General features: G+C 37.8%; 1 protein-coding gene and 1 long non-coding RNA gene across 3 annotated transcripts; one reads left to right on the top strand and one right to left on the bottom strand.

Moving 5' to 3' along the window:
- The first annotated feature begins 6115 nt into the window (after nt 1-6115).
- On the top strand, nt 6116-17934 carry LOC124186351. Its single transcript, XR_006871641.1, has 3 exons — nt 6116-6127; nt 17136-17145; nt 17741-17934. It is a non-coding gene; the product is annotated as an uncharacterized LOC124186351 (long non-coding RNA).
- LOC124186350 (hemicentin-1-like) lies at nt 9720-99873 on the bottom strand. 2 transcript variants are annotated; one of them, XM_046577977.1, is made up of 12 exons: nt 98291-99873; nt 46752-46884; nt 44367-44575; nt 42651-42968; nt 37652-37800; nt 36952-37227; nt 35589-35748; nt 31466-31800; nt 30794-31160; nt 20699-20953; nt 19662-19936; nt 9720-9971 (listed from the first exon to the last, which is right to left on the bottom strand). In XM_046577977.1, exons 1-12 carry the CDS (start codon nt 98388-98390, stop codon nt 9930-9932), a joined length of 2619 nt encoding a protein of 872 aa, XP_046433933.1. In that variant the 5' UTR covers nt 98391-99873; the 3' UTR covers nt 9720-9929. The 2 variants fall into 2 exon arrangements, with proteins under 2 accessions (XP_046433933.1, XP_046433932.1); XM_046577976.1 differs by lacking the exon at nt 9720-9971 and adding an exon at nt 18253-18828 and having other exon boundaries at nt 98291-99872.
- Between the last annotated feature and the right edge of the window lie 44306 nt (nt 99874-144179).

Genomic DNA, 144179 nt, shown 5'->3' on the forward strand with positions numbered 1-144179 from the left:
TCGTTTTTCGCGCACGCCCAAATTCAGTAGCTGTCGGTGCGCTAATAAAATTTCTCGACTTCCAGGATAAGCGCTCCGTGGTTTCTGGTTCACGTATACAATAAATTATTTCAATTCGTTTTTCGCGCACGCCCAAATTCAGTAGCTGTCGGTGCGCTAATAAAATTTCTCGACTTCCAGGATAACCGCTCCGTGGTTCCTGGTTCATGTTTACAATAAATTATTTCAATTCGTTTTTCGCGCACGCCCAAATTCAGTAGCTGTCGGTGCGCTAATAAAATTTCTCGACTTCCAGGATAACCGCTCCGTGGTTCCTGGTTCATGTTTACAATAAATTATTTCAATTCGTTTTTCGCGCACGCCCAAATTCAGTAGCTGTCGGTGCGCTAATAAAATTTCTCGACTTCCAGGATAAGCGCTCCGTGGTTCCTGGTTCACGTTTACAATAAATTATTTCAATTCGTTTTTCACGCAAGCTGAAATTCAGTAGCTGTCAGTCCGCTAATAAAATTTCTCGACTTCCAGGATAAGCGCTCCGTGGTTCCTGGTTCACGTTTACAATAAATTATTTCAATTCGTTTTTCGCGCAAGCTGAAATTCAGTAGCTGTCGGTGCGCTAATAAAATTTCTCGACTTCCAGGATAACCGCTCCGTGGTTCCTGGTTCATGTTTACAATAAATTATTTCAATTCGTTTTTCGCGCAAGCTGAAATTCAGTAGCTGTCGGTCCGCTAATAAAATTTCTCGACTTCCAGGATAACCGCTCCGTGGTTCCTGGTTCATGTTTACAATAAATTATTTCAATTCGTTTTTCACGCAAGCTGAAATTCAGTAGCTGTCAGTCCGCTAATAAAATTTCTCGACTTCCAGGATAAGCGCTCCGTGGTTCCTGGTTCACGTTTACAATAAATTATTTCAATTCGTTTTTCGCGCAAGCTGAAATTCAGTAGCTGTCGGTGCGCTAATAAAATTTCTCGACTTCCAGGATAACCGCTCCGTGGTTCCTGGTTCATGTTTACAATAAATTATTTCAATTCGTTTTTCGCGCACGCCCAAATTCAGTAGCTGTCGGTGCGCTAATAAAATTTCTCGACTTCCAGGATAAGCGCTCCGTGGTTTCTGGTTCACGTATACAATAAATTATTTCAATTCGTTTTTCGCGCACGCCCAAATTCAGTAGCTGTCGGTGCGCTAATAAAATTTCTCGACTTCCAGGATAACCGCTCCGTGGTTCCTGGTTCATGTTTACAATAAATTATTTCAATTCGTTTTTCGCGCACGCCCAAATTCAGTAGCTGTCGGTGCGCTAATAAAATTTCTCGACTTCCAGGATAACCGCTCCGTGGTTCCTGGTTCATGTTTACAATAAATTATTTCAATTCGTTTTTCGCGCACGCCCAAATTCAGTAGCTGTCGGTGCGCTAATAAAATTTCTCGACTTCCAGGATAAGCGCTCCGTGGTTCCTGGTTCACGTTTACAATAAATTATTTCAATTCGTTTTTCACGCAAGCTGAAATTCAGTAGCTGTCAGTCCGCTAATAAAATTTCTCGACTTCCAGGATAAGCGCTCCGTGGTTCCTGGTTCACGTTTACAATAAATTATTTCAATTCGTTTTTCGCGCAAGCTGAAATTCAGTAGCTGTCGGTGCGCTAATAAAATTTCTCGACTTCCAGGATAACCGCTCCGTGGTTCCTGGTTCATGTTTACAATAAATTATTTCAATTCGTTTTTCGCGCAAGCTGAAATTCAGTAGCTGTCGGTCCGCTAATAAAATTTCTCGACTTCCAGGATAACCGCTCCGTGGTTCCTGGTTCATGTTTACAATAAATTATTTCAATTCGTTTTTCACGCAAGCTGAAATTCAGTAGCTGTCAGTCCGCTAATAAAATTTCTCGACTTCCAGGATAAGCGCTCCGTGGTTCCTGGTTCACGTTTACAATAAATTATTTCAATTCGTTTTTCGCGCAAGCTGAAATTCAGTAGCTGTCGGTGCGCTAATAAAATTTCTCGACTTCCAGGATAACCGCTCCGTGGTTCCTGGTTCATGTTTACAATAAATTATTTCAATTCGTTTTTCGCGCACGCCCAAATTCAGTAGCTGTCGGTGCGCTAATAAAATTTCTCGACTTCCAGGATAAGCGCTCCGTGGTTTCTGGTTCACGTATACAATAAATTATTTCAATTCGTTTTTCGCGCACGCCCAAATTCAGTAGCTGTCGGTGCGCTAATAAAATTTCTCGACTTCCAGGATAACCGCTCCGTGGTTCCTGGTTCATGTTTACAATAAATTATTTCAATTCGTTTTTCGCGCACGCCCAAATTCAGTAGCTGTCGGTGCGCTAATAAAATTTCTCGACTTCCAGGATAAGCGCTCCGTGGTTCCTGGTTCACGTTTACAATAAATTATTTCAATTCGTTTTTCACGCAAGCTGAAATTCAGTAGCTGTCAGTCCGCTAATAAAATTTCTCGACTTCCAGGATAAGCGCTCCGTGGTTCCTGGTTCACGTTTACAATAAATTATTTCAATTCGTTTTTCGCGCAAGCTGAAATTCAGTAGCTGTCGGTGCGCTAATAAAATTTCTCGACTTCCAGGATAACCGCTCCGTGGTTCCTGGTTCATGTTTACAATAAATTATTTCAATTCGTTTTTCGCGCAAGCTGAAATTCAGTAGCTGTCGGTCCGCTAATAAAATTTCTCGACTTCCAGGATAACCGCTCCGTGGTTCCTGGTTCATGTTTACAATAAATTATTTCAATTCGTTTTTCGCGCACGCCCAAATTCAGTAGCTGTCGGTGCGCTAATAAAATTTCTCGACTTCCAGGATAACCGCTCCGTGGTTCCTGGTTCATGTTTACAATAAATTATTTCAATTCGTTTTTCGCGCACGCCCAAATTCAGTAGCTGTCGGTGCGCTAATAAAATTTCTCGACTTCCAGGATAAGCGCTCCGTGGTTCCTGGTTCACGTTTACAATAAATTATTTCAATTCGTTTTTCACGCAAGCTGAAATTCAGTAGCTGTCAGTCCGCTAATAAAATTTCTCGACTTCCAGGATAAGCGCTCCGTGGTTCCTGGTTCACGTTTACAATAAATTATTTCAATTCGTTTTTCGCGCAAGCTGAAATTCAGTAGCTGTCGGTGCGCTAATAAAATTTCTCGACTTCCAGGATAACCGCTCCGTGGTTCCTGGTTCACGTTTACAATAAATTATTTCAATTCGTTTTTCGCGCAAGCTGAAATTCAGTAGCTGTCGGTGCGCTAATAAAATTTCTCGACTTCCAGGATAACCGCTCCGTGGTTCCTGGTTCATGTTTACAATAAATTATTTCAATTCGTTTTTCGCGCACGCCCAAATTCAGTAGCTGTCGGTGCGCTAATAAAATTTCTCGACTTCCAGGATAAGCGCTCCGTGGTTCCTGGTTCACGTTTACAATAAATTATTTCAATTCGTTTTTCGCGCACGCCCAAATTCAGTAGCTGTCGGTGCGCTAATAAAATTTCTCGACTTCCAGGATAACCGCTCCGTGGTTCCTGGTTCATGTTTACAATAAATTATTTCAATTCGTTTTTCGCGCAAGCTGAAATTCAGTAGCTGTCGGTGCGCTAATAAAATTTCTCGACTTCCAGGATAACCGCTCCGTGGTTCCTGGTTCATGTTTACAATAAATTATTTCAATTCGTTTTTCGCGCAAGCTGAAATTCAGTAGCTGTCGATCCGCTAATAAAATTTCTCGACTTCCAGGATAACCGCTCCGTGGTTCCTGGTTCACGTTTACAATAAATTATTTCAATTCGTTTTTCGCGCAAGCTGAAATTCAGTAGCTGTCGGTGCGCTAATAAAATTTCTCGACTTCCAGGATAACCGCTCCGTGGTTCCTGGTTCACGTTTACAATAAATTATTTCAATTCGTTTATCGCGCAACCCCAAATTCGGTAGCTGTCAGTACGCTAATAAAATTTCTGTAACTTTACAATCTTCTCATAATCTTTCTGGTAGATAATATCGATAAAAAAATTATATCAAACCTTACACATTATTTTTGATTTGTTCTCATGCTGAAAATATTTATTAGTATTCGTGGTATAACTCGAGGTGGTTGGCGGTGGTCGGAGGTGGACGAGGAGGAGGACGAGGAGGACGAGGATTTGTGTTGGGTGAGTAAAACACTTTTATAATATTTGATGGCAATTGTAATTATATTTCATCTGAAATATTACAAACTTGTCACGTTCACAATAAATTATTTCAATTCATTTTTCGTGTAAGCACATATTCAGTAGTAATGAATAATCTTATACAATTTATTATATTGTTAATTAATTAATTCATATTCTTATAATATTTGATGGCAATTGTAATTATATTTCATCTGAAATATTACAAACTTGTCACGTTTACAATAAATTATTTCAATTCATTTTTCGTGCAAGCACATATTCAGTAGCTATGAATAATCTTATATAATTTATTACATTATTAATGAATTGATTAATTACATTAATCCTTACACAATATTTTTGATATGTTCCTATACTAAAAATATTCATTACTATTCCAGGTATTACCCCAGGTGGTCGGAGCCGGACGAGGAGGAGGACCAGGTGGACGAGGAGGAGGACGAGGTGGACGAGGAGCAGGCGGGGTGGGTCGTGGGAGAGGACCTCTCCTCTCCTCAGAGGAGGGGAGCGGGAGGGGCAGGGAAGGGCGCCGTGGGCGGGGAGGGGGAAGGGATGGGAAGGGAAGGGAAGGGAGGGGAAGGGAAGGGAAGGGAAGGGAAGGGGTGGGGCGAGGAGGGGGAGGGGGAGGGGGCGGGGAGGGGGAGGGCGGGAGGGCGGGAGGGAGGGAGGGAGGGCGGGCGGGCGGGCGGGCGGGCGGGCGGGAGGGTGGGCGGGAGGGAGAGAGTGGAGGACGGATGTCGATGCAAGCCCGTTAGAGTTAATAGAGCAGTACCGGCCCCCCTACACGCCCGCCCGCCCGCCCGCCCGCCCGCCCTCCCTCCCTCCCTCCCTCCCTCCCTCCCTCCCGCCCTCCCGCCCTCCCCCTTCCCTTCCCCCTCCTCTCCCCCTCCCCCTTCCCCTCCCCCACCCCGCCCCATCCCTTCCCTTCCCTTCCCTTCCCTTCCCTTCCCTTCCCTTCCCTTCCCCCTCCCCGCCCACCTCTCCCCCTTCCCTGCCCCTCCCCCTCCCCTCCTCTAAGGAGAGGAGAGGTCCTCTCCCACGACCCACCCCGCCTGCTCCTCGTCCACCTCGTCCTCCTCCTCGTCCACCTGGTCCTCCTCCTCGTCCGGCTCCGACCACCTGGGGTAACACCTGGAATAGTAATGAATATTTTTAGTATGGGAACATATCAAAAATAATGTGTAAGGATTAATGTAATTAATAAATTGATTAATAATGTAATGAATTGTATAAGATTATTCATAGCTACTGAATATGTGCTTGCACGAAAAATGAATTGAAATAATTTATTGTGAACGTGACAAGTTTGTAATATTTCAGATGAAATATAATTACAATTGCCATCAAATATTATAAGAATATTAATTAATTAATTAATAATATAATAAATTGTATAAGATTATTCATAGCTACTGAATATGTGCTTGCACGAAAAATGAATTGAAATAATTCATTGTAAAAGTGACAAGTTAGTAATATTTCAGATGAAATATAATTACAATTGCCATCAATTATTATAAAAGTGTTTTACTCACCCAGCACAAATCCTCGCCCTCCTCGTCCTCCTCCTCGTCCACCTCCGACCACCTTCAACCACCTCAGGTTATACCTTGAATAGTAATAAATATTTTCAGTATAAGAACACATCGAAAATTTTGTGTAAGGATTAATATAATTGAGTTATTGATTGAATAATTAATTGATAATATAATAAATTGTATAAGATTATTCATAGCTACTAGATATGTGCTTGCACGAAAAATGAATTGAAATAATTTATTGTGAACGTGACAAGTTTGTAATATTCCAGATGAAATATAATTACAATTGCCATTGAATATTATAGGAATATTAATCAATTAATTAATAATATAATAAATTGTATAAGCTTATTCATAGCTACTGAAATTGTGCTTGCGCAAAAAATGAATTGAAATAATTCAATGTAAACATGAGAAGTTTGAAAAATTTCAGCTAAAATATAATTACAATTGCCATGAAATATTATAAAAGTGTTTTACTCACCGAGCACAAATCCTCGTCCCCCTCCTCCTGAATCACCGAGATTACCCGCAACCACCCCTAACTACCTCCAACGAAAACCGCCAACCACCTCGAGTTATACCTCGAATACTAATAAATATTTTCAGCGTGAGAACAAATCAAAAATAATGTGTAAGGTTTGATATAATTTTTTTAACGACATATTTTACCAAAAAGATTATGAGAAGATTGTAAAGATATAGAAATTTTATTAGCGCACCGACAGCTACTGAATTTCAGCTTGCGCGAAAAACGAATTGAAATAATTTATTGCAAACGTGAACCAGGAACCACGGAGCGCTTATCCTGGAAGTCGAGAAATTTTATTAGCGCACCGACAGCTACTGAATTTCAGCTTGCGCGAAAAACGAATTGAAATAATTTATTGTAAACATGAACCAGGAACCACGGAGCGGTTATCCTGGAAGTCGAGAAATTTTATTAGCGCACCGACAGCTACTGAATTTCAGCTTGCGCGGAAAACGAATTGAAATAATTTATTGTAAACATGAACCAGGAACCACGGAGCGGTTATCCTGGAAGTCCAGAAATTTTATTAGCGCACCGACAGCTACTGAATTTCAGCTTGCGCGAAAAACGAATTGAAATAATTTATTGTAAACGTGAACCAGAAACCACGGAGCGCTTATCCTGGAAGTCGAGAAATTTTATTAGCGCACCGACAGCTACTGAATTTCAGCTTGCGCGGAAAACGAATTGAAATAATTTATTGTAAACATGAACCAGGAACCACGGAGCGGTTATCCTGGAAGTCCAGAAATTTTATTAGCGCACCGACAGCTACTGAATTTCAGCTTGCGCGAAAAACAAATTGAAATAATTTATTGTAAACATGAACCAGGAACCACGGAGCGGTTATCCTGGAAGTCAAGAAATTTTATTAGCGCACCGACAGCTACTGAATTTGGGCGTGCGCGAAAGACGAATTGAAATAATTTATTGTAAACGTGAACCAGAAACCACGGAGCGCTTATCCTGGAAGTCGAGAAATTTTATTAGCGCACCGACAGCTACTGAATTTGGGCGTGCGCGAAAAACGAATTGAAATAATTTAGTGTAAACGTGAACCAGAAACCACGGAGCGCTTATCCTGGAAGTCGAGAAATTTTATTAGCGCACCGACAGCTACTGAATTTGGGCGTGCGCGAAAAACGAATTGAAATAATTTAGTGTAAACGTGAACCAGGAACCACGGAGCGGTTATCCTGGAAGTCAAGAAATTTTATTAGCGCACCGACAGCTACTGAATTTGGGCGTGCGCGAAAAACGAATTGAAATAATTTATTGTAAACGTGAACCAGAAACCACGGAGCGCTTATCCTGGAAGTCGAGAAATTTTATTAGCGCACCGACAGCTACTGAATTTGGGCGTGCGCGAAAAACGAATTGAAATAATTTAGTGTAAACGTGAACCAGAAACCACGGAGCGCTTATCCTGGAAGTCGAGAAATTTTATTAGCGCACCGACAGCTACTGAATTTGGGCGTGCGCGAAAAACGAATTGAAATAATTTAGTGTAAACGTGAACCAGGAACCACGGAGCGGTTATCCTGGAAGTCCAGAAATTTTATTAGCGCACCGACAGCTACTGAATTTCAGCTTGCGCGAAAAACGAATTGAAATAATTTATTGTAAACGTGAACCAGAAACCACGGAGCGCTTATCCTGGAAGTCGAGAAATTTTATTAGCGCACCGACAGCTACTGAATTTGGGCGTGCGCGAAAAACGAATTGAAATAATTTAGTGTAAACGTGAACCAGAAACCACGGAGCGCTTATCCTGGAAGTCGAGAAATTTTATTAGCGCACCGACAGCTACTGAATTTCAGCTTGCGTGAAAAACGAATTGAAATAATTTATTGTAAACGTGAACCAGGAACCACGGAGCGCTTATCCTGGAAGTCGAGAAATTTTATTAGCGCACCGACAGCTACTGAATTTCAGCTTGCGCGAAAAACGAATTGAAATAATTTATTGTAAACGTGAACCAGGAACCACGGAGCGCTTATCCTGGAAGTCGAGTTTCACCGCGTAGCGGACCCGAAGCGCGGGATCCGGGAGGCTGAGAACCCGGTACTCGAAGTTTGCGGAGCGCGACTCTCAACCGTCCGCTCTACTGCGCGGTTGTTACCAGACTGAGGAACTCGGCTAGCCGATTTTAGATTGGTGACGTCACTTTCCGAACATCCGAAAATTCAAACTTTGGTTTCGAACTGTAATACTAGGTATGATGATGTATGATGTATGATGTATGATGTACGATGTATGATGTATGATGTATGATGATATGATGTGATGTATAATGATTCTAGTGTTCACATTTCATACAAGAAATACACACCTTATCTGTCCTGCCGATTCCAGACTCAAGCGGCCAGGCCCTTCGATGGTCAGCCGTTGACTGAAGATATATCCTTTACTTCACGGGTCAGCCGATAACGCTGCCGTTCTGCGACAGTTGGATAATGAAAAATTTTGCTCGTATCTTTCAAATGTGTGCTAAAATACACTCGAAGTGTTAAGAAGCTTCGTTCTTTCTCTTCCTATCACCTTTTTAGGTCTTTAAATCACTACGCAGCGTTAAATACTATCTCATATACGAAGCATCCATTTCATCTCGTTCAAAATTAGCGCATCCGTGATGTATTACAGTTACTCTGAATTTTTTTTCATCCGAATACTTTTCGAAAAACAATTTTGCTTCTCTACCCAACGTAGATACTTCACTCTCGACTAGCTAGAACAGCGTTTTGGTTATATGCCTACGAAAATTCAAGATCGAGAGAGCAAATGAAAAGTTGTTGAAATAATTAGGAATACTAATGTTATGGAATACATCGAGCGCGCGTCGAATAGAATCCCATTTCGAAGTGAATAATTCTTCTCTTTTCATATAATTGCTAATCTAGTAATATAGGTAAATAGGATGGTTGGAGGTGTTCGGAAATGGTAGGACATTTCAAAAGTTAAGGCTGACACCCACTGCACCGCGGCGGACCGCGGCGGACCGCGGCGCAGTTACCGTGAGATGCGCCCACTATAGTCGCGTGACCACCCGCCCGATACTGTTTCTACGAAAAAGAGATATCTATCAATTATCTGATGACCACGATTTGTCTCCGTCGTCACTCAGTCATGCACTCTTTCGTTAGAAGGCATGCGTTTAGACACATATTCTCGACATTGCAGCGTTTGAATCAAAAGTCCGTATCGACGTCATTGCGAGCCAGAAAATAATCGTGCTGAACCTCAAGCGAATGAAAAGATGCAGAAATCAAATGTCAGAATGCTTCATATTCTGTTGTGAAGTTCCTTCAAGTGTAAGTTCCACGATGACTTAGATGTCGTATTTGAATGCCTGATGGTCGATGCGGATTGAAAATCTCCATGTAAATAAATTTCGGGACGATTGGAGAAGTAAATGTTTTTAAAGAAGATAATCCATTTTTATGTTTTGTCAAACTCATTTATTCATCTCCATGAGTACAGAAAGGTGTGCATGTGCATAATCTTATAGTGAGAAATCTATCCCAGTCAATGTACTTGTAACGATACTAGTTATTTTATCATTGGAATCTTCTTTTTTCACCACACCTCGTTGAACAGCATCTTCAAATATCAATTTCTTTAGTTATCACTCAACCTTGATCGAAGTACATCCTCCGGCATGCCTGTTAATTGTTTTATGCATCCAAAGCGCAGAACAAATAAAGTAGCTCCTGCTTCTACAAAAATCAGAAAATCTTGTAAAAGCATCATCAATTTTAGTTCAAACCCTATTCTGTAATTTGTAAATTCTAAATAAAAACATACGAAGTAAAGAGAAAGGGGAAAGCAGCCGAGAGTGAGGGAAAAATAAATAAAAAATTAGAAAAACAAAGAAGAGGGAAAAGAAACGAGTAAAACAACGAAAGAAGAAAAATTTCTAGCAATAACTCGCGTATCGCTTAATAGCCGTCAAGGTTAACCCTGCGAAATGAAGGCCGCACGCGAAAAGCTCGGCAACCTTCGTCATCGTCTACGCAATCGTTGAGCCATTCCTCAACGTCGACACAACTCGATACCGCATTGTTTTTAATTCTTACCAGACAGATCGATTCTCACCTAAAAGTATTTTGTTTGAATTGAAATCGTTTGTCGAGCCTTTCTTGATATTAAAAGTTTTCATTCAATCAATTTTCCCCAATCTTTCTATAATAGTTTGATCAATTTTTTTGTTTACAGCTGTGATCAGTGAAAAAAAGAATTTTGCGATTCTAGTACGCACAAAATATTAAAACACCACGTAAACTCTTAGTTCTATCTAAATCTAGTAAACTGAAATGTGAAACAATTAAAAGAGGAATAAGGAGGAAGAAAAAGTTGTAAGAACAGCGTAAGCGCACTTTTTTTGTATTGCAAGAAGGAAAACGAAGAAACAAATTATTTCGTGTATACATTGACGTAGAGAGGCTGGTGATAATTGGAATGTAAATTAATGTATAAGTTCGAATGAATATCATTAAGCGGGCTTAATTCCGAGCCGACCCCTTCTTTTTCACCCCTCAGCTCCCTTCTATTCTCCTCGCCTTTCCACAACGACTGCGCAGAACTTAATAGCTGGGAGCTCGACAATTAACGGTTGGGCTAAACGGTTGAGTGTATACGTATTGCGTGTATACGCCGAGATCTGTTGTGTACAAGCGTATATGTATATGCGAGGCATGCTGGTGAGTAAGGGTGGATACGAGCGAGCTTTACTTCGGGCTCGTTACTAATTCCTGTGGGGGAGAAGCGGCGGTATAGCGGCGATTTAAATTAACAGAAACTGCCGGAAAGCTACACCGTTTCGTACTCTATTCGAACGTGTTATCGTAAAAAAAGTACCCAAGAATCACGTTCGGCTAATTTCATTTCAGCATCAGTATCAGTGTCGATGTTTATTAAGGCCCATGGCAATATTGGACGACTTTGAATTATCTGTCTCGAAAAAGTTCAACAAATACGAAGACAAAAGACTTAAACGGGAGAAATTCAATACTTATAGCAAGAGAAACAGAGAAAGAATAAACGCAAGTACAGCGATAAAAAAGAATAATAATAATAATAATAAGTACGGAGCAGCGACGAGGCGGAAAGCATGGTAAAAGTATGGAGACGTAGGTCAGGTTACATAAAATATTAAAACTGAAAATAAAATGAAAAGTAAAATAAATAAAACTACCAAACTAAAAATTCAAATTGAAGTTATGAATAATTTCATGATATATATGTATATATTGTATAATTAATGCTTAAAACTGCGTTCCGGTGCAAACATATCAATATTTACCGAGAGTGAGAATAAAATAACGACTAGCTTACTCCTAATCACTTCAGCCACTTTGGAAAATAGATTTTAGACACCTCGGTTCTGCAAAAATAAACATTTAATCTTCCTGAAAGGATATTTACGACCGTTTCGTTGAATCGATCTCCTCGTTTGATCCTGTTTATGATTGGCCTGCCTTTCAAACCACATTCTGCCCTCCTTCTTCACACTCAAATATTCAATTTCGATGATCACTTTTCGGTCCCAAAGCTGGCCATTTTCAAAGCCATGGCCAAACAGCTGCAATTTTAATTCCTGGTAAATCTTGAACGAAATCACGCCCCAGGTTTATCAAATTTACACAATCTACCCTGCGGTTCTCCACTGCGACTGTGCCTCGAATCCTTGAATCGCCTCTGAAATTGTGAATTCCGAAAATCATCTGATAAGCTGTCATTCTACTTCCCCATGAACTCCAGACGGTTTGCCATCCAAATTTTACAAATTTACACAGTCTAGCAAGCGGTTTTGCAACTGCAGCTCGTCACGTCGCGCTTGCAGAAATGCAGCATTAATGGATGCTCCATTAGCTGGGAATTGCAAAACAGTGACTTAAGATTAAGCTCACCATTCCCTCACTCACCTCGGCAATAACGCGCGCGGGTGTCTACCAACCAACGTTCATTTGTGCATCAATTAAACCTCGGAGAGCAAGAGGAAGAAGATCGGTGTTGTCGTTGCCGGGGCGTTTTACGCGGTGTATAATGCCTGCAGCTTGTTGTAACCCGATGTAATTATTCCATCGAAGTGGCATCCACTTGTATAAATTAACCCTGTATATATACACACAATCTCAAGAGCTAACTGGTACAGATTGAGAGACTGGGAACTCCGGCGCTACTTCCGCTTCCTCTTCTGCTTCTGCTTATTCCGCTCTGCAGCAGGTTGACTTGCTAACAGTATTTGCCGTTCGCCTTATTCACATTCTCCCACCCTCCTGTCCTTCCTGTAACGCGACACTGACCCAACCAACTGCGAAAAACCCTCAACCTTTTAACCCCTCGTTCTATTTCCATTGATCGACTTCTTTTTTTACTCCGCTCGCTTCTATTTTATTCCCCGCCGCGGTTTTCACCCTCCGAAATCTGTACCTGTCTCCACTCTCTGTTCGGACTCTTGTTATTTTTATACATTCATTCCTTTTCACTGGTTGGTGGAATTCGTTCCACGGATTGATCCGGCCAGTCCGGACGCTTTGATCCTGTGGTAAAAAATCAAAATATTCCAAGATTATTCTTACAATATTCTCGGTTCAAACGCGGAGCTTCGAGCATGACAGCCTTTTGAAATCGAGGCGAAATTACAACCTCGACTTCTTCCCTGATGCCGAAGAATAAAACATTTTCGAACGACGATATAATATCAATCTCTGCAGAGAACCTTCCGCTCGAAGAGTGAAAGAGGGAAAGAGACGCGTTGCATGTCGGGCAGGAGTCGCGAAAGGGAGGCTGATGCAAGTCAACGAAGACGGTGCAAAATTCCCTCGATTGTATGTTAATGCAACCTCCAGCTCGTTGTGCATAAATATGCAGCGGTGACTGCCGGCAGCAAGCTGAAATGGAATAAGAGAAGGGAGGATTCCCTCCATTCGAGATTCTCGGTATTATTCTTTTTTTTATTCCGCTTTCTATTCTTCTCTCGAGCAATATTCCAAATCATTATATTACGGATAATAAGCGCTGGGTAATCGAACGCCATCGAGATTTTGTGCAGCTTCTGCTGCAGACCGACGAACCACCTGCAGATCAGCTTCCGTACGGTTACGTTTCTTGTAATTATAATTGCAGGTAGATTGCTTTCGCTTTGTGCCGTTTTCACGTAACAAAAATAAGACTCCGTTAAAACTAAAGGATAGAAAGTAACGGTGCGATATAATTCTACCCTAGCTTGCGGCTAGTGTCAATTTATTAACGGACCATGATTCCATAATATCCTGTGAAAATTGGTTTGAGGAATTAGTTTATTTGAAGGAAAATTTTCATTCTCACTATTCCTCCTCAAGAGTAAAAATCTAAATAATATCTTCGAAATTATTAACCGAAATTTTTTATAAAAACCCCAAATTTATACAGAAATTAATTGGTGGATCTTATTCGTAAATGAATCAATTTGGATAATTGTTTTTGAAGAATATATTTAAACAAAAAGGTTGGAGTCAGATCTACATGAGTCGGACCACCCACCACATGTTTTCTATTCGTGCTAGGTGCAAAAACTGCAATCTCAGTATTTTAACTAATTCTACGATCATTTTGACAGGTCAATCTACAATTCTGTGACAGAAAACAGTATACGGCTTATCCAAATTTCTTCATAAAAAATTCCCATCTCCAGCATTTAGCCCCACTTAATTTTTGTAGAATTTGAACAGAGTTCGATCAGTGTATTAATCGAGAACAATTTTTTTTTTCTGCTTTTTTTAAACTGCATTTGTGGATATAATTTGTTCGCTGTTTGTGAACTCGAGACAGACAGTATTCGAAATGTAGCGAGCGAATTGAAGGGTGTAAAATTCCACCACGCTATTTCGTTTCGACACTATAATTTGGGGTGTTCCCCTATCTCCCCTCACGCTTTTTACTCGCGTGGTTTTTTTTTCTATAATTTCTCTCGCACGCGAGACGTTTGCGGTGGATTCAACGAAGTACAACGGAAAATACTGCGGTTTGACGTACAGGTAGACGAAAGTATAAGGGGCGCGGGGATGAAGCGGTCGTACGACGGTGGCCGTTTGGGGTGCCATTTGCCCGATCATTTTCAGCTCGGAAAGCACTTTGCCCTGAACGTGACGAATGCAGATTTTACCCCTCCTCCGACCTTCGCACCAAGCTCGTCGCCGCGGGTTTGCACGAATCGTCGTAATTGCGCTTGAGAGCTCAGGCGTCATTACGATAACTCTCCATGTGTTTCCAGATTGCGGAAAGATCCAGATCGCACTCGCAGCGTGTGCTATTCAATTTGAACGACTCGCTGCGGTCGCTTGATTCGTTGGCTGAAGAATATAACCACGGGTGTACGACTGGGAAAATTTTCCCTACGAGCCGGTATATTCGTCAGTCAACGTGGTAAGTCAACGTTTCACGCATCGGACGGCTGAAATATCGACGCAAAATATTTCCTGCACGAACTTGTTGTTGACATGAATTGAAAATTTATTTACAATTTTTTCAATACTTTTTTTATATCAACACCGGCTTGGAAATTTTTAATTTCAAGTCCAGTGGAGCCTGCGGAAGTCGTCTCATTTCCTAACAGTGCGGTAAAACGACTTTGCGCAGGCGCGCAAATGGAATTCTTCATTTCACGCACTAGGAATTTTTTTTGCGGATGCGCACAACTCGAATGCTCGATTTCACACGCTGGGGATTTTTTTAACGCGTGCGCACGATCGGATTACTCAATTTTACCCACCGCGTTATCAAGCGGACGTTACCTAGCCTCAATTTCAGGAGCTGTCAGTGGCACGTTCCATGATTACCAAGTCAAACTTCCATTCACAGATGCGGATGGGCAACTCATGGCGCAAACTGCACACTTATCGGAAATCGCCCACTTACCGCACTAACACTGTATACTCTTAATACCCCATTTTTACTAGAAAAACTATATTTGTAAGTACAGTAATATGAGTTTACTTGTTATTTCTTTTGAAACGCAGACGTTTTATTCACATCGACTTATTCTCTAATGCGCTTTCGGAATTTCATCAATTTCTTTACCGATTACCGAAGTTTTTTCTTTGTTCCGAACTGCAGCGTGCTTGGGTATTGATCACGCAATCAATCACAAGGCTCGTATAACTTATGTCCGTGACTGAAGTGGAGCCAGCTCAAGAACGTGACAAAAATTACCAATAACCGACGGTCTGGATATTTTTTTGGAACTAAAAACAAAACGTATTCATCTTAGAGTTTTTGTGCAAAGAATTATACGAAAACTTTCAGAAATGAAGGTAAACCAAGTTTTTATACAGATAAACTGAAAGCCCGAAGTCAATCAGGCTGAATTTCGTGTAAAGATTAATATGGGATTCTTCTAAAACTGTCAGCAACTGAACTCTTTTCATCCGAATTTGTCGTTTATAATTTGATTTTATGCCAGTCACAGTTTCTTTCAAAAACAGGCAACTCAATTGAATTTAATTTCGCTACTTAGCAGTTTTGGCTAACTGATTTTTTCGTCGTGCTCGTATAATTTTTTGCACGTATAAGCGATCCTATGCGTGATTGAAAAACTGTGTTTCACCGTAAGTAACATCCTCGAATCGAGCTGTGCAAATCGAATTATTTGTGCGGATGGATTTCTGCTGTAGATTGTAAACTGCACCGCGCCACAACCCGACTTGCAAATTCCTCAGAATTAGCGATACGCCTGGAGGAAGCCTGCCTCGCGGAATAATTCGTTGCCGTTCTGGGAAAATAGGATGGATAGAAACAGGAACAGGTAAAGAGACGGAGACGGAGACTCGGTTCAACGTTACCGCCAAATTTATGCAAACTTTGTAACAGCGCACCTTGCTGCCGGTGCAACTACTCTAACGAGATTTCTACCGCAACGTACGTTTCTATCTAAACACTGAAAATGTCTCGACGTTTCACGATATTGATAACTGTGGTATTTGTCGTTCGTTGTAAACTTTAGTTAGTAACTTCCTTTTCTCGTTCTTAATTTTATTTCGCATAATCTTGACAGATATTTTCCGGTTTCAACAAATTTCTCACATTTTTACAAACGAAGGAAAAACGTTGAAATAAAAAAATCAAAAACGGTGAAAGAGGATCAGACGCTGGTTACGTTCGCATGGAATTCCCCATTATTTGCGTCCTGGACGACGACGAGGATCGGCGGCTGTACGTTGTTCGGCTGATCGAGGAGGCGGTTCAGGAGGCCCATCATGCACTGGGTTTCGCAACTACAGCAACGTAATAAACCGTCGGCAATAACCAGCCTGAGCTTCGAGCGAGTGCAGCGGCGTCAATCGCATGCCGACAATCGCAATCGCTGCGTTCGATATTCGGTCTGCACTAGCATTCAGGCTCTAGCTGAAACAGCTCGCGTGTAGAGCGTGCCTAATCGCTTCCTATGCAGGCCGGTCACTTCTGATACAGTAGAATTAATTAGCTGGCCCGGTAGCAACCGATATATCTCCTTTGCTCCCTACGAAAATCCCCTCCCAGTTATAACAACCCTCGTTCAGACGGGTTTAGGGGATGCATGTAACGGCTGCAATTAGCCGCTCTGTTATAAATTACTTATTGTTAAATACAATATATTCTACATACCTGTTATGCTCATATCTTGTTTAGCCGCGTTTTACGTGGGAGATGAAAGTTTGCCTCACATAAGCGGATAAATTGATGAACAATGTATATTATATCTTATATAAATAAAATAATATGTAATAAATATATAACTAAAATTGTTCCGTGCAAAATAGTTATTCAATTTTCTTTCAAACGTATTACACAATTGTTTTAATTCTCAGAATACGGATTGATTGAATTTGAAATAAAGTAACGCATCTTATATTATTATAAAGACAAATTTGTGTTTGTATAATCTGTATCTATATTTATTCATTCATTTTGTTTATTTACAATATATAATAGTTTGTTGATTTTGTTATTTATTATTGTTATTATTATTATCATCATTATTTCTTGTATCCGTGATATTTTCCGTTTCTTCGATTTTTTCTTTTTTTGTTTTTTTTTTTTTTCTTTTTTTCTTCCACTTTCGTCATTTTCGTTTCTCTTTGTACAAAAATTTCTTTCACTCGTCTATGTATAGTTGTATAATAATAACAATATATGTATCGTATGTATTACGTAAATATATAGCAATAATTGTATAAACGGTCAAGTAGTATATGGGGATTTTTTTTTTTAATTCTTTATTCTTTATTCAGGCGTGTAAAAAGGAACGGAAGCAAATTCCTATTTTTCATACACATTTTTCTTCTCCAAGTTTTTGATTTTTATGGATTCTGCGTTTTTAATATTTTTTTCTTTTCGCAAACCGCGTCGTCATTGAGACAAAATATTTTTGTTCTACGTGGAACGAATATTATTAATCAATGTACATAGTATACCTGTGCTTAATAAGAATCGAATCGAATTTCGATGGTCGTACCCCTAAAATTAGTACATTTCCATCATTTTGAACCAATTTGAGGGGTGCGACCATCGAAATTCGATTTCACTCTTATCAATGACAGGTCTAATGTACATGCGTATAGAGATACTTCCGTTCCTCCTGTAATTCTTAACATACCCTTAGTATTTTACTGATAACGTTGGCAATGATGGTTAGATTAATAATAACAACAATAATATTGATAAGATTAAAAAATTGTGTGCAGCGAAATTGAGAGGGAAGAACTAAAAAACAGGTAAAAACAAATACGTCTGATAGAATGATGAATACTGACGACAACAATAATAATATTAATGTAATAATGATAATAACTTTTCAACGAACAACTTTCATTTATGATAAGTTTGTATACATATATACTTATAGTGAAAAATACATGCAAACTATACTTTAATATGTATTTATGTATACGTACGGGAAGATATCATGTATTTTTAATTTTACATTTTCTTGCTCGTTACAGAGTGTCCGTATATTATGCAACACGTTCTTTTTTCTTCTTTATTATACATAACTTTTCATTTCTATAAACAAGTTTTCAAAATTCGTTTCGAATTGCATCGATAAATCCCGAAATAAGAATAACGGCTACGTTAAGTAATTATTCATTCGCATAGTCATTTTATATAATATGAAATTTCAAACTTCAACGCGCCGCTCAAAAACTATAAATATATATATATATATATATATTTTTCATTTATTAACATAACATACAACGGTGAAGACGGTGATGTACTGCACTTCACTGTTAAAAAATAACCGAATTATTGCATATCGTTTGTTGAAATTGAAAGAAAAAAATAAAAATGTTAACTAATTTTTTTACTTTTATTCAAAAGTCTGTCTCGTCGATTGATCGAGATATTTATTCTCACGTAGGTGACTCTCATTTTCCACCTCGTATTGATACCACTTTTCGTTGATCGTCCTTATATACAACTTTCCTGTATTCTATTCGATCTGGTAACCACTTCCGGTTGATGAAATTTCGCGTGGGCGGATATCGAGGACGACACCGGCCGTTGGGGAAGCCCCGCAACACCCTTGTTTGATCTCTGCAGGCTGTAGTATACCTGCAGCGCAAAACTAAAATATAGAAGCGAATAGCGTCGACCTCGGTTGTTATCAACAAATCCCCTGCATGCTCGAAAAGCTCCGAGAAATTGCGAGACAGAGAGAGAAAATTGCGGGGAAACAACTTCGCCGAACTCCGAAGCGACGAGCTGCCGCAAATTCTACTCCACCGAACTAGAAAGCTTCGGTGAAAATTTGAATTTCGATATTCCGATCAAGTTCGCATCGCTGTAAGATAATCTTGGTTTCTGGTTCGACGGAACACGGGATGTGTTCTTCATTTTTTTTCCTTTCTCCTTTTGCTTCGTTATTACAGAGATTCGAAATTATACAACGACGAGAGAAACGGGGAAAAATATTTTTTACATTAATTACCACTGTCGCAGATTAATGACGAAAATTCGGGGCAATGATTTCGATGAAATTGAACGTAGGAAGTTTCTGACGGGCTCTACAACTTTTTTCATCAATCATACAGCTTCTTTTACACCGAAGCTTATTTCTTCTGATCAGAAATAAAACGTGTATTCGGCAATGAAATCGAACATGCGGCAAAATTTGATGTCACGATTTTCATGATACTGTATACGATGGAAAGTATTCACAAAGTTTAAAAATAAGTAACTGATTTGGTTTTTTTTTTTTTTTATCCTTTGCGTAATATTTTCTACTGAAGTTAATTTCGCAAGAAATATTTCCGAGGTATTTCAGAGGTATAGAAATTTAGAAAAACATGAAAGAAACATCAAATTTCAGCGACGATTGTTAAAAGAAACGAAACCTGTCTCGATATCTAATTGAACCGATTGAATAAAGTTTGAAAGATACTTACGTTTTGATTGTTTCGCTGATTGTAGGCGTCCATCGCCATCTGTTTGAAGTCAGCCATCGTCGGTGGCTGGGTGTAAGTGTTCTGATGATGAAGGGTGTGATGATGATTCTGAAGAAAATTCGAATCAATCTCGGCGAGTCGTGGATCAGGCTGAAGGTCCACCTTCCGTTGTACGGTAGGTTTTTCATCCGGCAGAACGTCACCCAAACGTAAATCCTTTCTTCTACGCTGCGGTGGAGTTTTGTAGATAGGCGTATACGTCAAGGGTCTCCTCTCTGCGAAATTGACAACAGGCAAGAAGAAGAAGAAGAAGAAGAAGAAGAAGAAGAAGAAGAAGAAAAGGAAAGAAGAGAATAAAAAAAGGATTGCAGGATGAATAAGCGAAATGAAAACCGCGAGATATCGAAAAAAGTGGGAATAGTAGTAGAATTTTAATTTATCACTAAATTTCAGTATTGGGGAAAAAAAAAAATGTATTTCAGTTGTTTTGAAAGAGAATTGATACGGTTTTGTTCTTTCATCGTTTATGGTTTATCGCACATATAGCAAAGAAATGATCTCAAGATTTAATATTCAAGAGAAAACGTGATTTCAAAATCTATAGGAATAAAAGTTAAGCGTAAAAATATCGTGCAATAATGATGTAGCATTTCGGTTCCAACAAATTCTCACCGTAATCAAGCAGACATATCCAAAGAGCAAGACTTTCCCCAAATACTAATAATTGAATCTAAATACCTACCCAGAACCGAAACGAACACCAAAAACAAACCGATCGGTTGGTTCTTATTACAAAAACAGTTAAAATTTAAAAAGTCAAACTATACTTCTCGAGAAAAAGTTATAATTAATCGACGAATAATCCTTTTGGCAAGTTGGAAATACGAGCATGAAAAACCGTGCGGCAACAAAAAAATAAAAATAAAGGAACAAAATTCGCGTATCGCGCGTGCAATAAATTGTTAAGGCAGGAAATTGGTGAAAGTCAATTGGCGCAATGCCTCGGGTAATAAATCATTCGCCGGATTCTGACTCACCGTACTCGTTGGGGATGATGTCGGGGTCCATGTCGTCCGGCGTCTGCTTGCTTCCGGGGTGCATCGGAGTCGTGACCCCGGCCTGGGTCGGCTCCCTGGCGATCGGGGCATGCTTCGGACTCTGCCCTCCGCCCCTTCCGGTTGTGTGCTTCCGGTAGAGAGCTGCCAGGACCCCGGCCACCGCCAGGGCGAGGAGCGTCGCCGTCGCCGCCAAGCCAAGGAGGACCGGACTCAGGATCGAGGCGTCCGCGTTCCCTAGGATCGAAAAGAGGGAAATCGGGGTGAAAAAAGTCGGAGGACACGCGAGGTGAAGAAACGTGAACGGTATGCTGTTGTCAAAAACAGAGAGATGGACGAAAGATTTGTCATATGTTTTTTTTTTCGACGGGATGGCATGGAAATTTTTTCCGGAAAAATAACTTGTACCCGGGATAATTGTTTTCTCAAGATACTTTTCGTCTGTCGATCTTTCCGATGAACTTCCACGATGATCTCGAAAACGGCAGATAAAAAAATTTTAAACCGGTAGCCCTTGGCAGCCAAATGAAAAAGTTTTGAAAGAAAGAAATGGGAAAAGAAATGGGAAAATACAAACGCTTATTTAGAAAAAGTAATAAAGAGAAGAAAGTAAAGGTTTGTCAATAAAATATTGAAAATCGATTGATTTCGCGATATAACCGGAAGTTGAAATTAAACGGGACATGACAATTTTTTAGCTTTTTCATCCAGCTGTTTCCGAGATTTTTCTAAGACCCTGTTTTCACGGATTCTAGAGGTTCGAAAGCATGAAGATTCCTTGAAATTAGAAAAAGTGATTTGCGATCGTAATCCATACTTTTTACACATCACCGAAGGTGATGAGAAGTAAAGAGTGATATACATGAATATTTTTGAATGATGAAGCGATGGACAATTTTTTGAAATGAGATCTAATTAAGTTAGAAAAAGCAGGATTCCTACACTTCAAAATCGTTACACTAATTCGACTCCGCGTATATTACGTATACCACGATTTAGCCGGCGTATAAACGATCTCCGTCGATAATGAACAATTTGGGTATATGGCAAAGAGGAGGGCGAGGATCCTGCGCGTGCTGCAGTTCAGCGCTCGGCTCTTAATTGAGCATTATTGCTTCGGGTCGGGGGTTATATTCGAGTGAATTTCGCAGTGCCGGTAATTGAATGGCTGACAAAAGAGAGAGAGAGAGAGAGAGAGAGAGAGAGAGAGAGAGAGAGAGAGAAATAGGGTAATGACACATTTCGCAGCTGGTGCCATGCAACCATATTTATATATATTAACCCTTCTTCGTCAGCTGCAGGCGCAATTTTTTCCACCCCCGACACATCTTGCAAAAATTTTTCTAGCATACAACGGTCAAAGTTCGAACCTAGGTGATTTCTTTTTCATAATTTAATTGTTTCTCGGGATTGAATTCTTTTGCTATCCTCCTTCTTTCTCAATAATATTCATTTTTTTTTTAACTTTTGCATCGATACTTTAACTTCAAATTTGAAAACACAAACAAAGAGAAAAAAAACAGTGTTTCGAAAAGAGTTATTGAGACTTGTTGAGTTCCGTATCTACCAATTTAATCGCTCATTTGAAACGTTTGTGAATGATGATGTAATTTAATGATTCATTTCTTTATTTTTCATCCGTTTTCGCTTCACCGGTGGGTGTTTCAGCCTCTCGGAAAGTGTCCTTTTCAACCGCAGGAAGAAAGGGGATGTATATATGTATACGTATACCGTATAAACCACCAAAATGAGGAATACAGCATCAACGTAGCGCGTGCAAAAGTTACGAGTCAATTCCCGTCCCAAATTCAAGGGAATAAATTTGCAAACGCCGAGAGTTCCGCGGACCTAAAAGCCAGTCGAAACTCTCACCCCACTTTATATTTCTCTCTCTCTCTCTTTCTATACATATATATACAATATTTATGTATTCTTCTTCTCTCTCTTGGCCATTATTTGCGTCGCATAAAAATATAACGAGCTATTATCGTGCGCCTAACGTTACACGAAAGAAGAAGGAAGTCGCGGTTAAAGAGCAGGGTGCTAATGCCTGAAAAAATCAAGACGATGGTGTGGCCGTGACTCGAGTTGACTTCGAGCAAATGAGAGTAGCAAAAATAAAAAAAAAAAAAAAAGCAGAAGAAATAAGAATGAATCAATTAATGAATTGTTTCCCTTTTCACGGTTTCTTCATTCGTTTAATCTGTTTACTTTTCATTCCCTATCTTTTTTTGTCATTTCGTATTTCATTCCTTCACCCCGCTGATCCCCCCTTTTTTTGTTTTTGCAATATTTCCACCCTTCGCCTCTCGGTGCGTGATATAATGCGAATATATACTATACATGTACAATATAAGCCGTGTCGTCGCAAGGTGCTTTGATGTTGTATTGTTCGAAAGGAATTTCATTTAAACATCTCGGCAGCAACGAACAAACGAGAACAGAGACACAAAGTATCGCGCTCGGTTCTGCATATTTATTTATATACTGTGTATATACATATATGTATAAGTTGTGTAAAATATATTTACGATACATGTACCGAAATACGAAACTCTTTTTTTCACCCCCCAATCCTTGCCGCCTACCTTCGGCACGTTGAAGTCTAAGAATTTTTCTTTTGTGTCGTTGTTGATATTTATAACAATTTTTTTGCCTTTCATCTCGAATATTTTCACCTTCACATTGCGCTGCTTTTCTTCATTGGTTTTCGTACGCATGTGAAATTTAGAAATTTTCGGGTTATATTGTAAACGTTTTTCGTCACAAAGACGAAGTAGATTTACGTTGCGACGGAGAAAAAAAAAATATAACTTAAATGATCGTACGCTCACTCTTTTAATTTATGGAAAATTGCATTTTCGTGATTCATTAAATTTCACGCCTGCTCAATTTTTGTTAATTAAAATACTCAATCACTGAGATATGGTGATCTTAGAATTCTGTAAATTCAATTTGCGGTTCATTGAAATATCTAAAATAACAATTCTGAATTTAAAAAAGCAGTAAACAATTCACATCAGACAACGAATAAACCATTCGAGAAAAAGAAATGATCAGAATATAAAAAAAAAAACGCAGTAAAAAATTTTAATCAGTATCGCCAGTCTCGATCAGCGTTTTCAGGTGAAAACTTGAAGCTCCGGTATTTGAATGGAATAGGCTAAAAAAACGTAGAAAGAAAAACTTTCGCTTGACATTCGACACTCGGTATTTGCTGTTGCTGCTGTTGTTTCTGCTTCCGCTTTTTATGGGATACAGCATTGGCCTGTCCGTGCTTTTTGCTTATTCTTCTCTTTCACATTCCACTGCGCAGTATTCGCTTTCGTTCAAATATATAATCATCAAGACTCGTCAGCTGATGCGAATAATTAATTAATAAATGTGACGTGGTTGAATTAAGTAGCGAAATTTTTATACTTTCATTAGCTCGTGCATACATCGACATTGATCGTGTAAATAAAATATAAAACGACGAATTAAAGGCTCTCCGCTAATTGTCCGTTCAATACGAGAATGAATAAACACCCGCGTATAATAATATTGATGTACACATGTGATATGAGAAAATTAATTCCTCCTCTAATTGGATGTATTGAATTTTTTCACGTCTTTGTTTCTCCTCACTCGTTCAGCTTTCATCTGTAATTTATAACTCCTTCCCTTTTCCTCGCTCTACAGTTTCATTCGTTTCGTTTTCATTTTCTCTTTTATTCTCTTTCTTTTCCCTCTTTCCAGATGTTCTGGGACTACAATTGCCAGTGTAATAAATAATTAGCCGGCACGCGTTCTCAGTTGGAACTAGACAACAGTAGTCGATACGCATCGCGCTTTCTTCACCCGCTTGATTTGCGTCTCGTGTGTATGTGTGTAATAATAATAATTAAAAACGCTTATTTAATGATACATTAAAGTTCGCTGTGAATTGCGCTTTCCAAGAATCCACATCACTGTTATTAATATCCCGTTTATCACTAGGCTCGTCGTTGCGTCCCTCCCTTTTATAAGTATTATCCACTCGCCAGCAGGCTAATTGCACGCATTAAATCATATTAATATACGAACACGTAGCTTTCTGCTTGCACGCGTAATAATTTTCCACATGCACACTCTAATGAAATAAAACGCAATTCAATTTTTCTCCCATTCGGGAAGAAAAAATTATCCAATTGGTTTTCACTTCACACAGTCATTCTGTTTCTCATTTAAATCAATTACCGTTTTTTACTCCAAGCTTATTACTTTCCTCCATCAGCTTTATTTCTAATTTCAATTTCCTGCTGTTCGACTCGCTGCGAATAAATTATCAGATCAATAATAACCTTTGTTCTCGCTCTGTAGGACTTGTTTGCTTAATAGAAAAATAACTTGCCAATTAACCTGAGTAGTGCGATTCGTGTTCCGCGAAACCCGGTGGGTAATTAGCTTTATAATATAGATACGAATAAAGTATAACGCCTCTGCGATAAAAATTCAACGATCATTTTATACGCCTCGTTAGAAGAGAAAAAAGGAGAAAAAAAAAATGTAACATGAAAAGGAAAAGAAAAAAAAAATCGCACGGCTAATGGCAGGTATTACAGTTTGATCCCTGATTTGAATCGATCAGGTCTAATGGTAACGACATATGATACAGCTGAAAATGTCTAATGATCCGTAACGAATATTCCATGATCCACGAGTGACTCACCGGGGTTGTGATAATTTTTTTTTTTTTTTTTTTAGCAAACAATAAGCTCCCCTTATTTATTTGCATACGTTCGGAAGTTTTATTACAATAGAAGAGAAGTAATTTTTAAATCAAGTGTTCGTTTCGAATTGATTGGTGTTCATTTGTAACCCGCATGAGAGAGTTCAGTCCCTGGAAAAACGGTGAAACAAAAATAAAAACGGCAGCGCCAATTATTTGCAAAGATAGATTACCGTTGTTAAATATTTTGCACGGTTAAAGTGCGTGATTTATTTCACAACACTGAGTGATCGGTTCCTCAACTAGCTGAACGAAAAATTTATATCGTCTATGAAATTGCTTAATCAGATTCAATTACGCGTCATTTGTTAATTAATCGAATCGATTAATCGTAAATGAATAGAATATAATTGAGTTTTATGAGAAACATCGCTCGCCAGAAATGAAGATAGATTTTTTCTTTTAAATGTAACACTACGGGGGGGGAGGGGGGGGGGGGGGGGGAATAGAGTAAAAAAATGATTGAATTCCCGAATGAATTTGGATCCCCTTTCATTAAATTTGACAAGCACATATCGTTGAGAAATATTCCACGTCAGTGACGCGGTAAATAATGTATACACACGGTTTTAATTGCGTTTGGTTCAGAGGCGTAGACGGTTTGTCAAACAATGCCCAGCGTAAATGTTACGCAGATAAATAATGATAGATATCGACAGCTGATAAGTAGAAATATTAATGAAAATAAATAAACAATGGACATGTCATCTTGTCTCCTTGTGTTTGTTTATTTCACTTCCGTTTCCTGTATTTACACGAAAAATCACGGGAGATTTGGTTGTTTGAAAATACGCTGAGCCGTCAAATTTCATAATTGTTAGGTGGTCTATATGTTTGAATAATTGAAAGAACTTTAAAAGCAGTCGACAAGCTTGAAGAGAAAAAAGAATAGATTTCTTCTTCGTTATCCCTTACTTTTCTTGGAGCATGGATTTCTTTTCTTTTGCTTTTTCTTCTTTAATCCGTACCAGTGTTGGGATTAAATTCATTTATCTTAATAACGAAAATTGAATTGTCACACCTGTACGTACATTATAAATATAGATATACCTACAGCGGGAATTTTAATATCCGATAAATTACTTTCGTCCAAGTGATATTTAATTAACTTTATCAAAGTTTCAGATAATTTAAATACGTACCTCCTGTAGTTTACACGTACATCTCTACTTATTCTCAACGTGTATCGCGTGTTATATACCTATGTGCGAATCTCATCATCATTTCTAAGAAGTTGTCTAAAAATTATTGATCTGAAACTTTGCCGCGTCGAGACAATGAAAAGAGAAAGACAAAGAAAAGAAAATGAAACGAAATAAAATGAAAGAAGAGTAAAGAATCGATAATCAGTCAGAAGAAGAAGCGATTCACGAGGATAAAAGAGAAGAGCATAAATCCTTTTGACTCGTGAATAAGAAAAAATCGAAACTTTTATTGAGGATAGAATATCTTCCCTGCCCTTTTCACTTTTCCTTCACAATGGTCTGAGCAAACAATATCGTCCAGGGCGTCACCAATACCAATAAATTGATAGATGAACAAGTATATTATACACACACACACCTTCGAAGCTCGGTAGCATCGCCCTTTCAGCCCGCGAAGGTAGTTAAGCTAATTAATACGCGGAAAAGCAAAATTGACGTTCAGTGTACGGGCGACAGGCGCAAAACGACACCCGATAATTAATCGTAAGGCGCGTATTATTACTTGCCGCGTCGCTTTTCCACCCCTGCTACTCGTTTCGCGCCAACCATTTTGCTTCGACGACACCACCTGGTTGACAAATTAAAACGGGCACAGCATCGAGTCGCCATACTTCGGTACCTCGGTACAAGGTGTAAGGTACCAATCCCCTCTTAAATATTAATTTCCCATCCAAAGTATTATAATGGTAATTACACACCGTATGCAATATTGTTTCCATCAAATTTATTCGTCTCAAATAAATGCCCAAGTTTTATGGATTCTTAATGAGGAAGAAGAAGAAAATTTCTCTAATCGTTAATTATAAATATCGATGTAATACCGTTGCTTTCGTAAACGGGAGAAAAAAATTCTTCGCGATTAAGACAATCCCAGTTTTATTCGGTAAAATCCAATACCGCTCGATAAGTTCCCACCGTCGGGGCTGTAACGCAAGCCGGTCCAAAGCATCCGCTTCCAACGATATTGCAACTATTCCCGGGCTCGTGTGTGAATGGCTTTAGGATGCAATTCTCACAAAATTGACTTCTGCTTTCCAAGAAATTGAATCAATTTACAGAGGGAAATACGAAACCCGATCTAAGGATTCCGTTCCAGCTGTTTTCGGAAACCTGTTTCGCGAGTCTGTGCCTTCGACGTTCGGGAAGCTCTAAAACGAATTGAAACAAGCAGGAAAAATCAACCGGCTTGAACGATTTCAATATTCGCGAAAAACTCGGAAATGTTTCGACAGATTTTTATCAAAATTTACGTAGTTTTGAGTTCGATGAAGCCTGACCAACGGGCTAAATACAAGTTGATACTTTTTCAAGTTGGTGCCGAGAGGAGGAAAAAAAAAAAAATGCACATTGGTGCAAATAACTCAGGAATGCCTTGACAAATGTCTCTCAAAATTTGATAAACTCTGAGTCAAGAAAGACTGTTTTGATCGACATGAAAAAAATCAGAATCTGTTGATTCGTTCTCTAGAAGTGCAGATCGCACGAAAATTGATTAACCCATTTCGGCGAGGTTATATTCTCTGGAGTTCAAAGTTTTTCCTTTTTTCCTGAGTAGCACCCGAAGCACAGGAATGCACATTCTTGCGCCACAGACTGGTAAATAGTTTCGACTGAGTCAATATTGCAATTAGTCGATTAACCGCGAGAGAGAGAGAGAGGGAGAGGGAGAGAGGAGAACGGGGGCTGAGTCAGAGTTTGTTGGTCGATACCGAAGGGTCTGCAACTCGGCAGAACCGCACCAGCTGCAGTAACAGCAGAAACCAGCTGCACCACTAACGGCACAATCAACGAAACAAATTACTGTCAATCAGCAAAAAGTTTCCCCCGTGCAGAATGTGGGTGTGGGTCGGAACTGTGCACACGGAGTCGTTACAGGAACACCGTGTTCCTAGAATTGGTTGGTAATCAACGCGCGCGTGGCGTGACTCCGAATCTCTGTGCAGCAAAATCGCCGATCAATTAACCCCTTCGCTTTAAATTATCGTGTAACCCGCTGCTACGATCGAGGGATAATATTTGCACAAAGCTTTTTCAAACGTCGAAAAACTTGTTTCGACTTCGTAGCGCTTTGGGGATCGCAAGATTATTCGTTTAACGTGTTGTAAAAAAAAAAAAAAAAAACATTTGACGTATAAGTTAAGTAACTAGATTAACACACGTCACTAGATTTTTAGTGATTTCTTTAAAAACACAGAGAAAATACTTTCAAGGACTGTACGAGACTTCGAGTCACTCAGAAGAACTTCAAGCCTGTCCGGTGAAAGAAGAAACAAACGACCCGAAGAAAGTTTGTATTACCCTACTACTTTGCGTCAGAAGACCAAAACATTAGAATCCTTACAACTGTACAGCGAATCCGTCTATTTAAGTTTAAAATTTCCAAAAATATACAAGCAACGTGATTATTATTGACCTCGCCTTGGGAATCAAATCGTTACCTCTACTTTTTCCTCTTTCATCCAAAGTGACAATATCGGAGCTGGCATATCGAGAAAAGCTGGGTTTACCGAGTCCAGTGGTCTTATACGAATTTGCCGGTGACTGGGAAAACGAAGAAGCGAATCAAGGGATCAAGTTCGGCAGCTTGGTCAGGATATCCGGTTCCGGATACGCGGCTAGAACGGCTGGTCAAGGGAGAAGGAGGAAGGGAGGGAGGGAGGGATTCGACGTAATGGACTCCCGCATCCCTAACTGTGTAATGGAAAGTCATTGGTAACATACGGTCGTCGGGTCAACACTGGGTTAATTCAGTTTACCCTCGATTTCGCAAGCGACGAGAGTTGCTGCCACTGCAGCCCTGGCAGGTATGGCTGCCGCCTGATGCCCACCCACCCCGAAAACAAACCGACTGCAAATATCGATTCCCGCAGTCGAACTGCATCCATATTGAAATTTAGTGGAGGCACCTCGAGCTGATTGTGAGTTAGAGATTGGCCCTCAGACTCGGGATTTCTCGGAAATATATCTGATGGTTCTTTTGCCCTTCGTTATACATCGGTGAAAAAGTAAAGGCAGCACAGTTTTTCGGCAAGATATTTGGTACATGGGTTGATTTTGATTCAAGGATGTGTATTGGCTGTACATTCTCAACCAAAAACTAGTCTCGTTGATAATATTGTATACATTGTTAACGGATAAGAATCGAAAAAAAATTAACCTACAATGAAGACGATGAGAAAATTAAATTTGAGTAATAACGATGCTTAGAAGTTATCAACAAAATGTTTAAATAAAACACTGTTTAACAAATTTTCAGGGAACGTTTCTTTTTTTGTTATGTGTTTAAAAAATTTATTGATGATTTTTGTAACATTATTATTATTCAAATTTAATTTTCATGTCTTCTTTATTCCGGTGGATTTTTTCCGATTTTTATCTTATCTCAAAGTATTCAATACTGTCATTGAGGCATTGTATATTTTCATTGAGAATGTATAGCCAGTACATCCTTAAGGCAATAAGGCAGTTTCGTCCCTTTAGCCAGGTTTGTAGAATATCTTACTTGTTTCGGTTGTGCTATGAGTTTATTTAATCACTAAATTAGTCAGAGAGTATTAAAGTGAGTTCCCCAGCACTCAATTATTCGCAAAGCACTTTAGTACACTTTGATCACGCGGTCATTTACGTGTAATGCACGTGGCCACAAATGTCCACTACTTCAAAGTACCATTTTCATGTTCTCAGAAACGTAAAACTACATTTTCCGTGACTCAATTAACTTTAAAACGACTGAAGATGGAGATTTGATACTTTAAAAATGTACTCGGTTTATGTTAAGAATAAGCACTTCTCATCCTTGGTCTGATTCAACTTCCAAGATCTCCAAAAAAACATGCCGAACATTTCTTTCGCTTAACGACCAGGTGAATCAAAGTTCTAGGAAAGTATGATTACCATCTTATAGTTTTCTAACGACCTGATAACGTTACCAAATTTCAGCACCTAAACTGGTTAAGAAAATAGTAAGACTGACCAAGCTTCGATAGGACATCCAACGCATTTTACTTACCATCATTGTTATCAAGATCGAGACGAAAACCGGATTTTTCGGTCTTACGGATCGTCGCAACAGATGCACCGATTCCCACGAATGTTTTTCATATAAAATTAAACATGACTCACCAGTGGTGTACATGGCGACCCCCTTCAATGTAACGGGTTCCAAAATCGTGGCCTCGCTTCTGCCCTTGGCGTTGACCGCGTAGAGAAAGATGCGGTAGCTTCGTCCAGCGGTGAGTCCCGCGACCTCGAAAATGGGCCCGTGGGGCCCAGCAGGCACGGTTTTGTTCCTCACTATCCACGCGTCGTCTTCTTCCCCGACAACGTCGATTTGGTACGCCTGGATGGGAAGACCTCCGTCGTAACCTTCGGTACACTTAACTGCCAGACCGGAACCCGACTTTGGTCCCAGATCCTCAAACTCTAGATGCGCTGATAATTCGTTGGCCGTGCAATTGTGCAAAGGATACGGCCGCCCTGCTGCTATCACCTGAAATATTCAGGAAAATCACTCACGTAGAAGTCGCAAATCGTTTGAAAGAAACACAAGATTCGGAAAAATCGGCCAAGTGAATAAGACGTCAGACTGAAACTGAAACCTTGGTTTCCATTCTTTCAATTGATGAACAACAAAAATGATATTTCCAGAACCCGGTGCACAATGAAACTTCATTCTTTTTTCAATATCTCTATATCACTGTACACAATTTTTGATAAAGCTCAAATAGAATTATACAATAATATGACCATTACACATTTTCATGAAACATCGTCGCCTCTTGATATTCGACGTACCTGAAACCGGCAGGGAGTGCGCTGCTTTCCGACCTGATTGCTAGCCCAGCAAGCGAGCATCCCATAGTCGAGTTCAGTTGACGGAGTGTAGTTAAGACGGGGTCCGTGAAAGCGTTGATACTCCCTGAGGCTCTCCGCTATCGATGGAGTCCCCGGAGATTGGACGTTGACGTGTTTGGGCTGAGCAACCTCGACGAGTTCGCCAGAGTTATTGAAAGTCCAGTGGAAGGTCAACGGTGGCGGTCGACTCTCGACGTTGCAGACCAGCGATACTGTCTCCTGCTTCAAAGCACCCACGACGTTTTCGGCCTTACCTTCTTTGCATACGGGGGCAACTGAGAACAGACCAAATAAGAAAAAAAATGTTTGAAAATTTTTTCAGGAGATTTTCTGAGCCGGATCGAGGAGTGGATCGGTTTCAAAGAGACCTTGTGTTGTACCCTGAGTTTCAAGTATTCAAAGACGTTACGGGATCTCGGAGAGTCTTTTACGAGACTAGATTTGATACGTGTAAGTCGTTCCGGGACCATGATCCTCGTGGGATTTTGCGGACAGCAATGGACTCGATACGATCTAAATGGTTTCACCTCGTCACCTAGACTCGAAGAGCGATTAACCCGAAGATTGTGAATTGTCTTTCGTTAGAACATTGTTCCGTGGAACGCGAGATGCGGGGTGAACGATAAAGGAGAAACTGGTAGTCCAAGGATGTGGAAAAAGAATTCTCGTGTCTTGGGTGATATTCAAATTCTACACTCGACCGATGCGGTGTGTCGGAGAAAAGTCTTTGCAGTGTTCAGGGAGCAGGAGCGTCTCCCCCCTTTCAAGACTTGAACCAGCTCGTGGACCTCAGGCGTAGCCCATAACAGTATAAATAAGAGAAAGAACAATAAACACAAAGGGGGAAAAAGCGGAAAGAGGAGAGAGAAAAGAAGGGAGCAAGACTCAGAGGAAAAGGTATGAATATATTTTCTCTTTCTTTCAAGGAAACTGAGATGCGATTATGGTCGGTCTCCCGAGGCATTTCTATGTCTCGTTTACTCGACGGCTGTACGTCGACGGCAACGCCGGCGAAGAATTCGAGTCTCCCAGAACGACGACGACGACGACGACGACGAGGTTTTTTTGGATCTGTACAAAGCGTCAACAACCTCGTGGGGAAATCGAACCGACAATAAAAATGCAAAATGAATAACCGAGTGGCACGGTAGCTAGAACGCGATGGTTTTTTTTTCACCCAACCATGCACGATTGGTAAAGTTTTCAATATTCCCAAAGTTCAAAACAGCCCATCAAAACTCTGATCGAAATAGATCCGGTCGTTCTAATGCAATCGAGAAAACAAAACGCACTGTGCATCAAATATAGCTGGAAAATGGAGATGAAACCCGGTCCAGAAAGCGAATGAATAATGATGATCAAACGGTGAAATTCGACTGCCAGAACCGCTTCCAGAATCTAATGGGATATTGTAATTAACAAGCTGCAGATCGACTAACAAACAGTTTTGGGCTCGTACCTCTGGATGATAACCATGCACACTGATTCAAGGTACAACGTGTAACTACAAACTGAAAGCAAATGGTTCGGTAACGCTGTAATTCATTACTGGAAAGCAACATTGGTAGAGGAATTGCAGTAGCTTTGGCCAGCCGGTATACGGCAAAGCTTGGCTCATGATTTGCTGTACTGTCATGCAGAGAGGCGGTGGAAAATAACGAATTACGTGGGTAAATCGGAGGCTTTTGCTGCTTACCCATCATCGCAGGTTAATGCTGGGATTTGAACCAACGCTAGTGGCCGTAGGTACGCGTCGATGATTACGTATTGAATAACCGTAGAGTAGCCTCCGTTCATCCATTCGTTTGTTCGTTCAATCATTCAACAACATGTCATTCGATCTCGGAGTTTCATATTCGCAGTTTAGTAAGCGCGTACAAATTAGTGCTCAAATCAATGCTCTTAAAAAATCAGTGGAAACAGAATATCAGAAATCACCGGTGAATTTCTCTGGCCATGAGTCGAAATTTAAAATGGCCAGAGTCTGGACTTGATACTGTACCAAGTCACAACGGCTTAAAGAGTCTTCGGACACTGTGTAGCTTAAATTATCCAATGGTCAATATTCTGGACTCCTCTTATTAGGGTGGGAAACAAGAAAATTCAATCGCGAAAACACGACGGACAATTCTGCGTTTCGACCCATGGAAACGATTGGACTCAACGAATTGCGAGTCAATTTAAATGTCTATGGTTCGGAGCTTCAACCTTTTCCCTTTTTTCTAACTACTGCTAACTAGAATCCAGCAAATGACAACACAGGTCAGCAGTAAAAAAAAAAAAAAAATTTTCATCTAAACGGGACGTTTTTGGCAAATCTTTCATTTTCGATTGTTCTGAATCCAAAAGCGACTTCCATTTCCCTCCATTACGTACAGTATTCTTACAAAATACAAGACGTTTGCATAAAAAAAGCCTGTCGATAATGATAAAACCCCCATTTTATTACACTTGAGGAAAAAAAATTGACCCGATGGAACTTTTTGAGTATTTTTCCCGATTTCAGCGAGTGAAAATCTATGAGAAATAGTATAAAAAAATTTACAAAGTCATTTCATTGCAGACCTGTGCAATCGTTCCCTACTTTCCGCACGGCGTTTTCCAGTCGTTGGTGAAAAATGAGGGGCAATGGATGGCACGCGCTGCCGATTTGACGGATAAACCCTGCATGGCGTCAGTTTCCACCTGCATTTCCAGGTACAATGTAGGCAGGGTTGTCTTATTCGAGGTGAGGTGACCCACCACCCTCACCTGCAAGCTCTGCGTCCTCGGGCATGAATATTCAGTCTGCGCTTTACATACGCTGAATATGTATCCTCCAGGGTCCTTCCTCCCTCCCTCTTAGGTTATTTACAAGATGCAGATATACGCGGAGCGAAGCGACGGGCACATTGCGGAACAGCCGCATCCTAAGCGACGCGCTGTGTAACGCCGTGCGTTCCCAGGTGTAACAACCCGAAGCCACAAGCCTCTCGAATTGAGTCATCTACCAAAATCCGTCGCGAGACGGTGAGACGATATTTTCCAATTTCGATCGCGTTTTTTTTACGCGCAAAGTCACAGTTGTCTAAACTCCGGAGACGATGTCTTTATTTCGAGACGCTTTTTGACTAGGGTTTCAGGTCGAGACTTTTCGAAACGAGAATTCTTGGGAAATCGTGCCTTACATGAGACGAGAAAAAAGTGTCGAGAAATCGAGAAATCGCGTCTTGATTGTACGCGACTGTAGATACTGTATCCCGGCCGAATAAATAATAACTGTTGATGAATATTAACAAGGTTAAATTAATTTCGCACTTTATTAACAGATTTGTGATTTTTTTTTCATAAGTTTTAGAAGTTTATCGAAAATTTGAGAATTCCCGGTAATTCCTGGTCGACAATTCTCGAGTCGCGAGAAAAAAAATGAATCGAGAAATTCGAAACCTTATCTTTGACATTGCAAACGAGTTTGAATAATTTGTGATGTATCGTCAGGAGAAAAATTCACATATTTATCAGTCGTTTTGAGTGATTTGCCAACAATGTTTAAAGTCCTTTGACAAATGATGAGTTATTTATCACAACCAGTTACAAACATGTTCAGTACACGTCTAAAGTGAATTTTAGATACGTCGAGTCACGCTTTTGACATTTGAAAGGTGCTTTTTAGCGACTTTTGAGTCGTTTCAAGAATTGTTGGTTTTCTTAAGAACCATTTCGTGTCAGTTGGAGTGATTTTGAGTCACGCTTCAGCCATTCAACGCCGTCTGTAACCAGTGTAACCTTTCTCCGAAAAATTGTAACCAAAAAATTCCTCTCCGCTTTTCCTCTCCTTCATTTTCTCGATACGAGTGTGAATATACCGAGTAAGCAGCTTCTGTCGCTACTCGTCACGTGGTTCGCCACCTTCGCGTTTTTCCGGGTCGAGCAGAGGATGAGTGACACGAGGGACAAGATAAAAAGTAAAACCTAGAGGGAACACTTTTCGCCCGGAGCTTTTTCGCGAAGCCTGAATCGCAACGAAGAGAGATAGCCGGGCGTAGGCGACGTGTTACAGGCACATCATTTTTTATTTACTCACACATTATCTGAAGAGGTACAGAGTTGCTCGCAGTCTTTCCCTCGCTGTTCGCTGCCAGGCAGGTGTACTCGCCTGCGGAACTCCGTGTAAGCCCTTGAAGCACCAGAGAGTAGTCGCTAAGAACTACGCCGGCCGTCGCGTTGTTCTTCAGCTCCTTACCCTGCCGAGAACAGAACGAATTGCGATGAATAAATTGAAGGAAAAAGGACCAGGCGAATTATCCGCTCATGCGGTATTTCATTTTGCAATTAAATTCTACGAGGGTTTTAAACGTTCACTGACCAAAGCACCGAAAGTCGTTCGAATACGTTTAAAGTTAATTTATACGAATTGGAATTATCTTGACTCATCTGATGATTGTATGTAACTTGATTTTATTCGTCACGGTAAGCTAGTCTAAGTTGTCAGTAGAGTCAATTCGAGTGATTTCAAATCTTCGAGACATTTAAAATTCATCCGGAAGTATGGATTAAGTCGGTGTAAGTGACGGTAATTCATTTGATTTTACTTCCAATTTACTGGAGTTCCTGTGAAGTCACTTGAAGTTAGTTTAAATCAAGTGGAAATACCTTTACTCACTTGATTCCTGAACTTGGTTACACAAATCAACCTAAATTCGCGAAGTTGTGAGGGAAGTCAATTCGAACGGTTTCAAGTTTTGAAGTTATTTAAATTTCCCCGAAAATCAGGTCACTCAAAATTACTTCAAATTAAGTTCATTTATCTCAAGTCACTCGACGACTGCACTTCATTATCGGACTAAACCTGAACATTGATATAAAGATACTAAAAATCAGTCTGGTCGACAATATTGAATACTTTACGATAAGATTAAAATCAGGAACAAGTCAACCAGAATAAAGGCGATAAGAAAATTGAATTTGAATAATAATAATGCCCGAACGTTGTCAGCAAATCGTTTAAATAAAACGTTGTTTAACAAATTTTCTTTTGTCATGTGAAATGTAAAAAACATTTCTCAAATTTCAATTAATGAGAAAATTCTTTAAAAATTCATGTGTATTCATAAACATTAACGAATTCATTTCACATGAAAAAAAAACACATTCCGGAAAAATTCGTTAAACTTTTGACAACTTTTGAGAATTATTATTATCAAAGTTTAACTTTGCCATCGTCTTTATTGTGGTTGATTTATTTCAAATTTTCATCTCATCACAAAATATTAGTCATTCAAAATTCCCTAAAAGTAAAGATCGAGTAGCTTAAAGTACCTAAAACTTGTACGATTTAGCTGAAAATCTAGGAAATCCGTGAAGTGATTCGAACGCACGTAAATTATTCCTCAGTTCGGGACTTGGCGCTTGATCAAGTCTTAATAAGCTCGATGATTGATACTCACGTCCTTGAACCAGGCGAGCTTGTACTCCTTCGGATTCGCCCTGACCTTGCACTCGAAGTAGACATCGGCACCCTCCTTGATGTCGTCAGGATTCAGAGTTGATCCCATGCGCAGAGTTACTACGGGCTGATACTGAACATCGAGGCGCCATTTGTCCTCCTTCACGCTATCCGGTATCACCGGATTCTCCGCTCGACATGTCAGGTATTTACCGTCGTCGTCGATCGTCGGAACGAAACTCAGTATGCTCAGACTCTGGTTATTCTCCGTCGAATACTGAGCAGAAGGAAAAGGAATCAGTTGTCCGGGTAGCGGGTTCAAATATACGAGTCAATTTTTTTTAACAACGAACGAGGGTGAAGAAAAAGTGATCGCAGCGTCGAGTCGACGTCAAATTAATTCGAGTATTCCCACCAGCGCTGCAGCGGATAAAAATTTCTACGATTGTTGTTGAAATTCTGCTGCTAAGCTACTCGAAATAATGTGTCAGATACTCAAATTTTTTCATATATATATCGAAGTATTCTACCTCAAACGGACTTACGTCTGACGCTCACCATTTTTTAATCAGTTTTGGATTTTTTGGACAATGGGTTTGATTTTCACCGCTTCCAAAAACACAAAAATCCTATTTTCAAAATTTTTCTTTCACATATATTTCAAAGAAGAAAATCTTCGATCTTATCTTCTTTTCACTCACATTTTTCGCCTTCTTTATCTGCCTGTTTGCGATCCACCACGTGATCACAGCCATCGGTCTGGATCCAGTGCTTCTGCACTCGACGTCGTACTTCTTGTCCGCCGATAAGCGCGGCTCCTTAGTCAGTATCTGAACCACCAATGGTTTGACTGAAACAGGTTAGCAAAGAAAAGGAAAAAATAAGAAATTGATACAAAAGACAAAATACTTTTCATTCGACTCTTGTCGCAATTTATAACTATCTTATTCGAGCATTTATCCATTTAACCATACATACGATTACACTTTTATTCAAGCAGAAATTGGACTAGTGCACATATACGTACAAAAATGTAACTCAAGATTTCAATTTATAAATCAATTTCTTCTTCCCCTTCGTTTTTTTTTTTTTTGTTGTTTCTTCGTTTTTTAGAATTTGAAGCCTTACTGCACGTTACCTACTTCTGTGCTTACAAATCATATTGATTATTGAAAATATAAAAGCACAAAATCACCAATAATTTTTTAAAATTTTTTTCACATTTACGTTCATCAGGTTATTTTATTACACAAAAAAAAAAAGAAAAAAAAACAAAACACATCGTACAACGTTAAAATTTTATTTTTATTTTAAATTTTCGTCACGCACGATTGGGCAAGCTCACCTTTACGTGCACAGGGTGTTGAAAAAAGGGGTGAGAGAGGGCGGAGGGGGAGGGGGGGGGGGGGGTTTTATTCTGTGCTCTTAGTCGTAGATTCCGAGTGGCAGATATCAGCAACGCCTCTTGGGGTCCCGCAAGACGGATCAGTGGATCGCGTGGATCGCGTGTCTGGACGAAAGGCATGCGTTCGAATTCCGTGTTTCAGTCCCCACCCTTCCCTCTTTTTTCTTTTCCCTTTCACCCTCTTTCCACGGCACTCCGGATCAAACGGGGCGAAACGTGGATGCTCGAGAAAACGCGGAGGTGTAAAGGTAACGTTACACATACATAATATACAAGTGTGCAAGCCGGGGTAAAAAGCGAGAAAGAGAGAAGCCGAACGAACTATTCGCATCGACGATAAGACTAATGCAAACACGAGTAAGAACATTACGGGTGCGTATTATTCAGGGGTGGCTTGTAGATTTTATGATATATATGTAGCGTGATATAGACGTTTTAAGTCTACAAAAGTCTACAAGTGATAATATCCAAAATTGAACACAGATTTTTTGGTAATTTTTTGAGAATTTTCGATACGTTGGAATATGGTGTTCAAAAAGAAAGTGCAAAAACCAAAAAAAAAAAAATGTAGGAGAAAAATTCGTGTGTCAGAATAAGAGATGAAAAATAAGATAATTGAGATTTTTAAAAAAGAGTAATTTTTAGATGGGTTTGAATAATGATAAATAATTAACGGATGGAGGGAAAAATCTGAAGTAAATTCAGTAGTGATTTTTTGAGACCCGCAAAATCGTACAAAAATTCGTGAAGCGAATGAAAACTGGTAAGGATTTTTTATTGGTCGACTTGACGCGGAAATCCCCGTATGTGTGTGTACGTGTCTTTTTTTTCTCTCTTTTTTTTCAAAGCATGCAACTACCGCTGAAAAATGGGTGAAAAAAATCTCGCTGTACACTGCTGGAAAAATTGAACTAAACATAACGTCACAGCAGGTCCACTTTGTTTGTTGTGTTATTTGTTAAATGTCGGTTAGTGAATATGACAAACAATTTTGTGATTTTAACATTTCAATTGTCGTATCAACGTTTAATTTTTAATTTTCTGGGTTTTTTTTCACTTAGTAATACGTTAAAAAATTATTAAATCAACCCGAAAATTTTAGCAGACCTGCTGGAATATTTCTTTTTCGAACCTTGTACGAGTATACTCGGAAAAAATGTAACTCCACTTTCAAACATTGAAATAATTTATTTATAGGCACGTGCAACGACATACGTGGAACGTTATTTTTGTTTTTTTTTCTTCTACTCCTGTTTTTCATTTCCGAGGCAATGTTTTTTCGAGGGTGGATACAACTCAAACAGAACGCTTAACCCTGACCACCGTTACGTATGGAAACAAGTTTTTCGAGTCATTTTGTAATCGTATATTAACCGGCGAATTGTTTTTTTTCTATGAATTTTTCGTTGAATAAAGTTACTCTGGGAATACTTCGTCAGATTATAACAATGATCTGAAACTGTTATTTCCGAAAGTTTAATAGGTGAATCTTTTTTTCTTGTAGTTTTTCGAACGATTCAGAAATCTTAATCTTCTTGTTATTATTATTATTATTATTATTTTTTTTTTTTGTGAAAATAATATTCAGGCTATAAATCAGTCTGAAAATATCATTATTTTTCTCTTCTCATTTAAAATTTTTTATTCCGAATTAGAACTTGATTGTTAAATAATACAAGTTAATTAAAACACGCTTCGACTTACACAGAAACAGTTGGAAATAAAGTTCCATTTCTGAAATTTCATTGAAAATAAATCGAACTCGACAAAATAAAATTTTGTCAAAAGTTATGTAAATCAAATTAAAAGATTGCGAAATATATAATCCATATGCTCTTTCTTCCGAGTAGAGAATACAACGACGTAAAAGAGGATGAATCGAGACTCGAGATATTGGTCAGGGTTCAATGAAACTCGAGTAGGCATGGAATGCTTGAAAAATGTGAGAAAAGGTGTAAAGGAAATGAAAAACGGAGTCAGTCACGGCGTGTCTTGGGTTTTGCTTCTTTTTCCTTCCGCTTCCGTCACATTTTTTACTTATCTTTCGTTATTGTGTAATCAACTAACGGAAACCTGAATATCTTTACATCGCCTTAAAAAAATTTGATAAATTTTGTCATCCATTATTCCCACAAAAAATAGAAGGGAATAGAAGGATGTGAAAAGAAAAGAAACTAAAAGCTAAAAATTAACTCACCACTTACGAAATACGCGTAGGTATTACACGTGATTCTAATTAACCACGTAACTAATTACAGAGGCACGGAGTGGAGGAGAAGAAAGTCGTAATTACATTCTGGAATAACGGGAGGCTAACGAGCTTTGAAACTTGGTGTAAAACGGTCGGCAAATATTTCGAAACTTCTCAAAATTCTATGCATCGATTAAAAATCACGTAAAATGTTTGAAAATATGTCGCAGTTTTCCAGAAATACTCGAAATCGTGTAAATTCTGTATAGAAATTTGTATAAAAATTATTCTGAAATCAACTGAGAATTTTTGCAATTTTGTATAATCATTATCGATTTTCTCGCAACTATTTAAAATCATTAGAAATCCAAGGAATTCTTTTCTTTTCTTGCACTTTCACAGAATATATAATAATTTTATAAACATATCGTGTAAATTCGTTTAGAATCTTGTGAAATTTTCGAAATTTACAACGCAATAAATATTCAACGTTATCGTGCGAAGCTTTTTAAAATCTTTTCAAGTTATTATTCTAAATTTCCGAAATGACGTAAAATTTCGATGCTCGGCAAAGCCCTTGAAATATTACAAGTTTCGTGATGTTATATAATAAAGCTCCTTTTCCATTCAGTTTCGCTGGCTTTTTTGTACGGCTTTTGGTTAATTAACTGTTGATTAATTTTTCATCGGGCCAAGGTTGGCATCGAATTTTCATAGAGCTGTTAAAAGTAGCCAACAGCAAAAGGCGTCCACGATATCGTTCACGATCTAAATCGGTATAAAACGCTTGAGAAAAGCTGTTAATACCGAGTGTTGCTTTTCCTTTGTCCATTTTGATGTTCTTGTTATTTTTTTTTTTTTTCTTCACTCTAGTGATTTTCCGTACTTTCCTCTCAATCACTCGCAAGGTGAAATGCAAACCAAATGTGTATAATATAAGAACAACGAATCTTCGTTGAACTCTAAAAACGTCTTTGGAGCGTCTAGAAGCCCTTTAAGCTTTGTAGAAAGCTCAAGTTTAAATTAACTGCACTTCAAACTAGAAGAAATTCAATTCACCGAATAAATTTATCTGCGCTTATACGTGTGTGTTCAATTTAGTATGTATTTATGTATTAAGAATATAAGAAGAGGAATAATAAGTATGTATTTATACACCTACTAAATATTGGCATGAAGGTACGTAACGATTTTTTTTCAAAGGAATCCTAACGATATCCCGTGGCATAAAAAAAAAAAAAAAAATATAAGATGAAGAAAAAATATAATTTGTTATCTGTCCCCCAATTTCTTTGCCGCAGTTTCGTTCGCGAAACGGAGGAACGAAAAACTTAATTATGCTCATAAAAATGAACTGAAAGATCTTTTCTCAATAAAATTTTCCCATTCGACTTCTTTTCTTTCTTGTCTAAGGCTTCCTTCTTATTAACTTCTTTCCAAACGTCGATATTGAATGAAATCGTACGTTTAACTCAGCCTTAATTCAATCATTCGCTTCGTTCGTTAATGCAACCGTTCCTGAAACTGTTCAATATTTCATTCGTTCACGAATTACGTAAATTCGTCGTAAATTCGTTTATTCGTTCAATTACCGAATTTCTATACAATATTTGCAAATCTGTGTGAAAAATAACTCATTGTAGGAAAATAAATGTTCCCAAGGGACTAGAAACGATTGGAAACTCGAACTCCCAAGAAAACCGCATTTCGAAAGCGGAAACATTTCACAACTCTTTGAAGGAATGAGCAAAAGTCACAGGGTAAAAATTTTCAAACAGTTTTCTTATAAATTTCATTCTCCTCTCAGCATTATATCCGTGTTTTTTGTTTCTATTTTTGTTTTTGTAACATCATTATTCCTTACTGTAGAAGTACGACTATTGTTTCAAAAGAAAACAGAGAAACGAAATTCAAACACAGAACGAAACTTACAATGCAAGGTCGAAAAAATGTCGGAAATTTGGGAAATTGTAAAAAAAAAAATGAAAGTGAAGAACAACGTTGAAACCGTAACGATCATTGTAAATTACATTCTCTTCGCAGCATTATCGTTTCGCTTAGCCGTCGTCCATGATTTATCGTTTAATATATTTAGGCTACTTACGGTTGACGTTGAGTATCAGAAGCTTCGACTGGGGCTGAACGAGGTTTGTGTTGCTCGCCTGGCAAATGAGCCGCGCCTTGAGGTGCTGCCTGCCAACTTTGGGGTATGACAAGTGGTTGACGGTAACCCCGGTGTCGGTTTTGTAGTGGTAAGACTCATCTATCACCGTGTTTTCGAGGAACCAAGTCAGCCTTGGCGGGGGTTTGCCGCCCCTCGTTTCGCAGATGAGGTTCACGTCGTCGCCCTCGTTGTACGGCTCCTCGATCCTCGATATATCCCTCGTTGTTCCATCGAGTATGATTGGCCTCTCCGGCGCGACTGTTGATCACCGAAATAAATCACGTGCGGTGATGAAGAATTTCTTCATTGATAAAAATGATAAGACGAGCTCGGATATTGAAAAATTTTTCTACTTTGTTTTTTCTTTTTTTTTTAATCGGATTACGAGCTTTTCCAATTTGCGCGACAAATTTTCGAAAATTAAATCGTCTCGTCAAGAAAATTCTTTCCCTGCCGGAGAGTTTATAAGTTTTTGAATGAAAAATTAATTTGGGGCGGTATAAAATATCAGAAAACTCGCATCGATCGGTAGAAAATTAAAACCAATCACCCTTTTGTTAGAAGCTGTTATAAATGTTCTTTATTATCGAAAATCAGGATCCAACTTTTTTTTTATATCAAAATCGAAAAATACGATTTTGGATAAAAAATGAAGTTCAGTTTTGAAAATTCCAGTACTTGTTACAATCCTTCTCGACTTTGTCACTCGGATAACAGTTTCTTTCAATTGTTATAATAATTTTGATGCCGATGCAACAGTAAAAAAATTGAATACCGCAGTAACTAGATAATATAGAAGTATAATCAATCCAGTTACTCGTATCACATTTTTCTACAATCTCAACAATGTTACGAAACATTTCTGTTACGCCTAAGATAACCATCCAACTGTAATTTTCTAGTAACCGTGACAAAAGAAATTATTTCCGTGTGTACCGTAAGCTTAAATTACTTGGACAATTTTTACCAGAAACAATAATGAATTCCTCGTATGATAATTATTTCATTAGCTTGATTTCTTTGCGAAATGTTTACGCGGAAAAAGGGGTCAGAACCTATCAAACCTATGGAATTAGTTCTCTGCAGAGCAATACCATTTACGTGATTCAAATTCGTTGTACACTTTGCTAGATTGAAATGAACTGCGTTGTTCGGTTGTTCGGAGTGTAATCAATTCATTTCCATTGATCATTCGAGCCTCGATAGGCTTTAATTAGTAATGCATTTTATTCGATTGAAGCGATACCATTAGTTGATGACTATAACGAAAACATTTAATCTGTGTTTGGACACTGATTCGATGTTAAATGGTTTAAGTAAAAGATTAAATTACTATCAGAAATCTTACTTTCGTATTTTTCTCATCGTCGTAACTAATTAGAAACTGTCCACAAAATTTTTTAGTTGAAAAACAAACACGAGAGGATGAAAATAAAGTTGATAGAAAAAAAACCTCTATAAGCCGGTCGAATATTTTTTTGTCAAAGACAATCGAAAATTAATTGCTCAAACAATTCAACTAATTTCAATTGAATTGTTTATAATCTCTAATTATCGATAGGATAATTAATAACTTTCAAGAAATCTTTTGCTTTTTAAAATTTTAAACTTTTCTATCACCATATTTGTTGGTATGGAAATAAAAAATGCGCTCACCAATCACGGTTAAATTCATTTTCTGGTTTCTGGTCGGTGAATTTTTGAAGTCGACTCTGCACCGGTAGATTCCTTCGTCTTTAACCTCGAGCCTGTCGATGCTGAGGTGGGCCGGATTAGAAGCGGTGACAAAAAAGGCCCTGGGTCCCAAAGCGGTCGGCGAAGACCACAACGATGGAGAATAAAACTGGCGATCCCGCACATCGAAGCTAAAAAAACAAAATTCGCAATCACACAAGTCGATATCGCAAATTAAGGTGACCTTAAAAATAGGTGAAAGAAGCGTCAGAAATTTCAACAAGTTTTACAGGATTCTTGAAACTCGATTTCAGAACTGCACGAATCCCGGAAATCAAATTTTTCAAATTTGTGCAGATTGTGGCGATTTTTTTTTTTTTTTTCGTTTTCATATCATTAAAAAAAGTACACGCTGAATGAAAACTAAAAACCGCAACTTTTACAATTCCACGTTTTTACAATTTCGTCAAATCTTTCGGGAACAAATTTTGTTGAATGTTGAATTAAAATTTTCACAATTCCTGTAAGAGAAGTGTTTTTTTTTCTTTTTCTTTTTTTTTTCTCTCTCTTTTTCCTTTTATCAGAACTGGTCAAATTATAGGGTTAAATTGAGATCTTGACACAATTACATCGCAAAGAGGCTGTGCTGAATTATAATAAATATCTGCAAATTAACATTTTATAAAACTGAGTAATAATTTACAGTGTAACGAAAGGAGACGAAAATTGAGTTCTCGCAGCGCTGAGACGATTTATGGTATAAATTTTGGGCAATCCTTGAGGTGGGATGATTTTTGCTCGGTTTAATTCGAGCACCGGGATGGAAAGAAGAAGGGGGTCGTAGTCACCTGGGGAGTAATCCCCGTACGTGATTGCATATTAGGCATCCAGGAGTGAACTCTGGCCTCTCGACACCGACTAAAAGTTAAATTACGTTCGGCAACTGCGCGGCGAGGCGACGAGAGAAGAGGAGAGGAGAGGAGAGAACTGAGTTTCTGCGAATCTCTCTTCTGCCTGCCCTGTGACTGACTCAGATCACTCACTCACTCGCTCACTCACTCACGGAGCGGGAATAACGAGGTCGATGTATAAACAGAAAAGGAGAGAGAGAGAAAGAGAGGCGAGAGTTCGCGAATTTCTTTTTTTTCTCTCTCTATCTTCCCTTTTTTCGTTTCTCTTTTGAATAGAGGTTTTATTCGGCTCGTACGTATCGTTCGTATAGAAACAAGGGTTCAAAGCAGTAACTAAATTGTCAAGCCAATTGAAATTTAAATTGAAACGATTCCTTTTTGATGCGTAACACAAGCGTTTGAAATATATAAATTTAATCAAATTAATATGCTGGTTCGTTATTCGTGAAAAAATTTATTAATCACTGGTTAAAACATATTTCAGTGACGAAAAAAATTCTTATACATAGAAAAAGAAAAAAAAAAAAAAGAAGGGAATTCGCGACGACAGGAAAAATTAATTTTTTACGCTATTTAATTGATGTTTATAAAAAAAAGTTTAAGCCTCCTGATTCTATTTTTTCCTTCATTTCTTCTTCGAATGGTTATTACATTGCTTCAGAGTAAATATCTTTCAAAGATGGGAAATTAAGAATCCTTCCAGCCAAAATTCTACGGTATAAAAAGTAAATAAACTCGTTGTACCTTACTCGCGTGTAATCTCGATTTTTGCCGATGTATCTTTATGATCGTAAAACGGGCATTTTTGAGAGCAGAGACGGGTGGAGGATGATGGGGATAAGATCGAGATCCGAAGAGAAAGAGAGAGACTGGAAGAAAAAAAAAAAAATAAATAAATAAAAAACAAGAAAAAGCAGAAGAGTAATAACACTGCAGAAAAGAAGAAAAGAAAGACGATTTTGCGAGCGGTCGAAATAGGTATAACGTGAGAAATAAAATTGGAACATATTTTACGAGAGCTGAAGGGGAAGAAGAGCAAGAGAAACGGGGGATGGTTTCACCCTCTCGGTTCTTCAGTGCCTGTAGCCGCGAGTTTGTACGAGCTACCATTCGTATTTAAGGAGTTGGGGGTGGATGAGCAAGAAGAGGAGGAGAGAAAAAAGAGGAAGAGAAAGAGAGAGAGAGAGAGAGAGAGAGTGGAAAGGGAAATTCGGTGGACCATAATTTTTTTCCTTTCCTCTGAGGCGCTCCATTTTTTCCGTTTTTTTTTTTTCGCTTTTGTCCCTTGGCCCCCCTTTTTCTTCCTTCCCTCTTTACCGGGGAACCGGCGAATCAAATCTCCGAGGGATCCGCGCACCGTAAATCCGTCTCTTTCTTTCTCCCATTTCGTTTCACCCCCCATCACGGCTTGGGCTCGTTATTCTTCTTATCTAAACTCCCGGCCCATGGCTCCTACCTGTATATCGGCTCCATTCCGTCCCCCTTGAACCACAACACCATGAATATTGCGTCGTCCGGATCTGTCGGCTGCACGTCGCACGGTAACTGCACCTTGTCACCCGCGACACCAACCACGTCGATCACCGGTACTGAAAACGAAAAAGGGGGAGATGTTAGACATCGAATGATCATGATTCAGGGGTATTCGCCGCATTGCAGAATTCATTCGTTCGTTCGTTCGTTCATTCATTCATTCATTCGTCGAATCAATATTTAGTTCATCTATTCATTGGTCAATTCAATAATTAATTCATCTTTTCATTCGTGAATTCAATAATCGAACAATTTATTTATTCATTCATCGATTTAATAATTGAATAAGTAATTCATTCGTTCACTCATTAATCCCTTCATTGATTCATTCGTTCATTCCTTCATTCCCTTCGTTCCCTTCTTGGTCTATTTACGCTCGAAGAAACATTCCTGTGCTCACATTCGTACAATTATCCACTTATTCAATTTGTCACCGAAGCGGTTTTTTTTATTAATTCTCGCAATGAATTGTCCATTTTTTTTAATCATTATTCATTACAGGTACACCTATTTATAGATTCATCATGCTATTCATTTATTAAGTCACTTGTTTTCTAACTCACTCGTCAATTTACTCAACCGTAATTCATCAATTTTGTGTCTATTCTCGATGTAATATTTAATTCGTTCATGCATTGATTCAACGTTCACTCGTTCGTTCAAGTAATTCAATTCACTTGTTCAACAATTTTCAATTTTCACGCGTTGTCTTCCATAAATTTTATAACTGAATGTATTCAATATTTCAAAACCGTATCAAAAAAAAAAAATCGACAACGAACCTCTGCAGCTGATTCAATCTCAAGCGCAAAAAAAAGAAGGATCCAAAATATGCAATTGACTTATTGATTCGTTATCTGAAAATCCCGAGTGAATAAATCAACCCTCCGTACTTCATCCACAGTCCTCTCTTTACGTGCTGTAAATGCAATTATACACGCAGAGCAAAGTGAATACAAAATATTTATCCACTTTTCCACGTAAGGTAGTTCGGCCGTTGCGCGAAGCGCCGTAATTTATTAAAAATTGACTCGACAACCGCGGTAGGTTGGTTTTACCGCCGGTAATCACTCGACGTTCGTTCGTTCTTTCATTGGCTCGTTTCGGAACTCCTTCGAGGAAACCAAGAGGATAAAACTCCCCGTAGATTTTGCGAACGTTGCCTGGGAGCACCGATGTTATACAACTACAGTCGAGCTTGCCGCCGATACAAATAGCAATAATCATCCTCATAATGGAACCCCTGTACCATGATTGGCACCGAACACGCCACGTTCTCATCACGGCCATGGGTTGTGGGTTAGTTGTTCCGTCCGCAAACGCGACGATTCTTCAAAGAAAAGTGGCCAACTTGCTTCGCTCCTTTCCACCCCAATTCACCCAACTCCCACTTTTCACCCGACCAACCTCTCGATCGACGCACACAATTTTTTCTCCTTCCAACAGCTTTCTTATGTACATACAGGATGTATATGTATATATTCTTGGCATGCAGATTTAACCACCGAAATAAGAACGCAGCAAATTTTTTCAAAACTATTTTTCCTCCCGTATTCCGTACACGGTATAACACGAATTTCTTTAACCATGTATTATAATTCACTGCGCTCCGAACGTTTTTATAAAACGGCGAAATAACGATAATTCCGAAACGTGATCGTAGATCCCCCGTAACAATCACCCTGGACAAAGTACACGCAACTTGATCCGTGGGTAAGTTTGCAGCAGTTGTTTTGCGATCGAAGGAACAAGAGAGCACGAGCGTAACTCCAAGGTTTAAGTACCCAGATGTATCCCAAACCTAATCCAGGTTGAACAGAGTATAACACGGGGAATAACGCAAAGCAACGTAACGTAACGCAACGCGGCCCAAAAGCCAAGCGACCAAAGTTGAGTTAACCCCCTGGTTAAAATTGCGGGTGATGTTTCAGGGCATGCCGCATTATCCCTAGCAGGATAGGTAAGGTGGATCAGAAGGTGGCGGAGGCGTCGAGTCACAGAGTGCCTTATCTCGGGGCGATTAGATTTACATGTAGATGGAGTTATCACAATTTAACGAACTCCGTCGCGTCGTATCCCTCCCTTCATCTCCGCGAGCGAACCAAACTCCCCTCCTTTATACGTAACTACGCAGGGGTGTAGCACCTCGTGTATATATATATATATACATTTACACGCACACACACACACACACATATATATGTATATAGGACATGACACCTAAACCGTCGCCGCATAAGCCGCCTTTGTCTCAACACACCTCACTTCAGGTCTTAACTCCTTCTAAGAAGTTCCTTGCTCGTGTATAATAGTTTATATTATGGGCATGGTAAGACGGATATTGTACAAACCGAGGAATGGGGGAAAACTGTTCAGGAATTCGTTTATAAGCAGCTGCTGCAGGTGCCGTAATACGATGTGTTGGTGTTACGATATATTCAAATGAAAGTCTTGCGACGTCGCATTTTTTTTTTTTTTTTTTAGATATCAGTTTTAATTGTGCAGGAATTCAATTTGGATATTGAATTTAAGTTTTGAATTCTAATTCGGATTTTCATCAGGATTTAGATACCAATGATGCAGATAAAAATTCGATATTCAATTTGCATTTGGACTGCGATTTCGAACATGGTTTAGATACAGTATCAGACATTTTTTCATTTCTTCGGGTTTTCAATCAGGCTCTCATTTTTTTTTTTTTTTGGGGTGTTTTTTAGAAACCGATTAAATGCCAATTTGAATCTATTAGCTTCGAGCTTAAACTTTTGGTAACGTTCGTTTCGTTGTGTTAGATTTTTATTTTTCATCCATCACTTGAATCCAGCCATTACAATTTTCCCCAGTAATTCATACCTTGAATCGTCAAGATAATACTTTGTTTCTTAGCGCGCAATTTGAAAAGAAGAAAACCCCATAAAAACCATTGTTCGAAGAACGAATTCCGAGCACAGACTCGGGAGAATCATCAATTTCGTAGAACACATCATTCCAACGCCCCCTACATCAGGAAGTTAAGCAGCGTTCGATGCAAACGTGTAAATTGTAAAGCATAATTTTTCCAAGCAGTCGATTCAAAAGCATTGAGCAGGTTTCAGAAAAGGGAGCAACAATTCATCCGAGTGTACCAAAGAGCGACGTATTTCCGCTCGCGATTTTTCCATTCAAGAAAACTGTCGACGAAAGCCCGAGTCACCCGCGAGCTTTGGAAGTTGGGGCGCGATTTTTGTTGAACCGTTTGCCAGGTTGGGGGTGTAATTTATCGGATAATGTGGAACGGCGGCAGCAGCGGTAAAAGTGGAGGGGGATGCGGAAGGTTCGCCGCATCGGCTGGAATTGCCTCGCTGCGCGAATGCCGCGGTTCGTAAGGAGTGGGGGAAGATGGACGGAGGAACGGCGGAACTGTGGAACACGGGAATCGGCGTACAGCGCCCTCTTTCCCTTTCCCTCCCCCTCCCCCCCCCCCATCCACGTCGCCCGAGCAGCCGGATTATAAGTTCGCATAAAGTTCGGGCCTCGGGTAGGCGGGCTTCTCCCTCATCCTTCTCGGGGCGAGGAACCCGCGGAACAATTTCATTTATCACGAGAAAAATAGCGGTTAAACTCCGTAAGCGAGTGTACTATAAACTTTCCCTCGAGAAGCGGAGAACGCGTCGCGTCGCGACGTTACGCGACGCGGACGCCCCGAGGAAGAGGGATGAGAGGGGAGGGGGGGGGGGGGGGGGGGGGGGTAACGGGAATAATACGGAATAAGGTGGAGGACGAGCGATGGGAATTCGGAATTCCGTGCGCGAGAACCAGTCGGTAGAAAAGGCTACTCGGAATCCCGAGGGAATTGCGTCGCGCCCTTTTCAACCAAATCGAGTGAATTAGAGCGCGTTTTGCCTGCGGGACACTTTTCGCACCTTATGCTTTATGCACAATTGAACTTAAATTGCGCCGTCTTTGGTTCAGGCAGAAGCACGAGTACTTAAAACTGTAACTTCAACTCTTTCCTATCACAAATCGAACCGCTTGACCCTTTCATGCGTACGTTATTCTTTACATGCGATTCACTTGAAATTTGGCATTCGCGGAATTTTGGGGTCACTGATTACGAATCCGAACTCGAAATTCGAAAATTCAATATGGTAGACAAATATGATCAGGAAGTAAAATTTTGAAAGAATTCTGTACAATTTTTTGGTGTGTATTAAATTTGTGTAAAAACAGGTATTCGGATTTTTATGGTTGATTAGCAGAGAAAGTACGAATTTCGACCATTTGTTTACATGTGCTATTTTTTCAATAGATAAATAAATAAATCTTACATTGTTGTTTGGACTTTCAAATATTTCAGGGGCCATGTAGAACGAAAAAACTCGGCGGTTGTTATCAAAACAGTAGTTTAATAAATAAAAAGGCGGAAGGTTGAGCATCTCAGCGTGAATTAAAGGAAGAACCGATCAATGCGACAAAAATTTCGTGAAAGCTCGACTCAGAATCCAATTCAATATCTTCGGTACAATTGGATTAATCGGAAAATGGTTGGCATAGTGTAAAAAAAAAAAACATTGAGCACTAAAATTCTTTCAAAACCGTTATACCAGTATTTACAACCGGAGCAGCAGATCAATGCGGAAGTCAAGCCCAATGCGAAACAGCTTTGCAGCTTTTTGCGAAAACGCTGGACGTTTGCGACCAGTTTTTCGTTCACTTTTGCTCCCTCGTTCAGCTTTATCCCTTTGCTCGAAAGAGGGAAAAATCGTATCGTAAAAAAGTATGTTGATGCAAGAGATGGCGATGTAAAAAAAAAAAAAAAAAAATCCACGAGGGACGTCACTAACGGTTCGAATCGCTGAAAGAAATATACGGATTCTGAACGAATGCATGCATTGGTAAATCCACGTACACGTGAAGGTATTCAGATATAATCCATACGTGAGTTACACGTTTTATTTTTTTTTAAATACGGTGTGTCATCGTATGTCATAGAACTATATTTTTCGATCGTGATAAAAAATGAAAATAGTTAAGGACTGAGCGGTAACCGGAACTAAAAATTTCTCTCAGTGTATTCAGTTATTGAAATATTTCAGGGCTTAAGACAAACTGCAAAAGTTATTACAAGTAAGAGAATTAAATGTAAGCGTCATGACAGATTAAATAATATAAGCAGAATACGTACTACTTCGTAGGATTGATATTTGAAATCCGACGTATATGTATGCAAAAAAAAAAAAAAAATGATATCACACATCACGCGTCGATCGATCCAAATATCGAAATAAAATTCAAGTATCGATCTCAATATCCAATGACTAAAATTGTACATTCTACGGTAAAGAACCTACAGAAGCCTCGAAGATATAAAGGCTATGGAAGATCTGTAAAGGTTTCAAAAATCTCCTACTCCGAATCTAAACGTGAAAGAAACAAAAATATCGGCCAAATTTAGATCTAGAATAGGTTCTCTTTTCGGTACAAAGATAGTCCTACCACGTCCTGCGAAACGTAGGACTTGCAGGCGTACACGAGGGTCTACGAAACTTCGACTCGGGGCTTCAGCATGAATAGCCTTTTCACTGGCCGCGCCGTATCCAGTGGACACAAATCAACACCGTCTATACAGCGAGACGTTTTTTCTTTTTTTCTTCGTTTTTTTTTTCACCAGGCTCCATGGGGATGAAAGTTTTCTCTTTATTTCGACTTTTTTTTCGTCTTTCGCTTTTAGCGTAGCTGCTTTTTCCTCGCTTCCTACCCCCAATTCTATTTTATATCATTTCCTGCTTTTTTTTTCTTCGTATTTTATGTTTCTCTCTCTCTCTCTCTCTCTCTCTCCGGTTTTTTTTTCATCGGATGTAACGTGTATAATGTCCCTTCATTCTGGACCCGACGTTCAGACTTCGTTTTCCACCTGGCACACTCGGCCAGCAAGTCCATTCCATTCATCGTCTGCAGTGGGCGGAGAAATTTCTTTTTTTCGTATCTTTTTTTTTTTCTTTTTGGGTGTTTTTTTTCTTTACCATCGGCCATTTTTCCCCGGATTTCCGTATTTTTTTTCTCTCTTTTCATCTCTTCTTCTCACTTTATTTTCTGCTTCAATGATGAATAAATAAAACTGAGACGAAAATATCAACACTCGAAGTGGTGGATTTCTATCTTCATATTCAAATATTATAAATAATGGATCCACCATAACGGACATCGGTATCAAAAATTTCGAAGATTTCGTTGTAATATCAAAATCTGTAGATACAAGGACGACGTCCAAAGTGTGAAATTGAAATTAAGATATCGATAAAAAAAAATCCATTGAAATGAAATCAAGCAATTCGTTAGTCAGAATCAAAATCTTCTGTATCGTGTAGCGACTTGAGAGTTTTTTACTTTTACTGTAGCTAATGAAATAAAATTTTCGTTCAATTTTTTTATTTCGTGGGATATGACTCGTCTCGAATTTTGTTAAACCAACACCAATCCGTGAGGTTTTTAACCAGAGTACGAATTACAGAGTGCGAATTACGGGTACGGTTTTATGGTTATTACAGAGAACAGCTGGGTGCAGTTGCCCTGTTAAAAAATCAGACTAAATTCCGCTTTGCAAGTAAAAGCAGTAAAGCGAGTAAGTGAGTCAGTAAGTAGGTAGCGATAATCGGGTCGCGTTACTGATTAGCTACAGAGTCGAATTGCGCCAGTAAAGTCGAGCTGTATGAGTCCATTGGTTACGAAAATTGACTGACTTCTTCATTACACTTTTTTTAAACCGACCCCTGATCGTCAGATGAGTTCATTTCGATACATGGACATGCCACGAACAGACTGGCATAAAATGTGACGCGGTGATCTGTAAATATCGGAAAAATTCCAGAATCCCTTTCAGCCAATTTTTTGTCATAGAAAAAAAAAAAAGCCAATAACGTTCACTGAGAATAGAGTTTATATTCAACGTTAAGAAACACGTGTATTTGGATATGGTGAAATAAATGTTTCGTTGTTATTATCAAATTTTTGAAAAAACTATTAACACGTTTCGATCGATCATTGTTTAGTTCATCCAAAATTTGATAATAATAACGAAATATTGACATCGCCATATCCAAATATACGTTTCTTAACACTAAATAAACTCGTTTCTCAGTGTTGAAGAAAAATCTTGAGTTCTTGTGTTCATTCCGTATTTTGTTATATTTTTATGATACGTATGTAAGTATTTTTTTATAACAACTTTAATCATGTAACGAAATGAATTTGTGCAATTTTAATTAACTCGTGCATGTTCGTGCGAATAAATTCATCTTGTAATTCCGTAAAAATTTAAAACAGAATTTTTAATATACAAGCCGTATGGCAAAGAAAATATTAGAAAAACAAAAAAAAAAGAAAAAACAGAATGAACCCTTGCACGATCATTAATTCTGCATGAATGTAATTACGACGCGTGTATTTTTTTTATCCTTTTTTTCTTTTTCATTCCACCGCGTTACTGCCGTTATCATACCGTTATTTCACACACATATATAACTATAATATACGCAGATGCTTTTGAAAGTTATACCCAGGCATATCTGTATCTGTTGGTTTGCAGGTGTAATTAATATATCAGGATCATCATTCGACGGTATAAATCGGGTTTAATTATGTATAATATATCGCGGCGTTAGATAATACAGAATTTACACGCGTGTCGGAGTGCATGTAGAGGGAATTTCGGGCCATGGAAAGAGGTCGAGTGAAATGGTGCAGGTGGATGGGAAACGAATTAATTATGGCGAAACAGCAATTATAGCTTTCTGCCCAACGGAGGCGAAAACCGAACACGCGAGAAATTTAATTCCACCAAAACTCACCTCTATAATTCCTTTATCCCTGTCATAAGTTGTTCCACTTTATCGGTTAATTCGATTCCAATTCTATTCTCACGAAAATGGGTAATAATATAAACAATTTATTGCGTAAATGTGTCTATTTTTTTATTTGACATTAAAAAAAAAAAAAAAAAGAAAAAACATAAAACGAAAGAGTAAAATACGAGTGCCAACGACAAACGAAAATTTGTAATCGGAAGATGAAGTAGCGTGAACGAGGAGATAAATTAAATGTCGCGAAAAGCTCAGACTGTAACTTCCTTTTTTCCTTCGACAAAAACTGAGGGTGAGAAAAAAAAAAGCTAAAACGGATGCAAAGGAAAAAAGTTTTCAACAAAACTGAATAAAACGGGAACGAAAAAAATAATAAAAAAAAAAAAAAAAAAACAAATAAAATGTATAACTGCAAATGTTATCTACGTACATCTATCTGGCGGGCAGCAGCGGCGCGCGTAGCTCTGGTTGCGTATACGAGTATACGTGAATATATATCTATATACACAGATTGAACGGGAAGGGGGAATTTGGATGGTGGTGTAGGTTTTTTTTTGGGTGGGGGGGAGGGGTGAAAGATCGAGGACGATTCCGAGCCATTTTGCCGAGGAAATTTATGGCTGAAATAATGTGGAAATAGTGGAATTCTGAGAGAGTTGGCGGGGGGTGGTGTTGGAGGGTGAGGGGGGACGATATGAAAGACGAAAAGAGACGAGGAGGAGGAGGAGGAGGGTGTATTACGAGGATGCGGGCGAAGCCCGGCGCCTTTCACTATGTATACCTATACATATCCATCCGCCTCGCTGTATATACAACGGGGAAAAAGATGATTCAGGCGAAACAAGGGTTTGTCTCTCTATACGGCAGGGGAAAAGGAGGGAAAGGCTGGGAGAGTAAAGGTAAAGAAGAGGGAAGCGGCGGAGGCATCGGTTCTTATCTCTCTCGCGGCGAAGAAAGTGCGGAGAGTAATGTACAAGAGCGGCGTGAGAGCATGAGAATTACGCGAATGACGGAGATTAACCGAGAGAGTGTAAAGGGGGAGGAGAAAAGCGGCAAACCCCGGCGAAACGTCGTCGGGTCAAACGTTCCGCAGACTCGATTTCTTCTTTCTTGTATCGTCGGGGATAAAGTTCAACGTTTTTCAGCGACCCGCAGATCATACGACGAACAAACGCCGAAGATATATATCGCTTATGCGACGATCGATTCTATCTTTTCATATTTCTTACTACGTCTCGATTCGGGAATAATGCAATTTATTCTAGGATCTCTGCTTTTTGTCGACACTGTTGAAAATTATTGTCAATTTACTCGCACGTTTATCGTGTGAAAGATTCGTCAATTTACGATATCAGATTGGAAATTTACAAAAACGTTACAGCGACGTAAATTCGTTTACTATGCATTTGTCTTAGATTTACAATTCATATTTTTGAATTTACTAAAGTTGATAAGGAATGAGAAAAAAAACTCATTTGGATTCACTTAATTGTGTGGTAAAATTTGTTGCGTTTGTTAATCGAATAAACAGTTGATTTTTTGTGTCCGTTGATATGAAGTCACACTGAAAATCGGTGCTGAATATTTAGATCAACCGTTATTTTCGAAAGTCTATTTGTAAGTAATAACTTTGGCGACACTTTTCAGAAAACTTACGTTCCGGAAAAAAATTGCCGTCAAATTATACGAATACGTTAGAATTCAAGGGTGGTCTGTATAAGAATACTGGTCAAATAATAATACTAGATAAAAAAATCGGTATATCTAAGTTCATAAAAATTTATATATATAATATACCTACTCGCGGATTCAAGAATTATGATGTTCGATGTCCAAAAATCTAAATTAAAATCGGTATCAAACTTTATTACTTATTCAAAAATCCAAAAACTTGTATTCACTAACTAAAAATGAAACCAAAAAACCGAATTAAAAATCGCTATCAAACTTTATTACACATTTAAGAATTAAAAAATTACTGTCCGCTAACTAAAAACCAAACCAAACATCGGTATCAAACAATTTCCGCGTGTTAGGCGATCTGATTAAAATAAGTGACAACGAACCGAGTATCTTGACAGTCCGATTCATCGATAACCGGTCTTTGAGAGATTTACGTGTATATCGGCAGGCTCTGAAAGGGGTGTAAAAATCAATCCCTCCCCCCATTCTTCCGGCGAAAGGTGCAGAGGCAGCGGTTAGAAATTATTTAGCGTACGTGCGTGCGTGCGTGAGGTTGAAAAGAGGGGGTGTGACAAGAGGGTGGGTGGGAGTTATAACTCTCGGCGGGTACCGCACGGTAGATATATATATATATGTGTGTGTGTGTGTGTGTGTGTGTGTGTGTGTATACACGGGGCGAAAGCGATAGCCGGGGGTTTTTGCCTTGTGCGGGGAGTCGCGGGGGGAGGAGGAGAGCCGGGAATACACGGGATGAAATATCCCCCGTCGGGCAGCATCCTCGAGGATTTGTCGGCCAGGAATTGATTTAGGTATAACGGGTAGGACTTAATCCCTACGGGGTCCGCTCTCCCGGATCCGTCTCACTGTTCCCTTCTTCTTCCTTTGCGCCTCAGATCTGGCAGGAAAAAAAAAAGGAGAGGAAACAAGAACAAAGAAAATAAAAATAAAATAATAATAATAAAAAAAGAATACCGCCGTTAACGCCCTTGGCTGTTAATATTGTATCACATAACGCAATACGCGTGTAACGTGATTCGATCCAAGCTTAAACAACATCCGGAATAATGATTTTCACGAATAAAATGCATAGTTAAAGGTGGAAATAGATTTTAGGACTACATTTTTAGTGATTTTCATGAATTGTTTTTTTTTTTTTCAACTTTTTTTGCAATAAAAAAATACTTCAAACAATGATATTGCTCCACATTTAGGTTCACATAGAAGAAAGACATGTTCTTAAAGTAAATTTGAAACCCTATTGATTTCAGATGAAAATTGTGGCCTCCAGAATTTACACATTCTGACGGTGACCTCCGATGGATAACGACTGATATCATCCATATTTTCCGAGAAAACACATAAAAAAAATCACGATATTCATTTGAATATACGTATGAAATGTTGTCAAAGTTTCAATAAATTATATACTTGCCTCTCTTGCCAAAAAATTCATGAAAATCATTTAAAAAGCATAGTCCTGAACCTATTCCTTCCCTTAAGCTAGATGATAAATCTGAATAAATCTGAAAAAAAAAATTCTACAATCAATAGTATCTCATCGAATAGTTATATTTCACACCAATGATGATTCGTAAGAAAATTTACAAGATTTTTCATACACCTTGAAATGTTTTTCAATCGATACTTCGACAGTGAATACAAATAATTTTCGTTGCAAACACAGCAAGAAATGTAGAATATCATAATAATGATCTTGGTACGAATCAACTGGATTTTATAACGAGGAATTGAACCGGTCATTAATCGGTGTGACGAGGTCAATAATATTGATAATAACGATAATAAAAACATTGAAATCGTAATTCAAACGCGATACTCAAATATGTATAATGTAAACTGATTTTATATGCAATAACAGGGAATAAAATGTCTTGAAATGTTTTATTTTTCCCTGAACACGTCGAGAGATCCGAGTTGGTGAATTTACGAGGACGTTGGTCAAGAGTCTTAATGGACCCAAAAAAAAAAAAAAAAAAAGAAAGTAGAAGAAGAAGGAAGAGAACAAGAGGTTGTTACATACAGGGTATAAAAGGCGAGACTGTGGAAACAGGCAAAAGTTAAGAATGTTACATCCCCCTTTAAACGTGGCTTAATGGCCCGGTTTATAAGATATTGATTCAGTTCCCGTAAAGCTTTACCCTGTGACATAAATAATGCACCGCTGAGCCTATATAATTATTGGATATATATATATATATAAATATAAATCTTGTACGTGATACGCGATAATGCGTGCTCGAAACACCGCGATTATTATTACCCAGTATAAGAAACATTTTTGTCCTTGATTAAATATTTATTCGAATCGACAAGTTTGCTCGTATTCTTCTCGTCGATTTTTGTTTTCTTTTTTATTGTTTGTAACCGAAGAATGTTTGAAAAGCTGCTCGCGTATGAACGAATTGATCGAGAATTATATTAAAATATCTTAACGATCCGTTTTACGTTGAAACAAAGGATAAAAAAAAAACAACAAAAATTGATGGTTGAGATCATTTGGATGTGTAAAAAATTCGATTTCTTTTTCCAAGTTTTACGACGAAACTCTCCTTTTGTTGGGAGATTTCTTGTAGTTTGTGATCGCCGCGATGGTATAAACGTTGTGCTTCGTCAGTTTGTGAGACGGGTAATCTCATTATCATCCTCCCGTTAACGGGATTCATTGTTTAATATGTCCAATATTCACCTCGTTAGTGCTTCGAAAGTATGCATTACTCGGATACGTTCAGGGTGCTAATATCGCCCACCCAAATTAACCTGACCGTACAATAACTCGCGTTAGGTTGGGTCAGGATGGGCTACACTTGAAGGTAGATTCGGTGATAATGTCGAGGAATTTGTTGAAAGATTAGATATAAATTAATCGTAAGATTCATGGAATGATGATCCGAATTATCAAGTCGAGATTTTTTTTTTTTCTACAGAAGCACAAATGAAGTTGAAACAAGCAAATTTTTGTTTTCACACGTTTGTAAAGTGTCCAATTCGTCAGGTAAAAAATTTACGAGTATCACGTTCAATTTAAATTTTCAATGGGATAAAAAATGTCATGATCAAAAACGTCTGGAGCATTGATGATAAAAATATATCTTACGCTCTGTAAAATTTTTTGCATTCAAATACCGCGATACCTCGATTAGTCAATTGCCCGAGGAAGGGATTGAAAGCGGAAGCGACAGCCCCAGAATTAAATTATGATTGAAAACATGAATTATATCATCCGGTCCGTTCTCATTCCGCCAAGATATCGCATTTTCCGTATCTTGAGGAGCAAAAATCACAAAGTGTTCAAGCATAACTTGACACTACCTCGAATCAGATATTTTTTGATAATATCACGTTTGCAAGGTACACTAATTACCATCACCGTTAAACGGTTTAAAGAAAACGGTTAGCCCGAGACAAGAACATGATAAACGTTCAGAGAGCGTACAATTATGATAAGAACCAGGATAAAAACAGGAATAGAATCATTTCGGTGACACAAGAATAAATATATACTCGCAGCGAGGAACCTTAATTACTTTCCATCACCGGCAGTCGCGAGTATATAAGTAAGAGTAGTTTTTTTCATTGTTCATCAAGCAGGTGACCGCTGGACGAATTAGTAGTGGTCTACGCGTCGAGAGTCGGACGATAAAAATGAAGGCTCGCAACGTCTTCTGGGTAATCGTATGTAAAAAAATAATTACCGAGCTGTCGGATAAAAAGCGTGTAGACCAAAGAAAAAACACTTCGGTCACAGTTTTTGTGTTCAAAAGGAGAGGATGAAAACCCAATGAAACTCGAGAAGAAACCTTGGGACTGAAAGGACTTCGTTTGCCTTGGCGACTTTGAAATGATTTCACGCGTGTAACTTTCGCCCAAGATTTCGTCACTTTTACCCTCAATTACCGTTCTAATTATTTCATTCTCACCCAGTGTTCAAGGTGATCGAAAACAGCGTGGAAAGCCCTTGGAATATAATGATGAACGTTTTCATCGGCTTCGACGAGCTAAATAATACCGTTGAGTTCAATCTTTATACGACTTTGAACCCGAAGACGCCCGAGAAATTGTACTTCAACAACGATTTGGCTCTGTCCGAAAGCCATTTCGACGCCATCAGACCGATACGATTACTGATCCACGGGTGGCGAGACGATCGCGAATCAGAAATGTGTGTATTGATCCGAGATGGTGAGTACGCGAACGTTGAAAGAAAAGAGGTTGCGAAAATAGTGAGTGGAAAAGACAAAAAAAAAAACAAAAAACTTGAGATCCGGGATCATTTTTTTTTCTTTTTTTTTTTAAAAAAAAAAACTTAATTTTCGCGTTCTAGAGTTTCGAAAACCGCAAAGGTTCGTTGAATTTCGAAAAATTGATTCCTCGTATCGCGAAGGGTGATAAAAAGTAGAATAAAAAAAGAAAAGAAAAAAAAGACACACCGATCATAACATCGCTCTCCATTATCCAAGGATTCTAGACCAACGGCGTGACCTTAACGACCCCGCATCAGCGAGGCAAAGTAATCCAGGCCAACCCCCGCCCCCCGAGGTAAAACAGCATCAAGAGACAAGGGCGAGGGCCTCGGGTTGTTCTACGGACCGCAGAGCCTCCCTTAACACCCAGATGCGCTCTCCTCTCCGCCCCCTGCCTTGTAATTAAACAGCTGCGGTATCCTCCACCTTATTCTACGAACAATCGACATCAGCACGAAGAGGAAACACACGAGGGCTGCTAGCAGCAGTTCCTCTCCTTCAGCACTTGCTCGACAGCCGTGGTGCGAGCTTTTATGGTTTGCCGGACCTCCATAAAGGACACATTACCCCATTAGGCCCGCCCTCGGAGTCCCATTTATACACGTATATACATGTACATATTATATATAGGCTTGTAAGGACCGTTACTATGATCCCCGCGCCTCCCTCTCACCCTCTGCGGAACAAGAATGCTGACGCAATTTCGTCCCTTAGGTCCAGTTTCACCCGGGATGCATCGTCTCGGAATTTTTCAGCCTTTGAGATTTATTGAATAAATTTTATTTTTTTTTTATTTTTTTATTTTTTTCCACCCCGAGCTAAAGCAGTGTTTTAAAATCTGCCGGAGAGACGACTTTGAGAAAGTTTGTTCACCGGAAATCTGTACGCTGAGTTACCTGTTGTTTAATTCTCACGATCGTTATTGGTACGAAGATATTTTTAAACTCACAATCAACGTAGAAAACTGTTTGGATATCGGTATCGAGCCGCTGGAAAATTGTTGAAAATTCACTTTATTACGCGATGATTCACTTTATCCAAAATACAGTTTTCTACGAATTGTCTCAGAGATTTTCATTTTTCCGTCATGTTAGCTGTGATGTTAACTGTGATCGACAAATGGCAATATTGAATTCACCTTTGGAAAAAAATAAATAAATAAACCTGTTCCGGTAGAATCTGTAGAAAATGATCTTTTGAATAAAATGAACCATCGTCAAAGAAAATCGAGCGAATTTTTGAGTATTTTCAAAAAAAATTTTTTAGTAAAGTAAATTCAAAAAAATACTGAAAATTGCACAAGCATCATGTACTAAAATTTTTCCACTACGATTAAACTTTTCAAAATCATACGAAATTCGCGCGGTTATCACAAAATTTGCAAACGTTTGAACGCGCGATGTTTTGTCACCAACTTACGATTGTTTAATTACGTAAATAAATTCTCGGTCAAATTGCGAGGCAAACAACGAAATTGAAATTCTTTTCTACGAGTCTTTTTAGTCCTTCATTTTTGATATTGGTGTTTTCTTGTATATTTTTTTTTTTTTTTTAAGTCTTTTTTTCTTCTTATCTCGTTTCATTTCCAGAAGGAAAGAGTAGCCGCCGGTAGCAGCCTGCGGATACTCTACTAATTAATTCGAAGCGTGGCCGTTATTGGAGCACCGACCGCTCGGAAGCGGAGAGGAAAACCGATTTCAAATCGAAATGCCGCGTATCTCTAGCGTACTTTCGTTTCCCAAATTTCCGCGCGTACCGCAGGAAATCAAACTGCGATATATATTTCGGTTAGCCAGAGGTATTATTATAGATATGCGATAGATATTGTCTCTGCGAGAGACAGACGTGGACGCAGCTATCCATATGAAACATGGACAGTAGCCGAGGAATATTAATTCTGGATGAGGTTTTTTTTGTACGGGAGAATTTCAATATCGTTGAATTTGTGATTCTGCGGGTGGATAATCCTGAAAAACTTTGACTCTTTAGGACTTTAACCGTGCAGAGGTTTATTATTGTATGAAACTCTTTGATTCGACAGATTTTTGATTTTTCGGAACATTGGTGCTATAGAATTTTTATCTGATTGCACTTTTATTTTACGTAACTTGGAATTCTCCGGAACGTTCTTGAAAATTTTCATTAGCTAGAACTTTGATTTCGTATGGAACGTTACTCCATCTGTAGAATTGTTATTTTATAAAAATTGAACCGTGCGAAATTTTTATCGTTGCTTATAATATCGATTTCATTTCAGTTTTAATTTTTTAAAACCGTAATTCTAGACAATTTGTTATTGCACCGATCATTAATTCTCTGGCAAATTTCCGTAGAACTTTGAGACAGCAGAACTTGAATTCTCGAAGCTCTCGATTATATGGAACTTAAATTCCGTAGAACTTTAATTCTACATAGATAACATCAACGAGGTTTTAACAGTTAACTGTTTGAAGGATATATTTCTCCTTGCAGTCAAATTAGTACGAGCGGTTTGGCTAAATTTTTATATTTTGAGTCTAGCATATTGGATCAGTTATTTTGAATTTTCAAATTTTGTCCTCGGATTCGTTTTTATCAACCCCAAAAACCCAACATTACCGAGTACCACTTTTCTAGTCCCCATAAACCTTCCCAAAAACTACATTTATTCCGTATAAACAGGTATTTTCAACACTTGGTTTATTTATAGCGCTCACTATATTCACGGAATCGTAACAATCCTTCCTAAAACATGAAAAATTGAAATCTCAGAATTCAAATCACGCAGAAAAAACGTGACAGCGATATTTCAAAAATTTTAAATAAATCTTGAATAACCGATTCAAATAAGGTGCCTCACATACGAAACGCTGTGTCGCAAAGGGTTAAATTCCGCAATCCTACCTTGCGTGATAATTTTGTCGCACTTGAACCGTAGTTACTGCAGAATCGATGCCCTCTGTAATAAACAGCCACAGGACGAAGGGCAGGCGCGAGGGTGTAATCGCGAATTATCGCCCGAGAGCACCGAGGAGGCAGGCAACGGCGGCAAAAGCCTTCGGGGCAATTCATCATCCTGACGGACAGGTTTCCTCCGTAGGTTCTGCGTCCCTGTACTTTACACGGACACAAATTTCTGGGATAGATAGAGACGCGGTTGCGCGAGTGAGAGTCTGGATCTGAACCGAAAACGTCGTCGTACATCCGTGGCTCGTTAAGGCGCAAGGAGCGAAAGGACCTTCAGGATCCCCTGCTAATATTTATCTTTCCGAAACCGGGACGTTCTGTCCGCAGGAGTCGTTGTCCCGGAATTCGGTATTCTTGCCTATTTTCGGCAAACAGGATAGATAGGATACACGTGACGCTTCGCGGTCCCTGCCCTTGATCTTTGCGGTCAGGATCGAAAATTCTCACAGCGCAATTTTCCACCGATGTATAATACATAAGACGAATTTTGGTAAAGTTTCCTGTCGGCGTTTCTGTTGAATTTGCATCGTTATGACTCGAGCTTGTTAGCGCGAGGTTTACTCGAAAGGAAAAGACAAATTTACTCAAAACTAGAGTCAAAGTTTTCGTAGAAGAAAAAAATCAAACAAATCTTTCATCGAAATTGTAAACATTAATTCGTTCTCTTACGGAAAAGCAATCAGCTGAACTCACAAAACAACTTTTTAATGAAACTATTTATTTTTATGAAAATTCAACGGAATTAAAAGATTTCGTATTTACACGTTATTAAAAGGTTTTCGTAACACTGAATAAAATTTGATAAGAAAAAAAACAGTAATAACAACAATAATTACTTTTTGATATTTCTTTGACGTAAAATTTTTCAAACTTTATATATGTATATATATTTATATATATGTATAAATACTTGAATACAGAAATTGAAAGGAATCTTGTCTAAAATAACACGAGTTTGAGTCTTTTTCGTTGGATGTTATACGAGAGAAGAATTTTGATCCTTCAAAAAAAAAGAAAGAAAAAAAAATTGGAACAAATTTCCCTGACAAGGAAACGAGGCGTACAGAGTATATACACAACGAATAATTGTCGAGGTGAAGTTTCGCGTTTCAAATAATTGGAAAAAGGGTGGTGAGGGGAATTTTCACGGTGATCGTTTGCCACGCCACGGGTTATGTACGTGTATATAAATATATATATATATATACACGTATACATACATATGTGTTTTGTACTGCGAATAGGATTTGACGACTGAGCCGGGGTAATCGAACTTTATTAAGCGTGTACGAAACAAAACGAGTTAGTTGAAACAATTGTTCACCCTCGCAATTCACCCTGTGTTTGTATACAGTTAGAGGGGCATCCATGCGTGTATGTATGTATGCGAATGCGTATACCTGCACGTAGGATACATACTGCAATAACCCCCGGAGTCATTCATTCCCTGATCTAATTTTATTTCATCCCTTTTGGATGGATCGGCAAGCGTTGTGTCGAGGCTTATCGACCAAAACGTCGCCATCACTTATGGGGTTTGTTTGTTTGTTTTCTTTTTTTTTTTTTGTTCACTTTTATTTTTCGTTCCTAGTTTCACAAACTTTTATTTCGCAATTTTTTCCTAGCCCGTAGGATTGGATTTTCTATACTCGAATAATTTATTCACGCTTAATTTCGGTTTTTGTCGTTTCAATTTAGCTGATTACCAACACGAGAGAGGCTTAGTTGAAAAAACAATCAGTAAATAATGAAGAGCACGAAAGAAGGAAGTCCACGGTTACAGATCGTAAGTCACGAGGTCATCTAGTACGCCTACTTTTACTGACCGAACAAACTCATCCGTTTCCTTCCTATGTTAAATAAACAAACTAACTGCTAGGGTTCAAATTTCTACGGTGCATCGCCCATTTGTAGCAGAATTCCCAAAAGTTACTCATATCCTGAAAGTCGTCAAAAGAAATGTATAGTAGAAAAAAAAAGTTAGTTTACCCGGTCGATAAAGGTAGGGGATTACTCCCTGACTGTACATAATACAGAAAAGTATTTCTTTCAGAGATTTCTGCGGCATAAAAAATTCCCACATTTTTCGTAAACGGTAAACCACCACGGAATCAAATGAGCAACGTATGCTGGAATGACATAAATTTTGATTCTCAATAGAATAATAGTTATTGGAAACGTATGACGATGTTTTCTTATTACATCTTTCTTCCGTTTCCTCTTATCCCTCGTATTTTATCATTATTTTTTTTATACTCTGACACGTTTCTTGGAATTTCACATTACGTTCTACGTGTCTATCTGCAATGTTATACGTTTGTTTTTCCCTTTGCTTTCCTTACATTCGCCTTCCAGCAGCAGCAGCAGCAGCTCTTTTCGCGCGGTTTTTTTCCGCCCCACGAAGCGGACATCTTGGGAAAACGTGGAGGACGACGTGTTTCCATCGCGATACACACGCGTGTGTTTTATGTGTATTTATATATATGTATTAATATATATATATGTATGTGTGTGTGTGTGTATATATCTTGTCGCCTCGCCAACTCGCGGTTCCCGAATGATTCACGATCCCGAAGGCGTACGTGCCCTCTGGCGTCTTTTCCGCTACCAGGTCTGGAACCTGAAAAATCTTACAGTAGCAATTTTTTACAGTTTTTTTTATTCTTTTCCCCTTCTCTCTCTCTCTCTTTTCCCCCACACTTCTTATCACCCGGGTCTTCACCTCTCTATCTTCGATAATGCGGCTTGTCATCACGGTCGTTAATCACGTCCCGAAGATCGTGAACCCCTTACTTCCCACACTCGCTGGGAAGCTACGATATAAAATATATCTAATTTTGATTTTCCGTTTTTCGTAAAAAAAAAAATTCTCCCCTCCTCACTCCGTAATTTCTAACGAGAAATCAGCAAAGAAGATGAAATTTACTAGCATGAAATGAAAAGTGTAATAATTCAACGAAGACCATGAATTGAGAGAAGAATTTTCGTACGCGAAGATTGTTCAAAATCGTTAAAACACGTGTCTCTTATTTTCGAGAATTTTCAAAGCTGCCTAAATGATTAACCGTATAAGGTGAGTACAGTTGTTTAAAAAAATTTCCAACGATTTCTCAGAATTCCGTTATAAATTTTATAATTGTTTCAAACAACGTTCCAAAAAATTTTCTCATTTCAACGATATTTCGGAAAGTTTCAAACGAACAAAAAAAAAATATGTATCAAATTTATTTTTCTTACACTTCGGTTAATCATACCAGAGGGAGGAAGAAATAATCGTCAACGACGTCACCGCGCATCGCTCGGAAAGATTGATCGACGCGTTCGGGTAAAATCGACGCTTTTGGAAAGCGCTGAACCCCCTTTTCGACACGGCGGCGTAACGGAAGGGACCTTATCTTCAACTTGCTCGTCGTTATTCCCGAGTTCCGTGTTCATCGCTCGTTAATTACCCTCAGAGCCGGTCGGGCGAACCCCGGGACGCAAGGTCCGAGTCAATTCCTGCAGACCGGAATAAGTAAACTGTCCCCAAAACCAGCCCTCGAAATCCCTTTAAGTAATTAGAGGCCTCGCGTATTACACACTCGTTCTAATGTCGCGGTCAACGGATTCATAACTGACCTTATTCAACCTTCGCAAAGGCTTTGACATGAAAAATGACACGCGACCCGGTTCATTTTCATTAAATAGAACGAAGAGTCCCGAAATATCATGTTTTCATTCCGAAATATACAGCGACGTGATTTTTGATTTGAAAATTTTTTCGTACCAATAAAGTATCGGTGACGATTTATAAAATCTTTGCGGAAAATCGATTTCTTACCCCGAGTTATTCGACTTTCCAATAAATATTTAACGTCATCCGTTACGTTGTTGTTTTTTTTTTTTTTTCTTTGCAGGTTAAATAGATTTTGAAAAAAACAAGCTTGGAAATTGATGATCCTGAATGAGACACACAGCAAAGCGTGTACAATACGCAAGCAATTTTTAATTGGCAATCATTTTTTACCTCAAAACCAATATTTGTAATTGAGTAATTAATATGAAAAAGTAGGATGGAGTTTTTTTTTTTTTCTCCTTCTACGTAAAATATATCGGACAGGTTTTAAAAAGCTGATTTATATTCTCTTTTTCGTTCAGCCGTGAAGAAAGTTAACCGGTCAATTCTTCGTAAATGATCGAAGAAAGAGAAGGAAAGAGAAGAAAAAAATTAAAAAAAAAATAAATACAAAAAAAAATTGTGGCCATCTCCGAATTTTTTTGTCATTTACCATTTCTATTCACAGTAAGATCGTACAGATTCTTTTGCAAAAATGATTCCGACAGCTCGAGTCTAAATGAAAGGATGCGCCGTAATAATCGTCAAAAAGGTTTCTCCCAATTCTTTCACCCTCACATTATAGGTAATAAATTATCATATGTAATATGGCGAAGGAGGAAAAAAAGAGAAATGTAAAAAAAAAATAAATAAAATATATATAAATAAATGCATAAATCGTGCTGCGAGAAACATAAAAAAAAAAAAATATGAATATCGAAGGGATAAAATTTGATTAATCGAAACGATTCGTCCGTTGCAGCTGGGGGATCGAGATTATCCGCGTTTCGGTAGAAAATTATTCCAATTGGAGGTTGCTAACGGGGGCGACGATTACACCGAGTATTCCGATCGTTTCCAGAGGGTGTTTCTCTCTCGGCCTCCTTAATTCCTCGGCAATTCAACTTTTCCCCAAAGTTGGATCTTGGCCCGTCGCGACGTCGTCATTTCACACCGGGTTACCACCCTGTCGCATCGGCTCGCTCCTTCCTGTACAGCTCTTGATTAATCCCCGAAGGATTAGAAGAATATATTCCTGTCACTCCCCCCCGCCCCTCCTTCAAACGATTACACGACCCCTCAACGACTTTTATACTCGTTCTACCAAGGCCATGACTAATCGGGATTCGAACCAACGATGAATCAAAATTGCGGATGACCCGATGACAAGATTACGAATTTGTAAGAATCGAAGAAAGGAAAGTTATTGGAATAAAAGATCAGTTTTCTCAGAGTTTAATTATATAATTTCAGATTTCGTGAGAGTAATTTTTACTTTTATCACAGGGTTTAATCACTGCTGTGATTTATATCATTTTTTTGATCTTTGAAATACTCCGTAATCGCTTCGTATTCGTCGTGTGTTTCTTTGTATTTACTCTTGAAATCCTTATCAACTTTGCAATCACTTGTATCATTTGTAATTACTTGGTAATCTTTTTTACCTTTTTTGTAATCTTTGCAATCTGAGCAATTTTATTTTTCCACATATTGTAATATTTTTGTAATCTTTGTAATCGTGTAACGACAATCTCGGCAACCTTATTCTTGCAGCTCTTGCAGTCATCGTAAAATTTTTGTACTCTTTGTAATCGTGTAACCATCTCGGCAATTTAGTTTTTCAAAATTATTTTGCAATCTGCGTAACATTTTTATAATATCTTTGTACCCTCTGTAATCAAGTTTTGAATCTTCGCAATCGCAATCGTGAAATCAGTGTAGGCGATTTTTACCCAACAATTGACTCCTCACAATCACCGTTTTTTTAAGAAAATAAGAAAATCAGTTTCTTTCTTACCGCGTAAAAATGATCGTATGGATTACGCACGAAAATTATCGTGATTGAGGCTACTTTTTTCAACAGCTTGTGTGAAAGACTGACAAATATGGAGGGTCCTCGGTCGACGGGGGCTGCACCCAATAAATCCAGCCCTGCGATTTGAAAGCAGCTGAGAACGAGGGCCGGAATAATTTCGCCTGACGCACCTGAGTCCGCCGCACGGTTGAGGCTCTGATTATATCGCTGGAAACTCGTCGACTACCCCGATCAATTTTTTTTATTTTTTTTTCCTTCTTACAAGGGATGAGGAGGGCCGCGCCTCGCTTATCTGCAAATGGAAAATCGCTAAGAGTCGAGCCGCAGGCGTGCGGGACGCGACACGACACTGGGACGGCCTTTGTGCTCCTCCTGTTCCTCTTCCTCTTCCGCCTCGTTCTTGGTGCGATCACCAGACTGACGAGTCAGATATCCTGGTGCAGCCCCTCGCTTTAGGGGGTGTTTTCTAAGCCCCCGTTGCCTCGGGCCTGTGACTCGCTTCTTTTCCATCTTTTTATAAAGCTGATTTAATGCTCGAAGCAATGTTCGAGATTTCAATTTATATGTATGTTGATCGTGGTTTGAGTTCTACGTTAGAACCGTAATCATGTGGGCTCATTTTTTGAAAAGTAACTATTTTGTCAATCACTATATTGCGAAATTCAAGAGGCGAGAATAAATATGATGACAATGATAAAGAAGCGAAATGAGTAAAAATTGGATTTTAATTGCTAGAAAAAAACAATTTATGGATGCACAAAAACTGATTTCAGTCATAAAAAACTACTCAAATCAGACAGTGAATTTAAAACAGACAAAGAAGCACGAACACCACGAAGAAGTAGACAGGTCTGAAAACTCCCTGAAAAACAATCGATAGTCACGACAGAACGAGTAACGATATTTCTTCAAACTGGTTCAAGTTTTTGAAAAATGGTTTCAACTTTCTTTGTGATTCGATTCTCCATCATCTTAAGATCATTGGATATCCATAAATCATCTGAATCATGTTGTCTCAATGTCAGTTCAGCTTGAAACTATTTTGACGTTACGAAGTCCGAGTAACGATACTTTCTTGAAATGGTTCAAGGTTTTGAAAAGCGGTTTCAACTCGCTGTACTTCGATTCTCTATCATTTCAAGATCGTAAAATTTCCATAAATCATCCAAATCACATTGTCTGAACGTCAGTCAGGCTTGAAACAATTTTGAACCGTTTAAATCCTTCGACCGGACCACCACTTCCAATGCACTTCATCTTCCTCTGCTACCTGGAGTGGTTTCTCACCCGTCCTAACTATCCTGTGAAAAACCAGTATTCGTCGTAAAAATAGTTGAAATTAGACCAGTTCAGGTCACCTGGTTAGCAACCAACCGTTGTGTCTGTTCAACCCGAGTGATCTGAATACGGTGTGTACCGTGTACACTAGACCCGAAAACTTTTCATACCCAATTCGAACATCAGCTCTTTTCAATACCAGCAGCGGTGCCATCAGTGGACCAATTAACACACCCGGAGTTTTGAATGACGTTGCATCAGTGAAGTATTCCGTTGAGTACCCGAAGATCGGAGAGTCCCAAAGCAAACGTTACATCGTCCCGACTTCACATTTGTGCTCTCCAAACCGGGACCAACACGGTGCTGCTAACGCAATGAAGCCTCTATTCAAACATGATCTCTTCACCGCGAGAGTCTCTCTCTCTCTTTCTCTCTCTCTTTCTCTCTCTCTCTGCAGCTGCAGGCCACTCAAATCCACGGCAAAACTGTAGGCGCACAACTACAGAATCGCTCCCGGTTCCTGCGGGAGTTACTTGAACGGGCAAAGATTATTATACGAATCGAGCTTTACAAACTCTCTACCCACCGATTCGGTACTCACTGACTTTTACCAAGACAGACACCCGCTGCCTTCTCATTCCATCCCTGAAGCGCACCACAGCTGAATAAACTACTAATGATCATAATCCTCCTAAACTCCTCGGCAAATGTGACTTCTTTACCTTTTTTTTTCTTTTTTATTGCCTCATTATGATTTTTCCTCGTTAATTCATTAGTGTCCTTCTTCGAGAACTTCTTCCATAACTCATAATTTTCTTTCAGCTATCAAACTTGGTCTGGTCCGAGTCACTTTAACCGTCCGCGTTCGATGCTTGATCGAAAATATTCACCGTGATAAAATTTTCAATCGTTTATACGATTGCGTTATTTTTACAGTTATAAAATTACTATTCCATGCCACCCAAATTTTTAATTACCATTTTGTAAGTCGACGCTTGATTATCTTGCAATACTTTTTCGTTCAACATTCGAATTCTACGATCTGTCGTTGACCGTACGATCGATTGAATATTATCGAGCATAGAAGATCGATAGGTCGATTCAACGGAAAGCGAATTCTCGGTAACGTAACATGAATATCCGTATCAACGAGGTTCGAATCTCCCATCGGTTCAATAACCAATCAGCGTGTAACTTATTGCGTAGATTCCGGTCTATGGATCGATTTATTTGATAATAGCAAGTGTGCGGACAGCGAGATAAGAGTGTAAGAAGAGAAAAAAGAGAAGAGAAAAAAGTTGTACAAATGAAAAGGTATTGATTTTCAATTTGCGTCTTGAACTATGATGGGCCGATGATCGACGGCGCGTATCGAAGTTCATCGGCAATTCATTCCCTGCGCACCTGTTTCCACAAAGTGTAATTAATTAAACGAATAATGAGGGTCAGCCCTGACGGTGAAAAATTTCATCATCGCTGTTCGACGAATCGGTGATGAAATTTTGACATGAAATTACTTCCTTTAACGTCGACAGCGTTCTTTCATACATCTCTGAATCTATGTTTGTGTGTATGAGAAGAAAATGTTCAACGAAACTCGCTGCGAGTTTCGTATTTCCAAGGCACGTCGGTAGAAGCTTCGAATTCTCGTTTTTACGACCCTCACTTTATAATTTCTCTGGCACAGATCATCCCACTCCGTGCTGTATATATTAGCGGAAGACTTTTATTATTTACCGCATGGTTTATGAATACACTGAATTCCGGCCCACTCGCAAAGCACAATTTTCGAAATTTAAGGATGCACTGGCTATAAATTTTCAACCAAAAGTGAGTCTCAACGACAATATTCAACACTTTTTAAGACGAAAATCGGAAAAAAAATCAACCACAACAAAGACGATAAGAAAATTAAATTTGAATAACAATAATACCCGAAAGTTATCAATAAATTCGGTTCATTTTTCCCGATTTTTAACTCATCATAAAGTATTTAATATTATTGACGAGACCTACTTTTGGTTGAGAATGTATAGCCAGTTCATCTTTAAGTCATATTCGCCCGACTTAAGAGCGGCAGAAAAAATTTAGAGGGTTCAAAAAATAGAAGTGTAACAATGTAGAAGTTTCAGGAACGCGGAAACAAACTTCATCCTCTCTAAATTTGAATCAGTCAAAATTTATGATCACTAAAAAAAAAAAAAATCAATGAAATATCAGTGTATGTGCGCAATTTTTTTCTATTGGTCACTTATGACAGTGAGTACGTTCGCTAATTAAAATTTATCAAGTAAAATTACAAAATGTAGAATGTCCAGATCCAGAAAGGTCAAATATATATTACATTTCGAGATACGTGCTATCGAACGGATCGTCGCTTTCTTCAAAATTCCTTATAACTCATCCGTTCTATCTAGCGATTTTTCTAAATTTCCACCCATTGAACTTTCATACTTGAACTTTCCACATTTTCAATTTCCTACATTTTGCCTAATTTAATTTTGTGCATTCTCATTCCACGTTGTATCGCGATAAAATTCAATATTGTGTGACCAGATTTTTCACTCCCAACCGGCGTCTGTATTTGATATCGAAAAACAGAGTGTAAAAAAATACTGCGAATCCAAACAGCGGTAAGGAAAACGTCTCCCTTTCCTCGTCTCGCGGCGTAGAAAAGAAAGGTCTGAGGATGAAATCCTTGAAGAGTGGTTTTCGACAGGCGTTCGCTTGTCCCCAGGTTCTCCCTGAATTCTTCAACGTAGTCCATCACCCGAAACTCGTCGACGACACGAGCAACGTCACGACGGTTTTCGCCGTTCCATGCAGGCGTGACGATTCTCGGCATCAGAAGCACCAGGATCATCCTCGCTCTTAGCTGAGATGTTTCTTTCCGCCGTCTCCGAGGGCCCGTAATTCATTTATCCTCAACTAAGAGGGGCGGACGACGTCGAGGTTCACGAGGGAAAACGAGTTCTTCAGGTGTTGTCGCTTCGCGGGCGTCAACAGCGCAAAGTGCATCACCTTCCTCCGATCCGTTTACTGATTTTCATGTTTCGAGGATAGGAGGAAGGGGGAGGGAGAATGGAATAAAAGCGGGGAAGAGGCTGAGGGGAATAATTCCAAAGATGACGAAGAAGAAGGAAAAGAAGAAGAATTTGAGGAATGATGACAAAGGGTGATAAATTATGGCGATAATAATGCGAGAGAAGAATAAAATGTGGTTGAAGTGTCAAATTCAAGGAATTATGAAGTTCATAAATAATTACGCGAACTAGAAGCGTGAACAAGAATAAAATGTCGATGATCGACGAGAGTGAATATTAAAAATGAACGTTCAAGAAGTGAGTGAAAAAGTAAAAGAAAACAAGATGAATCAAAAGATCTGTGATATTCAAATTCTGAATTCCCAAGGAATTTGGAAAATTTGATGAACACTCTAAGACAAACAAACCAAAAGAAATATAACGTGGACAAAAATCTATCCAAATTGCCAAGAATTTGACAGATGAATGTTTTCTCTTAGGAATAAGAAAATGACAATAAAATGCGGTGGAATACCAATTCAATCCATGCTGAACGAAACAAAAAGAAAAAGGACAAAAAAAAACACAAGCTAGGAGAAAAAAAGAAAATAACGTGCAAGCAAAGAAGAATGAAAGCCTGCCGTGGTTTTCGCGACGGGGTCTCCGGACGTATACATAGAAGAGAACCTGCATCATCATCAGGGTTTCTGAGTTGTAGTGGCGAAGCGAAGGGGCGAAAGTTGGCACGCGTCCGGCATATATTTACAATACAACCGTACTTTTCGTGTTAAAAAGCTGGGAAACGACAGCATGGCGGAAAACACAGGCAGACTCACAAAAGAGACGCCAAATGTTACCAGCTGTCGGGCTGCTTCCCTTTCCTTCGTCTTCTTCTTCTTCTTCTTGTACGCACAACGAATACGCGATAGCGTCACGTGGCTTGAGCTTCACAAGGTTTCAGACTCGGCTCGTAGTTGGATGACACGAAAAAACGAGAAAGAAAAACCTTCGATCTGAGGATAATCGAAAAATTACTTTCTTTGGAGATTTTCTAATTGACAATGAGTGCGCAAAATAGTACATTTTTACACTAGTGCGGGAATCGAACGAAAATATTTAGTCATATTACAGGAAAAGATATTTCAATGTGCGCGTTAAGTGCGCAAAACTCGATTTTCCGTACCGAAATGATTGTGCAAAATAGTACATTTACGCACTGGTGCGGAAATCGAATATCTATTTACTCTACAGAAAACGATAATTCCATTCCATTCCCGCACCAATGAGTGAACGCACTATTTTTCGCACTCGGTTAAGAAAAAAAAGCACGCGCGACACGTGCCAAGCATTGAAATACGCGTATGTATCTTCATTTCCAATTATCGTTTTGCAGCCTTCGCGTCGCGATAAAGAACTGAGAAAAAAACGGAAAAAGAGTAATGAAAAAAAAAAAAGAAGAAAAAGCGAGACGAGGATACGTAGCAGAGGAGAGAACATAAAAATAAAAGAAAGAACGGAAGGAAAAGAAAAAACTGAACACTCGAGTGGCAGCAGGGGCCGTAATTACTATAAATCGTATATTTAATTGCCGGTACAATTAGCGTCGGGGAAAAATACACAAAGTAGAAGATAGGGCGAAGAAGAACGACCGCTGGGGGTGCCGGACGATCGTAAATATAAGTGTCTACTCCGAGTACCGCAGTGTGTAAAACTTGCTTCCGGTCTTACTCGTTACTTCTACATCATGCGGTATTTTGTCCGGAGCATCATTCACCGTGAATAATCCCATGCTTTTCCCGGAATCCGGTTTTCTCGCTTCGGAACATCTCGAATCGGACAAGAAATCGACTTTCTTGTCATGAAACTTCGCGTTCTCTGACATTCACAGAAACGAATCGAAAAATATATTGACAATTCTGCAATTTTTCTGCAATTACAAAAATAGTGACGCTACGTTTTTTCGGCTCAATTTGAATTTCGCGTAATCAACCGATTCTGAATCGTTGCTTTTAGAAGTCTATAAGTCATAATTCTCGACTTTATCGAACGATTATTGCATTTGTATTTTGGAAGTTTCTATAAAACGTTGTCGGAAAAGAAAATTTATGAAATTGGGGGGTACGGAAATTATGGTTGGTAAAATAGACTGAAGCAAAAATCATTTTTCAAACTAAAGTAAGAAAATAGTAGAAAAATTATTTACTACTAATTTGTTCAAGAAATCGGTGTGAAATTTGAAAATCATCGATCCTGAATATGTGCTGAAGATTTTTTTTAACCAAAGAAAAAAAAAATAACATAAAATCGTGTGGCTATCGTGCAGATTTTTTCCACGCGATGAGGATGCGAAGGGTGGAAACGACGTGCGATAAAAATGATCGTCGAATCGTTGGTTTGGGCTTCGAGTATGAAGCAATCGAGTCGTTATCGTTGAACACGCATCCGTTATATTCGATCCCCATCACAGATACAGAGATATACGTGTTAGGCAGGTTTTCGCGCAGCCAGTTATCGTTCAATTTTATTTTTCCCACACGATTTTTGCAAAACAATGATGGGATTTTCTCCTACTTGTATTTCACCCCCCCCACCCACCCAATCCCAACGAACGGCTTTCGAAAGAAAAAGAAAAGAGGTTTCTCATTCTCAACGTCTCTGAGAACTCTGAATACTGAATACCAAACGCGTGAATATCGATCTGTCTTCGCAATTATCTCGCAAATCTTCTTTTCTCTCTTTTCTTTTTCCTATTTCGTCTCGTGTATCGGTAGAGAAAAACACTATCGAGTTTTGAAGTCGAAAGAGCACGAAGAAATCAGAAGGAGAAACGCTGTTCAAAAAAAAAAAAAAAAAAAAAGAAAACAAAAAGAATTGAAAGAGAGAGTGAAAAGAAAGTAAGTAAAAATACGGCAAAAAAAGCGAAGTTGGGACACCGAATTTCCCGCTTATTTTCTGCTCAACTTTTGTTCGTTGTATATTTTTAGAAAGTTGCCTCTCGGGTAATTTGAGGACAAGCAAACTTGCAAACGTATATAAGCAACTTTTTGAAATCGTGTTATTCTTGCTTTCTTTCTGTCTTCTTCTTCTTTTTTTTTTCTCATTTTTAAATCAGAATTATTCCATCCTTCGTACAGTTTTCACAATCCTTCACACTCAAAATTCTTACTCAATATTTAACATGCTTTTCAACTATCTTATTTACCTACAATTACAATTTTCGTTATTTTCTTTTTAGTGACTTTCTGTGTTTGATTAATTTTTTCCGCTTAGACTTTCGTAATTCAATTTACCTCTCACGAGACTTCAAGTGGTTAATTTCCATTTTTCATTCCCCACCATCACTGACATCATTATTAACCCTTACGCTGAACACCAGCGTCAAAATTGCTATTTCATCGTAAATTTCCTGTTAAAAATTTAAATAAATAATGAAATATTGTGAAAAACGTTGGTTTATTTATTTTTTTTTTTTTACGAAAATTCAACATTAATCACTCAAATAAATAGCTTTTTCTCATCGTGCAGATAATCCTTGTTTTTCTTTTCTCTTGTTTTCTCAAATATCCGTGTCTTCAGAATTACTCAGTCAATTTTCACCTCAAAATATATAAAATTCAATGAATTATAATTCTTTTAATATCAATGCTCCAATTTGGGGTACTTCATTCTTTTCTGATTTATTGTTATTCGCGTTGAAAATTCAATTTTGCCAAAGATAATCAATTATCTTCAAAATATCACAGTCGAAGAGTGTTCCACAATTTCTTTCAACTTCATGTGAATAAATTTCTCCGTTTCTACGCAAATGATTTTCGACCCCGTCTAACTTTTCGTTTTTATTTCATTATTACCGCAAGGACACGGCAAGGATTCAACGACGCCGCAACGTCTCGCGGGACCCGGCTGAATCTTTTGACGCGTAAAGTAATGAAGGCTAATGGTTAATTAGGCGCGTTGGCTAGCCGCGATAAGGTTTCACACCTTCGGTCCACCAAGACTAGTCCCTTGAACCCCGTTAAGCGACAAACTTCTCCATTAGCGGTGCAGTAATAAACAGTCAGACCACCTTGAAACTTCCCCCCCTCCCCCTACTCTAACCCGAAATTTTCCCTAATCCAAGAATCTTCAGCTGTACATGATGCATGCTGAGAGAAATTTTTAGTTTCGGTTACCGCTCAGTCCTTAACTATTTTCATTTTTTACCACGATCGAAAAACATAGTTCCAGGTAGAAAATGAAAATTAGTTTCGTAGCTGTTACCGGAAAGTCTGGTATCCGTTACTATTCTTTCTCATTACGATTATTGTTACTATATTTTCTTGCAACTGTTGCGAAAATTTAATGCTCGTGCAACGATAAATTGTCGTTAAAGCCTTGCTTAACTAAAAAAGTATAGTAAACCTCACAAACTGAGTTTGCGTTGCAATAACCAAAAAAGGATCGACGATAGCGCAAAATGTTTAGGCGTACCTCGTTTTTCGTCATTCCAACAATATCAAAGCAGTTTTTTTTTTTAACGATACCCGTTTTGCTGAATTTTTCTAGTTAGTATAACAAATGAAATTTTTCTCAGTGAAAAGTCCGATAAAATTAGTAGATAGAAAACAAAAAATGACAAACAACAGGATCTTCTGTAAGATACGTCATTAAATTTTTCTGTATGGATGGTCAATATTAAGTTATTAATTCATTAATTATACATGCGACCGTATCAATCGCATTGATCGATTTTGTTAAAGCGAACTTGGGGATGATAAAACAAAGAGAGAAAAAAAAACACAGCAACATTGAAGCATTCACGAATGAACTTGGAGACATTAAATGAAAAGGAAAAAATTTTCCCATCCATAAATCCGTAAAGTCTTTCTCTTGTCGAATAAAATCCTGATAAGGGTTGAATTTTACTTTTCAAACATGTGCCCAAGATTTTCAAACCCGATAAAGCCGAAACGAGGGAAAGGATACAAAAAAAAAAAAAAAAAAAAAATTAAGTAAAGAAGCGAACTAAACGTAGAATAATAATAATAGTAATAAAAATAATAATGAAGATATGAAATGGCGGTTGGATTTATTAATATATATAATTTACTCACTTGTTAAATAACGGTGCGAGTATACGAAACGTATGTATAGTAAAAGGGGGATAATTAGCCCGTTTTGCAGAGGGGCGTTTAACGTGTACGTAGCAGCCGGGCAGGCGGGGGTTTCGGCTGCGGTATAACGAGATTACAAACTTTAATTATAATTTATATTCATTACGATCATTAATTGGCCCCTTACACATTATTATACGTGCGAGCATAATATACACACCGCAGTTTGGGTGTAAGTCTAACAAACTGATACGACAAGTGCATTACAAAGTGAAGTATAGTCTGCTCGTCTGTAATGTAAATGTATGTAAACTGACTCGACTGATGAAAAATTTCAAATTTTATGTACAAGTGGATACAATGTGTAAAAATTTTTGTTATAAAAAAAATTATTCTCCTAATAGATTCTCTTTCGGGTAAAATTTATCATCTTCTTTAATTATTTCGCCGTTTCTCGCATACTTTTCATATTAACGACTGATGAAAAATTTGATTGATATTAAACGCAATCATCACCCAAAACAATGTATTATTAATTGTATTCCTGAGACCCGTAATCGAGTCTAAAATTTGCGTTACGAAATAAAAATGCATGTTTTTTATAAACTGAAAATGTTTTCTTATTCAAATTCTGACGAATTGTTTTGCAAAATTCAACTTATTTCGCTTATTCGACCAGCCTTGTTTCTATTTTATTCCAATTACCTATTCAAATTCAGAATGGCATTTTCTTTCAGCTACTTAACTCGATATTTCTTCTCGTTGGCATTCTGACGGTGCAGCTATTTTCTGTAGTATCGAACGATACTTTCTGTCTTCCAGCGCCTCCGGCGCTTCGAGCCAGTTTTGTTGGGTTTTGGCGCAGAGAAAGAGTGAGAAAGAGAGAAACAGACGGAGATAGAGAAAGGCGGCGTGACGGGATTATTTTCTTTATTTGTATTCACGTCTCGCGTCTAGCCAAAGGCTGCGCAACGAGGGGTTGGAAAAGGGGGCGCGAATCAGGCGAGCAAATAATTGCAATACGAAAACGAGAACATCGATACTGCTTCTATGCGCACGTCTGTCTACGTATCTATATACAAATGTACGAACGGCGGTAAGAATGAAGAAACAAACGAAATTTTCCACCCCGGATTCAACGTTCGTATAAAAATAAAATAAATATGGTTATAACGTGTATGCATGAAAAACGGAAGTAATAATTCATTATATGTTTGCAAGAAAAAGGTAAGAAGAAACGATAAAATAATACTCAAGTACGTGAGCTGAAGCGAGTGTTTATGAATTGAAAATCGAAGGGAAAAAGAAATTGACTCATGAAAAACTTACAAAAGTAGAGAGGAATAAAATATATATTTGGTTCAATGGGGAAGTTTCGTAGAAAAATAAAAGGTCCTTGACGTCAAATTTCAGAGACTTTGAGATTTTGTGTTTAGAATTAAGATAGATCGTCCGTACTTTCGAGAAAAATCTTATATTTATTTGTTTGGAACAAATTTGATGCTCCTCCTCTGTCGAATTTCGAAAACAACACAGTGTTGAAAATTTCGTTTCATTCGTACACGGAACAGTGAATTCACCATAAATTTACCGTTCCTTAAATTCACAAATACATTAAATTTACTACGCAAATTTAGTAAATTCAAATTACTTGTTTTTTTTTTCTGTTTTCCCTAGAAATTTTAGTAAAATGAAGAATTTTGATTGTAAATTCAAGACGAATATACACTAGTAAGTAACTTACGTCACCGCTCCTGATTTATAAATTTTCAACCTGATTTTCGTAAATGAAAAACAATATTTTATCAAATACCGAACTCGTAGTAAATTCACAATAATTTTTTGACATTGCGCGTTACGTCGAGCTTTGCGGTATCGTACAAATATTTACGAATGAAAATACGGTGGCCGTTAATATTCATCAAAGTTGAAAAAAATACGAGCGGTAGAGCCTAAGGGGAATAAATAGACACTAAAAATACTAATCCAATAACGGGGAACTCGCATAGCATGGCATGGCGGAGCAAGCAATAGCGGGTGAGCGAGTGATTGATAGAACCCACCCTCCCACCACCCCCTGCGCAATACGCGAATATACCACCCCGGGGAAAAAGTTTGACTCACTCAAACGTCGGTGGTCCAGGGGTCCGACCGCCACCTAATGGCCCTGGTACATCAATCAGGCCGATCCCACGCCCCGGCCAAACCGTAGGTATGTACCTTACACCTACCCAACCTACTGCCAATTTTTCGCCAACCCACCACGATTCTCGTTTCATTGAACATACACTGAGAGAAATTTTCAGTTTCGGTTACCGCTCGGTCCTTAAATATTTTCATTTTTTACCACGATCGACAAAACATGGTTCTAGGTAGAAAATGAAAATTAGTTTTCTAGCTGTTACCGGAAAGTCTAGTATCCGTTGCTATTCTTTCTCATTACGATCACTGTTGCTATATTTTCTTGCAACTGTTGCGAAAATTTGATGCTCGTGCAAAAATAAATTGACGTTAAAGCCTCGTTTAACTGAAAAAGTAGATTAAACCTCACAAACTGACTTTGCGTTGCAATTACCAAAAAAGAATCGAAAATAGTGCAAAATGTTTACGCGTACCTCGTTTTTCGTAATTCCAACAATATTCGAACAGTTTTTTTTTTACCATACCTGTTTTACTCAATTTTTCTACTTACAGTAACAAATGAAATTTTTCTCGTTTCGTGGAATCCTGGATTCGAACTGTTTTGGAATTTTTTTTTTGCTACATGCATTATTACGTACAGAAATTCCAACTTTATACGTTAGAATATTATCGATTGTTTCTTTTTTTTATATCTTGTATTCTTTTTTTTTTTTTTTTTTGTTATCGGTGAACCAAATAAAATATCAAAAAATTGTCCTATTACCTGACATGTTCCCGTTAAAATAGCAAAATCCTGGATGATTTTCAGCCGGTTAAATTCGCACCGAATTCACACCACGGCGGATTATTTCCGCCAACGGAATGACATTCGCGATTTTCTTTTTTTTTTTCATTTTATTATATTTTTTTTCTATCATCATTCTACTTTTTGTACTTCCATCTTGATTCCTCTCTATCTCTCTCTCATGTGTATATAATACATAATATATCTATATACACACACGTATATGTACGTATGTATTCTATTCGGCTATTTCATTCGTTTATTTTTTATTCCGTTACGAATTATTTTTTTTACCTCTGGCCCCTGTGTCGAGGGTTAAATAAATTGAAATTCTTTTTGGCCCTCTCGCATTCTCTCTCTTTCTCTCTCTCTTTTTCCCCAACGCATCTTTTCACCCGACGTCCGCTCGTTTTCAATTGTATTTTCAATTGTTTTACGGTCGTTTGATGACGCGATGGTTATACGCGTTTCACCCGATTAAACCTACGTGTAGGTACGCGGGGAATTTGATGAAAAAAAGAGAAAAAAAACTGTCTTGCTTTAACCTCAGCTTCTCGTTTTCACTCCGCGTCTGATACCTTGGCGGAAAATTCAACCCTAGAAAACCAGTGTTTTTTTTTTTTTTTTTTTATCTCTTGTCTTTTTCTTTTTCTTTTTACGATTAGATATCAACGAACATACGGATCTGCACAAAAATTCGAGAACTGAATATAAATACAGAAATAACTGTGCTAAAGCTGTGTCAAAAGAATTCTGAATGGAAAATCATGAATCTTGCAGAATTCTAATACAAGAATCGTCTTTACATCATTTTACATACAGGTTTTTTTATCATTTGATAAAAATCGATTTTAAACAATGACGTTATTTCAGAGTTGTAATAATTCTCAGTATACTTAGTCACTGTGATTATTTTCATTTTTGGAATTCAGTTTCATTTTCGAAAAGGAAAGAGTTCGAGCGGTATGAAATTCTCGCGTATTATAAAATCGCGTCAAAAATTTCTGAAAAAATATATTTTTGACGTTCGATTCGCTGATAATATTGAAATGAAATAATGCGTATTAATATACGATTCATGTACGAAAGTAAACTTCATAATCGATTCTTCAAAACGGCAAGAATTTAATTTCTGAAGAAACCTAAAAATCAACCCTGATTCAAATGACTTCCTAAACCGAAAAAAGAAAAGAAAGAAAAATTATTTCGAACAAACGAAAGTTGGCGAATATCTTCTAAAAGACAAAAAAAAAACTTTCCCCATTAAAGTATACACGAAATATAATAAGAATCAGCTTACGAGTAAGAAGAAGTAAAAGAAGAGAGAGAGAAAAAAACACACAGACGCACAGACGGTGCAAGAATTCAATTTCCTCGGATTTAAAAAAATTCGATTAAACGAATCTCGAGCTTTTCGAATAACGTATGTTCAAAATTATACATCCCCACTGCAGTGTGGGTATATTATGTTATTACAAATTGTATTCGCGAAATGCGACACGCGCACACACACAAACGCTCACAGATAAATTCCCGTTCCTTTATCAACTTTTTTCCGCGAAACGATATCCGGGAACACAGATATACAAGGTACGTAGCACGTAACCGGATGGATGGGTGGACGGATGGATGAAGCGATCGGCTCGGATCGAATCGAATCGAATCGAATCGAATCAATGGCGGAGAAATGAACTTTCTACTCCTTATAGAAGTGTGTGTGTGTGTGTGTGTGGTATTTTTTTTTCTTTTCTTTTTTTCTCTCCTTGCTTCCGTTTTTTTTTTTTTTTTCCGCTTCCTCGTCTCGCGGAGAAACGAAAGGACGAAGGAAAAGTTTCTTCTTCTTGTTTATTTCCAGATCAAGATCGAGAGATGTACTCCCACGTCAAAGACACGTGTGTTGGTTGTACGCGACTCGATCCTCGCGAGTCCAGAAAACGCGATTTGGGACTTCGGAGAGGCTAAGCGGCTCCCACGATTTTCACTCCCATTCACAGCCGCATCCTTTTTGCACACACACACACACACACACGCACATCAGTTCCCCTTTCAGCTATCCTCGCATCCATCTTCTATCGGATGCCGTGTCAACCGAATCTTACCGATTAAATACGTTTCGAGAAAATTAACTATTTTTTTTTTCTTCGCGTTTTGTTTATTTGCCATCTTTTTTTTTTTTTTTTTTTCATCCGTACCCGTGATGAAAATACAGAAAGATCAAAGCATCCAATGGTCACGGTATCGAATTTTTAACACTTTCACTCATAGCTGCAAATATTCTTACCAATTATTTTACATCCATTTTTTTGATACTCGGAGAGCTTTGAAAACATAATTCTTTGGACGTTTTTTTCTTATTTCTGACAGTATACTGATAGATTTTCAATGCTCCAATGTAAATCATTGCGATGTGATGTAAATTATTATAGTTATGGAAAAAAAGAATTCATTTACGAGAAATTTACCCCTCTGGACACATTCGTGGTTTACATAAATTATAAATTTTTGGGGTCACCGATTTACGAATCTGAAATCGGATTTTAAAAATTGAAGATAACGGATCCAGACCATAATTTGCATGATTTCTTCTTCATTTTTTTTTCTCTTTTTCTCTTCTTCTTCTTCTCAGTAAGAATAATTTTTCAAAGAGGTAAAAACCCGTTCTGTTATAAAGATTTCTTCCGGTCAGTTTCGTTTGAAGAAAAACGACGAAGCCTTGACGAATATACGATTGACGAATTTTCCCCCCACGATCATCGCTATCACAATTTTTTCATCTCATTCTCTTTCCGTATTCCCGAAGCCGCGGATCATTACGCGGCATCATTCTAATTACTTGGGTCCATTCCCAGCCCCGGTGAGGGGTGAGGGGGAGGAATCAGTGATATACGACACTATAAATGCTATCTTCGTAAATAAAAATGAGCGAGACGGAGAGTCGAGAGAGAGAGAAAGAGAGGAGAGAGAGAGAGAGAGGTGGGTGAAAAAAAAGGAACGAGAACCTGCGGATGAAAAAGTGACTAAAAAATGTTGGAAATAAAATACTAGGCGATTAACGACGCTCCTTATTGGCCGTTTAATAACCGGGCAGCATGCGCGGCAGGAAGACGATCTATTCGGACGTTTGTAATGGTAAAGATGGAAAAATTCCCAACGTGAAAGCAGCGCGAAGCCGGCGTGAAATAACGTAAAGAAGAGAGGGATACTCGGTGATATAAGTCGATACGAAACTACCAGACTACCTGGATAGGTGCGTTTTACCAAAGCGACATCTCGAGTGCACGTATAATGGATTTAATTTACGCCTCGGGGGCCAATTTCGACGGGTAGGTATATTTTTAAATCGTAACTCAAGCGCTCGTTTCACAATACCGAACGAGAAATGTGAAGAACGACGAGGATGAGAAGTTGGTCACGTTACTGTAAGCGAAGCATGTTTGAGAAAAATCGCCGACATTTGACAAACCATTAATAAAGAAAAGATACTTTTATTTTTAAAAGCCAACTACGTTGATAAACATTGTTTAAATTATCCAATAATGATATGTATGTATATATATATCGGAGTGAATGATTTTTTTCTCCTTTTTACAAATCATTTCACAATCGTCGTAAAGTTTTTCCCGAGTATCTAATTAACCTTAGAATTTGTGTGGTACACACGATATTCGTAATTTTTATCAAAATACCAAGTTCCCGTTTTTTTTTTCTCCTTGTTCAAGCCAGAATTTTTATCAAGGATTTTCAAATTTTTTGTTCCACAAATCATGGTGATTTTTTTTTTTTAACACGAAGTGAAAATTTTCACACGCTATGAATTATCCATTTTTACAAAGAAATCAAAGTTCTTGTCAAATCTCGTCTGAAAGTTTCAACATTACCGATTATCGAATAATTCTAACACTTCTGTCTACAAGTTTTTAGCAATTTGCTATCCAAAATCTGTTTTTTTTTTTTTTATTTTTTCCAAGCACTCAAACGATGTTTCAGAATTTTCTTGGATAAGTATAATTGAATCGTTCAAGAATATTGAGGTAAAAATTATCCACGATCTTCCTACAAAAAGCAATTTCTCTGTGCTACGACAATCGGTTTCAGATTATTTATTTTTTCTTCTTACGATGTAAAAATAATACACAGAGAAAAATGTTTACACGTTTGGTAGAAAAACAAAAAGAAACTCTTGACGTAGTTTGTTAGAATCAAGTTGACTGAGTGCGAATCTGCACAAATTGTAAATACAAGTAACGTTAAACAATTTTGAGCCTAAAATTGTCAACTGGAAACCGAACAAGAACGTTGACTTAAATTTGAGAAAATCCAGAGAAATTAAAAGATCAAAACTGAATAAATTCTTCTCTTTGATAGATAGATTTTTGAATTTCACCAACGGGTTCGATGTTTTTCCCTTATTTACTTTCTCGGTATGCATTTTTTATAATTCTATTATTCTTTTTCCGCTAATTTGTCGAGTGAGTTATTAAAAGTATAAAATCCCATCGGCGTTGATGAACTCGAGAAGTGAAGGAAGTGAGGTGAGGGGTTGAAGTATAAAGGGGAGCCGAAACATGGATCTCGAGGCTACAATTAGCAACTACATCGTTCCCTCGTTGTTAATTCCGTAAAATGTTGATATTTTGTTTTATCTCTACTCTTTCCATCTTTCTCATACCTGCTTCAAGCCGGAAGGCCATAAGCAACAAGTATAACTGATGAATATAATTAGTCGCGGAGGAGAAAAATCACCGTATAGTGCATTTTGTGTGATATGATAAAAACAAAACAGTTAAAAAATATACCTAACAGTATGCCGCGTTAGAATGGAAGAAAAATATGGGGAATTCCATGGAGATTCTGACCCTCGTCATTTCTGATTTTACTTTAAAAAATTTCTGCAATTTTCCCAACTCTGAAACAGCAGCCTGAAACTTTTCAAATTTTCAATTCAACGGCTCAATTATTTATTCATATTCAGAGTGATTTTGAAAAGGATATTTCGTAGAATTCTCAAAAAATTCAGAAACTGTATTTTCTTGTATTTTCTATTTCGAACATCCCACGACCAGGTCATTTTTTAAAAATTTTTTTCCCAGTCATTTGAATTTGCTGGTCAAGTAAAACGTTGTTTGAACGATCTGAAAATTTACGAAAAATTCTCAAACCTTCTATTTTTCACTCCTTAGAATATTTCTAGATCGATTCCATTATACACCGATTTTTGTCTATTTTTAGGCACATTCGACTTTATTTTGTCAACTTCGTAATGAAAAATAAAAGTTTTGAGAATGATTTGAAAGCTTTCAGACCGTTCAAACAATGTTTTAGTTGATCAAAAAAATTAGAAGCTTTGTAAAGAAAAGAACGAAAAAAAAAAAAAAATAGCAAAAATAATCAACCCATCTTGGCCCCGATCTTGAAATGTTTGTAAAAGAAAATACAGTTTTTGAGAGTTTCAAAAAAAGATCCTTTTCACAATCACTCTCAATATTTATATATATATATATATAATAATCAACCAGTTGAATAAATAAAATCTGAAAAAAATTCAGGGTACTGTTTAATAGTCGGGACAATTGCAGAAAAAATTTTCAACAATATTAAAAAAAAAGGTAAGTTGAGTTTCCCACGGAATTAAAAATTGTTGCTGCTTCCGTATTCAAACAATTTTCCAAGCGTATCATTTCTTTTCTTTTTTCTTCTCGTTCCCTCAAACCTCAAATAATTCTCCTCTTGGCTTCTGCCGGCTCGATTTCGTGTTCGGAAGAGAGCAGAGAACCAATAAAAAAAAAAAAAAAAATTAAAGGAGAGCATAGATACAAGGTACGCACACTTGCATACCTAGGCTCGATATAACGAGTATCATTGTTTTTTCGTCACGGTACGTGATCACTCGAGTGACTGGCACCTTGTCCTTCAAGTGAATGCAATGCGGCCGGATCGGTTACTGAGGTCGAGTTATATGCATATATACGTACATACGTGTATAATATATATATATATAATGTATACATATATACACGTACGTATTATATACGTCCATATCTTATACGTCGTACCTACGTTACAAATCAGAATCTTATTATACACGCGAATGAATGTTGACGTGAAACGAGTGCAATGCAACGGCTGGTCGTTGTTACGGTACAAGCAATTTGTGTAATATCCGGGACATTCCACGCCAATTCAGTAACGCGGTCGTCAAATCGTTTTATACAATTTATGAAACAGTTTTTTTTTTTTTGTTATTTTCTTACCTGTGCGAAATATAATATTATCGTTATTATTATTATTATTATTATTATTGTTCATAGGTACGTAACGCGTCTACGATTTAGTCACCGATTTTTTATTTTATTCAAAATTTTATCCTCCAATGCTGTTTTGAGTTATGATTTTCTTCCGCGTGAAGTGCAAAGAATGATACGAAAAACAGAAAATGAGAAAACTTCTTTCCTTTCACGTTGATAAAAATCAATTTGGATCGTGTGTTTGAGATGGGTCTTACTGACGTAGGAAAAATCCTTCAAAAAAATTGAGAACTATCATAGTGAACCGTTTACTAAGTTAACTTGGAATGCCTCATACACTCGTATCTGGTAAAAGATTTTTGCAAATTGCATTTCACGTATATATATATGTATATATATATATAAAGAAGCACAAATTCACGTTTAACGTCTGTTTTTTTCGATAAAAAAATTCATATAATTTTATTCTCAACATTTTACGAGTACGTAGCTTTGTTTTTTTTTTCACAAACCGTACGCTCAGATCTAATCGTTTTAAAATATCACATAGATTTTCCCCGTACGATCTGTTAATCGAAGTGTGAAATTGAAGTTGCAATTAGATTTCGTTACATTGAAATAAGATACCTGAAACTTTGTGTTCGTACGTTGTAAGATGTAATACAAGTGTAATGAAAGTAGAAGAAGAAAAAAAAAAAACCCATTAAAATGGTTTAAAATAAAAAAAAAAAGTGAAACGAATACTTGGTAAGATGAAAAATAAGACGAAACGGAGGAGGGGGGAAAAAACGGTAAAAATGAGAGGAAGTTGAGTTAAGAAGAGAGAGAGAGAGAGAGAGGATTACGAAGGCACCTGCAGGGTCACTTTGTCGGCGGCGGAATTCGGTGCGCGACTTGGGATTAACGGCTAATGCAAGGTAAGTGGATTTTCGGACAGTGTGCCTGATACCTTCCGTGTCTCTGTACACAGAGAGGTAAATGTAAACGTAAACGTAAACGTAAACGTAAACGTAAACGTAAACGTAAACGCGGAGTTTGAGTTTAAGTTTAAGGCCTTCCTGCCTCCTCCTCCTCCTCCTCATCTCACTCACCCTGCATATCATATTGCTCAAGTATTACTTATACTTTGCGGAGTTTGGTTTTCGTGTATTCGTATAACTATAATCTTATACGTATACATACGTATGAGGTATTCCGTGCCAATTGAGAGGACATTTTCCCTGACCCCCGCCAATTTGCTTCATTATTTTTTATACGATTCTAGAACCTAAAAAAAGCACTCGCCATTTTTTTCAGATTTTTCGTCCCAAACCATTATTTTTTAAAAAATGTTACAAACATAACATATGTTTTCTATACGTACAAAATAAGAAAAATTATTCCTACAAAATAATATTTAAAAAATACAAAAAATCAATTCCCCACCCTGATCTATGGCTCAAAATGTTTGTTTTGGAACCCAGAAATTATGTGAATTTGTGGAAAAAATAAAAAATGGCGTTTTTTTTAGGACCGTAAAAGAATTTGTAACATTTTTTAAAAAAGAATGGTTGGGAGGAAAAATCTAAAAAAAAATAGTGAGAGCTTTCTTCAGGTTGTAGAATCGTATAAAAAATAATGAAGCAAATTGGCGGCGAGAGGGGAAAATGTCCTCTCAGTTGGCATGGCATACCTCATATATTGAGGCGCGGATCGTGTATTACATTAATATATGCTCACTGCATTCCTCTACGTATTAATTTGTAGATTCAGGTATTATACTTACTAGAGTAATTAGCCGTCGGGCATATGCCTCGCCTTATTATTATACATATATATTATATGTACCATACTCTTACAGCGCGTAATTCCTGCGTATGACGGTATTTATTTATTTATTTATTTATTTTTTTTTTGCCATTTTTTCAATATTATTATTTTTTTTTCTTCTCGTACTTCATCTCCTAAAGTTTTTCGATGATTTTACTCGGACCCGACGTAGGAAAATTTTTTACATCGATTTACAATCGAAACGATGGAAACACGTGGAGACAATTAGTCGGAAAATGAAAATGAAACGCGTTTACCGATTTCCAAAGACTTTATTTTGCTTCGAACTGGAATATCGAGCTTTTCATTTCGCGTTTGAAAGTATGAAAACTCTTTCTATTCGTTGTTGAGATTCACGCTTTTGAAAAACCGGTTATAAAAAAGTTGCTGAGAAACTGGAAAACAATTAATATCTGACGGTATCAATAAAATTCCTACAAATAATATTATACATTGATTAAAATTGGAAATAAGCGTTTTTTTTTTTTTGTTTTTTTACCAAATTTTTCGATTTCTCTGTTATATCTTTTTTCCTTCTTCCTCTGGTTACAATTTTCTTATACAACGGCAATTTTATTCCGCACTTTGACCTCCATAATTATTATATCACGAGTCAATTAATGAACCGGGGGGCCCGATTGAAGTATGAGAAACAAATTGGACAAGAGAGAGAGAGAGAGAGAGAGAAAGAGAGAGAGAGAGAGAGAGAGAGAGAGAGAGAGAGAGAGAGAAAGAGAGAAATATCGAAAAAATAAAATAAAATAATGAAAACGGAAGAAGGAAAGCAGCAGCGACAAGGCAAATTACGTAATTGGTTGGCGCTGCTTCAGGCTGATACTGGTTTTCATTTTCCCTTCATTTTATTATTATTATTATTATTATTTATTTTTTTTGCTTCCCTTCTACCTCTCCACGCCTGACAATATACAATATTTACGTAAAATTGAAATGTATAACAAATACTGAGTTGAAACGTAAGAAGAAAAAAATAAATAAATAAAAATGTATAGAATATAATACGTAAAAAGGAAAGGCAACAAAACTGTGAAAAAAAAAAAAAAAAAATAAGCAGATAAATAAACGAATGAATACGTTGCCCGGTAAAACGGAGACACGGATCGTGATTCGGTGGTTTTTTTTTTCATCCTCCATTCATTTTGCACCCTATTATAAAATAACCCAACGTACGAATAAAGGTTAATACGATACTCTTTCAATATCGTGCAGCATCGTTGAAATTTATTTTCATCGTCGTCTTCTGTCTTGAACGAGTATAAAAGAAAAACAAAAAACCCCAAGGCTACAAACTGACAATGAGTGATAAATGAAGTACATGCTTTATTTAACGCTGAAATTTAAAATAAGTAAAATATTATGAAATACATATTGAATTTTTTTCGAAACATAGGGAAAATGTTGATTGGGAAAAGAAACGAATCGCGATTAAATTGTATACAAGCAAAGACGCGTAGATTTGTGATGGTGTTTGAAATCGTCGTTCTAAATGCGAGAAAAACATCAATTTCTCGTTCTCAAACCTCGGCCTTAATCTCGCGTTAAAAAATTTTTTATCGCTTATTTATATATTCTCATCTCGCGAAGATACGCGATCGCTGCTGCGATCCGGTTTTAAAGAACTCGTTCTTCGTTAATTATCCCGCCGCGACGAACGAGAATCGCAAAAATATTTAACGAGTATACGATATGATAAATAACAATGAGAAGATGGAAAAAAATATATACATATACATATATTTGCTCAAATTAACACGAAGGTTTATAATTAGATATCGACTTAAATCGTAAAAATATATTCTCTCGTTATACAAAATTTAAAATCTAATCAAAATTTTGAACACATTTCAGTCCATAAGTTATCAATAATTTTATACTTAGATTTTTTTTGTTTTTTCTCACCCTCAAATCAACGATCAAAATAATTTTATAAATTCCGTGGAAACGAGTAAACTTTTTTGCATCCATATGATGATAGTTCAATTATTCAACGATAAAACTACTCGCTGACCGCGCATCTTGAATGAAACAGGATTAATAAAAGAGAGAGGTATAAGAAAAAAAGAAGGGAAGGGAAAACGAATTTCTTAGCCAGAAGACGACGCGACGTCTCGGCAAACGAACAGGTGATTTTTTTCTCAGACTTTCTGCCTCCGAATTTTTCCGACCCTCGACTGCAAGTTGATTAACTTTTTGCGTGCTTTCGCATGTGTCGGATTATACAGAGGATCGGTATCACCAGCCTCGGCTTTGACTCGAATTCGACAAAAGGATCTGCTTTCGTGTATCTCGTGGATAAACGAAAATGGAGCTTTTAAATCCCCTTCTCCTTTCTCTCCGTTGTTTTCATACAATTCCGATAAAATATTACTCCCGAATTTCAATTTATCTTACGTATTAAACACGCGATTTGAAAATAGAAAAAAATAAATAAAATAAAAAAAATTGTAATCTGCAATTTTCGAAATATTAGAACGCAACGTTTTATTACAGTTTAATAAATTTTGGACAATACTGAAATTTCGAAAAGATCATTTTTCCTAAATGTACCTTCAGACCTGTTTTCGTTTTTTTTTGCTTCTCTTATATACATATATATCTGTATACAAAAAAGTTGATTTAAATGGAACAAAAGAGATAAAAGTGAAAGGAATCAAATTTTCAACTAGGAATGAAAACTAAATTCGTCAAGTGCGGAAAACCATTTCTTCATTTCTTCATTTCAAAGTCATTTCTTTCGAAAATTGTATTTTTATTACACGACGATATTTGCATACATCGTGCAAAAAAAAAAAAAAAACAACTAGAAAAGAGTTCTATTACTTCTATATTTCAAAACGGCTGATAAACTCGTCTAACTAACAGATACTTCGAGATTTTTTTAAAAATCCGTCAACGTAAAAGCAAAAACTCAGGATTGACTTCGACGACATTTATTTATTTTTTTTTCCTCTCCTGACATCGACAAAATTTACAAACTGTTCACGAGAGAGAAAAATCTTTGTCTGCTTTCTTTTGGATTTGAAACAACAACGTCGAACGGAAAGAATTGAGGGAGAGGAGATGGTAGAAACGTGTCGTAGCTTAAAGTGGGAATAACGAGATAAAAATGTACGGCGTAACGTATAAATAAATATATATATATTATATATATTATATATATCATATATATATATATGGAATAAAAGATAACGTTTTTTACGAAATCGAAACACGTTTCTAATAACGGTCCGCGAAAGTAAACGCGCGGCGATCACCTTTTTCCTTTTTGTCCTTCTTCCCGCTTTTCATTCTCTGCATTCCGTCTTATTCTATTCTCTTTCTGATTCGTCTTCCTTTCTTTATTCTACTTTAGCCGGCGGGGTTAGAGAAAATAAACCGCGTGACAACGGGTCATGGTTCTGTCCTCTATCCAAAACCGTCTCAAGACGAAACTCACTGCCCTTTGTAAACTTGTCCGCAAAAAAGTACAAATAAAAATGAGTACAGGGAAAGTTATTTTTCCCGAAGAAAAGCATCTGAGCGGTTTAAACCTATAAGTGATTTTGGCAACGAGAAAAGCTGATGCCAAAAGATAGAGAGAGAGAGAGAGGGGGGGAGGGGGTTGAAACGACATGAATCAACCCTCCATCTTCATGTCAAAAATATTTCCTCAGTTCACGAGGTCGCCAGTGCTTTTACAAATGGGCGAAAAAATTTCGCTAAATTATTGGTATTATTTTTGACCGAAACAAACCAAAAAATTATAAAATAAGAAATCCATTGGTCATCAGAATCCCAGAGGATCAGGCTGATGATTTGAACCGTTGGTTTGACATGGAATGCCTCATAAACGTATGAATATCATAGACATCCTATCTGCGTACGTTTTTTTGTATGTAAAATACGATTCGTTGATCGTTCGTTTCTTCAATTTGTATAATAATAATTACTCACAACTCGAGATCCTCTCGAAAACAGTTGTTCTTGATCGTTCGAGTATTGCAATAAGAAAAGTGAAATGAAGAGTAGACAAAGAAAAATAACTAAATAAAAGAAAACATTGGAACAAATTGTTATATTACGAAACAAGAACATATATAAGTATATATGTACGGACACATGCATGATTTAAACTTCTTAGATAAATCTTGATCAGCAATCCGCGCTGCGCAGCAATTAAACCGACAGTCGATGATACATCGTTCGATCTATCTATCTATCGATCGATCGTTTGCAGTTCGTATATTTATAATTTTAATATTTTTTTGTTATAAAATCGGTTCGACATTTGAATAAAGAGAAACTAACGATTAACCACGATAAAAGTAATTCGCAAAATTTTATTTCTACAAAAATTACAACAGCATTATTTAATTGTTGAAATTTTTTATACCACTGTGTAAAATTTTCCATATGTTTTGCTTCAAAACGCAATGTTAAAAAATCAAGCTGCGTAATATGAATAAAAGCACCTTCGCTTATGGTCGGATCGTTTGAAGTGCGTTAGGAGAGAAGAGTGAAGATTGGGAAAAAGAATAGAGAGTAAGGAAAAAAAAAGAAGTATACACGTACTTACTACAACGGACCGGAAAGACAAAGAAGAACGATAAAAATCTAAAGGGTCTTTATGTAACAGCATTTAACGTTTACCCAAACTCGTTCAAACTTTCTCTGTCTCTCTCTCTCTTGTGAGTTCCTACTGCTGAAGTAGCAAAGGAGCCCCGAGTGTCTCCATTAAACTCCTGCCTGCATTCAAGATGGATGAATCTCGCCTTTTTCTCTTCTCTTTTCGCTTTTTTTCTTTAATCAACAAAATGAGATGGAAAATAAAAGGGCGGAAAGAGAGAGAGAAAAAAAAAAAAATTCACAAAACTTATGATTATATACGGATGAGTAAAAATAAAAGTAAGGTAAGAAAATTACCGAGTAAAAGAAGAGGAAAAATAATAATAATAATTTCAAAATAAAACAATAAATAAATGGAAAGATAATTCAAATGAGATTGATGATATTTTCTTAATTCTTACTATTTATTTATTTGTTTCTTTCTCTCTCTCTCTCTCTCTCTCACTCTCTCTTGCTCTTCTTACGTTATAAAAATGCCCGCCGCGATAAAAGATTCAGGATCACGTAATTTCTGATTTGTTGAAACGTTTGTACATGTATAGACAATATGATATACATACATACATATATATTCTTTGCATTACGAATTTTATGAACATTAAAATATGATAACCGAACAGCTTTCATTATTCTTCGTCATTGTCGTTTTCGGGTTTTTGTAGATCGTGCTCCGAATTTATTATTTCTCAACGTTGAGGAACAAGACGAGAAATGAAAAATAAAAAATTTCGTCACGGAATCACGTACGAGACGAATAATAACATCTCTTTCTTGTACGATACAGCTGAAGCAGTTTTGACGAAAAATTTAACGAGAATATCGAATAACCGTAAGAAAAGACAAAAAGTTGATAAATAGAGTATCTGGTATATTATCTTGTTTGATTTTTCCTTACGTATTAAATTCATCAATAATTTAATTAAAATCCATGCGATTCAATTCAATGAGAGATAGAATTTGTGATTTCTGAAAAATTCGATGGCTTCTTACGTGGACAGAAAGAAAAAAAAACAGTGTTCTGCGAATTACATGATTAAAATTTATCTAGAATCTAGAATCAATCAGTCTAATTTTCATCCTTCTTCAATTTTGAAACTCAATTATTAAGACCGATTTTCTTGGTTGCTTTGTTTACAGTTTTAAAAATTTTCAAACATATAAACAAAGGAATGACTAAAACAGTCATTGTGTCGATTCTATGAATGTTTGTAATTTCGTATCGAGTGAGAATAAGTAGAAAATGAAGCGAAATCATACAAGGATCAAGCATTGCATGTAATTTTTGGTCCTCTCCCATCCGATGCAGACGCGTTAACGAGCAATTAATAGTCGACTTCCTCCAACGCGTTGTCGTCTGTAAAGGGGTGGGTTTCAGGGCTGGCGAAGGTGGCTGCGAACGTGATCAATGAGGGTTGGGATCGGAGGAAAAGGTTCAAGAGTAATCGTAAATTTCTTCCGGAGGTACGCACCCGCAGCCTTTCAGCTTGTCGACGCGACATTTTGGGGCTCCTCGGTCATAATGCCGCATGAGAAAAGAGCCTCGATATTAAACTCGGAAAATGTAACACACGTGTGCATTAAAAACCAGGTATCAGGTTGAGCCCACGCAACCGGATGATCACAATCGGGATAAAAAAAAAGTGAAGCGATGCAGTTTCTTTTTTCTTTTTTTTTTTGATTGTGATCGTTTAGTTCTATCAGCTTAATAGACGTTTCCAAATCCTGACCAAAGAAATCGGTACATCGCGACGAGTTGTTTGAATTATTTCCCGAAAGAATCCGAGGAGTGGAAGCTTAACGAGAGAGAATAATAAAATTCGGTATGGAAAGCGAGAAATCACGCAAGGCAGAGAAATATGGAAAATTTGATGGCAGAGATGGAAATATTCCAATGACATATGAAAAACTTGCGATGTAAGGAACGAGGAAATTAATAAGCGAGAGCAGAAGTTTATCGAGAGATTTGACAAAACATAGAGTATACTCAAGAATTGAAAAGGGTGAAACAAAAAAAAGAAACAAAAAAAAGTAGCAACGATTAGAGACTGAAAAGTGTACTGAAAAATTCAATTTCAAAATATCGTATTACAAGATTTTAGCGGTATCAAAAATTTCTCGAGAGAGTTTTGAAAACATGGAGTACGTAAGAATTGAAAGAGAGGAAGAAGAAATAAAAATAAAGAAAAATAGTGACGATCAGAGACTGGAAAATGTATTGAAAAATTCAATTTGAAAATGTCGTACAACAACATTTTAGCTAGAGATGATATTTATCGAGAGAGTTTTGAAAGCATAGAGTACATAAGAATTGAAAGAGAGGAAGTAAAAATAAAAATAAAGAAAAATAGTGACGATCGCAAACTGGAAAATATACTGAAAAATTCAATTTGAAAATGTCGTATTACAAGATTTTGTCACGACTTGTCAAAGATTTGAAAGCTAGGGTTAATTTCGTGGCATTACGCGTGCGAGGTTATGCACGATAACGGCGAGGCAATTAACTCGTTGTACATTAAGTTAAACGTCACGTACGTAGCGCGAAGCTAGGCAGGGGTAAGATGTATGTATTATATACATATATACATATATATATACATACAGACGTGTATTGCGAATAAATTGTTATATACCAGAGTCTGCGATAAGGGGTAAAAATTGAGTGGGTAGGTAGACTAGGTACCAACATGAGCAGCTCTGCATGCATGCGGCAACGTTCAGGGAGTAGCATGGCTTGCAAGTAGTAACGGCTCGACACAAGGAGGAGCAAAGCTTACGCTGGAGGCAATTATACCGCTGCACACTGCACCTCTTGGCGAACACGTATGTTATTATACTTCAGCGAATAAGGTGTTATACGGGGCAATTATCACCGACACGTGTGTGTGTGTGTGTGTGTGGTTGAACACAGTTGTTCATTCCTCCAGCTCTCGTGCTCGAGTCGCATTTGTGATCAGGATAGCCAGTTATCCGAGAATTATCCCGGTTCCATTACGTTTCACTAATGTGTGAAAAAAATGTCTGTTCGTATTTTCGAAAAAGTCGAAACTTAAAAAATTATTTCTAGTAAGCTGCACAGCATCTTCGAATCGATGCGAATTTCTCAAAGATTTCAGTTTTCACGGTGTGATATATACATATATCAGGATAAGCTAATTCACACGGGGTTTGAATAATTTTCTGGGGGATTCGAGCAATGATTCGGACAAATTCGATTGATTCTGATGTATACATTCGGTGGTATTTCATCGTATTGAAGAAAATTTTCGTCGAGGCTAAGTCATATTTGAACTAAATTCGGTCAAATATTAATACGAGGTGGTCGTATTTGTTCGTATTGCGTTAAAATTCGGTCAAGGTTCGGTCGTATTTAAACAAAATTCAGTCGAATATTATTATCACGATTCATTCGTTGTCAATCGTATTTTATTATATTCGAGCGAAATTGGATCGAGGCTGCGTTGCATTCAAATAAAATTTGATAAAATGTGTTTGTAATTCAGTCAAATATCCTCAAAATATATTTAAAAAGTATAATCTGATCGAGTATCGATTGAATTCTAAAGCATTAGAATATACGGTTAAACTTAATAAAGTCTCGTCGAATCCTCCGTGAAATCTCGTTTGAATACAATTTAGATTTAGTCGATATCATAAACTGCCAGTAAATATTTCTGAAAATCACGTTCAACGGCTTGAAAAATATGACAAAAAAATCAATCAAGGTACATCAAGTTTCGAAAAAAAAAAAATAAAAAATCATTCGAATGACGAGTGAATGTGAAAACAAAACAAAAAAATCTACTTTCCACAATGGCGGACCGTTTTTACTTCCGTTAACGTAGGTATACCGCAGACGGATGACATTCTCGAAGTTTCCATTAATCAATCTCACCTCGAGGGCATGAATCACGATTGCAATAGTCTGTAGCCGTCGTAACGACAATACGCCGTCGAATCCGAATCCAAAGATTTTCACCCAGTCACCGCAAGTGGGACGCGAATAGTTTCCTCTCATACATTTGTAAACGAACTCGAACGAACATTCACGGACAGATCGACCCATGCCCGCATAAGCGAGATAATAATCACCGTAATATACAACTTACTCGGCTTATCCAGATCCGACAATATATCATCAAGCTGGGGGTAAACCTCGGTAGATCTTAACACCAGGATAATCGTCGTACCAATTACGCACCACCACATTTTCCCTCCTTTGTTATTAGCTGCTCCTAATTTTCGTATCCTTGTTGTTGTTTTATTTATTTATTTATTTTTTTAACTTTCTCAATCTATTCTCGTTATTCTCGTCGAGCCCCGTTCAACACCGACCCTACGTCACTCAACCACCACCCGCACCCATCACTATTCGTTCACCTTCACCCCCTGCAGCAGCACTCGGCTAATCAGCGATCGTCATAACCGCCCGCCTTGTCTAATCAACCATTACTCCCGCACTATCGTCGTCGTTTTTCGCTCGCGCACCTGTTGGTCGAATTCGTTCGCAATTCACCAATTGCCCATCTCTCATCCCTTGATGCCGCCGCAGATTCGCTCCGCTCCTGCACCCCGCCACTGTACGCGATATATTCGCACATCCAACTCCCCGCAGCGCTGCTCGATGTTTCAAAACTTTCCTACCTTCCGTCCCCGGTATGCCATTTTGTTTCTGTCTGGTATTTACCCTCTTATCGGAAAAATATATACGGGCTTTTCAAGTTGCGTCTTTTCTCTCGGGTTTCCGGAGCCTTTCAAACTTCCTGAATCACAGTTTCTTTACTTCAAGGAGTATCCAAAATTCACGCCCTTGTTGGTAGGTTCCATTATTTTTTTTTATCGTTGTTTCGTTTTCAAATATATTATGTATTTTTTACACTTGACGGTTGGTACGTTAAAAATTGTTTCGGTCAGTGAATTATTTTATCAAGTATACGAAGAATAATTATCTCGTTCACCGAATGAGATTTTTTCGAAAAAAACTGAAAACGATATTCTTTCACACATTGCGTGTAAAGTCGAAAAAAAATTACACTGCACACTGGATACCGATTATATATATTCACCCGTTTTAGTTTAAAGTCAATGATACATTTTATAAAGATTATTTACTATATTTATATTATCTATGGAGAAACGGAGGGTCAAATCTTCTTCAATTATTCACAATTTTTAACAGGTATAAAAATATACGTTCAACACATCTTGCGTAACTTGGCCGAAAATTTATTAAAATGTGCGTTCACTTGTGTAAGGTTCATGACAATTAGTTAATTGATTGATCAGTAATTAGCGTTAATTATCATTGATTGACAATACGATCGATAATTTCCACCGATTCTACGTATCTGTTGTTTATTTATTATAACAATCGTTATCACACACACGGAATATTAATTTTCAACGCCAAAAGAATCAGCGAAATTTAAGAAAAAAACATCAAAATTTTTGCAGTAGAATTATACATTTTTTTTTTATTTGCTTATATTGGTATTTGAAAAAATTCTGGTAATTTGTTAACAAACAATATTGAACGAAATGTGTACCGTCGATTTGAAAATTGCGCAATAATTTTCCGGGCAAACGTTCCGGCGCATATCACGCACGACGAGCGACGCAGCGGTTGAATGAGAGGAGGAGGAGGATATACGTCCACGTCGAGTCCTGACCCGGCACGGCTCGGTACTGAAGCCATTGAAATCCGCGGCGACGGTTCGCGCCGTGTTGCGCCTTCCGACGCCCGACGCCCGCCGCCGCGGCTCTCTCTCTCTCTAGTAAACGCCGCCGCGTCGGCCAACCTCGGCAATCATCGCACGCCCCTCGCCGATGCAGGCTGGACCCCCCCAGGGCGTATTTTCCTTACCTACGATTTACTAGCCTCTACGGTTAATCATCCGCCGCGTCCCTCCTCTCAGGTAACCGGCCAGCGTGCGATCTGCAACCGATCGTCCTTCGATCGCCTCTTTCTTGAATACGCTTCGGTCGATCTGAAGTTTGATCGGATTCCGAGCCTGTTTGCAGTCTAACGTGTCGATTGAATACCCACACGATAGGTAAAATATCCTGAGGATAGGTTTTTGGATCTGGTGAAATGGTTTTTGAAAACCAACGTTTTGCAATTGTTGACCAAAATTTGCCGGATGCCGAGCCTACTTGCAGTTTAGCGTGTCGATTGAATACCCGCATGATAGGTAAAATATCCTGGGGGTAGGTTTTTGGATCTGGTGAAATGGTTTTTGAAAACCAACATTTTTCAATTGTTATCCGAAATTTACCGGATTCCGAACCTGCTTGCAGTCTAGCGTGTCGATTGAACATCCACATGATAGGTGAAATACCTTGGGAATAAATTTTTGGATCCAGTGTCACCGTTTTTGAAAAACTAAATTTTTATATTACAGGATATATCATATTCCGTTGTCGTTGTTATTGTTATTTAAAAGTGATGTGATCGAATAGTATTGAATATAGAATAAAAAACGAGCATTTGACCCTGTTCAACCAGTGAATGCTACCAGTGAATAATACATTTCTTTTTAAATTGTCCACATCGTATTACTGTATTACGTTGATCAAAATAAGCGTTACGGTTTCACAATAACCACAAACGCGCTGATAAGTACAAAAGAAAGAGAAAAAATGAAGCAAAGAAGAGAGAGAGGGAACTGGACATCAGCGAGGAAACGTTGATGGGGGAAGCTTAAGGATTAAGCCAGGAAGTCAGACATCGATCCCTAAAGATCTTCAGGTTTGATAATACGCCAGGGTTCATGACTCCTGGAAGTTTCGGGTTCCGTTTAGGATAAATTTTCGGACCGTGGTTTGGCACGGTGTAACTGAAGAGAGAGAGAGAGAGAGAGAGAGCGAGGATATCGGGGAAGGAACTCGCCGCTTTGCAGCCTTGTCCGTCTTCCGGTTATCAAACCTGCGGATCTTTGCCTCGACCGAAAATTCTCAGGCATCGGAGATTATACAAGTTACAAGACGCGATCAAAATCGCGTTTCTGGAAATTCGGTAACAGGGTATCAAAAATGTTTGAAAATAAAGTAGACTTTATTGTTGAAGCAAGAAGATGAGAGAAAGCAAACTGGTTCGATATACTCGGAAATAGGTTTGAAATTTTAACGAATTGCACACGTTACGTTCGAATTCAATGTTTTTGATTCCAAGGAATTTTTCTAAAACGTCGCTGTTCATTATTTCACATCTCTTTCGCTTGACATGATTTCTGTGAAATTGTACGAAAGAAGTGAACATAACCTAGAATTGATACGGTAGGCAAAATTCGGTATTCCGTCCAATTAGGATACAAGAAAATGAGAACATGAGTGAAGAAAAAAAGGCGAAAAAGAAAAAAATTTGAAAAACGTTTGATCCGTCATTATTTCCACCCTTTGAAGAAGGAAGGGCAACAGCGAAATGAACAGAGGGACACGTGTGTACAGTTTCAATAAAACCATTGGAATTTTCCAATTAGTCTCCACCTCTGTATTTGTGCAGACGGATGACGGAACTGAGACAAAGATTGTCAAATTGGTACTCGAAATTGAACCGTCCCCAGTGTACAGTAATAGATAGCGAGCGATTGCAATATCCTCATTTCTATTTTACCCGTTTACGCTTTGACGATTAGTAACCTGCGGTCCGTCGATCTTCAAAGCGAACGGTTTTCATCTGCAGGTAGGGTATAAATGGCAGAAACACTGCGGTGGTGGCATTACAGGCGCACTCGCAAATTGGAAGATTAAACGAGAACCCGTTATTGAAAAATAGCAACTATTATAATTATCGAGCAAATTGTTGTACGACTCCTGCAAAAGATTTCGAATAACACGTTGTATCCGTTTTTAATGAGACACGAAACGCGTTTCTCCCTGTTCTCAATTTTTTTTTTCTCAACGAATTGCGATGTACAATCTTGTAACAAATTTTTATTCTTCTGTAACTGGCTCTCGCTATAAGTCCGCTTGTTATAAGGCTGTTCAAACTATTCAGCATGAACCGCATCGTTCTTTCAGCAAATGCGAATATACGCTCTCAGGATATATGATTTTCTATTCAACCATTGTTATCTCTTGTTATAAGTCCGCTCGTTGTAAGGCCACTCCAGCTATTCGACTTTTGACGCATAATTCCTACAACTTTTTTACTTCCTAAGCAAATAAAAGTATCGTATCCTTTCTCAATAACACGTTCGGACCGTTGACAGACGTCTCTCGATATATTGCCGCTCGTTATAAGGCCGTTCCAACCGTTCAGCACTTGATAAAAAATTCTGCATTAGAACCAAAATGTGAACCTTTTCAATAAATATATTTTCTCTGCAATTGAAGCCATCTCTCGTTATATTGCCGCTCGTTATAAGTCCGCTCGTTATTAGGCGACTCGAATTATTCGTGATCTCGTAACGAGGAAACCGTAATGGGTGTGGATGCGGAAGGAGATCCTGTAATCCTGAACCTTCCCTCTCCTCTCACCAGTTTCGTAAGCCTCTTAAGTTTTCCCGGCGGTTCTCCGCACATATCCAGAGATTTCCGCAGGCCGCAGTGCAAGCGGGAACATCTCCCGTCCCTCCGGCACTCCCGTTTCATTTTCAATAAGGATTTTCAGGTAGCTTTCCTCCCCTCCTTCACCATCTCGACGCCGCCTTCCCCATTCGGAGATTATACGACATTCCAATCAAATTACACCGGCTTATATAACCCACCATCCACTTTTCCCTACGCGCCGAACAGCTCGGCGATGGAAGCTTTCGGACTTTTCTTTACCCCTCCGTACATGTAACCTTGCCGTTTCGCTTTTTCATTTTCTTCATCCCTTTTACGATAACGGGGTCTCATATGTTGCATGTGATAAATATTGTTTAATACAGGCTCGCATCGATCATAACCTTTGTGCTTTCATCCCCTCGCCCTTATGTCTTCAGACCTCCATTTTCTAATATCTGCATCGAATGTCTCTCGATATTTATATACGACATACACATTTTTTATCATCTAATAAATATCAAGACCTGTGTTATCTGATCATCAACTGATATCTGTAGGTATATATCTACAGATGAGGTGACCGTAAAAGAGTTTGCCTGATCTGAGCTTACTCAGAGCTGCTCAACCTGATCACGGTCTGCTGGGTCATCAGGCTGGCCTGATAAAATTTCAGCAAGAGACGGACGCCCGGATCATGGTGGCGGAATTTCTGGGGATCAATCCGAGCAGCGTGTCTTCTTTTTTCGGAAAAAGAGAAGTCGGGAAATTTACATACAACCGTCAATCCATCCATCGTCGATACTGCATCCGTATTGTACCCAGAGTTAGTCGGCCACGCAAAAAAGCTCGGAAAGTAGAACAGAGTAAGTAAGCGCCGAAAGGGAAAAAGGGAAGAATAAGTTCGAGTAAAAACGAACAACGAAGGGGAGTGAAAAAAAAAAATAAAATAAAATAAAAATAAGCACAAACAAACTTGGAAAAGAACAGCTCTTCGAAAACAGTCGATTCTCTTTCGCTTCGGTGAACTTTATTAGGTTTTGTACATACATAAACCTCGTGCAAAGCTTTTGTACGCCACACGAACTGTTGCTGCCAACCGGCCGCACGATTCCAAACGTGGCTTTATGCCGTGTAATTCGCGTTGTATAGAGGGTGAGACGTTTTCAAATGGCTCTCATCGATTTTGACGCAATTTTTTTTTTTAATATTTCACCCTTGGAGGAGGAAAATCCGCCCTGATATTGGACTACAATTTTGTACAGGAGTGAAAATACGATATTTAATTGTTTTTATAATTAATGTTCTTCCAGTGTCACGGAATTTGAATACCTAGTCGAATCTAATCGTAAGGAAAGTTGATAAAGCGATTTCTTTTTACTATTTTTAACGTGCGCGTAAAATGTCAAAAAGTGCTACTCAATAATACGTCAATTTCTGTTTTTATTCGAAAATGTTTTTCTTTTATTCTGACCGTCTTTTTCAACATTCGACAGAGAACTAGAAATAACAGTAAACTTAATCCCTGGACAAAAAAGAATTGACTGCAAAAAACCGTGCAGACAGAAAACAGTGATAATATACTGGATAACGAATTACGCGAAATTCAGTGCGGCATTAAAGAAGAGAAAAAAAAAAATTGTAATAAACTAAAAAAACAGCTTCAACGTCTATCAGTGGATATAAATTGATTATATATGTATGTACGCGTTTATGTATATAATACATGTGCAGAGAGAGAGAGAGAGAGAGAGAGATAGAACGTTGTGCTTGCGTTGGCGTTATTTCGGCCTGATGAATTTTTAGTTAATATCCACAATTCAATCTGAAAATGGGAAAAGCCTGGAAAAACGGGGAGTTTCGAGTTTCAGGCAGCCACAGCAGCTCGATCCCTCTCCATTTTATCACCCGTGGGGGCGTTTTGCTACCCAATAGAGAAATTTATAGCTCGTACATGATTTCCTGACTTATGCCCGTGTATGTTATGTACGTATGCATACATACATGTGCCCACGTATATGTTTATATAGATTATACCCATCTACTTTGTACGTATCGGCGAAGTCGCGTGCTGAATAAAATTACGGTCAACTTTTCGTTACAGGCTTAAATTGAAGAGGATAATTAAAAAAGGCTGTAAGTCTTCTTTTTTGTCAACGAAAATCTTATTTATTTTGTCTTTTTTTCACAAAGTATGAAGGTACCGATAGTGTTATTTGAATAAAAGAACATGTTTTTTTTCCAACAACGGCACTTAAAGCTTTTTTTAATTCTCATTTGCAATTATGATTTTATCTATATTGAAAAAAATTTTTCGCAAATATTTCGCAAACTTATTATGCGATCTGCTGCAATGTAATCGACGAGTTACGACAAAAGTTTTTACGTGACAAATACTTTTCAAACTAAATTGTTTTGTTTCTTATTTTATTTTATTTTTTATTCCTCTCTCGACTATCACGAACGGTTTTTAAAGTCATTTAATCCTGCTCCATCAGCCTCTTTTAAAGACTAAAAATTAAATATCATGTATCACAGATTGTTGCACACCTTTACATTTATTTACAAAGTACCTTTACCTTTATCACCATTTGAAAATTCGATATATTCACTTATTGGTCAATAAAGTGATTCGACGATAACGATTAATAAAAATATACATAACGAAGCTCAGTTCAGTTGATTTTTAGTTTCAATTTTCAATTTTCAAACTTCTTTTTTTTTTCCAGTCTGTCAGAGATTCGGCAAATGCTCAACGTCAGCTACGTCGATGCAATGATTCATTATTATCATTGTTGTTGTTATCATTATTATCCCCACGTTATTTCACACAGATTATACGTACGCATAGATTTATATACCTATAAATAAATATGTTTCGACCTCCCGGTTGATGCGGCATCTCCGTCACGTTTTACAATTTATCTCTCTTTACCGTCGACCCTTGACGCGTGAGCCCTTTAATTATGCATGCCTACGCGGTTTTCTGTACATGTGCGCGAGTGTGCGTTGCATTAGTATGAGGCATGTAAATTTCTAACTTATATACATACATGCCGGTTACGTATGGTTAACAACATCATGCGTGATTCAGCTCACGGGATTGCTCATCAAATGTCGAATTTCTGACCCACGTTTCGATAATTTATCGATTAAATAACCGGAGAAGAGTATTAGTAGTAGTAATAGTAGTAATAATAGTGGTAAAGTGTATCAAAGTGTTACAAGATAATGCTTAATTTTTTTTTTTTTTTCCCAATCGTCGAAAGAAAAAATGAAAAGAAAAACGTCTACAGTCGAAAGAACGATAGATGAACGAGGAAAAATCGAACGGCGGTTACAAAAGTTGAAAAAAAATATCGAGTAAAGCTGATTTAAATTATTGAAAAGATGGAGCAGAGAAACAAGAAAGAGGGAGGAAATAATAGCTCAATAATTTGAATAAACGAAAAATCAGAACGCTAGAATATTATATAAAACAGATAAAACCTGGTCATCTTGACGCAATCAATATATTATAACGTTGCATCGCGTACATACGTATATATCTATAATATATATATATGTATTTTTTTCTTGGGCAATTTGGTGGGGCATCGATCGATTGATTGCTCAAAATCGTGCGTGAAAACTTAATTGCGTCTCGAGCCTGCAGCTTTGGGTGAAACTCAGTTATCGAATGTACGTAACGTATATACATACATGTCCACACACTTATATATATATATATATATATATATTGTAAACATATGTATGCAATATGTATGTATTTATATCACGAATTTCATTCACCGTGTCCAATTGCTAATATTAAAGTACACACGCAAGTGTATTCATATATAAATATATACATATACATTATACTAACTCAATGTCGTGAAATTATATTTGAAAGATCTCGCATGCAATATTGGGTCATATTCTCCGTTTTAAATTTTGCTGACCACATATGCCTTTACACACCGTGATTTTACGCAGCATACGTTATTATCATTATCATTGTTATAGTTATTATTATTATTAATATTATTGTTATTATTATTATTATTATATTAATAATAATTTTGACAAGTCTCTCGCGATATTTTCTTTTGATTCGGATCTATTTTTTTTCCTTTTTTTTTTCTCACTAACTGAACGTTAAAGTACGAATCTATTTGGATGATCCGCGAAAATACAACATAGTTTCGATGTTTAATTTTTGGAGAGCAAAATTTATGTAACTCAATCAACGATTAATTTTCTATCATACATGTTGTACAATTAACAATTTGTAATTGCACAACATGTATGATAGAAAATTGATCGTTGATTGAGTTACATAAATTTTGTTTCCCAAAAATTCGACATCGAGATATATATAGAGTTAAAAAATGTGTATTCGTAGAAATATTAATTTTATTATAATAATCACGATTTCGTACGTTTTTCATTTTCTAAAAATCAGAACTGATCATCCATCTTCTCACGAATGCCTGGCGATGGAAAATTACTTGTGAATTGTTGATAAATATCGAATATCGGGAAAAAGAAAAGAATATGAAAAAGATTAAAAGAATGAAATAAGGGTGGTTCGATTTACATTTGAGGCGCTTCGTCTTTCGTTTAATTACATTTTTTTTTTTTTTTTCTTTCTTCATTCCTTCTTACTCGAATCGAATTACTCGAGTGTCTCTACGTAGCTACTTTGCGTCGTACAGTTTCACGATCGGATCGTACTTTCTTTTATGGGTGAAATTCACCTCTCATACTTTGAAAACATCGTCCGCTGCTACTCTCGCTCCCCCCCCCCCCCCCCCCCCCCCCCCCAAAAGTCAAAGTCTTTGATGACGGACGTACAGAGAGGCTGTAAATATACGCGTGTATACGTATACTGCTTTTTTATTATCCCATGTATTATACGGTGGATTTGTATAATTTAAGGAGCCCGATCTGCCTACCGACGATTATAAATTTTCTTAATACTCTGCTCGCCCCGCTCGACACAAATATAATATACACCCATCCTCGTTACATCTGGATGCATGCCTCGAGATATACAAGATCATCGGTTTCGGATTCTCACGACGTGCGGAAGACGATGGAATGTTTTATTTCATTTGCGTTTGTTACGAGAGGAAAAAAAAAATTGCAAGTTTCGTGAAAACACACTGAGGAAAATTTTATTTGTTACAGTAACTAGAAAAATTCAGTAAAACAGGTATCGTTAAAAAAAACTATTTGAATATTGTTGGGATTACGAAAAACGAGGTACGCCTAATCATTTTGCGCTATTGTCGATCCTTTTTTGGTTATTGCAACGCAAAATCAGTTTCTGAAGTTTACTCTACTTTTTTAATCAAACAAGGTTTCAACGTCAATTTATTCTTGCGCAAGCATTAAATTTTCGCAACAGTTGCAAGAAAATATAGCAAGAGTGATCGTAATGAGAAAGAATAGTAACGAATACTAGACTTTCCGTTAACAGCTATAAAACTAATTTTCATTTTCTACCTAGAACTTATATTTTTATACATATATTTTAAATATATATATAATATTTTTCGATCGTGGTAAAAAATGAAAATAATTAAGGAGCGGTAACCGGAAATAAAAATTTTTAAAATATGATACATTTTCCTTATAAAATCTAAATTTCCAGAATACGATTAAATCCTTTACTTCGTCCTCTTCTCGGTGAGGCAAATTTACTTCCCAAATTTTTCCTGACCCCCCCGCCCCCGTTTTTTTTAAACTTCATTAAATCAACCAAATAAACTTCGCAGCAGAGCCTTTGCGACAAGTTCGTTATATATAAATTAATAATACAGTTAGAGTTGTGACATGATTTCGTTCGCGGTAATTCGATCGCCTTCGTTATATTACATCGGAGATCAAAGAGTCGAGAATTGTGGAACAGCTATATCTTGTGTTAACAGATCGCGCAATATTTCCTAGTCATTTCCCAATAATCATTCGGCGTATAATTATCACGATCCTTCGATGAAAAGAACAAGTTGCGGGCCGATAAACCGCAAAACCGCAGTTAAACTTTACGAAACTGCAGAATCATATCAAGTCTTGCGATCTCTCGAGGTGCTTGCAGAAACCACCTTGTCATATTCTTTCCTCTTTCTTCCTTATCCTTATCCTTATTATTCGCAGGATTTTCCGTACCATTATCCATATGATTTGTACAATTTCCGTGTCCTTATTCATATTATTTTTGTTCAATTTTCTTTATTCTTATCCTCATCACGCGTAGGTTTTAATAGTCGAAAAATCTTACAAAATTAAAATGAGCTTACACAACGGATAACATTTTCATCGGAAATTGAAGATTTTCATAAATTTGTTTTTCATATGTGGGCCACGACAAGCCGAAAAAAAAATTTCAAGCTGGATGCATAAATTTCAAGAAAAAGAACAAAGGTTCAATAGAAAATAGAATTCATTTCAAAGTACACCTAACCACATTCTCCAAAATTTTTTTTCTCAAAATTATTGATTTAAATTTCGTCAATTTTGATTTTTCATCTCCTGTAAAATTAATTTCATCAAGCAAATTTCAAATTCAAATTCACAATAATCATTGAGAATCTTTTCTCTTTTTATCCTACATTTCAGATGTAAATTCAACTGTTTCTTTCACTCTTGAACCGAAATTCGAATACCAGCTCAACTATAGATACGTATGTATATATATATACAGGTATAATAACGGAAGTCGAACAAACTTTCGTCCTTAAAATTCTACTACATCCTATTAACTATCGGGATTGTCGCTATTAACCGACCAATATATAATAAAGCTCGTTGATTAACAAGATGATAAAAAATTTGTACCGGCCCAGAGCGGCTAACTCTACCGCATCCGTGTGTGCGACGATAATAATCAGATAATTAGAAAGCGGAATTAGGGTTCGAATCCTTTCGCGGTGTGCGTTCATCCATGTACATTGTACAACTACGTGTATAATATACATGAATATGTATATTTTATATACCCTTAAATTGATTGAAATGTACAAATTGACTAACCGATTGAAAATTCTCTTGATTAAAAATCGTTGTACTTCGGTGAGTTCGTTGAACTTTTTTTCTCGGGAGAGTCGAATTAGATTTTCGCTAATTGTGGAGTATTTTTTCATCAACTGGTAAGTAAACAAGAAAATACGACTTTGTTAATTTTTAAAGAATTCATTTACGATCAAAACGAGCCTTAGTTCGTTAAAATCGTTTGAACGATGCTATTTTTTCATTATATTTATGATTTGCCCCCCAGATTTCAGCAATCAACGATAATTCTGCTTTGACAGTACTTAAAATTTATAGTTTCTTGACATTTTTTCCGTTCGAAAGGAACACTGTTCAAATTAAATTCGACCCAATGAACTTCGGTTGCATTTTCGAACTTTCGTTGTATATTTTTCTCTACTTAATTCTTATGCTGGACTGTACGTTCGGTATATTCTTAAATTCCCTTCTGTCACCTTCCTTCTTTCACTTTCTCTCTCTTTCTCTCTTGATACCCGTTAACGCGAATGGGATGTTTATACACGTATCAGTGTTCGGCAGCTGGTTCCAACCGGCGAACGAGGCAACGCTGCGATTCTAATCTTGGATTCACGAAATAATAAGTACGAAGCATAATATGTATGGGGAATTCCATGCGAACCGAACCAACACCCGACCCTCACAATTTTTCACTTTGTTCAAAATTGTTTCTGCAATTGTTCCAACTCCGAAACAACCCCCTGAATTTTTTCGAAAAAAAAAAAAACAGCTCGTGTAAATTTAACTACACAAGTCACGTGGGACACGAGGGTGAGTTTGTGTTTAAAAAACGTGTCTGTCAGGCAGTTTTGTCATAGTTTTGAAAGTAGGCGTTAGGATTGATCGGTATTAATAGACGTAACAGAATAAGCGTAGCAATAAGTGCAGTGAGCAGTGGGTGGTTCACTCGGTTTTCAAACTGGTTGAAGTTTAGACAGGCTGAACGTTAATACCTCCTCTAATCTTATTGCCTTCTCTGCGTATCCCTACGGTTGCGTTGTCGCATCCGTATATATATATATATATATATATATATATATATATATATATTGGAGGTATAAAGCAGCAGGCTGATCGTGAGTATCGTTGGAGGATTTATACGTATATAATGTAGGGCTTGATATCTGATTGTTGTTATGGGCCAAGTTTGGTGAAGGAAGAAGCTGAAGGGGGGGGGGGGGGGGGGGAGGGGGAAGAATAGTGCATCTGATTATATACATATATACATTGTATAAATGGAAATGTATACGTGTACGAATATGAGGGGAGGGGGGCGGATTCATCGTATGATCTAAAGCTATAAACGGATGATCGTAATTTTTACTTTCAACGGTGTTATAAGTTCGAAAATATACTATTCATATTTATTACCACCTTGTTTGTATAATAAATATATTATACGGAGCCTTATATGTACGTATGTATATATATATATATATATACATATATATACGTAATTCATTAATTTTGTTGCCAGATAATAATTCTTGAGTAATAATATACAATAAAGTTTTAAGCTACGAGTATTTTTCGGACAATAGCTCAAGTGCGGTATGGGGAAAATATTTTTAGAAATTTTGCATTGATAGAACTTTCAGTTTTTTTTTTTTTTTTTTATCATCCTTATCGATTAAATCATTCGTCAAAATCGTCGGAAAACATCGTTTCTAAAAATTACGGCAGACTTATGGAAAAAAACTGTTCAATATTTGTTCACACTGGAAATTCAATCTGGTTAATTTATTCACGTTCTCTGCGGAAATTCGAGACAATTCACGAGCTAAGAATTCGTTCTGAGGTAAAGAAGATTCGTATTGGAAAAAAGAGAAAAAAAAAATAAAAACAAATTTTACACAACCAGTTGAAAATAAGAAATAAATATAAAATAATCTGCAGCTGGTTTAAACGTTATAAAATCAAGTGAGCGCGGAGTGTATTTTTTTTTCTTTTTTTCTTTCAGTTAATTCAATGTCCGTACCCACGTCCTAAGCACCTTTTCTCTTCAAATCTCAACAAATCGAGGCAACGAATACCTGAAATACCTGAGCGTGCAAAGCACCGCGTTTGTCAACGAGAGTATTGAAAGAAAAAAAAAAAAAAAGAAAAATTTGTCACGTTTTTCGACGATAATTTTTACCCGAATGAGTAGGAAAAGAAAAATAATATACACGTAGAAATATATATATACATATATAATATATATATATATATACATGTATGCATACATGTACGTAAGAAAAGGATGGGATATAATTTGGTGGTGCAAGTTGTCGCGCAGCTGCAATAATTCATCGGATCTCCGCGGTTTGTGGGTCGCATTACCAACCGTATATACCGTATATGTGTAATATATAAATTTTAAATTTGCATTAGACGTGAGAAACCTTTTTAACGCTTCGGTATATTATCGTATAACTAATACATGCAAGTGTTTGATACGGGTGTGCACATTTCTCCGATTACAGTCGTAACGCCTATACGTAGAGTTTGCCGCTGGTGAATTAATATTTTTCTAACCGATCCTAATGCCATTAACATGTTTACCTTCCTCCATTATCCCCACCGTATTTTATACACGCTGACATGCCGCAATGCTACCGCTGATCCTGCCGGCCTGAGTCGAACAAGAATAAGAAGAAGAAGAAGAAGAAGAAGAAAGAGAAGGTTGGAGAAGAAGATGACGTCGTAAATATGATAATCACATTACGAGTTTAAGTATATAACAAGTACATACGTACACGGGTATGTAAACAGGTATTTATTTAGTGTGTGTATTTAATTATTTATGTATATATATAAACATATATATATATATATATATATATATACATATGTGTGAGGCAGGTGTTTGACTGAAACACCTTCGTCTTCCACATCTTCCGTTTTTTCCGAAATTCTCACACTCTCTAATTCTCGTATATGTGATTCCTGATTCTCTCCAACTCCCTGCTGTGAGAACTGTGTCCGTGCAACTAGATATATTTGTCTGTAATTTATTCTAACCCAAGACCCCGAGTATAACTGTATGTTTTATTTTTATTTTTATTTTTGTAAGTTTTGAATTATTTGAGGCACGCAGAGTTGTCAATTTCTGATAAATTAATTTGTGAATAATAGGTTTTAACAACTGCGACTTTTATACGTCTTTTGATTTTTTTTTCCCATGTCTTCTGCTTTTTTCAGTCATTCTGTTTATTGCCTAGTTTCGTTTTTACTTTTCATCATCAAAAGTTGATGTATATTTAAGGAAAATATTCGTTTCGGTAGAAGATCACTTTTTTTTAATTTTTATAAATCTTGACGCTTTCGAATCTCTCGAGTCCGAAAAATACAGGTTTTTCGAAAAATGTCGGTGTAACGGCTTGTTTAAAAAAAAATTCTCGCGATGATCTCCGAAACGGCTGGATGAAAAAATTTGAAACTTACAAGATTTTACAATCGAATGACAACGGAACGTTGAATAGAAATAAAAATATGAGAAGAAATGAAAAAAACAAACAGACAAAAAAACACATCTTTTCTACTGTATTTTTTTTATACTTTTTTTTGAGAATTCTATTCAATATTCGGATAATAATAAACGAATTTCTTCGATCTACTCAATTTCTTACATTCACGTGTTGAAATAATTAACCTTTCCGTATTAAATTGTTCAATCTTTCTCCCGGTAAATCTATTAATAATTGACCCTGAATAACAAACAGCAAATAAATAAATGATAAATAAACAGTCGTCGAAAATATGTAATCAAGCATTCTGCCGTTTCCGTTTCTCTTTCTAATCGATGAAAATATACAAACCAGAGATGCAAAAGCGAGATCAAATCAACGACTCAGTTTACACATATTCTCCCCTATTCAAATACCGACATCCGTGGTTAAACATAAAGGCGTTCGAGATTTCTCTAAAAGATTGCTTTCCGCCACCCGGGAAGGTGATTAATTTCGTATATCTTAAGCCGTACGTATAAGCATCAAGCAGCAACAGCAGCAGCAGCAGCAACAGAAGATCAATTAGTTGTGCATAGAATGGGAATTGAGTCGGCACGCCGTAAGATTAAATCACTGTATAAGGTAAATGTATAAACTCACTTTACGACAGTCGTCTTATATCCTCTCTTCGAAATCATCGTTTAATCAAGACTTTGCCGTAAGGTTGTATTATATATGGCTCATTCTACGCCAATTCGGTAAACTGTTCACCGTAAAATTTTTCAACTCTGCAAAGCATTTTTTCAACGTTAGTACGACTCCAGAAAAGCTTGCAAAAAAATTGCTACATTTTTTCAATCGCTCGTCTTTGTCCTATAAATTTTTAAAACCCATCTCGAAAAAAGAAACGAAACCTTTTCACGCAATATTCAGAGTTCGGGGCCGCGTTTTTTGTAAAAAAAAAAAAAAAAAAAAAAAAATCGTAGGGTAAATACGAGTGATGAAATTTTTTTTTTTTTGGAACCTTTTCAAAGGTCGTACCAACGTAGAAAAAATCCTTGGTGATATTAACAAATTTCATGGTCAACCGTTTACCGAGTTGGCATGGAACGCCCCGTATAAACATAGATTTTTTGTATAAATTTCGATTTAGTCTCCATTGATACGGCTCGTCTCATTTACGTCTGGAGATATTTGTTTAGTTTTTTTTTTTATTCGTTTGTTTGTTTGTTTGTTTGAAACGCAACGATGAAAAACACCAGCTCTCAGAGCGTATCGTTGCAATCACGTCGGCATACAGCGACCTTAATTATTCAGTCCCAGGAACCCGCAGCTCACGGTTCAAAACCACCTTCCCTTCCTTCCCTCGGTATTTATAATTGCCCACCTTGATTAGCCCCCATGAATTTACCTCGAGCCATCCCGTCGCGTCGCGACTTGAATTTTTTCAGGTGAACACGTATATTCTATACATATATACATGTATATATACATGTGTATATATATGTTACAGAAAACACAAACGCGTCAACGAACTGGTTTTTTTGAGCCCGACCTTCTCCTTCTTTTTCTTCTTCCTCTTTTTTTTTGCTTCTTCTCCTCCTCACGATTACATTACCACAATTTTTATCTTCCTTATATATGTATATATGTATATGATTCCTTATATATACATTTTCTTTTTGTAATTTTTCTTCTTCTCCTCCGACATTAAAAATCTTTGAATTCCTTTATTCTTCGACAATTTAACATAATAAAAAAAAAAAAAAAATTAACAAGATCGTCAAGTTTTTACGGTATCACAGTTCCCATTAATTTCTACTCGTGTAGCCCCGAAATCGGGAACTTGTGAAGCGTCTATCGTACGTCGCACGAAGGATGAACGTATCATTGTAACCGTGTAATGTGTGTGTGCGTGTGTGTGTATACCTGACGTGAGGTGTGATAATAAATGCGATACCGTGTGTAGTGTAACGAGATCGCGGTGGAATTGAACTGTTCATCTCTGCGCCGAAGTCTAACCTTAAACCCGTCACATTTACATGGAAACTGGGCTTAATCTTATTTAATTACATTCACCCATATTATCGGCATCAACGACAACGCCGCTACTGTATATATATATATATATATATATATATACATATGTATGTATGCACGTATATAACATATGTATACGTATGTAACGAGGCAAAAAGTATACCTTGGACTTGTATACACCTGATCTTGAGTATCAAACGATGGGAAGCCACGGATGATAATTTCAAACCGTCCAAGTAACGAATATTGAAACACGAGACGACGATGATAAAAAAAAAATAAAAATAACAGACATTCAAACAAATAAGGTGAAGTAAGAAAAAGCAAAAAAAAAAGAAACATATACTAGTCAAATTTTATTTTAAAAAGCGATAATCTTAAGCAGAGTAGCTATCGAATTTCTTCTGTTGCGGGATAGAACGACGTGAATCGGGAACAGAGTTAAAAAAAACACATGATTTAATGTTTGTTCCTATTTCGACTGTGAAAAATTTTTTATTTTGCATTTTACAGACCAATCAAGGTCACAAATGCTTGTATAAATTTGTTGAAATCAGTCTAACGGAAAAATCAAAATTCAAGATAAAAGAAAAAACGACAAACACATCAAATGAACGGGAATTGCGAATGAAAGATGAAACTACTAAAGTAATAAAACCCCATGGTAAAAAAAAAAAATAAATAAATAAACACATAAATAAATAGAAAAGGATGAAAGTAGATGAAACAAAAATATCGACGCGAATCGAAAACGAGAACTAGAAGTCTGTAAGTATTATTTTTTTTCTTTGTATCGAAATAAAATGGCACTGTTACAGCATTTTTTCAATACTGTTCCTAAATTTTTAATGTTTAATTCGTCAATCACGTGACACGATTCGTGCCTTCCGATGAAACGCGTACATGAATTCACGTCGTGATAGGAGCTGGGTTATGGCGTGTGTATTATATAGGTGGATATTTATTACACGTTCATATGGGGCTGCAAGTATCGATTGCAATCGGCGAGGTTGCCTCGCGTAATTCACACTCGGTTCCTCTCGAATATAATTACTCCGCACACCTTACTTATATGTCTGCCGGTTCACACACGATACTTTCGATTAATAAAACCCGGCTCGATTATACAGGGTGTCTCTGAAGTAAGTGACCGAATCGATGGGGCTTAATGGAAGGATGTAGCGATGGCGAGTAAGCTTGAAATGATCGATCGATCGATTATGTCATATTATTTTTAAACTGTGCATATGGAACCAAAATTTCGTAAATTGCAGTACGTAGTCTTAATGGCGGAAAAGTATTTTTGATAATTTACAGTTTCATTCAAGATATTTTTCAATTTCAGGTGAAAATATTCGTTTAACTTTCACGTGTTGTATTAAATAGGTACTTACATTTAGTAAGTAAGACAATGATAATAATTGACACTCTAATCGCATGAACTGATATTGCATTGCAAAAAACAAAAACCGATTGGAAGTAAAAATAATCGAGTGGTTCGATCGATCGAATTTGAAAAATAATCGATGATTTTCGTTCATTCTTAAGAGAAGGTTGGCTGAGTAAATTAAACCTAAAGAAGACTTGATAGCCGAAATCGCGTTCGTGAGATACGATTGGTTAAAAAAACGTTCTGTGATGATTGATTTTTTTAATAATATTCGATATTGTAAATCATTTCTTTTGAAATTCTTAAATTTTATTTGATTCGTCTTGTTGATAAGCGCACTCGATCGCTGATGCGAAACATAAAGCTTTGAAATTTGAGAATCGCAAATAAAAGTATTTCCAACATCAAAATTTTATTGCTCAAACCAGTCACTACCAGACGATTGTTTAACTGGTCGTATTTAAGTTAATTTACTCAGCTCAACTGCTTCTATTACCCTTCTAAATCTGGTCACTTAGTTCTGGGACACCCTGTATGTTTCAAAAACTAACGACATTATGTATACATATATACACATATGAGATATGTGTGCAATTTATATCCACTTTTATTCCATACTGTATATACTGCCAGATGCTGCAACACTCTGTGTAACAGAAACGAGTGACAAAAAAAGATGAAAAAATCCGGTATCCAAAGGTGTGTGTAACGTATATCGCATATAAAATACACCGGGTATAACTTTATGAATATTTTCAATGAAAAACAGAGATAAATAAATAAACAAACAAGGCACACCAATTTTGAATTGCAAGAGAAACGCAACTGCCTGTGAATTGGTTTCGTTTAGTTCGATCGGTATTCAAAAATGAGAAGATTTCATTCGAGTTTCTTTCTCATACGTGTCGTTAGGAGAACGGACACCCGGTATAAAACACTTACGGTACACATCTTACCTAATAGAGAAACTATCAATGATCTATACACGTGATATTAAGGTATTCATCTAACAGCGAGGAATGCCTTCGTGATGCTGCATGGGAAAAAAATTAGACCGTCCTCTGACCTCGTGTATCACTTCGATCCCACCGCTGCCACGAAACGTTATTTGTTTAACAAACATTCGCGAATATCGTCAGTTGCGCGTTAAGCTATTTGTAATGTAAGTAAATAACAAATAAAAATACAACGTTTAAAAGAATCATTTTTCAGTCTTCCCGAGTGCTTCGATTCGACGTAAAAAAAAATTTGACCAATCAGCGTATTTTGACCATCGGAAAAAAAAAGTTCGCACAAATCAGTTATTTTTGTGATTCCTTAATATTTCACCGAACTTCGAAGGGATTTTCTCCAAATCGGAGATCGAAATTTATTCGTCGACCAAATTGTCCGCCGCCATGTCTCCGCGTCCTGATATCTCGATATTCCGATCCCTTATCGGGATCTGTATCTCCGAATACGAGGATCCAAACACCTGCCTTTACGGGCGTGGCGTCGAAGTCTCAACGCCTCTAATCGTATAATCTATGAATCGGTAGGCATTACACGTGCTTACGATTCTTGTACCTACCCGGTGAGGAAATATCTCCAAGTTGTTGGTAACGCTGCCGAGGTGAGAGGATCGGTTAAAGGTACCGAAGAAGTATCGAGTAAATAATTGGTGAGACGCGAAAGATGAGAGAAGCAAAGCGTGGTTGTGAAGTGAAAGAAGAAGAAGAAGAAGAAAAAAAATAAATAAATAAATAAGAAAATCGTAAAATCGTAAATATTGAGGAAGAATTTCAAAAAATGATCAAATAAATGTATGAATGAACGAACGAACGAACGAATGAATGAATGAGACTCGGAGTCAGCTCTGTGACTCATTATAGAAACGCAGCTGATGGTATTTGCTCAGCGCGAGGCTTCCTCGAGATATTATCGTTAAATCAAACATCGAACGTATGTATGTCGAAGTGGCGAAACGAACCTAACGAGAAGAAGAGAAAAATAGAGAGAAAGAGAGAAAAAAAATGTGAATAAGAATAACAAAAAATTCATAAGCAATTTGACGGAACTCAGTTCTTGTTTTTTTTTTCATTTTTTTGTTCTTTTATTTTAAGCTATTTCCGTAAAGTTTCCGATTTATAATTTGTAAGATCGAACAGCGTCGAAGAAAATTCTTCTGTCTTTTATTTTACTTCGAAATTGACGGAGAAGATAAATTTTTACAAGTTACACGTTTGAGATAAGGAATTGAATCTCCGATGAAATGAAGATGGTACATAAAATGCATAATACATTCGTAGATCGTAATTGAGATGCGGGAAATACGTTTTTTTTTTTTCGTTCTTTCTTGTCCTGTCTTTCTTTTCTTTCCGATCATGAATAAATACACAGATACATGCATATTAATATACGTGTACATGCGTAACCTTGAATGCGATACGGGGAATAAAATTACGGAGAACCTTTGAGAGAGCGATGCACGAAGTAAAAAAAAAAAAAAAGAAAAAACAATAAATAGAAACAAGAATCAAAAAATAATTAATCGAGTAAGTTTCAAATTATTCCGTTGTATATATCATGGTTATGCACGCTTCTACCCTAATTCTTCATAATAACCATATACAGAGACTGCTTGCACTTGGTGCATTTCGATTCGCCGGAGGCTCGCCGCAGGAGTCAACGAATTAATGATGATTACACGTTGAAACCAATTACCCAAATCGTACCCTCATCCTTTTGATCCTTTCAAAGTCTCCGATTTTATACTTAATACCGGTGCTTTTTTTTTTTTTTTTCTAATGTCATTCTTCAATTCATGAAATTTACGTCAGGCGAATGATAAATCTTCAAGTTTAGTTTTTCAAATTTTAAATTCCTACACGCCCCCCCCCCCCCCCCCCCACTATACAAAAAAAAAAAAAAAGTAGTTAGCAAGAGTATTTCACGTACCTGATAGATAACAAGTCGGACAAAAATCAATTTTATGTTCCATTTCTGTTCGAAATTAATCACACATCAATTTTCTCATTTTTCGATAATTCTTACTATCAGAAATTTTATTTCTCTTTCCGATATCGCGATACGTGTCAGGACAATTGAAAATCTCTCTAACCTCCGGCAATAATTATTGTGCGGTAAGTTTCTACATTTTATTATGTACATAAAAAAGTAAATGTCTATGCAGTACACTGAAGAGAATTGCAAAATAGCAATAAATCTGGTACGAATGACAAAACTAAATAGACCAAAGAAATAAAAATAAAAATAAACTAACACACGTACGACTGAACGATCGAGAGAGCATTAATAATTTTTTGTACAAGCTTCGCTTACACGAAATAGTGGTAAAATTTTTTTTTTTTTTTTTTATCGACCAATTCGCAGGCTATATTTAGTTTGGACGCCGTGTTGAATATTCGGTCAGGAAAAATTGAAAATATCGCGAGTGAAAGTATTTTAAATTCCAAATTTATTCGTCTATCGTTTGATTTATTTGTTTTCTTCTATTTTTTTTTCTCTTCTTTTCGCAAATCGTTACAAAATTCAAAAAGATGAAAGTTTGAAAACGAATAAAACCTTATTCTGTAATCATAATAAATAATAAAAAAAAAAAAAATTACTGGCACCCTTTAATAATAAGACATAGCATTGAAACTTTGAGGATCTTCTTTTTGCAAGGTTAACTTGAGATTTTTCAACTCGGAGAATAAACATCTTTTTGAACGATCAGTCTAAGGTACACGCATATATATATATATATGTATATATATATACACACGTAGATGTAGGCCTGCGTGTGCATACCTATACATGTTTACGTATAAATTGGATACGAACACCCATCGAAACGGTGAATAAATAAACAATGGGGGATTTTATCGGGCCATTAGCCGGGCGGAGCTTCGCGTCTATTTCGAATTTCCTCGGTGGATCGATTCATGCATCTTGATGCACCAGAAGAGGAGAAAGATAAGACGCAACACGAATCGGCAATTCTGTTCGTGAGAGGAGGAATTCTCATCTCTCTTCTCGATTCTCCTTCCAGTATCTGCTACTCAACGATTCGCGGTACGGCGCCACTTTCGACTCGTTAATTATATCAAACCGTTACTCGAGGGGCGGAAGTGAAATTTCGAATTTAAAAAGTTTCGAAAGCGCCAAATTCCGATTTTTTTTTCGTGGCGAAACTTTAGGCGAAAAAATCAAAATCTGACGAAACGTCCGAGTTTCGAATCGTTCGAAACTCGACGATTCAAAGTTCCGAAAGTTTAAGTTACGATTGAACAAAGTTCCTAAAAACAAAATGAAAGTAATCTTCAAATTTATAATATGCGTGGGGAATTTTACGATTTGATAAAAAGTAATCAGGTCTATCATAAATTCATCGGTCGAAACGAAAGTAAATTGATTTCGTATCGCGATTTTTACTGAATGAACGAATGTTGCGAAAATATAATGATAAATTTCTATTTTTCTTGTTGTTATTATTATATCTTCTTTTTTGGTTCTTCTATTTTCAAAATTGGGCAGCTGTATTTCGATTCGAACATAATATTGCCTGTAAAGAAGAAACGAGTTTCTTCAAATTCGATCTTTCAGAACCTCGTGCATATCTGCAAATTCAATTTTAATCACTGATTTCAGAGTAAAAATAAAATTTCAATAATTGGAAAAAAAAAAAAAAAACATCGCGGTATAAAACAATGCTTATAGAACAAAATTTTATACATCGAGAGGTAAAATCTTTACACCAAAAGCTTGTAAATAATGTCCCAAAATGACATTTCTCACAATTTCGGTCAAATTTTACCGGCGTTATTGAGCTTATTCTTTATCTATTTGTTTGTCTTGTCTTGTTTTTTTAATTTTTTTTGTTTCCGTGTTTATATTTTCCATACAAGCGAATTCGCGCAAGTGGAAGCGACGATATCACGGATCGCTTGCGCTTCTCGTACCTTCCATAAAAATCCACGACCCCATATACGGCTGCACGCGTCGTTTCCGCGTCGCCTCGAGGCGCCGGTTTCACCGCAATCATGACGCCGATTATCACGCGTTCGCGCCCAAAATATTCACTACGGAATATCTCTGGTGTTGAATCCCTATCGCGTCCGACGTCAAGGAGGAACCGGATTTTCCCGATCCCTTCTGGCTACGCGCGGTCCTCGGTAATCGCCCCTGTTTTTTTTTTTTCTTATTTTTTTTTTTGCTCTCCGCTAACTACGTCGAGCCTCGCGGTCAGTCGACGATGAAGAGACGACGACGTTCAGGTGAAGCGGTTTTGTTTTGCCTCTCGTAACGAGGATCCAGATTGTCGGAATTCCGTTTTTTAAAATGTAGTTTTCCTTGACATTTTCCCAGTTCCATTAAGTTACTAAAACCTAGATCGTTCAGCTTGTCAACTCTATATTCGGTTCAAATTCAATTCTAATTGACGAAAAATATGATGTACAACAAAATTGAGTACAAGCCAATTTGTTTTTACGACGAAAAAAAAGGATATTCCGTTACCTCAAATAATCACTTCTAATTCCCAAGATATAAAATTGATATTTCCAGTTGTTTCCACGACCAAATTAAAAATCCCCTGACATTTCCGAGTTTTCCAATCTTTACAGGCGTTGTAGCCTTCACCCTGTACAAAATGATGGTTACGATACTAAGAATTCGAAAAATTTTCCAATCAAATTGTCGCAACTTTTTATTTCCTTTTCGGTCCTGGGGAGGAGGGGGGGGGGGGGGGGGGGGGTTATTTCAACCAACGACGTACAGAAGCAAAGCAGAAGGTGCGAAAAACAAGAAGCAGGGCTTCCTGAATTCCCTGAAACGCGTTGAGCCGAAAAAGAGAGCGAGGATGGCTCGCTTCGCTTCCTCGCCTCACCCTTTCCTCCCTTTCCCCCTTACGCCTGTCTGCCAAGCTCCGTTCTCTCACCCATTAAATCTCAATTGATCGAATGATACGATGCCTAGCCGGCTAGCAACCCTCGCTGAACGTTCGTCGTCTGCTGGATCGGAAAATGGTAATTGTGGGGATGAGAATATGAGAATGTGAAAACTCTTCCGTTCTAACCCCCCTCCCCCCTCAATACGATTTCGGCCACGGTGCGACGAAATCACCAACGAAATTTCAAGGAACTTCATTGCCAATTTATTGCTTCACCCTTACCTTACATATAATTATCATCGACGAATTGAAAACCGTTTGATAAAACTATTGTCATTGTTTCTTTTTTTTTTTCTCTCTTGTCTTCATTCAATCGATACAAGTCTCAAGGCTATGAAAAAGAATTTTTTCAGCAAAATGTCAGGTCGGGTGGTGGTATTTTTTTTTAATCTTTTTTTTGTGAAAATTTAAGAACTTGGGAAGAATTGGAAATCTAGGACGGAAAAAAAATAAATAAATAATAATAAACAGCAAATACCGGGCCAATATAATGTTAGTTATGAATTGAAATAAATGAAAATTTTCCAATGTTTGATAGATTTTTTTTTCACAATGGAATAATTATAATGTTTTCGTTAAATCAAAATTAGACTAGAACTAAAACAGAGATTTGCGATGGAAATTTGAGTAAATTCTAAAGTTATCTTGATGATCAATTCTTTCACTATCCTAACTATTTTTGTTAGTAAATAAAATTTAGCTATCCTCAAATATCTGCCTGGAAATGTTTCAATCTTCGAATTTTCTCGCTTCAAAGACTAACTACAGAATTTGCAATACTTGGTATATGAGGCATTGCACGCCGACTGTACCAATGTTGAATATCAGACTTTTTTGTATCATGCACTACAATAAATTTGCAAGTCGTCATTCATGCGACCGTCTACGGCTCACTTCTTCCTCAAACCAGTATATTATATCCCGAAAGAGGAATATACCTAGTCCGTCGACTCGCATCCTCCCGTTGGCAATTTTAAAAAATTTACACTCAAGAGCTGAAGTGTCTACGAAGTACGTCGAGTGTGAAAGAACAAATAGAAATAAAAAAAGAAAGTTACGGTGAAATAAATACAACAGCTAGCGGCAACAGCAGTGGAAAAACAAAACAAAAAAAAAAAAATCCCCAGCACGTTATGCTAGTTGCCCCGAAGCTGTTCGAGGCTGGCTTCAGAAATGCAGGTTTACCCTTTTCTCGGACGAGTAAAGGAGGTGCAAAAATAAATATACCAAGAGAATAAAAATGCAGAGTACGAAGTAGAAGGAAATAAAAAAAAAACATAGAATTTGAAAAAAACGAAGGAGAAATGGCACAGCACAAGACAAGGGAGAGTGAGAGAGAGAGAGAGAGAGAGAGAAAGGGTGACTGCTGCACGCGTGCAGCGGCAACGCCTCGAGGTCTCCGTGTCGTTTTCTCCTTCTTTCCTTCTCTCGCATTCAAAGAACACGAGCCGTGCTTCGAATAACGTTATGCCCCTTACTTCAGAGCGCGCATTCGCAGGTATGTATAAGGTTTATACCTAGATGCGAGAGCGACGAGACGCTTGTTCCCTGTTCTACGGTTCAATTTTTCCACCTTTTTATGTCGTAGTTTTTTTTTTTTTTTTTTTTGTTACTATTTTCTCACTCTCGCTCTCTCTCTTTCTCTTTCAGCTCGCGGCTTTTCCATAAACAATTCCCACCGTGAATTCTCGCCGGATTGCACTCTCTTATATTATATACATGTCATGTATATGTGCGGATGTACAGCATCAACGTGGCGAGTTGGATCGCATCGTCGTCAAACTTCTGGCTGACACGATTTTGTACATACATATATGTATAAGGTGATTCGTTTCACATTTCTTATTCGCAATTATATTTACCATTCTTCTTCGTTGGCATCTTGTAGAGGGACAAAATATAATCGGGATAAAATTGCGGTACGTAGTAGTTGTTAGTTTTCACAGTTTTCATCAGGTATAAAAAAGTGACGGTTGAAATGGGAGGAAAGGGAGAAAATTATGACAGACATTCAACTGATCTATGAACGTAAAAATAAATCGAAAGTTTCCGCACGATGATCAGCGGGTGGCTGAAACGGTTATTCAGAAAGAGGCTGAATAATCAGCGACGAAAGGTTTGCTATATTCTGACAAATTTTTAAAATCAATCGATGATAAAATTGCGGACTAAATCACATAAACCAGAGTTTCGGTTCAGCGCCAATTTATACCGAGAATTCTTGTTTAGTTTGAAAGCATAGTCAACTTCGGAAAAATTTTACACGCATGGTAGGTAGAGTGACCGATGCGTAGCCGCCTACCATGCTATTAAAATTTTTACGACGTTGGCTACGCCTATAAACTAGACGAGTGGCAATTGTCGAGAGAGTCCTTGCTACAAGAATTCTCAGTACAAGCAAGCCTGCAGCAATCCGAACGAGCAAGGAACGTGCAAAATACCGTGTTGGCAAACAAATCAAAAGCAAATTAATCGTACCGATTGGCTCAACGGTGAAAATTCCCACGTTGAAATCGAAACTTCGCAGCTCAGCATCCAGGGCCTCGTTTCTGCGGCGTTTGGAAACTCGGAATCTCGGAACTGGTACCACAATTAATCGCTGAACGTGTCCCCTCGTTCCTGTGAAAAGCATAGAAATCGATTAGTATCGTCATTTAATTTACACGCCATCCGTGCATATCTAGTGAGGCAAGTAAGAAAGGCGTTTCAGTGTTTTATAACGCAGGTTTTATTACACAGAACAAAAAATCAATTTTGGACGAGGTCTATTCGTCGGTGAACTTCTGTAATATCTGACTGCAGTGAAGAGAATTTCTCGCATTTTCACAGATTCTTATCGGTGCTTTTCACGTACGAAGCAAGAACGTCGTCCCAGCAGAAGAGCGTTAGGCTCGAGCAGCTCGGATGTTCAGGGTAAACAATTGCAGGCAAAACAGCGTGAATCTCGGTGTCGATCTACTGAAGTTTGTTCGTCGCAGAGATTCTCGTATGAGAAATTTAGAGAGAAATATCGCCGTTACATTGACCTTTTTCAGTCTGCTCCTCTCGTTTATGAGTGATAAACGACGTACAGAATATGTTATACAACGATGCATGAATTTCGCAATGAAAGGTTGTCGATGTTTTGCAGAGAATGTGAAAACCATAATTCTACACATACATGGCATAATAATACACAGGAGGCATTGAAATCAGACGAAAAGACATAAACTTACACGTTATTGCGTCGTGTCGCGTTCTCTTCGGTTTGGCGTCTTGTTGTGAGTGAAGTACGCCGTAGCTGCAGTCGGCCATTTTGTGTTGTCGCTGACATTCACCATCCGCAGCCCCGAATCACAGAAGATAATTACCGGCGATTGTTCTCGCACCTTCGACAATCCTCTACGACGTACGAAACGCGGTTGATCAGTCCGAAGTATTTTTCGGAACGTTGCGACTGCCGAAAGTGAAGAAACACTCCGTTTGTCCGACAGACGCGAGCATTTCCGTTAGACACACGATCAAGGGCAGCGCCACTACACGGGGCTGACAGATTGTGAAATAAGCGGCGATGTTATTGTAGAGAGGATAATCTCCGAGCGTCGTTCAAGCTCGACGCGTCACTCGGTTTAAATTGTACACGTAATTGTATTCGTACCTGCGATGTGTTCGACGTTATTCCATCAAATTTCTCGGAGCGATGCAACGCCTCTCGATTCTCCTCCGGCGTTCGGTGATGAGTGAAGCTCGCCGCGGCTGGCCGGCCGATCGTCAGATTTTTCTCGAGCCACATTCAGCCTCCCCGGTAACAAAACCACGGCAGATACCGACAGGTGAATTTCCCAGCTTCGAGAATCTTCTACGATGTGCCAAACGCGATTGATCAGTTCGAAGTCTCCTTCGAAACGTTGCGACAGCCGGAAGTGTAGAAAATCTCGGTTTGTCCGGGATACGCGAGCATTTCCGTTAGATACACGATCATGGGTAGCGACGCTACACGGGGTTGACAGATTCTAAGACAAGCTACGACGTTATTGTCGAGAGGATAATCGCCGAGCGTCGTTCAAGTTCGACACGTCACTCGGTTTCATTTCAACATAGAATTGTTTTCGTACCTGCGATGTGTTCGACGTTATTCTACCAAATTGTATCAGAGCGTTGCAACGCCTCTCGATTCTCGTCCGACGTTCGTCGATGAGTGAAGCTCGCCGCGGCTCGCCAGCCGATCGTTAGATTTTTCTCGAGCCACGTTCAGCCTTCACGGTAATAAAACCCTCTTCGAGAATTTTCTATGACGTGTGCTAAACGTGGTTGATTAGTCCGATTGAAAGTGAATAACATCCCCATCGTTACGCGTGATAAACAAACTCGAAAAGAACTGACGACGTTGTTATTGAAAAGAAAATGGCCGTGTGTTGGTGAGACGCGACACATCATACGGCGTGACTTGTTCTGTATGTCAAGTAAGTACTTACGCACCTGTGATTCGCTAGACGTCTTGCCATTGATTGTGAATTAGGTCCCGAACGTGCTCGGAGTCTGGTGTTGAATGAAGTGCGTCGCGGCTGGTCGGCCAATCTTCACATTGTTATTCTCGTGTCACATTCAGTCGCTAGAATCACAGCGGATACGCACAGGTGAGCGTTCTCACACCCTCGATAATTTCTCACGATGTACGAAATGTAGAATTGATCATTCCCTGTGTGTTAGAGTTGGTGCGTCGCATGTACATGCATATTCACTTGAGCAAGCAGAACAAGTTACACCGTGTGATATTTCTCGTTCAACAGCATGCGACCATTTTGTTTTCAATAACAACCTTGTCATTTGCTTCCGAATTTGCTTGTCACGCTTGTCAACGACGGGGATTTTATTCACTTCCAGCATCCGGTGGACAATTTCAGATTAATCAAACGCATTTCGCACGTCGTAGAAGATTCTCAAAGATGCTAAAAAACTCACCTGTCGGTATCCGGTGTGATTTCGTTACAGTAGAGGCTCAATTTGGTTCGAGAAAAATCTAACGATTAGTCAGCCAGCCGCGGCGAACTTCATTCATCGCCGAACGTCGGAGGAGAATCGAGAGGCGTTGCATCGCTCCGAGACGTGTTTGGACCTGCATTGATGGCAAAACGTCGAACTCATCGCAGGTAAGAACACATTTACTAGAATAAATTAAACAGAGTGATATATCGAGCTTGAACGACGCTCGGCGTTTATCTTCTCGACAATAACATCGACGCTTGTATTGTCGTAACGGCGCTGCCGTTGATCGTGTATCTAACGGAAATGCTCGTATATCCCGGACAAACCGAGAGTTTCTTCATTTCCGGCTGTCGCAGCTTTCCGAAGGAGACTTCGGACTGATCAATCGCGTTTGGAACATCGTAAAAGATTCTCGAAGCTGGAAAACTCACCTGTCGGTATTTGCTATCATTTTATTACCGGGGAGGCTGAACGTGGCTCGAGAAAAATCTGACGATCGGCCGGCCAGCCGCGGCGTACTTCACTCATCACCGAACGCCGGAGAAGAATCGAGAGGCGTTGCATCGCTCCGAGAAATTTGATGGAATAACGTCGAACACATCGCAGGTACGAATACAATTACGTGTACAATTTAAACCGAGTGACGCGTCGAGCATGAACGACGCTCGGAGATTATCCTCTCTACAATAACATCGCCGCTTATTTCACAATCTGTCAGCCCCGTGTAGTGGCGCTGCCCTTGATCGTGTGTCTAACGGAAATGCTCGCGTCTGTCGGACAAACGGAGTGTTTCTTCACTTTCGGCAGTCGCGACGTTCCGAAAAATACTTCGGACTGATCAACCGCGTTTCGTACGTCGTAGAGGATTGTCGAAGGTGCGAGAACAATCGCCGGTAATTATCGTCTGTGATTCGGGGCTGCGGATGGTGAATGTCAGCGACAACACAAAATGGCCGACTGCAGCTACGGCGTACTTCACTCAAAACAAGACGCCAAACCGAAGAGAACGCGATACGACGCAATAACGTGTAAGTGTATGTCTTTTCGTTCAATTTCAATGCCTCCTGTGTATTATTATGCCACGTATGTGTAGAATTATGGTTTTCACATTCTCTGAAAAACATCGACAACCTTTCATTGCGAAATTCATGCACCTTTGTATAACATTATTCTGTACGTCGTTCATCACTTATAAATGAGAGAAGCAGACTGAAAAAGGTGAATGAAGCGGCCTCGTCCCAAATTGATGTTTTGTTCTGTGTAATAAAACCTGTGTGATAAAATACACCTTTTTCACCCCCTTGACCAAATATGCAAGGATGGCCTGTAAATTAATGCACGATACCAATCGATTTCTGTGCCTTTTACAGCAACGAGGGAACACGTTCAGCGATTGATTGTGGTACCATTTCCGAGATTTCGAGTTTCCAAACACCACAGAAACGAGGCGCTGGATGCTGAATTGCGACGTGTCAATCTCAACGTGGGAAATTTCACCGTTGAGGCAATCGGTATGATTAATTTGCTTTTTATTTTTCTGGTGATAGGGTAGTTTGCACGTTTCTTGCTCGTTCGGATTGCTGCAGCCTTGTGTAAATTGGCGCTGAACCGAAATTCGGGATATCAGTGGTTAATATGATTTAGTCTGTAAGTTTCTCATAGATTAATTCTAACAAATTTCTCACAACATCGCAAACCTTTTACCATTGATTCTTTAACCTATTTTTAAACGATCGTTTTAGCGACTTGCAGATTATCACACACGTATTATTTATGTTTCTTCTCCGAGTCAATTGAGTATACATAATTATGTCAACCCTCGGTTCTTACTTCTTTTTTTCTGCATAGTGAAATTATGCAAAAAACAAACCACAAAAAACACAACCCCCTGTTTTATTAAATTTCTATGTCTCTTTATTTAGTTATTTGTTTCTTCAACGTGCGGCACATGAAACTAATTCCCGGAGTACTTTTCTTCTTCTTCTGCTCCCCTACTCGCAGTAGGAAATAATTTCTGCTAAAATAGCGTACACGATAAAAATTACCAAGTCTTCCATGTACATAATAGCAATGGAATTTCTTTTTTAAATTGCATCTCGATGCACTTTATTCACACATGTAAGTCAGCAAGTCCAATATCAGTGCATATCAAATTTGACTATCGACCAACCCCCTTCTCTTTTTGATTCTGTTGGTAATATTTTAATACATTCCTTAGGACAGAGTTACTACTAGGTATTTTTTTCATACCTTTATCTCGAACGTATTTTGCGATGTCAAATTTTCATTCCCTACGATTTTAGCTGCAGAAAATCTTCTCAAGTGTGTATAAATAATAACTTCTGATCGTTAAATCCTATCGTCAAAGTTAAAAATTCAAAGTGTCACTATTGAAATGCACTTTTTGTATAAAATATTCGATTTACAATCTACAACGAATCTTTGCCTCAAGGGTTGAAAAAATCGAATTCTTTCATCAAAGAAAGTCAGTCATTTCGCACATATTCCTGTGAAATCTAGGCAGGTTTTTTACCATCTCGTTTCATGGAGAGAAAAAGTAAGATGCATCGATATAAAAAAAAATAAACAAAGAAACAAAACTTCTGCATCAAATTCCATAAATCAAAACGAGAACTGGTGAATTCGTTTGTTTCTTCACTTCTCTCCATTATTTCTGCCTTCAAAATTTTCTTCAAAGCTTGCAAGCCAAGCACACAAAGCAGGCTGCGATGTTTCACTCAATTTCTTGTGTGTATCTTCGGCGTCCAGAAGCGCGATTCGTGATTGCTTAGCCTAAACCGAACCCTTAGCGAGGAAGTAAAACGTTTCGTTCCGGGTCGAAGAGGCGAATCGAAAACCGGGAGAGCGCGAGACGTCTGAACGTAGCTGCCGCTCCGTATAGCATTAAGCGTCTTAATCGTTCGCTAATCCTAAATACACATCGCCGTTTGCTCTGAAACTTACTGACAAGGATCCCTCGCCTCCCATCTTTCAAAGGAACAATCTTACGCTGACTAGCTGGCACGCTACTGCACACCGAATAATTGATTCAAGGCTGGCCGAGCCCGGGAGATTCCTACCCAAATACCAAATACCGAATACCGAATGCCCTATTTGCGAAAATAACCGAGGTGCTCGACACTCGGATAATTCCTAAAGGTTCACTCAGCCCTGAATATTATTTAATTACAAATTTCCCTGTTCTCATGTATAATTTAACGAGGAACGTAGAAGTTTTTTAACATCACGTTTCGATTTTTTCAGAAATAAGAAGGAAGTTATTTTGTGGTTACACCGAGAATGAGAAGTTGACAAGTTGAAAAAAAAAATTTATGTTCGACGATATCTCGAAAACGAGTTAAACGGATTTAAATGAGTTTTTTTTTTTTTTTTTGTCTCAGTCGACGCGAGTTTTCCAAACTTAGAACTGAATAGATTTTTGCTTTGTTCGATTCAGTTTTCAATACTTGAATAATAAATTTCCTAAAAAGTGAATAAAAATGATCATATCTTGAGGATAGATGAATGGATTGGAATTAAAATTGGTCTCATATGATTTTATTGACTCACTGATCACGAGTCTTAAGTCAGATTTGCAAAATTTTAAATTTGCGTATTTCAACAGGCTGAAAAAAAATTAAAAATATTTTAACTTGTTGAAAATTGATATTCGAAGGTTTGTTGGGTCGCTGATCGCGAATCTGCGGTCAGATTTGAGAAATCCAAAATGGAGAATCGAAATAAAATCCCAATTAATTTAAATCTTGATTTTGAAACGATTCGTGAAACGTTGTTCAAGTTCCCAGAATATAATTGTCGTATTTTCCAATTTCTGAGAGTAAGGTAATTCAAAAATGCATTTGATGGTTATATTTTCTTCTCTTTTTATTCGCCGTTCTATGCTTCAACTTTCCTTCCCCAATAAATTTTCTCACTTCAGGGGATCTGTGTTAATAAATAATTTGTCCATCCACCTCGCAAGGGATCAGATTCGAAAGATTGTGCGACGTAGCTTGTCCAGGAAGGTCTACCAACTGACCGCGGTTCAATCTTTCGTCAGCGAACTTGTGCATAATATATCCAGAAAGCCGTGAACCTTGAGCTCCTCCTTTTCCTGACAGTAACCCTCAAGCCCCTCGGTTTTCCCCGTCGGCTTTTCCTGAAATTTCCTTCTAAACTATGCAGCAAGAAATTTTAGTTGCGGTACTGAAATAAACAGAAGACTGAACCTGAAAAAAAGAAAAAAGAAAAGAAATTGGTGCCCGAGATCAATAGACTCATCTTTGTTTGAAATAAAACAAAAAAATAAAAAATCATCAACAGAGAAAGATTGATTATTATTTTTTGATTTTAAGTGATACGAAAAAGGATCTGCATAAATTCTTTGAAGAAAAATATTTGACACGCGTATAACCCGTGAATAAATTGAATTAGAATTATTTCAGATTTTTAGCTTGTTTTGAAGGGGTGTCAAAATCGTTTTGCAATTTGGATAAAAAAAAAAAAAGAAAAAGAAAATGCAGTGCGGTAGGCTCTAAAATGCTTCTCATTTGTCAAATTGATTTCCACCTCATATTTCAAGTTCGGAATGGAAGAATTTTTTTTTCAAGTTTTTAGTAAGAATGAAAAAAAATGAATTATATTAGGAAATAGTTTTCTTCTTTCTTACTCAACAATTGCGATTTTTCGATTACGTTCATTTCTTTCTTCGTTTACTTTCAATTTCAAATGGATTTCGGCACCCTTTCGAACCGAGCAAAAAATCTGAAATAATTCACACGCGGTTTCTTCGTAATCATCTATCGTTTCCAGAGTTGAGAAGTTTATATCGAAAATTACGATCATCCCCTTAATTTTATACATATATGTCTATAGACAATATAAATGTATGTATATCGCATGCACCATCTCAGAGGGTGAAATATCTGGGCGACGACGAGAATGGGTGAGAATTTGGGGGGTTTTTTTTCGCTTGTAAATGATACGAGACTGTTTCGAAACACCTGGGGTTCCGTTAACTGGATGATATAAGGAGGGAGAGAGAGAGGAAGAGAGAGAGAGAGAGAGAGTTTGGAAACGAGGGAGGCAGAAACGGGGGCGCCTTAATTAAGAACCCCGACCTTGAAGCGTGTAATTTATTCAAGATCTTGTATATGGAAGGTAGAAAGGAAGGAAGGAAGGAAGGAACGAATGGGAACTCGAACTCGAACCCGGGCAGAGAGGCATCCGATATGTCTGAAGATCGGAGAGAAACTTTTCCTCCTTCTCCTCCTCCTTCTCCTTCTCTAACGAGACGGATGAAAATCAGGCATCTTCGTACGCGCGGAGCAATATTTCTGTTTTTAGATTTCGCTGATACAGTTGGGGATACATTTTGTGCCACTTGAAGATACACCGGAACTTAACTTTACCGGTTTACTACCACGTGCGATTCTTATTTCTTATCCCTAAATTCTCTCGAGGAGGTTGGAAAACAGTCTCGTTTATCGGAATTATTCAATTTGAAGAGAATTAAAAAACAGTGTTCAAAAATTCTAGTCAGATTTAAACGGATAAAAAATTTTCTTTGCCTCTTTTAACAAAAAAAAAAAAAAAGAATTCCCATTCAATAATTTTAAATAGGCAGAAAATTAGAGCAATATATTTAGAAATATATCGGTAATCCGATCTTTGTCTATTAGAATGATTTTCGTTTTTTATTTATTTTTTCTTCATTCGAAGATCGTGCCTGTATAATTATTAGAAAGGGATTCAAACTTGTGAATAAAATTCATGACAAAAATATTTTTTTACAAGCACAGATTTTATTATCAGTTCAGGCTTGGATATGGATCTATTAGACAGAGAATTTTCATTTCTTTTCTCCTTTTTATTTGCAATAATGCCCATTTCATTTTCAATTTTAACAATATTCAAATCAGTCATGGATTAAACAAATAAAAAATAAAAAATAAAAAAATACAAGGAAAATAAAAAGAAAAACGAAAGTGAAAAATTGTGACGATGCTTGTTTGAACTTTTTCTGTTGGAAGTATTTCTCAAATTTTTACCATTCACGCTCTGAAAATTCGGAAACTGTTTCGTTCCTGATGTTTTCGACTGTTTTTTGATTTTCTTTTATGATTATTTATTTTTTGTTTTTATTTTTTTTTGTTTTTTTTTTATCCGATGAAACTTTCAATTCGCGAAACAACCGAACAAATAAATAAATAAATAAACAAATAAAAAATAGACTGAATGCATCATATATATATATTATAAAAGGTTGATGCACCCCTGAGACAAGCGTGTGACTTCTCTCAATACAAGCAAGAATGTGTTACGGGGTGCATAACAGGTATAATGAGGTATGCATCAACATAAAAAAGTAGAAGCGTGTGCTGAGAATGCGAGAAAGAGAGAGAGAGAGAGAGAGAGAGAGATAACCGGCTGGTTTCTCCTCCGTCAAGGCGTAATAAATCCATCAATGCTTCTTTTTATTCCACTTTTTCTTTCTCCCCTGGTTTCGCGTTTTTTTTTTTTCTTTTTCGTTTTCTTTTTCTCGCTTTTTGAAGTTGCGGCAACCGCATCAGCAGCAGCAGCAGCAGCACCTTGCTCTCTCAGCCTTTATCACCGTAGGAATATTATTCTCTTACACGGAGGTTAAACTCAAGGCGTGCGTTAATCAGACTTGGATGAACGGCTTGTAAAACTAAGTGAGTAACAACAGGGGTTAGTCGAATAAATTAATGTATACTTGCCTGTTTTAGAGGAAAATAGAGAGGAGCGAGCGAATGCGATGTAGAAAGATAAAAACATCGTATCACGTAAACGCGAATGAAAACAAAATAAAGAGAGTGACAAAAAAAAACGGGAATGTCTAAGTTGAGTCGATGATTTTTTTTTTTTATTTTCAGCACCAATTTTATTACGATGATATAATTTTACAAACCGTTGTAATCGCGAGATAGGAAAGGAGTTTTTTTTTCCGTATAACAAAAATATTCTGTAGAATATTTTCTCTGTAGAACTGATTGCTGTATAATCGTACACCATTCTCAGTTTGTCTTCTTTTCTTATTTCCCTAATAATTTTACGAGCAACAGCCTTGCGTCATCATTGACCAAAGCATGATGTAAAATAGACGAAGAAACGTAGTTTCTACTTATCCGCCATGCGTAGTAAAGGCACGTACAAACGATGATCAACCGTGGACGAAGAAACTCAGAACGGAAGAAACCTTTTGCGGAACAAGATACGTAATTTGAGTTATGTCCAGCCCTTTTTTTTTTCTCCGAGCAGCCCGAATTGATACTGATATCATATTGATACCGAAGGGCTCGCAAAATAAATCGCCACACGGATTTTCTCTATCGGATAACAAATTTTATTTATCTCCGGCCCTTGGCCCGTTTTTCATCTCTCGTCCGTTCACCCATTTTTTTCTCAATCAATGATCTCGACGATCAGCTTGATTTTACGAAATCATGCGAACGTCCCTTTCCGGCTCAGACGTTGTGTCCAGTGATCCTGGAAATGTCCTCGATTTTGCTTGTTCTTCAAAAGTCCTGGAAAGTATCCTTGAATTTTGCTTGTGTCCGAGAGATATTCTGTTTTCAATGTTCTTGAATAACCTGAAAATGTCCTGGAAATTTCCTTGAATTTTGCTTGTTCTTCAAAAGTTCTGGAAACTATCCTTGAATTTTTCTCGTGCCCTGAAAATATCGTTGAATTTTGCTCATCCTACAAAAATATCAAAAACTATGCTTGAACTTTTCTTGCGTCCTTTAAATATTCTATTTTCAATGTCCTTGAATTTTTCTTGTTCTTCAAAAGTACTGGAAACTATCGTTGAATTTTTCTCGTGTCTTGGACATATTCTCTTATTAATTTCTCAAGTAACCCGAAAATTCCCTGAAAATACCCTCGATTTTGTTATTGATTTTTTACCGGACTCCACGGCTCTTCTTTTTCACTTGACCTGCATTATGCCTACTTTCCGAACCGGGTTCAAGTCGCCCTCCGCCCTTGTCTCGTTTCCCAAACAACACTGCAGAGATCAGCTCCCATAATTCTTTGGTCGTTGGTCGAGCGGTTTGGGAAAAGGACGCGAATCCCACTCGTCGACGCCGGTTTTGAGCCGGGGTTCGGATCCTCGATGCCGGTGGCATTTGCCAGGTGATAAATCCTCAGGCTTGCGGGGTCTGTAAATACAGATATCGCCCGGACGCCGACGATTAATAACGCCCTCGTACCCATTATGTAATTTCACTGTACGCCGGCTGCCCCTCGATCCGCCCTTTCATCCTTTTTCAATTTCGTTCCATCGCCGAATTCGTCCTTTCGTGAATCGGACCGCGAGCACGTTCCGAATCGAGAGTTGGGCGGATGGAGAAAACTGGGTGAAAAAAAATTATCTAAAAGTATTCTTAAAACACCGTCGAAATATTTGAGTAAGATTTGGAAAATTGTAAACAATTGTAGAAGTTATTGAAAGTTTTATCGAACTGGTGCGTAAATTCATCCAATATAAATACACGCAACGCACGAAATTGGATACTGAACTGCGTTCAAAGAAAAAATATCAAATTTGATATTCGAAAAAAAATGCATCGATTGTTTTATGAAAAAAATATCGATGTTTCGATCCATCGAAGTATCTTAACGAAGCCTGGTCGGTAATACTTGAGGCGAAATACTCTTTGTGAGAATCCTGATTCAATTCGGGAGGATCTGCTGATTAATTCATAGTCATATATCCGTATCAATGGTTTACCCGATCGGTTGAAATTCGTTGAGCCTCTCCGCTTTCATCGAGTACGAACGAAAAATGAAGGAAGAAGCAAATTCGAGAAGGACTTTAAACGCTCTCGCTGCGGTATCAACGGGAACAATAAAACGGCGCGTATAACGAGGCTTCGGTGAAAACGTTGCTTGCCATGGCGAACAATGGGGCAACGTTATTGAATGCCGGGGTTGAACTTATGCCACCGAGTTTGCATCGCGGTGGTAGAATAAGGGCGAAGTTTGCTGCCCCGTTGGATATACTCGAAGCTCTTTGCCGCTCTCTGATCGTTATAACTGTATAACTGGGCGATTCTCCGCGGTTTCTTAACCCCGGTGAGGATAATAATATGCAAATTAATAGCTGCACCGAAGCTCGGATCGGGGCGCATCTCCCGTTCGTTTCACTATCTCGGTCTCTTTCTCTCGGACCCATTCAGCTACACACCCGGAGGGAACGAAGTCACGGCGAGACTTGGAAACCGGAAGTTGCCCGTGCTGGAAAGGGACCGGCCACCGATAACGAGAACCTTAGATTATTATAACCGTCGCGACCTTCTTACTAGGGAATATTGTTCTCGGTGTAATGATTGCCGATCGGTTAGGAGGAACTCTGCCGAAAGGTTTGTGGGCTTGGATATCGTTGCGGGGAATTTGGATCAGGCGGGTCGTTCAGGGGGGATGAAATATAAGGTGGGGGTGGAAGTGGGAAGAGATAGGGAAATGGAAGGGGCTCAATAACGATTTTGGAAGACGCGAAGATTGATTTGATACCAGTTTTTTTTTTGTTTTGTAATATAGAGACAAGTGTTGAAACATGGTAATTTAAAAAGTAGTTATTCAACAACGTTAAAACGAATCAGAATTTTTTATTTTAATTTTTTTCTTCAACATCGAGATTTGAAATGGAGGAACATGAAAATTTAAAATGCAATTATATACAGAAACGTTAAGACGAAGACGAATTTTGACGATTTTGAATTTCGGTTTTCTTTACTTCACCTTTCTACATGTTATTGTCTTTTTTTTTCTATCTCGACATTCTATATTTCTTGAACACTCTTTGAGATATATTTTTCAGTTTTTGGAAATTCGATATTGCACTTGAAAAATGACCGATTTAATTCGAAAATTGATTATTTTTGGTCATTCCTACGTTTTTATGATTATAAAATGACTACAATTAAAGATGTTATGAATACTGTTTTAGCGGCCAATCCCTTGAAAAATTGTCGTTAATTTTTTTGACCCGTATTTGAACAAGTATCGCCTCGTTTTTAAAATAAATTACTCGAACTTGTTTAAGGCGATGAGAATAAAATGAGCGAAACGAAGAAAGTGTGAATGCGCTTACCAACGGGAATCGGGGAAAGCTCGGCGTGTAACCGATGATTATTTACACTGCAGTGAATATCTTGGGGTTCTGGTTAGATTTTTTTTCTCTTTAAAACGTTTCCTCGCGGCGCGGCAGCGGCAGCCTTTGCTTTCCACGCACGTTTGCATTCCGGTTCGCATTTGTGATTTCTACTACCGCACGGAGTAACGAGCTGTCCAAGATTTACTCGGTTTACACATCCTGGACAGGATCGAAACGCGCGTAAAACTCACTCCGTTGGGTGAAAAATAATATACCTACCAACTACGGCTACGTAGAGAGAGAGAGAGAGAGAGAAAAGTTGGAAGAAAGAAGAAACCCCGCCAGCATCCTTATAAAAATATCCAGTAGTTATGTATCTGCTCAGCGTCCCGACGCCATGCGTTTCCAGATTATTCGTCTTCTCCCTATTTGTTCTTTATCTTGTACTTTCTCCTATCCTTCGACTCGTCGTTATATTATCATTTGACGATTTATACCAGAAATCGTTGAGAAATTCGGTCAGACTTTTTTTTTACCAGAATTTTTATTTACCATTTGTTGGTTTTTTTTTTTTTTCTTTTCTTTCATTCGCCGGATTCCGAGGAAATTTATCGAAAACCATCACAGGTACCTTACTTCTTGTGTATATATACCTTGAGGGCGATAACTCAGGAGAAACTATAACCGAGATCCAGTATTTTCCTGTACCTACGTCGTTAGAACTGATGTTTAACGGCCTGCGATGTTAAAGATACGGTCGAGTTGAAGGATAGAAAAGAAAAAAAAAAAAAGAAAAAGAAGAAGGGGAAAAGAACGGAACGTAACCTCGGAGAATGAGACAAACGACAAACTCAAATCAATTCAAGTCACATTGCAGAATTGATCCGATCGATCGATTGATCGGTTTTTATTTCATTCACGAAATTCTCTCTCACGAAAGCAAAAAAACAATTGATTAATTTTAACACTGTCTATTTTTTAAACATTACGCCGGCTTGGAGAAACTTTTGTCGCAGAATTAGATTATAAACGAATTGTCGACGAATGATTGTATAAATTGTTAATTGTTCCAGTTTGACATGATTTGAAAATATTTGAAAATCGTCTTCTCTGTATCTTGAGGAAGAATAAAATGATGAAAAAATAAGGTAACGATATTAATATCGATGAGAGTGATTAATTAGAATTAGATATATCTTAAAAATTAGCAATCACTTTTTGAAAATTTTATTTTCTCCGTCGACTTGCCAGATTTCAACATCGTTTTTCCACACGTTACATTTTTCACGTACATTCATATTCGTTTTTTAATCGGACTGTACGTCCGACACACGGGCGTCTTTAATATCCTATATGGAATAGAGCTCTCTGCACCGGGTTTGAAGTTTCATTGGGTTTGGTTTGGTTTCGAGCAGGTATCTAAGAGGAACAAATTTAAACCGTAAACATTTACTACCAGCGAGTTAGAGACGCGCTCGTTCGGTTCTCCTCTCATTTCCTCCTCATCTCCTCCTCCTCCTCCTTCTCCTCCTCCTCTTCTTCTTCTTCCTATTTTTCTTTAACCACCTTGCGGAGAATGACGGGCGTCTCAGCTTCGCCTCCGCTATCACGGACCCATCAAAATCTCTTTCCTCCTTTGTATTACACTACACTCCAAGGCCCGGGTAATTTTCTCATTATTTATCGACGCCGTTACCATTTCTTTACTTCCTTTATGCGACTAGTCGCCCGTTTCTCCGACGTATTCCTGCCTTTATTCCTCCATAATTCTTGCCCTTCTCATTCTACTTCTTTCTTTCTATCATTGTTTCTTATATTTGTCAGCGTCTCGATCCCCTCGCGATTATATCGTTCAAAAAGGAAAAAACGCCGAGTCGTATTTTTCACGAATTTTGGAAAATTCGATCGGACGAATTGCTAGAATTTCAGTACTTTTTCCACATATATTCGACGTTTCGAATTTTATTCTTTCAATTTTCAGGAAAATATGGGTCGGTAAACACGACGTCACACGCGATGCAATATGTCTAATAATCCCGATAGAACACGGCTCGATTTTATCGCAGGTATGAATTTATATAAAGAACGTGCGAATGTTGCATTCCGTTTGTAAACGCGGCTTGTCGAGCCAGGGAAAGAGCTATGAATTTCAAATACTTTTCCCGCACTTCGCCTACTTGCTCAATACGCTTTTACTGCTGAAACCGCGAACGCGGAGCTGCCCATAACCAACGGAAAACCCTTTAAAAGAGGATACGTCGCCTCGTAACTATACCTTTCTCCAGAGAAAAATGAACAGATTACTTACCTCGAGTAACCCAGTTTTACTTCTGTACTTGTATATTTTGCACAATTTTCCGCAAGATTTTAGTCGCTAAATCGCTCGTTAAATATTCTACAAAAATTTTTCCTCCAGCTATTCGCTTCTCAAACTCTGCAGCGAGATGTTCGTAAAAAACAGTCGAAAGGATCCCTCGTCGTAAAGAGGATTTCGAATTCTCGAAAAAATTGGAAGCACAGTTTTTTTTGGAGCGGGGTTGAAGTTCAAAAATCGTAAAGTTCCGAAAGCGACACGGTACGAATTTTTTTTGTGTCGAAACTTAAAGCGAAGAAATCAAACTTTTGACGAATTATCGGAGTTCCGAAAGGGCATAAATTCGTCAAGTCAAAATTCGGAAAGTGCGAAAATGAGTAAATGGGCTCGGTGAAATTTTACCTCTTTGATCTTTCTTTGTTTTGGATTTTCGATATTTTTACGTTCGAAATTTTGGTCATTCTGATTTTTTATAGCCACTCATCGAGTAAAATACGCCGTGTTGTTAAATTTTAATTTTCGTAATTGAACTCTATCGAGAGTTCATTTTCCGTAATTTTTATCTGTCGGAACTTTACTTTTCGTAAATTGAATTTTCGGTATCTTCAAAGTTTGATTTCTCAACTTCAAGTCTTCCCCACCAAATAATTCCATTTCTGCGCGCTTTCGGAACTTTTCAAATTCGGAATTTCAATCCCGTCCCATTTTTTTCTTCCTCTTCTTTTCTACCAAACACAAAAATTTCTTCTACAGCTCGGTTTTTGAGGGAAAGATTTACGCTTCCGACAGGCATTTAGATTTTCGCATTTTAGGTGTGAGTTTCGGTTGCAGATGGTGCAGCAACCCGGCGTTTCCTAGCCGTCGTTTCTCTCCGACTATATCGCAGATTCGCAGCCCTATGAATAATGCATCCGCAATGCCGAGATCGCTCGATCCCACGTATTATCCCTTTATATCATACCGATGACTACCCTTAACCTTCAATGCACGGAGTGAATCGGACTGATTGTAAGTGCAGGAAGGAGAAAATCACCGTCAAACTGTGAACAAAAATTATCCAAAACGCGCTGTTTTAATCGGTTCATTAATTCAATTTCATTTATGTTTTTTATGTTTGTAATAAACAAAAATCTGGTCATATAATTCTAAAGAAGAACGTGTAACGAACTTTTTTTTTTTTTTTATTTTCATTCTGAAATCTTGCTATTTTCTTTGGAATTATGTAATTCATCAGTTTAAAAAAATTTCTCCGAAGAGGATCTTTTTAGAATAACAATATGAATGCTAGCGAAATTTTTATAAAAATAATTACTTGTCGATTCTTCTTCAATGATTTTGAATTTCATTTCATACTAATGTGTTTGAATTTATTTATGTTTGTATTCTTCTCCTTGCGAAGTATGAAGTTGGAAAATTCAGGGTTGAGGGAAAAAATTTATGACGAGTTTAAAAACGGAATTTCCGATAACACAATATTTTATTGCGATATTATTATAAAATTCCAACAAACTTTGAAAAATACGTTGTACTTGTCGAGAATTCAGAGCGTTTGAAAATTTTATGCAAGGTAATTTTTTTTTTTTTTTTTTTTACGGTGTGAAAATAGAGTTGAATGATAATGAGTAAAAAAATTTTGTGAAAAAAAAATTAATCCCTAACGTTGATGAAAAAAATATCACTAGAACAACGTAGTAATAATTGTCTGTGATCGAAAAATGAATAAATTTATTAAAAACCAGAATTTCGACACACAAATCCGATACGTAGAATTTAATTAACAGTAGGTTGATAATTCAAACCGAGTGTATGTTTTCCAAAGCTTTTGTTACACAAAGCGCTCGAGTATTTATAACTCTTTTCATTCTCAAACGTGGAACGAAGCTTTATGAACTGCATTATCGTTATAGTTACGTAGGAAAATGCAGTGTCCCGCATATTATTATTATTGTGTCGCAAACACCGTGTAGTACATTTGCAGAAATGATATTTACTCGGGAATTGAAAATACCTTCCGTGGGTGTATATTGAACACGTAACACGTGTGACTACTGATATTGTTGCGTGTTACACACGCGCGCGTGCCGTCGTATTTAGTGTTCAGTCGCTGAATGTGGTCACTGAGAGAATTGTAAGCTCTGAGAAGCTTTGCCACGCGTTCTCACCGCCCCAACTTTTAATTGGAATTATAACAATGCGTTACCGTTTGCACGACTACCGTATTATACATGTGTGCGTATATACGGGGCGTTCCACGATATCACGATCAAAATTCTCTACGTCGATGCCTCGGATTTGTTTTACAATTTTTCGTATCAAAGTGCGCGACGAAAAACGAGATAGCACATTTTTTCACAATTTTTTTCGACCCTGCGTGTCTGAAGTATGATTTAAAAGCTTCGAAAAAAATTGTTCCCCTTTTTGATGTCTGAAAAAGATTTAGAAAAAATTTTGACACTTGTTGAAAGACGGAGATTTTATAACTTCAGAAGATAAATGAGAGATATGGAAAAAGAAAAAAAATTATTATTATTGGATTGTATTTTTGGACATTGAATTGCATTGTTCGCATTAAAAAGTCAAGTCCAAAAGATGTTTTACTCTAAATCATACTTTACATGAATTTTAAATATTTTTTCGTTTTTTTTTTTTTCCTAGATTAGGTTTTGTCTAGAAATTATTGACGCTGAATACAAGCAAGATTATGATTTTTCGGTGTATGCGTAAAATTATTGAATCAAGCATTTGCATCGGATTCGGTCAAGTTTTCGGAAATTTTAGTCGTGACGCCATTGCACAAAGCCTTGAGGTTTGAAATCTACACTTTTTTTGTGGGCTCAGGTTTAACTACAAATGAATTGCATCGAATTTTTAATCAATTTCTCACCAATCGTAAGTGAGATTCAAATTTCTCGGTGCTAATAATACGAGTCAAGGAGTTTTGTATTTTCATTCGGATGAATACTTATTGAATGAATTGAAGATAACATTTTCTTTTTTTTTTACAGCAAGTCGAGATTTATTTGTATGCAAAATATGCATGTTGACAGATTTTTTAACAATCTTTATTAGCCAAAAAAAAGAAAAAAACTACAATGAATATAAAAATGATGAATGTTCAGGTATAAAATAAAGAGAATTAGTTTTAAACAGGACTTAATTTCTACAAAGCTCATTGCGAATAATACAAGAACGGCATGCAGCGTCTGGCCCACGAAATAACCGAGTTACTGAAATAAAAGCAGTCTGCGACAGTCATACACATTCGTGTATCAAATTTTCATTCCAACGTGCAACTTCAGGTATTGGCGAATTCGGTTCTCGACTCTCCGCGTCGGGTGTTGTTTGTTGTTGTTGGTGCGGCCGACCTTCGGAAAGTGCGTAGCTGTATCGTTGACAAGTTCAACTCACAATCAGTCCTTATCGAGCAACCAGCTACGACGCGTCGAGTGCGAACGGGCTTTGAATCGAGTGTAACTATCACGTTGCAGATTTTTAGCTTTCCGAAGCTTGCCGAACAGGCTGGCAACATATTGAAATTCCTCTCGGGAAAACTTTTGACTCGTCACAAGCGTCTTGTGACAAGAAAACACTCCGATAATCTTCCGTTGCGGTTTTCTTTCTAATATTCTGAAAAACGGGTCTTGCGGAAGGTGAGCTTCGTTTGACAACGAGTTCGTAATGGAATTGTAACGTGTTTATCAGTGAGTGGTTCATTGGGGCGTCATTCATTTTGTATAAAAATAAATTATCGGTTCGTTAACGGAATACGGAAGTGTTATTATTCACGAATGTGAAGCTGTGTCGTTACAGTGCGTTACAACAAGCGCGACGACTCGTGCGTCTTACCTCTCGAAACAAGTAACCATCCTTGGTGCGCGTTCGTCACTTCAGAGGTTTGTCTTTCGGTTGAACTTTATCGCTGTTCGGTCTTCGATTATGTTTTGTAATAATGATCGCCGATTTTCAATAGAGCGTGAATTTATTTTGAACGTGGAATACTAACAAAATGTTATCTCTTGTCTGACTACAGGGAAGTACCACGTTTCACAGTGTGATTGACCTAATTTAGCAACGATCCGAAAGAGTCGGCTTGATCGATTGATCTCTGGAAATAAAGTGAAAACTGGACAATCCCTTGGAGTAGAGAAAAGTGGAAGGTACGTAATAAATACGATTCTTGATCACATTGTCGCTTTTGGTCGTAAATAGTGGTAGCTATTCGGTACTTGTGCCTGTTTCACCAACTTTCTGTCATTCGTTTATGCAGTTAGTTTATTAATACAA

The sequence above is a fragment of the Neodiprion fabricii genome, chromosome 7 (genome assembly GCF_021155785.1).
Source record: "Neodiprion fabricii isolate iyNeoFabr1 chromosome 7, iyNeoFabr1.1, whole genome shotgun sequence".
Classification (NCBI taxonomy): Eukaryota; Metazoa; Arthropoda; class Insecta; order Hymenoptera; family Diprionidae; genus Neodiprion; species Neodiprion fabricii.

What these genes read in the sequence shown, in the direction of transcription:
- LOC124186350 (XM_046577976.1), bottom strand. Translation starts at nt 98,390, where the DNA reads ATGTGGTGGTGCGTAATTGGTACGACGATTATCCTGGTGTTAAGATCT. An exon ending in AATGAATTTAACCGTGATTG is followed by an intron (nt 42,969 to 44,366) that starts GTGAGCGCATTT and finishes GGTGATCAACAG; the next exon opens with TCGCGCCGGAGAGGCCAATC. An exon ending in TGTACCTCTTCAGATAATGT is followed by an intron (nt 31,801 to 35,588) that starts GTGAGTAAATAA and finishes GTCTGTTCTCAG; the next exon opens with TTGCCCCCGTATGCAAAGAA.